At 42.3% G+C, this 120,746-nt stretch overlaps 4 protein-coding genes across 7 annotated transcripts; 2 read left to right on the forward strand and 2 right to left on the reverse strand.

Annotated features, from left to right (window-relative positions):
* Nucleotides 1–24,330: 24,330 nt before the first annotated feature.
* Nucleotides 24,331–31,861, reverse strand: LOC133128720 (gonadotropin-releasing hormone II receptor-like). The gene is made up of 3 exons (XM_061242449.1): nt 31,319–31,861; nt 27,846–28,047; nt 24,331–26,167 (listed from the first exon to the last, which is right to left on the reverse strand). Exons 1-3 carry the CDS (start codon nt 31,844–31,846, stop codon nt 25,761–25,763), a joined length of 1,137 nt encoding a protein of 378 aa, XP_061098433.1. The 5' UTR covers nt 31,847–31,861; the 3' UTR covers nt 24,331–25,760.
* Nucleotides 31,862–40,798: 8,937 nt separating this feature from the next.
* On the reverse strand, nt 40,799–53,397 carry LOC133105970 (tetratricopeptide repeat protein 24). Its single transcript, XM_061215996.1, has 14 exons — nt 53,149–53,397; nt 52,211–52,466; nt 50,976–51,269; nt 50,046–50,247; nt 49,536–49,742; nt 46,463–46,591; nt 46,050–46,171; nt 45,643–45,762; nt 45,456–45,520; nt 45,191–45,300; nt 44,936–45,107; nt 43,461–43,549; nt 42,626–42,671; nt 40,799–41,715 (listed from the first exon to the last, which is right to left on the reverse strand). Exons 2-14 carry the CDS (start codon nt 52,415–52,417, stop codon nt 41,604–41,606), a joined length of 1,875 nt encoding a protein of 624 aa, XP_061071980.1. The 5' UTR covers nt 52,418–52,466; nt 53,149–53,397; the 3' UTR covers nt 40,799–41,603.
* A 783-nt stretch (nt 53,398–54,180) lies between these two features.
* iqgap3 (IQ motif containing GTPase activating protein 3) lies at nt 54,181–77,408 on the forward strand. The gene is made up of 38 exons (XM_061232859.1): nt 54,181–54,429; nt 54,938–55,025; nt 55,261–55,417; nt 55,733–55,810; nt 55,963–56,039; nt 56,391–56,458; nt 56,586–56,699; nt 57,424–57,602; nt 58,296–58,377; nt 58,713–58,876; nt 59,139–59,226; nt 59,912–60,075; nt 60,367–60,527; nt 60,756–60,871; nt 60,957–61,120; nt 61,478–61,568; nt 62,201–62,368; nt 63,361–63,503; nt 64,472–64,642; nt 64,964–65,047; nt 65,820–65,891; nt 66,086–66,155; nt 66,409–66,617; nt 66,892–67,044; nt 67,376–67,539; nt 68,016–68,240; nt 69,319–69,459; nt 70,042–70,126; nt 70,459–70,691; nt 71,438–71,570; nt 71,858–71,960; nt 72,273–72,420; nt 72,979–73,066; nt 73,368–73,580; nt 73,724–73,890; nt 74,053–74,181; nt 74,849–74,957; nt 75,403–77,408. The coding sequence occupies exons 1-38, from the start codon at nt 54,396–54,398 to the stop codon at nt 75,514–75,516; spliced, it is 4,947 nt and encodes a 1,648-aa protein (XP_061088843.1). The 5' UTR covers nt 54,181–54,395; the 3' UTR covers nt 75,517–77,408.
* A 2,016-nt stretch (nt 77,409–79,424) lies between these two features.
* On the forward strand, nt 79,425–117,781 carry LOC133122729 (transcriptional repressor p66-beta-like). 4 transcript variants are annotated; one of them, XM_061232873.1, is made up of 12 exons: nt 79,425–79,566; nt 83,769–83,857; nt 105,711–106,103; nt 106,495–106,624; nt 106,775–106,906; nt 107,312–107,440; nt 109,510–109,677; nt 109,936–110,287; nt 110,501–110,703; nt 111,803–111,913; nt 112,316–112,583; nt 112,746–117,781. In XM_061232873.1, the coding sequence occupies exons 2-12, from the start codon at nt 83,841–83,843 to the stop codon at nt 112,880–112,882; spliced, it is 2,040 nt and encodes a 679-aa protein (XP_061088857.1). In that variant the 5' UTR covers nt 79,425–79,566; nt 83,769–83,840; the 3' UTR covers nt 112,883–117,781. The 4 variants fall into 4 exon arrangements, with proteins under 4 accessions (XP_061088857.1, XP_061088873.1, XP_061088865.1 ...); XM_061232889.1 differs by having other exon boundaries at nt 112,316–112,526; XM_061232881.1 differs by lacking the exon at nt 83,769–83,857.
* The last annotated feature ends 2,965 nt before the right edge of the window (nt 117,782–120,746 follow it).

A 120,746-nucleotide genomic window follows, 5' to 3' on the forward strand; every position in this document is an offset into this window, starting at 1 on the left:
CCGATCTGGGGAAGCCATGCGCTCAGCCGTCCTCACTCCCCGCCCCCCCGACTATACCTCCAAAGACAGCTACCTCAGCAAGACAAGAATGTCCAAGCCATTACAGTACCGTTTGCCTGCCAGGCTGCTCGTGCAGCTGTCCTACCTCAACCAAAACCCCCTTTCCTTCTTCCCAATTCTCTATGTGCCAATGTGAGTGTCCCGTGCCAGCCAGCGCTGCCTGCATTCAGAGGCCTCCCCGGGCGACTGTGTCCACAGCCCTGACCTGGTTACTGAATGCTCTCTCCACTCGCCCTGGCCAGTCCTGCCCTCTTCCGTCATGAGCACAAGCCCTGCAACCTCCGAGGCGCAGAATTTTCCGGTTTTGCTCCCAAAACTGCAGGGCGGCCGTCCAGACATTTTGTTATGATTTATTGCGCTTGTTATTGATTCGTATTGATTTTATTTTGTCTTCTTTTGACTCCATGGTCGGGCTTCAAGTAGAGAAGCTGACGCTGTGACTCATCCCGTTAGGAGTAGTTTGGAGCGAGGTGGAGAACTGCCTCCTGTAACAGAAGCACATGCCTGCACTGGAGTGCCGTTGGGCACCTGCAGATGGCATGTAATACTGTGACTACATGGCTCACTTTCTGATGAAGATGTGTCAGCAGGAACAACAGAGCCTGACCGGATGAGAGCCATTGAAGCACTCCGCTCTTCCTAAGCCCACATTTTTTTTGGCATTAAAAGTGATACTTTGTAGAAAGCATGGACCCAAAAGAATGAGCGACATATCTCTGGCCTGTTTCAGGTGAAATGTAAGAAGTTCTGGGCGTTTTCTGCTGAACCCCAAAAAAACCAATGTACCAATACATTTTTAGCATGTCCTTGAGAAGTCTACATTTGGAAGCACCCCCTTGCCAAAAGAATAAAACCACCCATTGAGGCTCTGCTGATGTCAAACGCCACTGGTGTTGGCCAGCTCCGATTGGCCAGCTCCCACGAGATCCAATGACATAAGAGCCTGTGGTTGCCGTGTGGAGATGGCAGCCATGCTTCAGGTTTTCTGCAATGGGTGATTTTGTCATTGATATTTGTGCTCATTTTTCCCTCAAAGCAAAAGGTACGACACTAGCTTCTATTGAAAACCTTTTTTTCTTCTGAAATTTTCCAAATAACCTACATGAAAACCAAGCTGAAAGATATCCAAAGATGTAAACTTTTTATGGTTTTCATTCTTTTTCTTTATAACATTCATTAAGAAAAGAAAAAAATGTCAGTATTTTTTTTTTTTTTCGTACGGTTCCTGTTCTAAGGGATAGCCACATTCATGACAGATCTGAACCAAGAGGCATCAGAATGATGCATACCATGAACCAAAGCCAAAAAACACACATTTCGTTCCAACAGCAATGCACAAATAATAGGCCCTCCTTATTGGAGGTAAGTCAATTTTGTGTCATTTCAGATGACTTCTTAGGACATGGAACTGTTTTTGTTTTTTCCTTTGAAAATTAACATTTAACTTTTAAAATATAACAAATGAAAATGGGATATATTTTCATATGTTGGTACAAAAAGTATAATTGCTTTTCTCTTTACCACGGTAGAGCTGAAATTGCCAAATAACTGTCTTTTGAAAAATAATAGTTATACAACCAAATACTTATTACATATTTTAACATTCTTAGTCTGAACCTTGTGTGACACTTCCTCATGACCAAAGCACAGGAATATATATATATATGTATCTAGACTGTATTTGTATGCGTCTGTATTCTGTGAATTGCTGACAGTTGTTGAACCTTGAGCACAGTAGGGAGCTATGTGAAGATTGAATTACAGAAAATATGATTTCATCTTCCAATTTTATTTTTATTTGATGGCCCTTCAGGAAGTCTGTGCCAAGTAGTAGGTGTATTAGTGAACTGGGTTTTGGTATTAATTGACTAGCATACACACTCTCACCAGCCCTACTGTACTGAAGGTTGAGCTGAAACTGTCATCAGTGTTAAAAGTTTTCCAGGATAACACAGTTTAACAGTCTACTAAATACCTGTGCTCCCATTGTTTGTATTATTTGAAGGTGTAAACATAATACCAAAAGTGTGATATGGGAATGAATTATTCCTTTGTAGTCATGTGGTGGTTACAAAGTTTTTCCTTTAAAACACCTTTGGCTGTTCTTTCTGCAGAACTTTTTTTTATTCTTTTTTCTTCCAAACAAATGTTCTTCCTGTTGAATATAGGAACTTGTTGCCAAAATTGAGACAGTTTAACATGTTCATTTAAGAAATGTTGTTATTATTATTGTTATTAATATTATAATTATTGCTTTTTGATTTCCCCTTCCCTGTTTATTTCCCAATTGTTTTTTTCATTTTCTTTGTAGCAGTTAAAGGAATATGTGAAAACGTTGATTAGGAATTTTAAGAGATAAAAAACGGACAGTGGGTTTACGGCAAAAGGTAGGGCATTGAATGTAACATTGAGTAAAATGACGATATTAAAATAGTAGTGCATTTTCATGGGGGAACATACTCCTATAGTAGGAAGGAATTTACAGCTTCAGTTTGTGGCAACCATGTTCTTTAAACAGCAATAGTCATCTAGTGTTAAACTACTCAGAACCCAAAGAAACCATGTGATGCAGACCTTTAAGCCATAATGGAATACGCCTAAGCCATATATTAATTTATTGGTGTGTAGTGCAGTACATACTTTTACGAAGTGATTAAAAACATTTAAGTTATGTTCACTGTCTCATATGACTTTGTACAAGGATAAAACCTACAAGAAAAACAATGCAAATGAAAACAAGTGAGGTCACAGGCAGTTGTGACTTGACTGAACTGGTCAAATATCTGAAAAAGTTGATTTCAGTTCTATATTCAGAGTGAATTCTTATTTGAGTCATTGCTCAGTGCTCTACCAATTGTCGTGTATACCCACTGCTTAGAAAAAAATGAAAAAGTAGAGAAGTAGAGGTTGAATGCTAGAACCAATGAGAAAAACAATGCTTTAAAATGTGTTTTCTTTTCTCTTTCTGAGACCTTTCATGTATGTCATACAAAACTGAAACCCCTAAAGCTTTAAACTGTTCTGAGATAAATACCACTCCTGACAAAATAAGAGAGGTGTGATGTGTATAAAACTAGAATCGGTCATAGCCAGAGATGATGCTTGTTTTTCTCCTGACTCAAAGATCTTCAAACTATGGGTGAAACCTAACCTCTTGAGATCAAACAGAAGTATTATTTTTTTATGTTGTGCCTACTTTAAACTTTTCCTCAGAAGTTCCCACAGGCTAACTCTCAGTCCTATTCATGCTCAGAAAGTATTTGTCATTGACTGACATTATCTTGACATGTACTGTCAGTTAAGTTCATTCAGGCTAAGCCATACTTCTGGTTTCCTATTCATTATGATAGATCACATAGAAATCCTTCCACTGGGAAGGATTCATAATTCCACAATCCATAATTCTTAAATTCTTAATTTCCCAAAGGTATGACTTTCAAGTCTTTAAATTGAACTGATTCAAGCAATAAATAAATATAATACACTGGGACAGGTTGGTTATGGTTTCAGTCCCCAGCTATGTTTCACTAATGACTTAAAAATACCTTTGCTCAGATTGGAATTCCTCAGTAAAACAATGCACCATGGGTCATTCCCATTGAGGACCTGTCCATAGGGAGCACTTCACACAGCTCCTATGTTTCAGTACCACTCTAGCCAACATAATGCATGCCACCATAAAAGATCTGACTTAAGAGGCTGATCTTTGCCTAGCATTCAAGTCAAAATATTCAGTCCTCGATGAAACCAATGCTTACAAAAGCCCACATAACCTGACCCACAGGATCACCTGGATGCTTCATGCAAAGCTTCCTGGACATATATGAAACTCATTTGGGTCCACTGCCACAGGCCCAATCAATGACGAGAAGCCACAGCCTTCCCAAGCTATTACCTTTCCCTTCTGGCCGTACATTTTACCTTATAACTTATTCATGTGTCCTGTCCTTCCCAGCACTGCTGAAATAAGAAAACTGGCAGTATGTTTAACCCTTGGCATGTGGCACACAGGAATGAAATGCTAATATTGTTCTCTCTGGGTTCTCCCTGTGTTCTCCCTGTTTGTATTAAGTGGTATAGTCTGTTTGAAAATAACCAACCACTGTATTTTTTAAAGAATTTAACCTTTCACAATGGTTTGACCAGTCAGGAATTGTGACAAGCATCTCTGGCTAGACTGTCTATTGTTATGTCTGCAAATGTATTTAGGCTAAGAACAGCTTGCCTTTATTTGTGTCTCTATTTCATTCTCATTCAGATTCCATGCCACCTGAAAACCAAATAAACAAAGAGCATTAATTAGAAAATGTTTTCTTCTGTGTTCGTTCATTGTCTTCTAAGTTCAGCAGTCAATTGTGCAATGTAAATCTCCACATATTATGTTTGGCATATCATCTACCAGTAAGTTATTTCATGCTTCTAGCTGTTTGATATGTTGCATATACTTTGCATATATGTTTATTGGTCATGTGGTTTATTCATTACTACTCTCAGAAAGTGAGGCATTAATGTATGCATGCTAATTTGACAGTTAACATTGAAATAATAATGTAAAAATGTCATAATCACGATTAAGCAGATGGCACATGGCACTAACAGACAGAAGCTCTGCTGAGCTGCTGACAGCAGCATGCACCCAGCATCCTGCTGTCTCTCCCCTCAGCAACAGCCCACAGCTAGGCAACAACCACAAGAATATTCCTAAAACCACACTGAGTGAAAGATACTCTCTGTAAATGCAAAATGTACTCTATCCAAGTTGGTTCTATCACGAGAAATTTAGCCATGCTAAATAATAATGGGCAGAATAACATAGCAATGCTGCTTAGAAAACATGCTATTCAATGGAAAGACATAATATAAGTTAATAATATGCGTATATTATGAACATTTGACCTTTTTCCAGCTTTTGAGGATTTTTGTGTCATTACTTTGTTTGGATCATTAAAACAAGCAGGTTTCTTGATGGATTGCACTATGAAATGGAAATTATGCTTTACACTGATTACATTTTTAGTGTCAGTCTATGTGCCTCAACTCTATGTGCAGTTTGCTTCTGTTGTTGTTGTATTAAAATAGTGTTACTAGAAAATAATTATTGAAAAAAGTGCCTCTGGTAGTTACCAAGTCTAAAATGCTGACTCAAATGCAAAAGAAAAGCTGTTTTCCTCAGTTTACTTTTGTCCTAAATGTACCTTTAATACACTTGTATTATCCAGAGGTAGTGCAGTTCTGGAGAGTGATGATGTCAGCAGTTTAAGGGGACAGCGTAAAGGGACATGAAAAGAAGGGTATGGACAGTGGGATACTGCTGCTTTTTTGCTTGAAACATACTTGCCAAAAATGTAACGTATAAGTGTGCAGTTTGATATACTGATTGATATTCAAAGTAGGGTTGATATGGCCCAACATGGGCGTGGCTCATCCAAGGCTGTGTCAGTCTATGATGATGCACATTGATAACACCATAGAATATCTTAACTAATTCCAGCTTGTCATTCCCACTCTTGAGACAAAGTGTAAGGGTTGATATATGAGTCATTTCCTGGGGGACTTCCCCCATCACACACGGTTTATGGCATGCTGTGGCGGATGGATCCATTTCTCCATGCAAGCGGATAATCCTAAACATAATGGATCTGGAAAGCCCCATGATGTCAGAGGCAAACATCAATCTTTTTTTTCCGGGGAGAAACCCAATAACCATGCCCAATTCCCAAGGCCCATGTCCATCTCCCCATCATCCCCAGTCTGTCATTAGTTGCCATGGAAATACTGTAGAAAGATCCACAAAATGTCATGTTATGAGGCATACAGGAAGTTACATTGTGGCATTGAGTAGATACCACTGGAACATGTACAGTATAGTCACATTTCACATATAGAAATATATTTCTCAGCTATGGGGTTCCTAATACAAAAGGAAATAGACTGATGTTTATGCTGCTATTACTTCGGATTGGAAGTCTGGAAGTCATTAATCTTTTTAGATTTAAAAAGATGACTGGTCAAATCAGTGGGTAAAGTTGGACCACAAAATGTATCTTGACATCAAGAATTTAATTTTTAATCCAACTGTGATGCAGTAATTGAATAATCGTTGAATAATAAGTTGAGGAATAATCAAATTTACTATTGGTTTATGCTGTGCTATTTTTGTCTATTGAGGAAAGCTTAAGGTTGAGGTGCCAAGGGCTTTGTTATAACTGCTTTCATTCAACTCAATATTGCTGGCCTTGGAAGAAAATAAAAATCTATCTGAGTTTAAAGGAGCACATCTTCCATCTTTTCCTGAGAGAGAAGCAGATCTAGCTCCTAATGCCAGATTTGGTCTGGGGCTTGATTTATTACATTGAAGGCTTGGATGAAAACATGAAGACGATGATTGTGTTTACTGGAGAACCCGGATCATCTGGAGTGAGGACACCTAGTCAGGTCAATTCTTCCTGTCACCTACTATTGATTGCAGATAAGGAAGAATTGAATTTAGCAATTCTACAAAGTTTACTTTATTAAATTCCTGACAGGATTGGATTGGGGGGGAGGGGCATAGGCATTGTTTTGATTATCCTTCTTCGCATGCCTTTTTGTTTGCTGAGTACTAATTAAAAGTATTCAGATTGTGTCTGAGTTACAACACACTGAAACAAGCTAAATCAATAACTTAGTTGCGAGGCGCCATGCCAAAGGATCCATTAGATGAGATATTGGAGATTTCTACAGTATAAGAACTGGTGAAGATTTGTTTTGTGTGTAATTATTGTCCACACATTATGCCATACGTATTAAAGATCAGGCATATGACAGTAGGCATACAGGTGTCAGCATATGAATCAGGTTCTTACAAGTGAGCACATGCACAAGTCTCTAATGCCTGGACCACATGTGCAAAGAGCAGTTACTGTACGCTCTGTATGAAGAATGTGTATTTCTACCTCTTACACCTGCATAGTTTGGCTCCCATTTGTAAGAAACGATTCACCCAGCATGGAGATTGAAGAATAATATCCCAGTTGGCAGGAGACGGTGTGATTTAAGTAACAAATGTAATGCAGTTTCTTATTACGTTCTTTATTTTCTACTTTATTAATTTATTAATTAATTAATTTTTTGCATTATTACATTATACATAATTATATGTTAACTATTGTAGTGAATTTTTGGATTACCTAGACAATTTAGAGACCTTTGTCATTAATTAGCCTGACAAGATAATGTTTAAGATCACTCATGGCAACATAATGTTTCCATATACTGCATAATTGTTCTATATAATTTGCTATAATGCATCCTTTAGCATAGCATCTCTCAAAGCTCTTAACTAATCTGTTCAAAATTGGTGCTAATTTCATATCTAATGGGTTAAATTTCTTTACTTTAACCAGACCTCAACAGAAGCAGATTCCAGAGGGTGAACATTAACAGGATGACAGTTAATGGCACCGATCCATTACACTGACATACATCTGTTCACCCCCCTTGGCAACTCCTCTGCCTAGTCACTTTATGGCTATGATTGGACAACCACTCTATGTATGCTTTATTTGTCTACCTACACTAGAGTTGGTGGGGGTTTGGGATTGATATGAAAGGTATACTGTCAGCTTTGATGATAAAATCCATATGAACATTTATGGAGCTTAGATTTTTAGTGTGGCGATGATTGACTGTTGTTCACAAGTCAGCATCATTCTTGTTGGCATGTAACGGCTGATAAATGTGTAGAATAATCTCATCCTGTGGGAATATGAGACATCTGACTGAAAATTCAGATTAAACCACATTAATCTGCCATCTGGACAGATCAGTCGATGGAGGATGGAAGATCGGGTGAATAATGATCGGGTCAGTATAATATCAGGCTAACAACTTTGATGCAACCAGGCCCTCAATACAGTTCTGCAGATTTTTCTATTTTTATTCATTTTCATGCATTTTGATTTATAAGGTGTCATTCATTTACATCATGTACTGAAGTAATCAGTAGAGCACTGTTACTTTTAGTGATATCTCGGCACACACCTTGTTATTCCACTCTGTAACACAGTACATACAGTGGTAGTAAGGAAATGTATAATAAATAGTCCAGCGTGTATGCGGTGTGAAATATCAAATGATGCTTTCAATTTCAGTCACTCTAATCCTACATGTTTGGAATATCTTATTTGCTTTATTAATGCGACTGGACTAAGAAGGTGACCCCAATTTATCATAGAGACCACTCCTCTTACAGAGTGAAAGATAAACATTCAAAGAATGAAATCAGTGGTGTGGGATATCAGCACGCTTACAGTACGCCAATGATGAAAGCAGATGATCAGACCATAGAACCGCAGCTATGAGTCATTGCCTCCTAACAAGCTTTCCCTTGTCAGAGATTTGTTTTACACTGTCTGGCAGAAAGACATCTGCGGGATTGGGTAAAAGATGACTAAAATCCAGCCAATGGGATCTCAGACTTCTGTGTATGCACTCTACGATGGCTGACAGTGTGGCTCTCACTAATGGGCAATTTCAACACCTTCTTGTCCTTCCTGCTCTCCTGCTAGCCGGCTAATCAACAGGAAGAATGAAGTGCTGTACTCAAGTCTGCAGCCATGGATGTGACATCACAACTACAGCACGTCATTGCTATACAGGGGTGGAACAGAAGAGATACATTCGGTGCCATCAGTGCCAATGCAGTGTGATGAACCATGAAGTCTTTCAAACCATGGTATTGTGCTTGTCATACAGCAGGTCATTAATGATCCCATGGCACCTTTCGAAACAGTAGGGCGGTTAACCCCAATGTCCTGCCCAAATTCCCAAGATGCCTCTCTGTGTCTGGCCACTTAATCAGCCCCTATATCTGATTGTGTACACAATTCCCTGCACAGCCACACTTCTGCTCTGATTCCCCAGGTCCTCACTGTGAAAGTGAAGTGTATTCTCAGCTGACCTATCTGGTTAAATATACTAATACTATCAAAAAAATACTATCAAAAACAAATTCAGAACTCTGCTTCTAACCCCCGGAAACTTTTCTCTATTTTCTCCTCTCTCCTCAACGCACCGCCTCCTCCTCAGTCCTCCTTTGCTGCTGATGACTTTGCTGATTTCTTCGATGAGAAGGTCACAGTCATCCGCAGATCCTTTACAACCACTGTCCCCCTCACTGTGCCCTTCCCCCCCTCTAGGCCCATCCCTTCATTTTCCACTTTCTCCCCCCTTACAGACTCTGATGTTTCTCAACTCCTGCTCTCCCACCGCCCTACAACCTGTGCCCTTGACCCTATCCCCTCTTCTCTTCTCTTCACAGCTGACATTCTCCCATTTGTCACCTCCCTTGTCAACTCCTCCCTGTCTTCCGGCTGTTTTCCGGCATCCTCCAAGAGGGCCCACATCACTCCGCTGCTAAAAAAGCCTACTCTGGATCCCTCCATCATCCAGAACTACCGCCCGGTATCTCTTCTTCCTTTCCTTTCTAAAACTATAGAACTAGCCGCTTCTACTCAACTTTCTTCTTTCTTTTCTAACAACAACCTGCTAGACCCCCATCAGTCTGGCTTCAGATCGGGCCACTCGACAGAGACTGCGCTCCTCTCCGTCAGTGAGTCACTCCATGCCACACGAGCAGCCTCCCTCTCCTCTGTCCTCATTCTTCTAGATCTCTCTGCTGCCTTCGACACTGTGGATCACTCCATCCTCCTGTCTGCCCTGTCAGCAACGGGCATCTGTGGCACAGACCTGGACTGGATTGAGTCCTACCTCTCTGGTCGCTCCTTCCAGGTTGCCTGGGCTGGTTCGGTATCGACACCTCGACCCCTCGCCACAGGAGTTCCCCAGGGCTCAGTCCTAGGCCTGCTTCTTTTTTCTCTTTACACTCGCTCCCTTGGCCCTGTGATCACTGCACATGGGCTATCCCACCACTGCTACGCGGACGATACCCAACTCTTCGTCTCGTTCCCGCCGTCTGATACGCAGGTTTCAGCCCGTATCTCTGCTTGCCTGAGGGACATCCAGAGCTGGATGGACAACCACCATCTAAAGCTCAACCCAGGCAAGACTGAATTTGACTCGCATCAAATTCAAAACATTGGTGCTAGCCTTCCAAGCAGTTAAGGGGTCTTCCCCAGCTTATCTACAAACAATCATCAGACCCTACACCCCTGCCAGACCTCTTCGTTCAGCCTCCACAGGCCGCTTGGCACCTCCCCCTCTCCGAACCTCCACCTCACGCTCACGACTACTGTCTGTTCTGGCTCCATGGTGGTGGAACGAACTCCCTGTTGAGGTCAGAACTTAAGAATCTCTCCCCACCTTCAAGCGCAAGCTGAAGACACCTCTTCAAGCAGCACCTCTCCCCATCCCTCCCTACCTCCCTGTGAACCTTAATTGTTGTCTCTGTGACTTGCTTTGTGTATCGCTACTTTTAGTTAGCTAGGTAAGCAGTGTTTGGATAGTGAACTTTGGTCACTTTTGCTCTGTTGTTTGTTTCTTTGTTCAAAAAAAATAAAAAATAAAAAATAAAAAATTGGCCCTCGTCCTTATCTTTGTTGTACAGGTAGCAGTTGAAATTGTACTTCCCTCTAGGGTCTTTCAGCGAACTTATTCCTGGTTATGGGTATGCACTTTGTTGTACGTCGCTCTGGATAATGCCAAATGCCATGTAATGCATGTAAATAAAAGTTACAAACTAAAAGCAGTGTGTACTGTCACATCAACCCAATGTATCTCAGCATTTGATAAATAAGTAACCAAATGTGAATAATAATTAATCTGAGTTCCCAGGATTTCTCTCTCTCTCTCTCTCTCTCTCTCTCTCTCTCTCTCTCTCTCTCTCTCTCTCTCACACACACACACACACACACACACGAAGATAAATATTCAACACCCACATAGCAATAATCTCAAACCCTTACTTTGCAAACAATAAGTCCTTACAGAGGAGATATTACTTTTGTTTACAGTCTATGTCAGTAGGCTATTTCAGGCAGTAAAATTAATAGCAGCGATAGTGTGTCGGTTATGCATAGGTTTTATATTCTCCAATGTGCACGGTATTTGACATCACTTGTCCAGCAGTCAAATCCTGATAAAAAAGCTTTCATATTCTCAAAGTCACACACATAATTATTATACGTAATGTACGCATGTGCATGTGTGTGTGCGTGCATCAGTGCGGTCGTGTGTGTATGTTTGTTTTCATTAGCGTATTCTCGTAATCATTCGATTGCATAGTACTTAACCCACATGCAAACTAGGGGTTTAAAAGGCCGTCATTACAGACTTATCCACATCAACATTTCTAATATTGTTAGTTCCTACAGGATACAGTTGTATTGTTGAACACTGAGGAACACTGTAAAGGGAACGTGTTTTTTAAAGAGCTGCCAACAGGGCTCCTGTGAGATAAACGAGGTTGTTACGGGCAGTGTGCTGAAGCAGCTGTCTGCATCCCATTACTGCTGAATCACAAAAAGACATCGCTGCAGGATTCTACTGCGCAAGGGAAGACACGCTAACAAAGAACATACAACAATCGCCACAGTTTCAAGACGGGAAATTAGATCTATTTATGGCAACTGAAAATCTGTATTTTTGCATCTCAATTGATATCTGGTTTCAAGTATTTAATGTCAGCATTAATCAAATATCCACATCAATGCTAGTTAGCTTAACTAGCGACTCCAATGCAAAATGCATTGTTCTGGTTGGTTTGGCTGCATCGATGGTGGTTAATAAATGTGTTAAAATGGCATAAAAGGTATCAATATGCACTTTTGAGCTGAGAGAGGTGAATGACATAGTGTAGCGATAGTCCATGCCCAATGGGCTTTCTTAATCTGGAAAACCATATATTAATGTTGGACTAAACCAACTAAGGAAAGTAGCTATAATACAATTCTTCACCATTTATTAAATCATTTGTATTGCTGTATCTTTTTAAACATTACAAAGTTCAAGATGAATAATGGTGATTGGTTGGCCTTTTTTATTATTATCAAGTACACAATAATAATGGCAACATTTAGCGACAGTATTACTGTATCAATAGCTTGATAAAACATGTTTTACTGCAGTGCATTGTGTGGCAAAGTACATAATGATAGCTCATGTCACTGGAGTGAAAGACATTGTGGAGTGGATTTATGTTATAGTGAGTTCAGTATCTCAATGTGTAAGTATCATTCCACTTGCAGGGTGGGAACAATAAATATGGAGATAATTAATATAATATATTATCTCCTAATGAAACCAGGCAGTCAACATACCAATCTACCAAAGACTTCTGCAACAGTGAGGATTGCATTGACCTGATATAGCATTAACCCCAACTGGCACCTTTCCCACACTGCAGAGTAAAGTAAATAATTCATAAATAACACAGTTCAACAGACAGAATCAAGTGAACTGATTTTTAGGACCATTCACAGAGTGCCAATCAATTCAGACAGTGCCATATAGCCATGAAATATAGCCAAATCAAAATATAACTTCCTGTATTTAACTGTGAAAGAGTGGAATCTAAGGATATACCTGGTGTAATCAAAGGGATGTAATACACATAAAACCAGCTGTAGACTGCTGTTCTTCTAGCTGTGGGTTTGCGCAGGAAGAAAAATATACCTTTCTTCATCAGCAGAAGTGGATACATTTTTTTGTTTGAGAGTTATTGTGTACTTGTTTTAAAATTAATTTCCTCCTGTCAGTGGCTGATGTACCCTGACATTGTGGAAATCCCAAAATGAGTTCAGTCGGGCAGCTGGCAGTCCTGCCAGGCTTTGGTTGTCCAGTGCTGTAATGAATCAAAGGAGCTGCACCAGTCAATAACCCCATTTTCAGAAAGAAACGTGCTGTTTCAGTGTTGGCAGTCTTAATCAAGATTTGAGCAGCTGCTTTATTCTGCTTCATGAAAAAAAGTATGACTAAAAGTGTGACTGTACAGTACATTCACTAAATATATAATTTACATAAGGCTAAATATACATTTGCATTCAACCACACCACATTCTCTATCTGTCGTAATGCAGACCTTTTTGACATGATGACATTTCATATTGCACTTCATATTAGACAAGGTTGACTCCCTAATCTTAAGGTAGCCATGCATAATAGTAATAGTTTAATTCAGGAATGCATAGTCATTTTAATTGAAGTGCTAAGATTAGGCCACAGCCAATTTTATGCATGAATCACACTCATTAAACTTCCATCTGCAAACTGTAATGAGATGCAGTGATTAGGATTTTTGTGTGTACAGGTAACACAGGCAGACACACACATGCATGGATACGCATATGCCAACACACACACACACACACACACACACACACACACCACACACATGCACAGATTTTACACAGACACCTTACACTACTTAACATCCAAAAGAAGAACAGTGGCTCATACTCTTGCGCATATAGACTGTGACCTTTTATGTTGAATTTGTTGTCAAGCAAAGAAAGTAAAAATAGACCAATAATTAATGAACTCATAGCCAGCAGAGTAATTTTGAACACCCCCTATTAATTCCATTTGTGTTCTTTAAATTGATGTACCCTGTTCATCACATAGAGCACAACATATGCAGGTAACCGATCCAGCCTTAAGAGCTATTTGTGACTATCGGCAAATAAGCCAACAGGCCTTTGCCACTTCATAACAATTTTAATATTGCTGTTGCCAGAGGGGGTGGTCTGGTCCTGCATGGCAATATGATATATATTATAAACACACAGGAGTGAGATTATATAAGCATCTGACAGCATCAACTGCCTGCTCAGAGTGTATGCTTTCAGATGTGCATTCTGTGAATGACCTTTCTGGTTACAGCACAAGGAAAACAGGCTTCAGTCCTTGACCATAACAGATCAATCTGAGTGCGATTAGATGCAGGTTGAACAAACAACGAGACAGGAAAGTAATGCTAATTAATGCTAACTAAGTGAAACTCATAATGAGCTTGCATTTGCTCTGTTCTTGATGCAGCTGTTTCTCATGTGGGTTTACGCTCAGTTTCATTGTGTTTTGTTTCATTACAGTATTTGCCATGAGAAAAATGAATTCACAAATATGTAAAGCCCATAGAATTAAAGGCAAATACCATTTGTAATGATTGGTATCAATTATTAATACTTGGCCAGGGGGCTGCAGGATTACTGAATCAGTCAGAAAACTGCACTGAATAAAACCTGGTCTCCACCCAAATGTGTAACATGGATTGAAGTAAAGAAAATGACCTGTTTCAGGTCTTATTTTGTGCAGTTATCCAGCTAGCTCAGTAATCTTGATTAGTGAAACAGGCCTGTGGTTAAATATCTACCGTAAACTGAATGTCTTTCAAACCATAGGCTGTGTTTGCATTGTTTGCATCTTATCCAATAGTAATGGAGTCGCTTTTTAAAACAGCCAACCAAGTTTGTTGTTGTAATATTTTGTTTGAGAGTGCTCCAGAGTTCAAAGCAGAACACTTTTTTTCTGTCTGCCTACAGATACCTTGAGTACAATCGGAGTGTGAGTTGGCACATAAAATGACAGACAATTTTGGATATAACAAGGTGCAAAACCATTAATAGCTTACATTTGTATCATTAAGATGAAAACAGGGGAGTGGCTAAAAGATTATCTGAAGTTTTGCGTAGATTATGACTGGCCATGTAGGGTTCGGTGAATTCATTCCTTCTGGAAGACTTGCTGTCAGTTCCAAAGATAAATGGTCAAGCCCAACTTTCCAACCCTAGTAACAAAGAAGGTTGCTAGAGCACCGTGCTCATATTTCATTGGCCAATATACAGAGCCAAATCTACCTTGGGAAGAAATTATGCACTTTATCACTAAAACTGAACCAGTCAAAGAAGGGCAAAAACATTCATAAAGATGAGATGGAAGATGAAATATATGTTTCAGGGTTGCCAGGTGACTCCACTCAGAATTAGTTATGGATTCTGCAATAAATCAACAGGTAATAAGACTAGGGTGTTAATCAGGTTTTCAAGGAGAGGAGAGCATAAGCAGGTCAGAGATAATTAACTGGCATTGAGTTTCTTTCTGGTGCTTGTCACTCCTTATTTATACTAGTTAGCAATGAAGGTAGGCGGAGGTATAACCTGCTCATCCTTACAAATCACTTTGGTTGTGTTTCCTTCCATATAACTGAAGACAACAATGGTTAGCTTGGTACTCAGGTATGATGTCTTCTTTCTATCAAACATCATATAAAAAAGTCATCATGATGACTTTAATGATATTGTTAATATGCTTTTCTCTCATTACAAATGCATAAAAATGGGTTAAATGCTTTTGTGAAAAACTTTTCTGTGAAAGTACTGGACAGTATAAATCCATGTAATATTATTGTTCAAATAAGGTGATTTACATTACATACAGTTCTAGCTATATCACTATGATTGTGTTCAAAAAATTATGAACAGCCACACATCCACATATCCCAGGTCATAAGGGCCCTCAAATAAATGTCACAAATGTTGTAGAAAATGTGCAGACATGCGATTTCTCCATTTCCTGATGTTGTACACCACATCATAAGACACTCACAGCTCTTTCCAACATACAGCTCACATGATAAAAAAAAATATTTTAGTCAATGCATCTCGTCACCCTGCATTCTCTGTTTCCATTACAAATACAGTGCAATACTTCAAAAAGTCACTTCTATCATTCAATCATCCGCCTACTATGTAGGTAGTGCAGAAGGGGCTGTGTGGGGCTATGTGGGACTATTTATCTTCAGCAGTCACTGCTTCACCTTGGCATTCCTCTGTACCCTCGGGGCTCAGGGAACATGATGACTCCTGACAGGATGCACAGGAACCTGAAGGCTCAGTGGGTCTCCAGGGATGGCTGAATGCACAGCAGCAGGTCTGTCGCTGGCGCTAAAAACCACTGCTTGCTTTTCGCTGGAACCTGCCACTGAGTCCAGGCTCGGATCACAGCAGAAATACAGGAGAGTGGCAACTGAATGAGCTGGATAAGAATATATATAAATATATAAAGAAAGGCTTTCCAATATCTATTTGTTAATGGTTTTTATGACAATGTGGATAAATTATGTGATCTTATTCACAAGCTAATGGAAGCAGTATTTGTGCACATTTGTATTTTGTACCTGTGCAATGTTAGCCACCTTGAATCGCCACATTAATGAATGAATGAACCATAACGCAGCTCACATTGAATAAATATAATAATAAATTCATAAATGAACTTAGCTAAACACATACGCAATAGCAGGGTGTGAGGTAATGGGGCTGTCCTTTCAGAAGACAGGTGCAGAGAGAGGGCAGGACAGTACTGGCCTTCAGTCAGCCCATGAATGTGACAGCCTTGGTCAGGGGTCTCAACATCCAGTCCTGGAGGGCCAAAGTCTGCAGGTATTTGTGGTTTCCTTTCAATCAGCAGCTGATTAAGGCCTTAAGAACAAGGTGTGTGGACTCTTTAGCCAATGAAAAACTTGTATCTTGTATCAATGAAAAAGAAATGTATCTCTCGTGCTGAAACACACCAAAGACCAGCAGACACTGCGGCCCTCCAGGACTGGAGTTTGACAGCCCTGGCCTAGGTGTTGTATCTTATGTTGATGCACTACCCTTCTAACATGCTTTGCATTCAGAGAAAGCCTCACAGAAAGCTTCACAAAAACCTATTGTCCAAGGATCATCTGTGGATTACCTTTCTACCTCTATTACCAGCTTGTCAACAATGCTATGCAAATTCCAATGAGGCATGAACCATTTAAATTATTGCCTATATTAATGCACTGCAATCATATTCATCCAACAAACAAATCTATATCAGGGATATTCAAATCTCTTGGGCCTGCTGGTTTTATTTTCTACCTGGCAGATAATTGATTGATTAATGTCACTGATTGGTCAACCTTGTGTCCCGAGTTGAATCAGTCTGATTAGTGGGGGAAAATTAAAACCAGCAGTACTAGTGACCTTGAGAGACAGATTTTAGTATCCCTGAACTGTATATTTAAGGCAATAAATACTACACGAGCACTAAACCTACATGAATGGACCATAAATCTTGGATTAGTTTTACATCACTAGCACAGCTATATTTTCAGCTGTAAAATAATTGGACAAGGAAATATTATACTCTACTCTATAGAATACTCCAACCCTCCATCATCAGCTACTGACTTTCCAAAATTCAATTTCAAGGACAGCCCCATCTGTGTGCTTCCTACAGTATACGTAGCACCCTATAATAGTTATCTTTATCTGCAATCAATATCTGCTATTCAGGCTACTGCCCTTTCTCCAGTAACCTTTAAAAACCATTTTGTACATCTTAAAATAGCCATTTATTGTCATTTTTGTCACAATAATTTTTCACTTGAGAGACAATGTATCAAATTAGTACTCTCTCAATATAAAACTTGAATTTGGTGCACACTGTGAGTATGTGCACAATGTTTTTCAGTCATCTCTTTGCCATTTGATTATGTTCTACAGACACTAAGGAGTAAACTGCAATCTTCAAATCTCATCCTGTCTCCTAATCTTGGTTAATCATCCTGACAACTTGGGTCACAGCATTGCTTTTTGTCTTGATTGTCATGGAAACAGGACTCTCATTAAGCAAACCAAAAATCAGATAATGCCCTTGAAAAGGAATTTGATCAACACATGCAGGCACATGAGGCCATAAACAAGGATACAACTTCAGCACACTCATGAAGATTGCAGGTCTTATTCAAGGGCAGTAGTTCTGCATCAGAGCATTTGAGTAAGACAATAGACACAGCTTTTTCAATTGAATTGACTAATAAACATTAAAAGGGCACACCTGAATTCAGTCTTGGTGGTTCCAAACTTCTTCCATTGCTCAATTATTGAGGCCAGTGTTCTCCTGGGAGCACTCAAAGATTTCGAAATGGTTTTATACCATATTTTTTGTATTTAAAAAAAAAACCCTTTTATTTAATCATTTTATCTATCGATCTAATCGCGCTGCAGTGCATTCCTTGGACTTCGTGGCTTTTAATGAAAGCAGGATCCACCACAATTAGTCCAAAAAACCTCAATGTACTGAATTGAGGGTCTGAATATGATTTATAGTTTTTGATTTTTAATACATTGGCAAAAAATGTTTTTTTTTTTTACTGTGTCATTATGGGTTATTGATCATACAGACATCATCTCTCACTCCTGCCTGCTGAAGACCAGATGAAAGGGACACCGAGGTGTCTGAGAGCTGGGAGCTCCTCTCTGAGGATTCAGCGTGAGGTTGAGAACGAGAAATGCCTTGCCTATGCTGTCACATATACACAGTTTTCTATCTGTGCGTCTCTCTCTCTCTCTCTCTCTCTCTCCCTCTCCCTCTCTCTCTCTCTCTCTCTCTCAGAAATATCATATGAATACAGTACACTTTGGCATTTTTTGGGGAGACACAAATAAGATTCATTTAGTTAACATAACATGACATGTCACATGACTAAATGCTAATATGATGAATATTATTATCCCATCATGCTCTAGGCTTTGTGGTAGAATCATGCTGACACTTAGCGTTTGGGGGCAGGGTTCAGAGTTTCTCATTACACCAGAGCACTAAAATAGCTAGAGTGAACAATTCTATACATATTGTCTGCTGACTGCATTTATCACACTTAAATCACACTGTTCCTGCATATTCTTAAACTGTTTACAATATCTTTTGCCTCCCCTAAAGATGCCTGAAATGCACCTTCCAACTATAATATGCCCATGATGATTTTTTTTTTTTTTTATCAATAAGCTGTCATTGAGCATGTCTTATTGGAATTATTACATTGCACCTGAGGACTGGAGTTAAAAATAACATGGCAAGTGTTGACCCGGCACCTAAAGATAGACCTTCTGTTCCTCCCTGTTGACTGACGCTCCAGTCAATGTTGATGGCTCTGCAGTGTCTCTCTCTTACTCAACTAACAATCTCCGTGTGAGCCTGGATGACTCACCAGGGCACCGGGTCCTGTCCTTACCCCTTCTTATCATCAGGAGAACTTCTCCCCTGGGTTTCTCACTTTCTGCCTCACACTTTTGATTGGCAGGCTTATTGCATTAGCAATGCACCTAGCAGCATGACACCATTCTGGGATAATAATATTAATCATATTAGCATTTAGTCATGTGACATGTCATGTTAACTAGATTAATGTTATTCGTGTATCCCCAAAAGGTCAGCATGTACTGTATTCATATGATATTTCTGAAGAGAGAGAGAGAGAGAGGGAGAGAGAGAGAGAGAGAGAGAGAGAGAGAGAGAGAGAGGGAGAGAGCGAGAGAGAGAGAGAGAGAGAGACGCACAGATAGAAAACTGTGTATGTGTGACAGCATAGGCAGGGCGTTTCTCGTTGTTCTCGACCTCACGCTGAATCCGCAGAGAGAATCTCCCAGCTCTCAGACACCTGGGTGTCCCTTTCATCCGCTCTTCAGCCGGCAGGAATGAGAGATGATGTCTGCATGCTCTGCTGCACCGCGGCTGTGCAGCATGGCTCAGGGTGAGCAGTCACACTGCGCTTTGATTGCAGCCCAGAGCTGTAGGTGGCAGACATGTATAACCCCGTAGAACAAACACCCTGACAGACGTCACACAGGGCGAGGACAGGATAATTGATTTGGGCCCGGTACTGGGATTCACTGAGCGTCATACCCTGGCCTACTGGAGAATGATGGGCTCATCACTGTGTGATTAATGCTGTTTGGGTACAGCTATGGGCAGGTATGGCTGCTGTGATATATCTGGTAAGGCTTCTGTTCGTAACTTGAAGATGTGGAGCCATATGTCACAGAGTGATTCTCTGATTCCCTGATCAGAGAGCCTCTGGTTCTTTCTGCCTAATCACTTGCACGTTGCATATACAGTAAGTATCATATAATTGATCTGGATGCTAACTTTGTTTTTGTACAACAGAGATACTCGAAGGCAGCAGTACACTGTGACCCATCTGGGGAAAACAAAAACCTGAGGTGAACAAAATGTTCCTGGGAGCAGAACCAAGATATTAGCCATAAAGGAATACAAGTGTTAAAGCGCAAAAAAACATACTTTGAAAATGTTTAATGGCACATTTTGTGTTTTTCAATTGTCACATGTAGCCTATAGGCCGAACAAATAATCAGCCTGTGATTGGCACATGGCCAATATCAATGTGAAATCAGCACTGAAACAGCAAAGCAGCTTATCGGCCCTAAAGTCCTTCAAGTCTCCTAGCAGGTTGCTAGTAGCAACATACTTTCCTATAACCCCTCTATCCGCCTTCCCTCCAATTTTCCATGCTTCCGTATTCTACCAGAATTTCCTCTCCCCTGGACTCCCGAGTGACTCATAACGCAAGGCCAGGTACCTGTATGTGATGTGATAAGCTAGCTACCCATCAACAGTTCATGCTACACAAACCTGGTTAGGAGAAAATGAAAATGCCCCAATACTGTTGGTTTGTATCAGTGCACACTTGCCTACTCTGTGTTGTCAGATGATATACAGTATTTCCAAGTTATTTCTCAGTGGGAATGATTATTGAGTCCACATCTTCAAAATCATGCATGTAAGTTTGAATCTTTATCAGGCCTTTGTGTCTGTTTAATGAAGGGCATGACCAAAAAAAACCATATTGTTATGATAATGATTTTTGCATATGGTTTTTTTTGCATAATAATAATTTAGCTAAGGGAAAACATTAACCACTATTTAAACTGGCGAGGTAATTACCTGCAGTAATAGTTACCAGAGTATTGTTTCAGCACTCAGGTCAGAGAACGATATAGATTCATAAAATAACAGATAACTGTCAGGGCTGTTGCAGTTGGAAGTTCTTCAAAACATGCTTTTTATCTTGAATATATCCTGACCTCAATTTAATCTAATTTAATCACTTTAATCTGCAGTCCAATCATCCAAATGGGCACCATATGTTCTGGTCACAGATACTGTAAGAAAGGAACATTCTTCAGTGGTGTCTGACACACGGGCAAAAGCTTTGGCATGAATGATCACAGGTGAGTGTTGCTGCAGGTCTGTACTCTGCCAGTGAAAATGACTGGAATGGGATTGTTTATGATTCTATCCCTCATCAGTGCCTTGGCCTAAACAACATGTGAGTGAAGTATTCTTGTCTTCAGGGACACTTTTTTCCATGCAATTCACAATAACTTCCTGGGTTTTAACGTTTGCTGTTATATTAAATGGAAAGGTCAGTATCCATAAATGCTTTTAGAATTATTATGCTATCATAATAATAGCTGTTCTGTTATTATATACTGAACACAAAGACGTACTGTATGTATGGGAATGTTCTCCAGAGGGTTTTCTGCAGTAAAATTTTAATTAAACCCAATGCATGCTGGTGCCATTTCCCGCTTTTAGATGTCAGCCACAAAGGAAAAGGATCAAAATTGAAATATGACCTTTTTTCAAAATGCTAATTATATTTATTATTATTTTTTAATGCATCTATCGTTTTGGAATGCCCAATCACACTTCACCTTCTGGGCCCTTGCCATCCTCAGTCACACACAGAATCACACACAGAGTCACACACAGAGTCACACACAGAGTCACACTCAGAGTCACACTCAGAGTCACACACAGAATCACACACAGAGTCACACCCAGAATCACACCCAGAGTCACACACAGAATCACACACAGAATCACACACAGAGTCACACACAGAGTCACACACAGAATCACACACAGAATCACACACAGAGTCACACACAGAGTCACACCCAGAGTCACATCCAGAATCACACACAGAGTCACACCCAGAGTCACACACAGAATCACACACAGAGTCACACCCAGAATCACACACAGAGTCACACACAGAGTCACACACAGAGTCACACACAGAATCACACACAGAATCACACACAGAATCACACACAGAGTCACACACAGAGTCACACACAGAGTCACACTCAGAGTCACACTCAGAGTCACACACAGAATCACACACAGAGTCACACACAGAATCACACACAGAGTCACACCCAGAATCACACCCAGAGTCACACCCAGAATCACACACAGAGTCACACACAGAGTCACACACAGAGTCACACACAGAATCACACACAGAGTCACATCCAGAATCACACACAGAGTCACACCCAGAATCACACACAGAGTCACATCCAGAATCACACACAGAGTCACACACAGAGTCACACCCAGAATCACACCCAGAATCACACACAGAGTCACACACAGAGTCACACACAGAGTCACACACAGAGTCACACACAGAATCACACACAGAGTCACATCCAGAATCACACCCAGAGTCACACCCAGAATCACACCCAGAATCACACACAGAGTCACACTCAGAATCACACACAGAGTCACACCCAGAATCACACACAGAATCACACACAGAGTCACACACAGAGTCACACACAGAATCACACACAGAGTCACATCCAGAATCACAGAGTCACACCCAGAGTCACAAATTAGATGCAGTGAGATGGAATGGAACAAGTATCTTTGTATGTTTAATATACAAGGTCTAAAACTGAAACATTACTATGTTATATAGAAATGGATTCTTTAAAAATAATGAATATAAAAAGTATACTAAAAAGGTTTTACACAGTTACACTGTGAGCTCTATGGCTACCTCCATGTCCAATGCATCTGAATAGGTTAAAAGCATAATAAGCTAAAGATAGAGATCGAGGCACTCTTGATTTGGATGTGTTAGAAAGCCTTTATTATATGGCCGAAGCTTTTAGTGACCGTGATGAAGGCCTTTGGGTCGCGATGTGTCAGCGTGTGTATTCTTGCCAATGCATTAGCCATATAATAAAGGCTTTTTAACGCAACCAAATCAAGAGTACCTTGGGCACCATCTTTAGCTCATTATCATCACCCTTGTTCCAAAAAGCACCACTTATCTTTTAGCCAAGATGCGCTGGTCTCTCAGTTTTTCTAGGTTAAAAGCATGCTTTGGCATTCCATGGATACTTAAAAATCCAAAGAATATAATCCAGGGCTTTCATTGGCACTGGCTTCCATTGTGCCACCATGTGAGGGGACTCTGACATTTCCCCTTGAACAGTGATAAGAAACCATTATGGAGACCTTCTGTAGATAAGACGCCTTTTATAGGCTCTATTGTTGTCCTGGGTTGAATGATCCCTGTCATCCAGGTAAAGTGGGCCTGCCTCATCAGTTCTGGAAATGTACTTTATCCAATTCTCTCTCTCTCTCTCTCTCTCTCTCTCTCTCTCTCTCTCTCTCTCTCTCTCTCTCTCTCTCTCTCTCTCTCTCTCTCTCTCTCTCTCTCTCTCTCTCTCTCTCTCTCTCTCTCTCTCTCTCTCTCTCTCTCTCTCTCTCTCTCTCTCTCTCTCTCTCTCTCTCTCTCCTTTCAGACCATTAATGTCCCAGAGACAGATTCACCATTGTGGTATATTTCCAGTGAAGAGTATGTAGCATAGTTCAGAAGTGATGCTTATTTGATTGACATTCTTGATTTGTATCTTTAATTGATTTCTTTCCAGTCCAAAACAATAACACCAACGGGCTTAACATACATTTGTTAATTTAGAATTACATACTGTACTTTTCCATGTAAAACAACAATAGCCTGTTCCCTGAAACATGAGCATATCTCACATATTACCATAATTTGATCACAATGGCTTCCACAGTACCTGCAATATTTATTATCAAAAGCAGTTACATCTTTTATTACTCACCATTGAATGAAGTGAACAGAATCCAATCCCATTCAGGAGATAGAAAACTTTGAATTAAAATGGTTAAACTCAAAAACCAAAGAATACCTACAGACTGTGTGAAATGGTGTTGACAGCTGTGTATAAACATCCCACACACAATTCAAAAACCCAGATCAGATGGAAAGTAGCCATGTCCAAACAACGTGCTGTGCTTTTCTGAACCTTTTCCAGATTCACCCACACGAAGTTGGCTCATGCCATGGTTACAGGTCTTGTCCTGGCTGCCACAGGTTCCCCGGGTCATTGTCATGGGGCTGGGGCTTGCTCTAGCTGATTTTTCTTCCAAAAAAGACAAATGATAGCACACCTATCAATCGTACCCTGAGGTCGAATCTGACATCCCGTGAGCTGCTGTGGGTTCAAAAGAATGCGCTTTGAGGTTGATAGCAACAAGGATTCAAGCCTTTATGGTCCGTCAGTGCTCAGTTCTTCTTTAATAAAAAATATTTTTTATTCAGTTTAGCTGTTTAAGGTGTGAGAATGTCTAAAAATAATTAATTTAGATTCTAATCCCAGAAGACACTGTAAGCACATAATGTTGTACAAAAACAATAGAATCTTTGGCAGAAAATATGAACTTGTGCATACATAAGAGCTAAACTGGAACAGATACATACATTAAAAATACACTCACTGAGCACTTTATTAAGAAGACCTGTACACCAGCTTGTTAATACAGATATTTAATCAGCCAATCATGTGGCACCAACTAAATGCTTAAAAGCATGCTGACATGGTCAAGAGTTTCATATGTCTTTCGGACCAAATGTCAGAATCGGGAAGAAATGTGATCGAAGTGGCTTTGACCGTGGAATGATTGTTGGTGCCACACAGGGTGGTTTGATTATCTCAGAAACTGCTGATTTCCTGGGATTTTCACATGCAACAGTCTCTAGAGTTTGCAGAGAATGATATAAAAGACAAAAAACATCCAGTGAGCAGCTGTTCTGAAGGCAATAATGCATTGTTAATGAGAGAGCTCAGAGGAGAAGGGCCAGACTGGTCGAAGCTGACAGGAAGGTGACAGTAACGCAAATAACCACACATTACAACAGTGCAGTGCATCTCAGAACGCACAACACGTCAAACCTCTAAGTGGATAGGCTACAGTAGCAGAAGACATAATAAGTCTAAAAAATGAGTTTAATAAATACCTAATAATGTGCTCACTGAGTGTATATAAATCTCTCCTTATAATGACCAGCAGGATCAAAGTGCTGTGATAAAAGCCAGGGGTTTTAACAAAGAGTAGGTGCAACAGAACAGCTCTGACGTGTGCTCAAGTAAAACTGACGAAGTAATAACGGAAGATGTTTGTGTTGCGTGTATAATGCCCCAAGAGAGTTCCGCTTGTTTGGCTTGATCAATGAGTACATAAAGAATGACATTGAGGGATGATTATAAACCAAAAAAAGGCTGACACGGAAATAAAGTCATGGAGAGAAACAACAGTGGTGGTTTCCACTATGACATGCTAATCAATACTCTGTGCATCACACTTTATACAACACAACACTAAATACTACACACCCACAGAAAAGGCTGTAAATGTATGCCAAGCTTCCGGCTTGATAACCAGCACACAATCAATGTGCCTGTCTGCAGTTTTCTCCAGCAGTGCCCAAATGTTCTTCCACTCAGGCACCAAACATTTCAAGTAAACGATATGAAATGGATTGGCTACATTGCAGCATGACTCATCGGGAGCAGTTAATAGAGGTCACACCCATCAATGCAACGAGACAGCGGACATACGCAGCCGCAATTAATTAGGCAGCCTGAATTGGCTCTATGGGGCCCCGCTATGTTCATCACTCAGTTAATCCCGGATGACCATTGGCATGCAGTGCCGGACTGCAGCGAGGCAGGCGTGGAGCTAGGTTCTAGCAGGACTTCGTTTCTGAGGCGCCCCAACCCCTGTGTGGTGATAATTTCCTGAGGGTTTCAGGATCGCTACTCCTCGTTGCCTCTCAGCTGGTCCACGCTGGGCGCGTCCGACTCTTGCTCTGCACTGGGGTTCCCTTGCCGTCCCGACAGGCGGTCCAGGGACTTGGGTGAGGAATCCCGGGGGCGACAGGACCAGCAGAGGGCCAGGTCGGCGCGGAATGACGGGGTGTAGAGACCATAGATGACGGGGTCACAGCAGGTGTTGAGGTTGCCAAAGACAAAGAGAATGTGGTTGACATACTCAGGCGTCACCTGCAGCATCTGAGGGTGGAACCAGTACCAGATACCCAGCAGGTAGTAAGGTGTCCAGCAGACCACAAAGGACACCACAATGATGATGGTCATCTTCAGGGTCTTCATACGTGCCTTGGGGATCATGTCTGTCCCACTGCGCCTCAGGCAGGACTCTCCTCCTGGAATGAGGTGGAGTTAAATGAAGCATGAAGCATTCAGAAGAAGCATCTAGAACAAACCACATGTCTTTTGTATCTTACAGAGTTCATAAAAAAGGAGATAGATGAAAGCAAACTTTGTAGAATGGTCATATTCAACCTTCAAAAGTACTTTTACCCAAGCTAAAGGGATGGATCTAACTCCTGGAGATCTAAGCATATTTTGACTGATTTTAACTCATAACTTTAGTCTCCCTTTACCTTCACCATCAAGCAATTGCAATTCTTTTTCAGAACAGGCTCACATACATGAACAAAACCATGAAACAGTCATGTCATTGTATTATGTGTGCATGAACTGCAATTAAAAATTTAGTGAATTTCTTGTATTTCATGACAAACTCCAAGGTCTTGGCATGAGAAAAGAACCAAAAACAATATCACACATGACAGAAAGCATAAAATATTTATCTAATTCTAAGCAGAAATTGGAAAGTGAGCACTTTATTAGGTATTTATTAGACTTATTTTTTTAGAAATATTAAGTCTTCTGCTGCTGTAGCCTGTCCACTTAGTGGTTTGACGAGTTGGGTGTTCAGAGATGCTCTTCTGCATACCACTGTTGTAATGTGTGGTTATTTGCATTACTGTCACCTTCCTGTTAGCTCTGACCAGTCTGGCTCTTCTGCTCTTACCTCTCACAATAACATGTTTCTACCAGCAGAACTGCTGCTCACTCGATGTTTTTAGTTTTTCTCACAATTCTGCAAACTCTAGAGACTGTTGTGCATGAAAATCCCAGGAGTGAAAGCAGTTTCTGAGAAACTTAATCCACCCTGTCTGGTATCATTTCACAGTCAAAATCACTTAGATCACATGTCATCCCCATTCTGACATGTGGTCTGAAAAACAGCTGACCCTCTTGACCACATCTGCACACTTTCATGAATTTAGTTGCTGCCTTTATGATTGGCTGATTAAATATTTCTATTAACAAGCACAGGTCTACCTAATAAAGTGCTCAGTGAGTGCACATGTATGGAAGGGCCCAAAATGATTTTGCAGTGGAATAAATTGCCACTTTCAATTAAAATCAACAGTAACTGTTGGAAAATATCCCCATAAGTGGCTGGCTTACAAACTACTTGCCAACTACTTACTAACATTCAGCTCATTGTGTTCATGTAGGACTGTTAAATGATGTGTAATTACTGAATATGAGATACGCTGTTAATTGAAGTTATAGTAGGCTACTATGATTATGTATTTAGACTGTTGAGAATTTCTGTTTGTCGCATTGTTCTTTTGATGCCTGATATCATCTATGGCTGATGGAATATCAAGGATGACAATGGAAATAAGTCCAGGACTTTTTGTGTTATCCTTGACAATGTCACATGCAAGTCTTTTTGGATACAGGCGTTTTCATTTTGTCATATAAACTTTACCAAAATGTTTTTGAAACACTGAATTGCTGTGGTCTTGAAACATACAAAAAGCCTACATGTATTTAAGATATAAACATCATGTGTCTGGGATTTCTTGCACAGCTTTTGCTTTGTACCTGATATATTTGGACCCTTGTTTTGTACAGCATGTTGGAACAAAGGTAGGGATTGGCTAACTTAGATAGTTGGCCCATCTCCTGTATAAAGTATGATTTAATGTTGGATGTTTGTTTGGAACGGATATAGAATACCTTTACTCTTGTGGATCTGATGGTTGATCTCAATTAGGATGCGCGTGTAACATAAGCTCATGACCAGTAACGGGACGACGTAGAGCGTGACGAATTGGAACATGTTGTAGACCGTTTCTTGCCAGCGTTGCTGAAAGCTCCCATGGGTCACACACTGGGTGAAGTCCACCCCCTCTGCCTTGATCACCCGGAAGATGAAAAGCTGGAGTTGGTAAAGAAAGCAAGCAGAAAAGGTTCATGTGAAATGTCGTACAGGCAGAGAAACAGCTCTGCGGGTAATAAAGAGCCCAATACAAAGAATATAGTTTTGTTGGACCCATGTAATGGTTCAGTTGATACCTTTATTACATTTTGGTATTGTTTTATTTGGTTTCATGTTTTTGTAAGTCTATTTGAAAAAGCGATGTGCGAAATGAAACTGAAATGATCCAATACCTTTATATTTTTTCAGCAAACTTAATGGATTCTCAATTCCCAACATCTTGTTACATCATCTAAAATAAATCTCCTTGATGCTTTTCAGGCTCTCATATCACCAAATAGGGTTGAATCAGAGGGCAATGATAATGGCGACATGTAAACAGAGTCTATCGTCCTTGGGTGACATTGATTTTTAGCAATTCAAATCTGTACGAACCTTCAGGGACAGGACCCCTTTCAGATTGGGAACACTATCTGAGAGGCTTAGATCACAGCTTATAGTAAAGGAGAAACAGTGAAAGTCTCGTTTATTGCTCGTCTGCCATCCTCTTCCGCACTGTGGATCCGGTGTGATCGTCAACAAGGGATCGCTCAGTGAATTGTGTTATGCTCCCAGCAGGCTTGAATATTTAATCACAGCAGAGCTGCCGCAGGCAACGTGCTGTGAACGAGAAGCCGAACGCCCAGGTGCACATAAAACCTCCTGCAGTATCGCTGCCAAAGTGACAGCAAATTAAATATATTTGTCTCCTCCAAATCATAAATCCATTAATTTGTGTGTCCCAAGTTCACCACCCACCACCTCAATATTTAGTTTTCCAACTATAAATAGCACGGTAAAACTGTAAAGGAAGATGTTTACCTTTGTACAGACTTCCTGTGTTTACAGTTCAATGTGTAGAAGATATATAACACCCAGGTGTATGTTTTTGTGTGTACATGTGCTTTATATGGGGATCTTGCCCTGAAATACTGCCATCTTTTTCCGAACCAATTTCTTCACAGCAGATGATTGTCTATTCAAAATTGGATAAAACAGTTGAATACAGTTTTTTTATTATGAGCACTATCGACACTGCCCCTTCTCCAGTTAGCAGCTATCATATACAGTGGGCTCAATAATTATGGGCACTTGATAAATATGCACAGAAAATACTGTAAATTAAAAAGTAAATTAACCTTATTTTCCAGCATCTGTAAAGTTGTGTGCTTTATTAATGATTCACTGGAATGAACCAAAGTCTTACATTTTTCAAAGGAAAAAACAGGTTTCACAATTATTGGCTATTATTGGTTTCATACTTTGTGCAAACACCCCTGGCAAAGATTATAGCAATGAGTCCTTTTTTATAATTTGTGATAAGGTTAGAGAACACATTTGGAGCGATGTTTTACCATTCCTCCAAGTAGAACTTTTCAGAATCATTCATATCCTTAGGTTTGCACTTACAGACCCCCATCTTCAGTTCAGACCACAGGTTTTTGATGGTATTTAAATCTGGAGCCTGTGATGGCCAATGCAGAACATGGATGTTGTTTTCACTTAGCCATTTCTGTGTGGAATTTCATGTACATTTGGAGTCAGTTTTCTACCTTCGACCAAGTTTCAGCTTTCTAGTAGAGACAACTAGATTTTTTGTGAACATGTCCAGGTACTTTGTCGAATGAATTGTGCCATTAAATAGTGCCCATTACCTTGTAACAGCCAGTTTTCATCTGTCTCTTCTACACTGACCATTTTTTGGCTTTTCCCATGCTGATGGATGACAAAGGGATTCTGCATCCATGTTACATCATTTTTTCATACTCTAGTGAAACAGGAAGTGATTGACATTGAAAATAGATTACTTAATAAAAAACATTGAGCCATGACAGTAAATATATTGAAATAAAAGTATATAGTTTTCCCCTGTATTTGAACAAAACGTATAGATTATTTTCTGTGTTGTTTATTATATGCAGCCTTTTTTCTTCCTTTTTTTATCAAGAGTGCCAATAATTGGCAGCCCACTGTACACACTATTAGACTGTGCCCTATAGCCTTCCTTTGCTAAGATTATTCTTAACCTTTTTGAATAATCTTTTTTTACCAATACACTGAGGAGTACATAACTCGCTGTTGTCCTCCAGTTACACGTCTCTCTGGGGTGAAAAGGTCACTGCCACTAGCAGCCAACCACAATCGACCCCGTCAGTGGCAATAGCTTTATGGTGGACTGCCAAGTTAAGAGCCTGAGTTAGCCATGTAAAAACAGGAGGTCACAAGGACTGCTTTAAAGGGGCTCAAGGACAGTGGCCTGGGAATGCCAGAGAAGGCGTGTATTTTCAGAATGACAAGTGAGGCAGAAAGGGCTCTGACCTTCTCCGGACTCAGCAGCTGCCTGCAACTGTGGCGGCCATGTTGAGAGTCTTGACCTCAGCTCTGTCATCCTCTGCCCTCCACTGGGACAGCAGAGGTGTAAAACAATATGTTTTCCTGGGCTCAACCTCTCATCGCATGTCATGAGCATTGTGCTCAGTGAGCTACGTATACCTCATGAATACAGACATACATTTAGTGGCTAATATCACACCACTGAAAAAAAAAAAAAAGATTTCTATGTCTTTGAAATTTATCTGGATAAATAACTAAATAATGAAATTAGCCATGTGCAATAGCCATATGTAAGAATTTAGTATTTTGAATATGTGAATATCTAGCAAGCTGAATTACCTTCCGTTGCAATTGATGCAGCATTGAAACAGCCATAACTCTGAGCGAGTACATTCCCTTTTGGACACTTTACATATTATTAGAGTTGAAGGACACAGAGCATTCTAACGTGTACTGTTGCTCACATGCTTATTACACAATTGTTTAGTCTTCCTCTTATCGGCGTAGAAACTAGAGAAGATATAGTCACAGGTTCACACTTTATCACAAAGCAGGATTATCACTTAGCTGGATAACTGCACAGAGTTAAACCCGGAACAGCTCTATTTACTTTAGTCCATGTTCCAGATTTGGGAGGGTTCTGGGTTTTATTCGGTGCAGTTATCCTGCAAACTCAGTAATCCCACTTTGCGATACAGCCCCCTTGTGTAACTACTCCCAATAGTACTCAAAATGTTCAATTAACTAACGGAATGTGTCTGATTCCAATAGGGATTACATGCACTCCTGAGAGTATAATGTATTAAATCAGAGTTGAAGAAACAGCACATCACAGGGAAGCAAAGATTCCCTCAACATGAGTGGCCAGGTCAGAACGAAGGCCTGCCCCCTCACACACCTGTGGGGACGCCAGCAGCAGGCTGAGGGACCAGGCCAGGAGCAGCATCCTCTTATTCCTGCGGTTGGCGTCGAAAGAGTCCAGCGGGCGCAGGATGGCGTGGTGCCGGTCCAGACTGATGACCACCAGGATGAAGGCGGAGGAGTGCATGGCGAAGAGCTTGAGGAAGCAGAGGAGCTTGCACATGGCGTCGCCGGCGTACCACTGCACCGTCACGTTCCACACCATGTCCAGCGGCATCACGATGAAGGTCATCATCAGGTCGGCCACCGCCAGGCTCATGATGAGGGGCCGCAGGTGGGACGCCAGCCGCCGGCCGCGCCCGCGAGCCACGCTGATCAGCACCGCCAGGTTGCTCACTGCCGCGAACAGGAAGAGCACCAAGGTGGCCACCACCCGAAACTGGGCCGCCCGGGTGAAGGTGGGGGCCACCCAGTCCGCCGACGGAGGGGAGGCGGAGGAGTTGGAGGAGGAGTTCACTAAAGTGTCCTGTGGCCCCAGCATCATCAGAGATGAGTTCCCTGACATCCTGTTGGTAGACACAGACGTTTCAAACACTCTTGCAATTCAAGACACGATGGGACAACTGCAACCAACATAGGATAAGTTTCATCCCAAGGTTTAAACCCACAGAACTGCGGAGTAGCTGTTCCAGTTCATATGCATACAATTATGTGGCCTAGTGGTTTAAATATGCAGTTTAATAATACATTTTCATTCTGGTTAAATGTGGTGGTTACACTGTGGCTTCCATTTGAAAATGGTTTGCATTGTGTTCTCATGCCACCACCATGACACCCTGACATACATGGAGCACTGCAGCTGAGCAAATGCCCTTTGTCTGACATACCTATCTGTGAACTAGCGGCCATATTCCATGCAACAATCGAAAACAGCGTTGATGCCTTTTGGCTGAAAGTACCTGGAGATTAGCTAGGGGGTGTTTATGTAGTAGCAGCCTGAGGCCACCTGCCATGGTGGAATGAAACCAATTAGGTCTCACAGCAGCAGGCTTCTAGTTATAGTTCACGGCAGTTTGTGTTCATTCCTTGGTTGAGCAGCTGGTTTTTGTTTTCACCTTAAAATCAGCAAACAATTCAGACAACAGAAACCAGATGAAGCAGGCTTACAATGTAATTACCTACTTTAATGAATCAATTAACAAAATCCTATAAGCCCCATGACTATCCAAGCCCAAGAGAGAATACCACTTGTCTCTTCAGATAGCTTATACTTAGTTTAACTGTGTGTAACCGGGGCTCACTTTACATTCTCAGGCCACATTTCTATATGCATAAATTTAATGTACGGCATAAGTGTAGACCAGTTACATAAATAACAGTTCAACCTAGTAACTCTGTCTGAAGATGCAGCTCCTATGTAACTAGCTAAATATAATCTGTGAGGAATTCTATAATTCCGTCTCTTGTAATCTCCAGCATGAATGGCCAGGTAAACACTTCTGCACTCTTGCATGTCCCTAACTTATACATGTAAGTCTTTCTTTATTGCCATTTTATGCTTCAGGAAACTTTGTGAAGTTGCTGTTAGGGAGCCCATTACTCATCAAACAACTTGGACAAACATTTTCCCAAGATCTTGACTCTAAACAAAATGTATGCTTACTTTACATTTCTTTTCACGTTTTTGGATATGAAAGATTCAGAAGAGAAAATACCATTTAGGTAATATCTCCTTAGCTTATGAAACAAATACCTTGGAGGAATCCATGTGGAAAACTGGATACTGCACTGAAATTGCAAGGAGGTGGCTGTAGATTAGAATTTTAAGTAGGTAATACTTAAATTGACAGCCATTCTGGATAATTTGTTAAGCAAATAAGCAGGGTAATTAGCAACACAAACCATTAGCAAATAATTTCATATTTACTAATGCAAAAGCAGAAAAGCATGATTAAACAAACAATATTTCATTGCAGCATCAGAGCACTCTTTCTCAAAGGTCATGTTTTCTAGGAAGAGTTGATCTTTTTTCAAAATAAAATGTGTTTGTTGGGCATATACTTATATTCCTCTCATTGCAAAAAATAACTATTCTGTAAATGTCTACATGCCCAAGTTGACAATAGAAATAATTAATTTTCAGCGCATGGTTATTGCCAATGGATAACCTTCACACGAAGGACAGTAATCCAGCCTTTGTAGCCCTGGGGTGCTGTAATTACTACCTGAAAAGGCCACGGTGTGGGTTATTTATGTTTTGAGCATCGCAGAGTGGCAGTGACGAACCACATGCGCTGTCTGTACAACCTATGGAGACACTAGAGACAGCATCTTTACAGGAACCATTCACAACAAAACAAAGCTGAAACAGTCTTGTGGCATCTAATCTAGATAGTGCTTCCATGTCCATTTCTTCGGTTTCCATTTAGCTGTTGAATGGAGCCCCTACTCGGTTAAAAAGTAATGATTGAGAGTTGTATTTAAAGGCACAATAGGTAATTTCGGACTTCTAACGGTCAAGAGAGGAATTGCAGCAACAAACACGCTCAAACAACAACACTGTGAATCCCACCCCTTCTCTGTGAACGCGCTGATGTTGAAACACCATTGGCTGTGGCAATTAGAACCAATTTTCAACCAATGAGCTTGAATTATTGTACAGCTATATGATGTACAGCTATACAGAGTGCCGGCCCGTCAACTGCATATTTTGAAACATATTTAAGGACTACAAACACAGGCAGAGGGTGAGTCAACATATCAGTGAGCCTTTTGCAATGATAGGAAGGGATTTACAATGGTCTTGTAACAATGTTTTAACATACAAATCTTACCTATTGTACCTTTAAGTGGACTGTACAGAGGGATTACACAAGAAAACATGAGAGATTACTGTGCCAGTCTTTTCTGAACTTTGATGTCAGCAACAGGGTATGTACAAGGACTTCTGGGGAATTAGTGCAGGCATTAATCCAGAAAAATCATGTGGTGGAGTAAGTTAATCATTTAAGATTTCATATTTAATTCACAACCTTTATTACAACATAATAATCGCAATGGAATCAAAACTAACTAGGGTTGTGCAGTGTCATGATCACGAAGGTGCCATATTCTGGATTCCAATAAATACTTTTATCAGTGTGACAGTTTTCAAAGACATATTCTGTCTGCTGTAGTCTTTTTGGATGACTGAAAAAGAAAAAGCATAACTTCCAAAGGAAATGGCTTTTTCAAAACGTCATGACTAGCTGCAACTGCAGTTCTGCATTGTGAGACTTTTTAAACAGAAGTAGAGAAGGCGATTGTAACTCGGGGGGTCTTTCTAAAGAGCACGCCCCATGAGAAGTCTCTAAAGGACACAGAGAGTAGCATCCAGCCAATGTGTGATCACAATGAGCAAAGAGGGAAATGTCAGACGCTGAATCCCCTGTGAGGCCAGCACAGGGTTAACAAGGTTTTTTTCTTTCTCCTTTTTTGAAGACCCAAGGGATTAATGAGACCTTACAATTATAAATATTTCAAAGGGGCCACTGTCATGAGAAAATGAACCACAGAGTTATAATTGTGCACCACAACAGAAGGACAAGCAGCAGTGTCATTGCATATTGAACATTTACCAAATGAGATATTATATAAATACATACTACGGCAGTAAAGACCAATTGGTACTACCACTGACAGCCTATTGAATCTTGAGTCTCTGGCTAATCTTTTTCTTGATCCAGAACATATTCTGTAGATTTGGGGTTGGGGTGTTCATCTGGTGGCAACATTGATATAGCAGTGAAAACAGAACACTAATTAATTAGGTTCATCACAGTTGATTGTCTTTTGTCACATGTTTGCAAAGAGAACACAACCAATCTAGTCCTGTTATGCTGAATATAATGATATAATGATATGCAATTTCATAGCTTACACATACCATTTTACCAAGTTCTCCCATAAATACAAGTGCTTTGTATTTGGGTAAAAAACATCTAATTCACAAGTCAATAATCTGTTCAATCAATCTCCACAACTCCTTATACTCAAATATATAAACTGGTTACTAATTTCCATACTCCTAGAAGTGAGTGCCAAATAAGAGCATTATGACACAGGGAATACCCTGCTGACTGAGACCTTCGGTTACAGTGACGACTGGTGCCGTCTAAATTTAGCCTCACTTTTCTGATAGGCATTGATTTAGGCTGATATGCAACCCCATTTGATGGCCACAAATATTAAGCCCTTACATCCTCCTGATAATCAAAACACAGATCAGATAAATAATACAATTATTTACCATTGTGCTAGCAGATCTATGGACCATGGAATTTATGAATGTAATTATAAATTGACATTTTTCTTTTAAAATTGGCCGGCTAATAAGTGAAGCAAATGTTAGAGCCCAATATAATTGTGTGAAGTGCTATTTTGGAAGATATGGAAATGTCCAACTGCAACTTTGTGTGAATTATACAATTATTAGGCAATGGGTGGAGTATAGGCAATGATAACTGTGGAGTGCTGCCACACTGGGTCTCTTTAACCCTCCTATTATGTTTGGGGTCAATTTGACCCCATTCAGTTCTTGACAGTGCCTGGTCTTTTAAAAACCAGTTTATCTTTTTCATCTTGATACTGTTAATGTTCTGTTTTGGTGGAATTAAATAGTACGAACTTTGCATGTGTTGTATGGGCTTATTCTGACCTGCTGTAACTGTATAAAATGTAAAGAAATATATATACATCCATTTTTATCTCAGATTTCTTTCTGGATAATTAGGCACTTTCCTAAGTGTTAAAGTATGGATGGATAACTCAAAAGGAAAAGAACAATGTCCAGCACATATGTACAGCAGGCCAATAAATGTCTTACTCTGTTTTTGAAGGCCTACTATCACACAATGTGAAGTTAAATGATATATTCCCAAAAGACAGCAAGAACCACACAAGCATGCAGAGAAGTGCCATTGAATGATTACACTGGGTGTTTTACCATGTAGCTTTCCAAATCTAAGAAACCCTGTCATAGGCGTTTAATGTTTAACAAAAATGTTTAACAAAAAGGTTATTTTTCATCTCTCTCAAACCCCCACCTCCTCAATCCACATTCTACAAGGCTGTCCTTTTCACTCTTCTGCTGAACTATGCTCACAAACTTCCGATCCATTATTTTTCTCCCATTAATATTTGCTCTTTGTTTTGTTAATGACTCATACTGTGCTATTCTAAGCCACATTCTACCATTTACAGCCTACATTATTCTGATTCACATCTCTGCTCTTAGGGACAGGGCAGACTTCATTATTTCCAAGCCATTTCCCCAGATGTCATGCATTTTATTTCCTGTCTATTAATTCTCTCTTAACCAAGGTTGCTTTTACATTGTCCTCCTGAACAATTAAGAAATAATCCTGACCTTTTATAGCCATTAAACCATTACCACCCCATATCTTTATTGCCATGAGTCAATAAAACCCTTGAATAAGATGTCTACCAATAAATAAGCATTTCTCAGGATTTCTAAGAACTCAGCCACTTCAGCCACTTAGATGTAGAATTTGTTCCTCACTCTATAAAAACCTATTTTTATGGCAAAGACTCTCCTCTCTGATTATGTTATTTAAGTATTATGACTTTGTCTATCTGCTCTACCTGTGTGTGTGTCAATCTTAATGCCCTTATTTTTCTTATGGGACGTATATCTCCCCCCCATTTCTCTTTGTTAGAGTGTTGTGTTTTTCTCTGTCATCTTATTCCTCTCGCTGCTTTCCTCTGGGCTCTGCTCATCACTTCACAGTGGAAAAGTGGGAATATTAATCCTAAACCTATGCAATTATTTTCTTTTTTACTTCTGTTTACTAAAAAAAAAGTCTACGTATCCCCCTGAATGCATTCATTTAGTAATTTAGTAATAGTAATTCTTCCCCTACAGTTTTCACCTTAAAATCAGGACCCAAAAAACAAGGTGAGTTAACTGTGTTAACAACTGTTTTCATTGATCAATTAAGTGCCGAGTAACAATGAAAGCCAATTAGGACAGTAAGTCCATTATGACAAGACAGTGATCCTTCAAATTCATTGTGAGGCACTGCAAAGGCTGCAAAGCAAACCTATAGTAAATAGCTACTCCACTGTCTCTTCATTACCCTTCTGCTAAAATCATGGGGCCACCCAACAATCCTCCCAACCTAATGAATCAACTTTTTCTCTCCGACTCTTAGGTCATTTGAATGAAATCAATCTTATCATCCACAATCTTCCTTCTCTGTTTGTCTTCTGTTCTCTTTGGATCTCTCTAGGTCTCGTTCAGTTAGCTGAACTTCACTGCTTGAATTTCCAAACCATTCAGTTCATTTTGTTTTAAATCTGTAGGCTACTATACTGTGGGGAACACAATCATACAGCAGGCACCACTAGTAGGGCTCTGCCATCTCTTTCTCAGCGAAATCATTATCTTTCACCTCTGCAGTGTGATGGGGGAATGAATGAACTATAGGTGAGTAGCATTAGCTGCATCAGTAGTTGGTTATAACGCCGAGAACTCCCCGAATCAGAGCGAAGCCAGACTGATGTTACAGCTGGGGTGCACAGCAAGGGCCGATCCGCTTCAGGATTTTGTGCGTTTTAATTAGTTAAATAATGTCTCTCTCAGACATGTGTATATGCACCAGTTACAGCGACTGCAGCTGTATCCTAAAGATTTTACTCTGCTCAAGTACAGGAGTGAACCAGCATAATTCATAAAGCTGTCAGAAAAATCAATTCCGGTAATTGGTTGGAACAAAAACCAGCTCGCACACCGGCACTCCAGGACAGCAGTTGTGCACCCCTGTGTTGCAGACTGCAAATTAAACTACCCCGTTAAAGGAAACTTAAGCTCACTCAGGTAAATTGTCAGTAGCCTAGTTCTTTATCTCCAACAAAACACAGCACTCTAAAAACACGTTTATATTGCATAGCTTTCTAGCCTTGTTTTAGCATTGGCTCATTAATGCTTTGAATATACTTCGCCTTTACATAAATTCACACATGAGCTACGCTTCGGTATAACAGGCATAGCTTATTTTCCCCTGTGACTTATCTTTCCTGAATAAATAAATCATATTTTCTGACAACGCATATCTTTTGATTATCAATGTTAAATAGCTTTTAATAGGAGGTTGAACCTGCAATGTGATGCAGGCTGTGTGCAGGGTAAACAAACAATAAGTAAGTACATAAATAATTAAAAGGTTCGTTTATTCAAATAGGCGTTTCATGGCCACGTTTTAATTCACACCCAAGCAAACGTATAAAAATGTAGGCTACATGAACTTGCAGATCTCACAGTTGCCTTCCGTAGAGAAATATTAATATTTACGAAGGCATTCAACACCATGGCTAATTAAAAATTACCTAGAGAAAAATGCAAAGAAATCCAGTAACATCAGCACTAAAAGTGCGCGCGATCACTGTTATTCTTTACACTTGGATTATTCAGGTGTGCATCACAGAATATATATTAATTTGGACACTCAAATTACAAGTAATTGCATTACTGCGCATTATATTAGAAAACGTAACCATAGCATACCCATTGGCCCATATATGCTAGGTTGTAATGTGTTTAATACTTTATCTCGTAACTATTTGTATACTTGTTCTGAAGCATAGGGCAATATTATCTGGAGACATAGAGTTTCATATGACACGCCGCAGTAGTTTATTCTAATCAGGCTGTAATTGTGCTACTTCATCTTATTGGGAGATTTCAAAAAACACTATTCATTGCTAAAACAGCTAACGCCAGCATTCCCTCTATTCCAGGGGTCTGGTGAGAATAAACCAACGCACGAGATCACTTCGTTTCTGTAAAGGCTTTACGTCCACAGAAGACTAGAAAATTATCCTTGGCTTAGTCTTACCAAGTTGTTTTGAGTTTTTCATTTTAGCTGCTGTTGTTTTCACGAAGACCTTTAAAGTTAGGCTATTCATGAAAGACATTGATAAGCATTTAGGCTGTGGTATATCCTGGCATAGGTTACCGTTCTTTCAGTTCAAATGACTCTTACCTCATTTATTCTTCAGCGGACTACAGGACATAAATGTATTCCCAGTGTTCTTCTTTGCTGCAGGATTGTATTACTTCATTAATGTATTATATATACCGTGCATGCGGCATTCAGATCTGTCATTCATCCACTTCGGTCGTTATGTCAATATGTCCAAGAGTAGGCTATGACCAGGTTTGGCTGATAAAGGAGTGCGTGTAAAGGAAATTGAGTAAAAGTGTTCTCACAACTCGGAACATCGCATCTATACCATGATCTCGCCCAACGAGAATATCTTCAGACTTATCATTCCAGTCGCCTTTTCCATTAATCGCCTGGTAGGTAACTCCGCTATGTTTCGACCGTCCACTCATATGCTGCAGTCAGCAGCCGACTTGGCGGGTGGTGATATTCCCAAGAAGAGTGTGATTTTTTAGCCGCAGCTCAGTATTTTTCCATAGTCCCGTCCAAATGCACGGAGAAGAAAGTGCCGAGTAGAAGGGAGCTGTCCATTCGGAAGAGTACTGAAGTCGTGATCTCAATGCCATCCAAGTAATTATTAAACTTGTTGCAACTGCATAAGTTGTCCTAAACATCACACAGCATGTGTTATTGTGCAGCATAAATACACATACATGTGAAACATCTATTTCAAACAACGAACTGAAAATAAATTACAATAGGCCTATTAAAAAAAGGCTAGGAAAGGAGCAAATAATTGTTACTTTACTGGAAAGTCGGAAGGAATTCATGATGACCCGCAGACACGTAGAAGTCAACAGTATTAAGACTAACACATCAAGAATGTATCACTATCGGAACACTAACCTACCCGCTACCCGTTCTGCCCCTCCCCTTGCCACTGGCACTGTCTCGGACCAATAACATTTCCTCATTCCGCACCGCAGGGGAAAATCTAATCTCACATTTACATTTTTCACCGCATTCCTTCGCCGCAGAGTTGCTTTGAAAACAGCCCTTCCATGGCTACAGTACCGCGCTCCACTTTACCACAGTGCTATCGAGATTAGGCTTGGTTACAATGTCTTTCCCTAGGTCAGGGCTACCAAACCTGGTTCCTGGAGATCTACCGTCGTGCAGGTATTTATTTCTACCTTAACTCGGTACACCAGCTTCTACTAATTATCAGCTCAACCAGATCTCTAGCTGTTGAATGAGATGCGCTTTAGGGTCGGCGTGAAAACCTACAGGACGGTAGATCTCCAGGAACAGTGTTGGGCGGTTTGGTCATTTTCAGCATTGCCAAACGTAGAGGCAATTTCACACACACGTTTATGGTTGGGCCAGCTCTGCAGTCTAGCTGTGAACAGTACCTCAGAGTAAAGCAGACTACAGACTGTATTTCCCAGTAAACACATAGGGTCATGGGTTCTAGTATGAATGTCTCCAAGAAGAACATATTAAGCTACCAACCTATGTTTTGTCCTTAAATCTATCAAAGATATCAGTGACAGTATTAAAACATGACAGGAGACTGAAGTAAAAAATGTTTTATTCACAATCCAACCACAAATTTGAAGTTTAAGAGCTTTTGAACATGTTCCTTCCAAATGCAATTTGCATTATATAATGCACTGTCAATAAGATACAAATAAAGACATTAGGATTTTAAGATTAAGATCAAAGTGTTCCTGACATGAGGAATAAAAGTCGGCATGGCATGGTTTGCTCTTTAATTAATTAATTTCACAAGAAATTGTATGCTGGTACTGTCATTTCAGTACCCTTGTGCTCTAACAAAAATGCCAATCACATTGAATAACTGGGAAAACACTTGAAACAATGAATAAAAACTACACAGTCAATGTTTTTTTTTAATACCTTATTCTGAGCACAAACTTCAATCTACTAATTTAGTAATAATCTGAAAAGGATAACAGGAGCAAAAAATATCCTTTGGAATAATATATCCATTCATTAGCTTTATGGGGGCTGTAAAATATGAAAAAACAATCTTACTGTATCATACTGTATACATTTATATAATCATTGAATACATGCACGTTCTCAATTAAGTTTATTTAACAGACATGACGAAAATAGAGTAGTGACCATATTGAAAAAAAATACATATTTCATCATACAGTATATGCAAGGTAAGATCAATACTGTCTGCTACTGAAATCAATGTGCTCATCTATACAGATGCAGTGTCAGTGTGCAATGCAATACACTGACAAGTAGTATAAATGGATGTAGCAGCACTCTTGGGAGAAAAAACAAAACAATTTTGGACCAACAGTTTTTTTTTTAGTAGGCAATAGTTCAGCATTGTGAAGGTCACATAAGTGCACACACCCGTGACTTCCACTTCCTGTACAGGGGTGTGGCTTCCTCACTGCTAGTCCTCTCAGTGAGAGACAGCCCTGAGCTCTGAGCCAATGGAGGGTCACTGAAACACATAAGTAAATTACTTTAAAATAAAACTTGATTTAACTTATACACATAACATACACATGACATAGCTATTTACATTGTTTTATTTATTCTATCAATAACTGCAGCTCTCATGCAGCCCCAGTCTCCCATGGCGTCCCCCAAGGATCGGTGCTTGGACCCATCCTCTTCATCGTCTATGCTTCTCTAAGGACAGATCAGTCGTTCCCACTGCCTCCAGTTCCACTGACGACACCCAGCTCTACATGTCCTCCAAACCTGTCACTGCCCTTACCCACTTTCTCACAGAAATCAAATGCAGGATGCAAACCAACTTTCTCAACTGTAGCAAAATCAGAAATCAGCATCATGGACCAAAATCTCTCACCCAATTTTTCCCTTTCCATTGACGGATTCACTGTCTGCACATCCCCCGTAACCTTGCTGTCATCTTTGATCTTCTCATTAAATAATCATGTTAATCTCAGTCAGAACAGCTCTTTTTCATCTAAAAAATATGTTTTTTCTGTCTATTCCCCCCTGTACTCGCAGCTGAAACACTTATCCATGCATTCTCCTCTGCACTACAGTACAACAGTATTGTTTATGGCACGTCCTTAAAAAACCCACACAAAATGTCCAGAACTCTGCTGCCCGTTTTTTCACCCAGCCACGTATCAGCGCTCATATAACACCTGTTCTTCAGAACCCGAATCCAAGATTCCGCCTCACTCCCCGCATTCAAAAGAGCACTCAAAACTCACGTCTTCAAAATTTATTTTCATTTGTTTTTAAACTTCTGTTTTTATCTTTTTTTTAAATAAAATATTTATCCTGAAAATCACTATACATAATAGACATATTGCTATTATTTACTTTTAATCTCTATTTGAAATTCATGATTGAATTTTGATAACTGGACTTACCTTATCTCTCTGGTCCTCTGTTTGATGGTTTCATACAAGTGCTCAGCTGTAGAATAAAATATTACAATTCAGTATTTTAAATATTATAAATATCTTGAAAGCGATTATTGTGCTTCGTTGGGTCTATTCCTTCTCACATATGTGAAATACACACACATATGCAAGAAGGATACTGTTAAATATTGCAATATTCATGCAATATTTAACAGTATGCTAAATAGGTTCCTGCTCTTGCTTCCCAACTGAATTAAAATCTTCTAGAGTGCCTTCTGTCTTGTTTGAAATGGTTAGAGAGCCTGATTGTGTCACTGGCTTGCTCACACCTAGTGGTGGCTATGCATGCTAAATGCAGCTAAATCCTCGGCATAGTTTTGACGAGGTGAAAACTCCAGCTTGAGTTGTAAGTTGTGAAACACATTTTCTTCAAGAGCCAATATATGTTTTTACACTTAAAGTATGACACATGCAGCCAAGTCATATTCCAGGATAAAAGCTGGATGTACTCCAAAATGTAACAAAAAAAAAACAGGAATAAATGCTTGCACAAAGAAAGTGAGATTTCTGCATGAGTCACTGCAGTTCTTCTCCCACAGACTTGAACGTTCAGGAAAGGTCAGAGATGAGCTCCATTATACAAGCTTTTATCTTTAAATCTCAAATTTTAAAAAACCAAATTCTCCTGTCAATATTCTATTCACATCACATACACCTCAAAAGGTCTTCCGGGTTTTTATAAGTCCCAACTCTCAAGGGACGTGGCACTTTACTGGTGGAAGAGCAGGCTGGCTGCAGGCCGGCCTGCGTGTGTATTGGGAAAGGGTCGGTCTGGACTCACAGTGCTGGGTGAGGCCCAGGGACTCAGGCTGGTTCTGGTTCTGGTTCTGGTAGTGGGGGTCAGGCTGCAGGTAGGTGTTGTTCAGGTTCCTGAGAGCAGAGGGATATGACACACATTCACACTTCACTGATGATAGAACCATAATGGGGTTTTCAAATGACTGCTTATACAGACAAATTTCAAGATGACTTCCATGATATGTAGTAGAATTTTAGATGTATGTAGATTGCAGATTTTACACTGGCTCATAACGTGGTCAAAGTAAACACCCTCTGGTGTGCCCTGTGAGCAACACAAACCCGCTGTTATCCAATGGCAGTGGATACGCGCACACGCGCACGCACACACGCACACACACACACCACTGCTCTTAGCCATCAGGCAAATGTTTTAATGCCAGAGGCTCATCTTATTAATGCTGCATGACATTTCATCCTGTCATAGAAGTGACTGAAAGATCTCCTGATTGTGAGCCTTCTTTGATGGGCTCAGTACAATGCAGCTCATCACCCATTTAAAGCTCAAAAATCTCCAATCAAAGGCGCGGCTTTCCTTTGTGCATCGACAGCCACGTACACAAAGTCAAGAGGCACAAGGTTAATGGTGTCATCAGATACACCCCCTGCGGCGCACTCTTCCTGCTCCAAGTCCCTGTAGTGCTGCATGGGTATGCACACATGCACATCACCAAGAAGAGCACTTCTGTCTCATTCCCTGCATACTGATCAGGCACCCTCTACACATATCCTACAGTTATATCCTCATGAAATACATTTCCTACCGTTATATTTCCCTTATTTGTGCAACTGCAATGCTAAAAGGCTGTAAAAGCTATACCCGAAGAAGCCCTTCGGGTCTAGGTACCCATAAAGGGGAATAATATTATTTTCAGGCAGATGATCACCTGACAACTCTCTCATTTCACTTCCTTGCATATTTAACTTTCTGATTTAACCTTACAATATATCCATCATGGAAGACTTATTATTATTAAGACTATATTCATATAGCAGTGTGGATTTTATATTGGCAACCCACGCAGTCTTATTACGATACATAAATCATGCTCCTCCCTCAGTGATCTGGTAGTTTTGGAAAATAATCCTCCTGAGAGAGAACAAGTTTATGCCAACATTTCTGAAAAATAATTATTTTACAGCTTAGCAGCGTCACCACTGACTCAAAACTGAGACAAACAACAGGAGTGGGGAGGGTAAGGGGCCTCTCTGTGTGCTTATATCAGCCCAAATAATATATGCTTGTGTGTGTATTACCATCTACTGTATCTGTACAAAGTAGGCACACCTGTTTATATGTGTCTGCACTTAGCTGTAAGTAAAAGTAATGTGTCGATGTGTAATGTGTCACTGTAATGTTTAGTATGAGTGCTTGTTTTCTTTGTGTGTGTGTGTGTGTGTGTGTGTGTGTCTGTTTGAGAGAGAGGGAGATGGAGGTGTAGATAGAAAGACCCTTGCCTGTTGGCCTCTGGCAGTGCAGTGAGATAGTTGGGCTGATCAGAGTGAGGGTCGCTGAACTGCGAGTCCGACTCTGTCATCAGTGCAGCTGCGTTGTCACTGTCGCCCCCATCATTTCTGTGGGATGCTGGACTCATCTGCTCCGCGCCCTGCTCAGCGGTGTGAGCCCCCCCTGCAGGACAGAGCCGGTCAGTGCAGCATTACCTCCACGGCACCTCAGCTGAGCAGTCACAACAGCAGAAGACCAGCACTTACCCTGGGACCCACCCTGCTCCTGGTGGCCATTACACGCCTCGGTCCTGGGCTGGCGGTGGACGTCCAGTCTCCGGAGTGTGCGGGGCCTGCCACCGTTAATGGCAGCGGTCCTGCGGAGACACACAGCACAGAGGATAGGGAAGGATGAACACATAGATCTACATAAACATATCTATACAAGCGCTACTACACTGTAAGCTCTCATCAGCAATGTGAAGATGAAGTGCAGACAGGTCTGTGACAGATGAGTCATGCTCTCTCTCACCCCGGCGGTACGAGTCTGTCGGGAGGGACTCGTCTGAAGAAGGGCCTGCTTTCGTACGGACGCCTCTAAAGGGGAAGAGGGCGACAGCATCACAAACAGCCCGGACGTGTGAATGAGATTACTCTGAGCAGAAAGGCTGTGAAATGTCAAGAGGCGAAGCGGGCGGCGTGCGGGGGAGCGTGCTCACGGGCGGCAGGCCAGAGGCCGGGGCTTTTCCCTGGGAGAGCTGGCCGTGCAGGGCCAGCCTGTACTGGAGCGCTTCGCTCAGCTTGTTCACCAACCGCTCCTGGGCCACGCTGGGGACGTCCTGGGGGGGTTTCAGTTCATTTCATTGTTAGATAATGCACATTAATAACATTGCTGTAAATGTGCCAGAGCTAGCCAGGAAGGTCCCTGGGCTACCGAACTCGGAGCCCAGAGAGTTAACCCACGCAAACAGGAGGAGAACATGTACACTCCACCTTCTCACGTCGTCAGTGTGGGGGTTGTTTAGTCAGGGAATAATTTACTTCCTACTTTTAAGTTCCCATTTGTAATGATGAACTCATTGTCTCATGTGCTACTCAGCTTAATGCAGCACGAGCAGGGACTCACTCTGCACTTGGACAGCTGCCCCAGAGCCTGTTTGTAGTACAGAGTGGCTTTCTCAGGGTCTCCCACTCGCAGCTTAGCTGCTCCGAGCCCTTCGCAAGCCTGCCACTGCCCCTCGTGGTCATCTGCGGTAATGCGGCCGTGTCAGGAGAAGGATGGAGAAACAAGGAAGAGGAACAAAGAAGAAAGGAAGACGTGGTTGGAGAGAGGACAGAAAATAGTTCATTTGTACATTCGCAAACATTGGCCAATGGAGGAGACTTTTGCGGAAACTACATTTTTAAATATTTCAATGAGTTTTATATGAATACATTTGGAGGGAGAAGCAGTCCCCAGCAGTTTATTTCACAGAGGTAGTTCCTAGTGTACAGTGTAGTATGTAAGAGTGACTTCAGGGCAAGGCTAAGGGCACACACCGGTGTCTTTGAAGGCCTGCAGGGCGTGAAGATAGTTCTCCCCTGCCTCCTCGTGCTCACCCAGCTGACTGAGGGCAAACGCCAGGTTACTGAAGCACTGACCCTGAGCACCGCGACTGCCCAGGGAGCCTGAGAGAGAGAGAGAGAGAGAGAGAGAGAGAGTGAGAGAGAGAGAGAGAGTGAGAGAGAGAGAGTGAGAGAGAGTGAGAGAGAGAGAGTGAGAGAGAGAGAGTGAGAGAGAGAGAGAGAGTGAGAGAGAGTGAGAGAGAGTGAGAGAGTGAGAGAGAGAGAGAGAGAGAGAGAGAGAGAGAGAGTGAGAGTGAGAGAGAGTGAGAGAGAGAGAGTGAGAGAGAGTGAGAGAGAGTGAGAGAGTGAGAGAGAGAGAGAGAGAGAGAGAGAGAGAGAGAGACCTAGCTCAGTGTCATTCAGAGCTGATGAAATAAACACACATAATGGTCCTGGTGACTCACACTGTACAGGAGAGCAGCAGGCATGAATAAACTTTCCTGTGAGAAATCACCAACCACACTCTACTTGTCAGATTGTCATTCATCATTATTTTCAGGCAATATAACGGCTAACAGGTCACCAAAATCAATTCCTAAAATGTTAATTTGTGCGTACTCAATTGATAGTGGAATGATCCCCCCCTGGACTATCAAGGAAGACAAATGTATTTTATATATGGGAAAGAGACTCATCAGTCATTTTCCACATAATTATTTTTATTATAACAGTTTAAGAACTCTTTGAATAAGGCTGGTGATGGCTGAGAGGCAGCTGTTTTTGCCAAATTTAAAATACTGTGACCAAGGGCTGTAAAGCATCTTTTTTTAGCCTGTGCAACCCAGACCCAATTATCTTAGTTACATCTGAGTGAAAGTATTTTCCCTAATAGCCATCTTTGCCACAAGCAAAGTGGGTATGAGCATTTTCACAGATATGTGTTCTATATTTAAGAGATTGAGCCTTAGTTGGGCCTCTATTAAATGTAAATGTGCACAATGGTACGTCAATTTCTAAATGTATTTAAAAGTTCATTGCAAGTCAATTAATTCTACTTAAAGCGAATAAAAAGCTATTACAAAAGCAATTCAACACAAGATTTAAATTATTTAAAAAATAACATCTTAGAATGAATGTAAGAAAATAACCTAATATTAACCCTGCCTACTCCTACATCACAATCACTTAGCAACCACTGTTCTAGAGTAACGCCACTACAACAGCAGAAAACATCGGTCTCAAAAATACAAGATCCTCAACCAAGCACAGAAGCCCCTTTTACGGTAAATGGTGAAGGGTTGGCATTTATATAGCGCCTTTAACCAAAGCGCTGTACAATTGATGCTTCTCATTCACCCACTCACACACCAAGTGCGATTGGCTGCCATGCAAGGCACTTTTTTTTTATGCAGGTGTAAAGTTAACCAAACAAACCAACAATTACTAATGTAAACACACAGCTCTCAGAGGACAGTGTGCTGTCCAGCACCACTCCAAGATCCCCTCGGATGAAGAGGGTGACACTACGGCGGATGGAATTCACAAGGGTGAAATTGGCTGAGAAGCACAGCATCTCAATTTTAGCCCAGTTAAACTTCAGAAGATGGTCTGCGATCTAGCACTTAGGCAAGCCGGGATGGACACTGAAACAACACTCTACAGTGCTCCCATTTTCAGAGCATTTCCTGAAAATGGATGTGTACCAACTGGAAAAATAATTTCGGCGCACATCTACTAATTGGAACGCATTAGCCTGCTCCTATATTTTTCAACACATGTACTCCTTAGGAAGAAATGTTAGACCTGTGAGACCAGTCTATCAGAGACAGCAATGAACAGTCCTCTTAGTGACAGCTACTTATAAGTGGTGGTGCAAATTAGATACACTGGCTCAGCAGAATTGCCCAAAATAACACTTCAAAACAAAAATAGCATGAGTAAAAAAAAAAAAAAAAATTCCCAAACTAATAAACAGCAAGGCTGAGTCAATAATAAAGAGTGGCATGAAGGCTAGGGCTGAAATAACGTGCAGCAAGAAGGCGAGGCAAACAACAGGGCAATAAAGCATGTGTGGGGTCGGCAGCTGATTTGGATTTTTTCTTTTTTTAATTAAGCAACATAACATAACCTCAATTAAGATTAATAAATACTAGACATTTGCAGACATTTATGCCACTTGCATTTCTTGTCCTATTATTTTTGTTGACATAACGACCATGCTGTGTCAGGATTAGTTATATGCTACGGCTGGTTACATTATTCAGCATAATATCAAAGCCTCAGCAAAGCAAGTATGCCTATTTATAATTATAAACATCTTATGAAACCCATAATGAATGCAATGCATTATGAATTCAAGCAGCCGCAACCTCCAATTTGACAGTTCTGCCACGCTTGCACAAGCATCTTTTTCTTTTACACGATAGCCCAGTCTAGTCGAGGATGAAGATTAACACAGTTTGTAAAAATGCCAAGCCATGTGGTGACAGGACCTCCCACCCTTCAGCACCCAGTACTGCCCTGACTACTGTTCCTCTCAGGGAGCTGTACTGTGTGTCTCTCAGGGAGCTGTACTGTGTGTCTCTCAGGGAGCTGTACTGTGTGTCTCTCAGGGAGCTGTACTTTGTTCCTCAGGGAGCTGTACTGTGTGTCTCTCAGGGAGCTGTACCGTGTGTCTCTCAGGGAGCTGTACCGTGTGTCTCTCAGGGAGCTGTACTGTGTGTCTCTCAGGGAGCTGTACTGTGTTCCTCTCAGGGAGCTGTACTGTGTGTCGCTCAGGGAGCTGTACTGTGTGTCTCTCAGGGAGCTGTACCGTGTGTCTCTCAGGGAGCTGTACTGTGTGTCTCTCAGGGAGCTGTACTGTGTGTCTCTCAGGGAGCTGTACCGTGTGTCTCTCAGGGAGCTGTACTGTGTTCCTCTCAGGGAGCTGTACTGTGTGTCTCTCAGGGAGCTGTACTGTGTGTCTCTCAGGGAGCTGTACTGTGTGTCTCTCAGGGAGCTGTACTGTGTTCCTCTGAGGGAACTGTACTGTGTGTCTCGCAGGGCATGGTCATCTCAGCAGCCTCACCATGTAGGGCTGCAGCCTCTCTGTGGTAGTCCAGGGCCTGTTGGTACTGGGCCAACGCGTTGTGGACGGCGCCCAGGTTCTGCAGAACCACGGCCAGCCTGGGAGGCTCGGTCTGGGCCTGAGGCAGGGCCCGCTCAAAGCACTCTGCAGCCTCCTGGAACAGCCGCAGCTGGGAGAAGCTCAGGCCCAAGCCATTGTAGAGTTTACCTAAAATAGGAAAGAAAAGGGTGTGAAGGCACAGCTTCACAGCCATAGACATTCTGATACATTCTATGTGGTATCCGTCTGCTGGCATCTCTGTTCTATGACCTTGACTTGCTTCATGCTGTATTGCCTTGTATCATGCCTTACACCATGTGTGCTCAATTAGGGGAAATGTGGAACTGGAAACTAACTCTTGTTATACCTTTAAGAGTTAATTGAGCAAATACAATTTGTATCATCCATTGAGTAACTACGCTAAGGCAATGTGCGGATGTTTCAAAGATTAAGAGCATCACAGAGCTTTACCCAGTGTGTCTTCATCCTTGACACTAATGGTCAGCTCCAGACATTCTGTGAGCACAGCAATAATGTCTTCCTCTGTGAAGTCATCACTCTGGAGCATGTGATCTCCAGCCTCCTTCAGAGCCACAGCTGCAGACTCCAGCTTGCCTGCCACCCTGTAGCTCTCCCCAGCCCGCTGCAAGCTGCGCACCGCCTGGCCCCAGTCCTGAACACCGGGACAGGGGGATCTTACAGGGACCAGCTCATTTACTGACTGACTTTACTGACACCTGTTTTTATTCAATGGAATTAACATCCCTGAATCAAAAGTTAAAACATTTTAAATGTCAAGAACCAGGCTTGAAACATGCTGAAACACCACATAAGTTATTTTCCAGGCATGGTATCCAAAAACTCATTTTTTGCATTTGTCCTTACTAGGATATTTCCTTTTGCATTTTTACCAGTTGCAAAGTCATGGATACTTTACGTTATTAGTAAATTCTCATTTTCAGGTGGTTTATACACAAGGCACAGCACAGAATGCAAAACCTAAATGAACCAGATAAATCTCCATTTGTGTAAGTGTTCCTTGTAGCTAAATATAATTGAACATTTTCTGATTTGGATTTGGAGCTTTAGATATATGCTAACAGCTCTTTGCGGTCATTATATAATGCATGCATTAACTATTTTAAAATGCTGTGTGAACGTTATCAAAGTGCCTTTGAAAATCAAAACCCAGTGCTCCCTCATTAAACACTTCTTCCAATTAAAAGATCTTAGTCCAATTTGTATGAAAGAAAATTCTCATGTTCATTTTACTCATATCAAATCAAGTGGCTTCATTTGTAAATGTCCACACTCAATGAGAAAGTGATTTTTTGAAATTAACTGATTTCCAAACCCACAATGCCAAGCAACCAGGAATGCACTGTAACCATGGAGACTGACCTGGGTGAGGAGATGGCAATGGGCCAGCTTCATGCAGGCATCGCCTTCGCTGCCCCCCTCTCCTTGGGAGCGGTACAGCTGGGCGGCCTGCAGGTAGTGCCCCGCCGCTCGCCCTGGCTCTTCCAGAGCCTCGTGAGCTGCTCCCAGGTTGAACTGAAGGTCTGCCACACGCTCGCCCCTCTCCCCAGGCTCAGCTCGCTTCAGGAAGTCCAGTCCCTTCTGAGGCTTCCCTGCCTCCACGTAGGCCGCGCCCACATTAAAGGCACAGGCCCGCTGCACTCCCGGCTCCTTCAACTGAGGATAGAGGAACCAGGTGAGGACAGTGGAAGCAGGTGAGGACAGTGAAACCAGGTGAGGACAGTGAAACCAGGTGAGGACAGTGAAACCAGGTGAGGACAGTGGAACCAGGTGAGGACAGTGGAACCAGGTGAGAACAGTGAAACCAGGTGCGGTCAGTGCAAGCAGGTGAGGACGGTGGAAAGGATATAGGGGCTATTTAAATTGTCCTATCAAAGCCAATTCTGTTGGCCAACTCTACACCACACAAACTGGCAACTCATAAGCCTGTACAGTTCCAAACATCTTTCTTCACATAAGCAGAAGATGACTTTGGCAGCACAGAACACAAGAACTTTCCAAATGGTTCGCGGTTAAATTCTGTTTCACAGATTTTCTGTTGTTTCTGATGAAATAAACAAACAAAGCAAAAATGGGCAAATAAAGTGTATTAGTGATAAATACTAAAAACCTCACTTGATCACAGCTTGGCTCACACCTGCCTTTTGCTCATCAAGCCAAACAAAGCAAATATTATCAAACGCTTTACAAATATGCATATAAGCATGCAGTAAGTCAGCAAATATTGAGTAAATGGTGGTGTCCTTTCATCAGCCATGCACACTAGACTGAAGAAAGCATTCAGCCTTGTTTAGGTTACTGTTAGTGGGTTGCTGCTGCTTACACTGCTTTGTTGCTTAGGCTTACGTGTTAAATACAATAAGCATGGAGCTGGTATGGTATCAGAGAATTAGTCATTTATTTTTCACTAAAATTACACGTATTAGTGGTGCCAACTCAATTATGTATACCGTAGTTGGGTTGTGTAAAATCAATTTAGCAGGATAGGTTTCATTAGCTTTAGGATCTCATGAAAAAGTGCTATACAAAACAAAACATACAGTAACCCATAAAAGACCTAAACACTTGCCAGCTATATGAATCCCCAGTGAAATTACCTCAAGTGAGGCTTTGAAGGCTTTTTTGAAGAAGCCAAGGGCTTCTATACAGTCTCTCTTGAGCAGAGCACTGTTTCCAGAGGCAGTCAATCCTTCGATATCTGCCCGAATCTCCAATAACTCTGGAGACTCGTCCACCTTCTCTGAATGACTATTCTTCTTCTTCTTCTTACGACCCTGTTGGCTGGAGGACTCATCAGAGGCCATGGCAGTCAGGACAAACCGCAGCTACAAGAAGGGGTGACTGGGGAGAGGACTGAAAGAGAGAGCTGCAGTTAAATTACATTAAACCATTAACAATAAAACCACGAGTGGTATTGATTTTAACCACAGAAACACGCAGAAAACAATCTTAAATTACCCATAGCGAGCTTTAACGTTTTAAAAACGTTATTTGAACATATAATGCTAGCATATTTACATGAGATGCTCGACTAGAGGGTTCCTTCAATTATTCGTTTCTGCTTTTAAGAAAGACCAGAGTAACTTGTAACGCTGTAATTTTCGGAATAAAGACTAGATAACCCCTATTCACTAGAGGAGTATAATCCGGCTCTTATCAATGTTTAATCAACACAGCACTAAATAGCTAGTGTCCAGTGGCAGATTATTCAAGCCATGGAATCCTAACGTGTATACAATGTGTAACATTATTTGAAAATACGGTGTTAGCTAATCTAACTGTTAGCCAATTATTCGTAGCAAGCTAAAAAAAAGCTCAAAGTAGCGTATAGCTAGCAATGTATTATGCATTGGCAGTGCATCACGTTAGTTAATATCAGAGCCGATGATTGTATAAACACTGTTGCGAGTTAGCAAATAGTTATGATGTTATAAATAAACGTAATATTAAACAAGCAGGCAACCAATTCGCTTATTAAATAGCGTTATATTACAGTGAAGTGGTTGATTAAATTAGCTAACGTTAAGTTACTTACAAAACGATGTGTTAATGTTACTGCCATTCGTTGTAATAGTCCAACCAAGTTAGCAAGCGATCTGACCTAACTTGCACCACCTTCAAACTTCCAAGAGAAGTAACTGTTAGATGGTTGACTTGCGAGCAAGCTCGCAGACACTCTTATATTATTATGTTAGCGAACTAATTAGCTAGCTAAAACCCAAATGCTACATAGCCTCGCTAACTTCGCTAAAACAAGGCTCTCTGAAGGCTGAGTACAGTTCAGTTTAAAGGCGTTGCTACAGCAACATGGAAAGCAGTGGTTCTGTGCCCAACACAGACAACCAATTCAGCCAATCCAACATCAGAACACCCAGGGATGCCCAGATGAAAGGTAGCCTATAATTTTAGTGGAAGACGATATATCAACGAAGATCGTGGTATCATGTGAATGGATCCAAAATATGTAAAACAAAATAAGTAAAACAACAGGCACAGAGTTTCCATTTAACTGAGTTAATTACTTTGTATCAAAGTTTAATTTGTTGGCTAGTAATGTATATGCCTGTGGCTAGGGCATATTGTCTAGAGCGAATACAGAACGTCAATAATGTGGCCAGACCTCATGGGAAATCTAATTTTCTATCATTTATTTTATAACTAGGGCCGACCAAATTGAAAAACCCAGATACGACTTTCCGAACACAGTATTGCCATATGAATTATGTGATTGAAACCAATGGCATTGCTCCCCCTAACGAACATCCAATCGCCCAATCCAATTTCGGCAAACGAAATCCAAAAAATCCAAAATAATTGAACATCAAAATCTGAATCGTTTGATTTGACTGTAAACCATGCTGTAACGAGAGATAGCTCATGTATCCACTGCGTTCATGCGCATGTACACCATGGCAGAAATAAAAATTGAACTATGTATCCCACAATGCAAAGAAAAACTTTTTGCAAAAGAACCAATGGGAGCGCCCACCACTTAGCCAACTAGATGTCGGCGGGACATTCAAACCTGAGTCACTGACGGAAAGTAAACAGACACGCCTGTGAATGCAGAGAGGATAGCAGTAACTGGGTGACATCGGCTTTTTTATTTCAAATAAATGCGTCTTAGTTATGGAAACGAAACCATTGAGTTTATAGAAAACGGTTTACCACAAACAAAACGAAATTTTTTGGAACAGGAAAAAGTTAAACGTATAACTTAGAGCTAGTCTAATACCTTTCTAACATTACTTAGCTAGCTAACGTCTAATCCGTGCGAAGAAAATGGGAGACTTTGGAGGCCAAACGCGATCAGGCTGTAAGTGTCAACAGCAATGTCATATATTGCAAACTTGTTTATTCACGGATACAGAGTTGCTTTAACGTTAGGATAATGATTATCTGATTTTTATATGGAATAATTGCTGTGCGACCATAGCTTTTAATTAATAAGTAATATGATCATTGAAACTAGCTTGATTTCTAGCTAGCTACCTAACTGGATCGCAACTCTAAATCGTTTAGGCTTCGCGTCAACACGTCTGACGTGTAGATGGCTAACTAGCTAGCATGCATAACTTACGTTAAGTTTCCTTGATATATTTTAAAGCAGATTAGTTAGATTAGTAGAATGTGGTAATTTCGATGTAGTTTGTGTTTGATCATGCTAGGTTGCTAGTTACTTATTTGTGAGGAGCTGTAGAGTGTTCATGTGTTCCTTAAGTTGAGCCTCAGAGTTGTTTGTATACCCTGCCGAGTAGAAGGGTGTGTGTGTGTGTGTGTGTGTGTGTACGTGTTCTTCATACATGTGAAACATTGTTGCACAGACGAGCGCCTGACTGCCGAGGAAATGGACGAACAGCGAATTCAGAATGTAGCCTATCAGTACCTTTGCCGTCTGGAGGAGGCCAAAAGGTAAGCGGGGAAATGTGGGGAATTACAGGGAATACTTGACATTCAAAATAAGGATGTTCGTTTCTTTCTCATGCCTATAACCCCATGATTCCGATCTTGCAACTCCTCCACTCACCTTTCAGTGAATGTTACTGGTTTCACAAACTAGGAAAACCTGCTTGACCACTGGCCCTTAGATTTCAACATATGTCATCCACTAAACTGCCCTGGTGGGTTTCTGTGCTCTGACTGACAGATGGATGGAGGCATGTCTCCAGGAGGACCTGCCTGCACCCACTGAACTTGAGGAGGGACTGAGGAATGGGGTTCTGCTGGCCAAGCTGGGTCACTGCTTTGCACCCAAAGTTGTCCCCCTCAAGAAGATCTATGACTTGGACCAGGGGCGCTACAAGGTCAGCTGCTCCTCCCCTGCTTTATTCTAATGTAATTAATTCCATGTAGCCAATCGATTAATGAAAATGTATTTATTACAATGTGTTCTTCTAAGGCTTCTGGAACTAATGAACTGACCACTGACCAATTAGTGGAACTACAAATCCATATAATGACAGCATATTTATTCTTGAAGAGACTTGACTTGCAATACTGCATTAACGTTGCGCTAACATGTTCATATCATGTTTTAGTTTTGTTCTTCCTCTGCTCATCAAAATAATGAATTTGATGGCTATATGGCCACAGTGCTTAAGTGTCCCCTTTTTCCTCAGGCAAATGGACTGCACTTCCGCCACACCGATAACATAAATCACTGGAGAAATGCAATGGTGGAGGTCGGATTGCCAACGGTAACTTGATATGCAAAAGTGGCCAATACAAGTAGCACTATGTGATGTCTATTTTAACTCAGGGTGTGAAAATAAAGCTGCATGTCGATTTTCACCATTTTATAAGAATAGGGTCCATTTTTAGATTCATAATAGCCTCCTGTTCCTATCAGATGTTCCAGCCTGAGACCACAGACATCTATGACAAGAAGAACATGCCACGCACAGTGTACTGTATCCATGCCCTTAGGTAAGTCTAACATTTTCCTGAGCAGAACACTTTTTTGGTTTCTGCCATTTGGGACCAACTCTTTCATTTTTATTTTTATTTTATTTCTGTTGTTTCACTAGAGCCTTTAATTGTGGCTGCTTGCTGTGCCCATTTAAATTTCTTGTTGGATTAGGCATGCCGACACAGCGATTTCCATTACAAATGTAATTGCTGAATCTATTGGCTGTCCGAACCTTGTAAGTGAAATATTTTAGCATGTAGCTGATTAATTTCTGTCATATTGTGGAGATTCAGCCAGTGAACAGTGAAATGGAGTAGTAAAAATAAGTTGCTCAAATTAAATTTAAACGTGTCATTTCTCCCTCACAGCCTTTATCTGTTCAGACTGGGACTGGCCCCTCAGATCCATGACCTGTGTGGCAAAGTCAAGTTCACAGGTAACGCAGTTTCACGCAGTTAGCCTGCTTGATGTTTTACACCATCAGTAAAAATAACTCGCCCTCAGGACTTGTGCTGCAGATGAACTGAGTATGGTCTCTGCCTCTCTTTCTGTCTGTCTCTCAGAGGAAGAGATCAACAACATGAAGCGAGAGCTGGATAAGTATGGCATTCAGATGCCAGCTTTCAGCAAGATCGGGGGCATCTTGGCCAATGAGCTGTCTGTGGATGAGGCTGCAGGTAGGGAGACACGGATGGATGCCAGTGTAAACCCCTGGTCTATGGGAGATAAGCTTTTATTTATGGGTTTGGAATAAAATATTATGTTCTAATGCTTGGGTAATTCAAGGAGGGTAGGGGTGTATGGAACCGCAAAGAAAATGATTTAGCTGAAACCCCCTATCTAGTATTTCCGTTCACTTTTACTTTGCCAACATCATCACATGCTGTGCTTAGTGTTGCTTTCAATTGCATACCAATTACTGCCATTTCATATCAGTGAATTTATATCCTTGGGTCAGTAGTACATGATTCCGTTTGTGTTTGTATTGGTTTGTGTCTGGGCAGTGCACACAGCAGTGTATACCGTGATTCAGGTACTGATATTAGCTTGTGTCTGGGCAGTGAACTGGTCCCTGATTCAGGTACTGATATTGGCTTGTGTCTGGGCAGTGCACACCCTGATTCAGGTACTGATATTGGCCTGTGTTTGGGCAGTGCACACCCTGATTCAGGTACTGATATTGGCTTGTGTCTGGGCAGTGAACTGGTCCCTGATTCAGGTACTGATATTGGTTTGTCTGGGCAGTGCACACAGCAGTGAACTGCTCTATGATTCAGGTACTGATATTGGCTTGTGTCTGGGCAGTGAACTGCTCTATGATTCAGGTACTGATATTGGCTTGTGTCTGGGCAGTGAACTGCTCTATGATTCAGGTACTGATATTGGCTTGTGTCTGGGTAGTGCACGCAGCAGTGATAGCCATTAATGAGGCGGTGGAGAGAGGCTGTGTAGAGGACACTGCCCTGGCCCTGAGGAACCCCAACGCCATGCTGGCTGACCTGTGGAACCACCTCATGCCCGTCTACCAGGAGATGCTGCGCCAGGCTCGTGCCCTGAAGGCTGCTCGTGCGAACACCAAGGTGGGCACCACCGGCACACTCTAGAGCACGGGCCTCACAATGCAGTCCTGCAGGGCCGCAGTCTCTGCTGCTCTTTGGTGCATTTCAGCACAAATGGCTAACCGAAGTCACAAGTCCTCACACCTTGTTCTCAAGGCCCTGTTTGGCTGCTGATTCAAACGAAACCTCAAATATCTGCAGGCAGTACAGCCCTCCAGGACTGGAGTTTGACACACCTGCTCTAGAGTAGTGCTAAATTACATTGTTTGACCTATTAATTACAATTGGTAACTAACATTACATTACCTTTTATTTAGCAGACGCTTTTATCCAAAGTGACGTACAAAACGGTGCATATCAAGGTCATACAACAAACAACTGAACACATTAGATGAGGTACAATTCATATATGATTGGTTGTAAGGCCACAGACATGTGTCGAGTACACAAGGTAGATAGGCCTAGTCTGTAACTACCATACCAGGACAACTACAACTTCACTTCTGAGTTGCACACAAAGCTTATTTTCAGGATCATCAGGTAGAAGAAATCCCATAGAAAATTATGCATTCAGAGCAAGATATTCAATCAGCCAGTGTTATGCTACAGCATACACACTTCTGAATTTTGAACAGGCATCAAATTAAATTCTGAAATTAAATTTCTGAAGGAAATAAAGTAATGTAAATAAAATGAGAAGCATCTGTGTTCCAGGTGAATGGCTCTGAGGAAAAGGACATCTATGAGGAATATCTCACCCAGACTGAGATCCAGGACAGTATCAACAAGGTGAACGGTAGGTTTGGACAATGCTCAACTACAGTGGGGATTTTCATCTTGAGCAATAATACTGATATTTTATTGCGAATGAAATTTTACAAGGCTCTAAATCCCTTGCATATACTGCACAAGATAGATTTGTTATGTATGCTAATATGAACGATATCCAATTTTTTAAAATTGACTGCAGTGCTGTAGATCTCCACCAGATGGAGTTTCAAGCTTGTTTTACTGTTTGTGGTGAAATGTGGTAGCAAAAAAGTGACCCAGTTCTTATTATTGTCCTCCGTTTCAGTTTATTGTGCTGAGTTTCAGAAGCTGAGCATTGTTGTGCGTGGTGTTTCTGTACAGTGAATGCGGTGGTGGAGCAGGTGGACGAGGCTCTGGAGTGCGGGGACTCTCTGGCTCTCCTCTCTGCCCTGCAGACCCCCTACCTGGGCTTGCGGGCCGTGCACAGAGACCATGCCCCCTGGTACCTGGAGCAGCTGGCTGCTGACCGCGAGCAGAAGGCCCTGGTGAGAGAGACATGTCAGGGCGATGTCACCTGACCACATCTACAGCGTCTACCGTTCTCAGTGTGCTGGAACAGCTAGAAGAAGTGAAATGGAATCTCTCAATCCCTCCCTCTGCTGCCCTTTAGGAATGAGAATCCATTCCCATGTTCCCCATTTTACCATGAAACGGCTAAATGTATTTGCAGCAGTTGAATACATTTAATGGTGGTAATGTGAGATACTGCTGCTCATGGTTATCCTCTGTCATGTGACCACGCTCCAGGACCTGGGATGTGTGGATCCTCTGGATCGTGACGAGCTGCAGGAGGGGGTCTACATGGCAAACGATGAGGCACAAAGCTCGCAGACAAGTCAGTATGCCACAGCACTTCACCTGTGCTCACAATCATGGAGACTGCCTGTAATGCCAAATCCCTTTATATATTTCTGGATATAATGCTGCAATTGAACTAGTAGGATATGACTTAACTTAACTGTCAACATGGACTTGAATCTGCAGAGAAATATGCACACTTGTACAAGACCCAAAATAGAGTATATTGCTCTATGTTGTCTGGTATAATCTGTTCATCTCCATATCCAGACGAGTTACGGTAACGGTTGTGTGCGGGTTGGTGTGTGTGTGGCCTGGTGCAGTAACGCTGCGTGTGGCCTGGTGCAGTAACACTGCCTGTGGCCTGGTGCAGTAACTTTGTGTGTGGCCTGGTGCAGTAATGCTGCGTGTGGCCTGGTGCAGTAATGCTGCGTGTGGCCTGGTGCAGTAACTTTGTGTGTGGCCTGGTGCAGTAACTTTGTGTGTGGCCTGGTGCAGTAACTTTGTGTGTGGCCTGGTGCAGTAACTTTGTGTGTGGCCTGGTGCAGTAACTTTGTGTGTGGCCTGGTGCAGTAACTTTGTGTGTGGCCTGGTGCAGTAACTTTGTGTGTGGCCTGGTGCAGTAACTTTGTGTGTGGCCTGGTGCAGTAACTTTGTGTGTGGCCTGGTGCAGTAACGCTGCGTGTGGCCTGGTGCAGTAACTTTGTGTGTGGCGTGTGCAGTTCAGCAGGCGGTGCGGGGGATAAACGAGGCCTTGCGTCGAGCCGAGGCCAGGCAGACCGTGCGTGCTTTGATGAACCCGGACGCCCAGCTTCCGGACGTCTACCCCTTCGCCTCAGAGCTGTACCAGCGTGAGCTGGGGCTCCTGCAGGGACAGACCCCTCAGGTACGTGGAGAGTGTGGGGCGTGTGGAGAGTGTGGGGAGTGTGTGGGGTGTGCTGTCGCTGTCACATACTTGCAAACTAGGATTCATTATTTACATTTTGTGATGGTGGAAAAATATGTTTTAGGAGTGAATGTTAAGTGTTCCATTTGCCCTTCTGTCCGCAGCTGTTTGTAGTAAATGGACATGGTGCTGTACTAAAAAGCTATTACAGTATATACATATTAGTAATGCCCTGATGCACATGAGTTTTCTGGTTGTGGGTTCTACTGTGTTTGTCCTCCATTCCTGTAGGGGGAGCTGCAACAGGAGGAGCTGTTTGTGGCAGTGGAGATGCTGTCCTCAGTGGCTCTGATCAACCAGGCCTTGGAGGCCAAGGATACCGGTGCCTTCTGTGCGACACTGGTCAGCCCAGCAGCGGGGCTGTCTGATATCGATGACGGTTTGGTTCAGAGGTCAGCTGGCATCATGGCTTCAGTGGACATTTAGTTTTTCCAATGCTAATAACGTAATAGCTTTCTATGTGCAGCGAGGCATGTTGCATACGAACGTCAGTCACAGCATGCCTATTAAAGTCCTATAAACATGCCATTTTTTTGCAAACCCTCTAAAGGGTATGCAGTATAAATATTGAGACTTTATATGCAGAAATTGACTTGATGCGGGTTGACTGCACCTCTCAGGTACTTTGAGGAGCTGTGTGGGCTGAAGAGGCAGGCAGGGAGGGCTTTGCTGACGTGGAACGAGCTCCAGGGAGGGCTGAACACCGTCAACACGGCAGTGCAGGAAGAGCATGACCGTGAGTGCTGCGCTGTAGCCGGCCCAGAAATGTGGCTAATGGCGTCTGCCAAGATGGGGTTTCACACTCTCCTTTTCAACTTCAGAGATCCTCAGCATCGAGCTGATCAACCAGGCCCTGTGCCGCGGCGACCCGCAGCAGACCCTGGCCGCGCTGCTGCTGCCCTCCAGTGGCCTGGAGGCGGTACAGCCCCTCAATGCCAGGCGCTACCACGATGTGCTGACCCAGGCCAAAAAACGCAAAGCAGAGGTACGGCAGCGCAGTGCAGCCTGGGAACTGGGAAGGAAGTCTCCGTCCATCTGTTTCTCAGTAAAACTCTGCTATAAAGGACACTGCCAGCTTCATTTCCGGTTTACCCTATGTGGGGCGGCCTGTAGTGTAGTGGTTAAGGTAAATGACTGGGACACAAAAGGTCGGTGGTTCTAATCCCGGTGTAGCCACAATGAGATCCGCACAGCCGTTGGGCCCTTGAGCAAGGCCCTTAACCCTGCATAGCTCCAGGGGAGGATTGTCTCAACTGTACGTCGCTCCGGATAAGAGCGTCTGCCAAATGCCAATAATGTAATGTAATTAATGTAATGGATACTCAATGTAATGTGGTTGCAGGAGAGCCGTGATCCTTCAGCTGAGCTCTGGTTGGCTGATATTCAAGAGGGCGTGAGGAAGGCCAATCAGGACACTCAGAGAGCTCTGAAGAGTAAGTGTGACACATCACACTCCTACTTAACTTAGTTCAGTGTTTCGCAACTGGTTCTGGGGACCTGCTGTGTATGCAGTTTAAAAAATATATATTATTATTTTTATTATTATTTTATTTTTATTTTTTTCAATTAGACACTTTTACAGTCTATGGAAGGACTATTTACCCTCTTTAAGCTACATTATGGCAGAAATAGCTGTGTGCCCTAAAAGATTTATGTTTTATATTCACATCCTATGAATTTCAATTGATCTTTAATTTACTGTTCTGTATGATGTCCTATATGGCCCATACTTTCCAGTTGGGAAAAACTATTTTTCATTGATTCAGTGGAAATCAGATGAAATCAGTTGGGTCCCATTTTCTGAGTGCAAGCCTTCTCACAGTAAAATGATCTGTGTATAATGAGTGGAGTTTACTGACCGCAAAGGGCAACAAGCTATCTGCTTGTTTTAACACAACCTGCTTTGTGAAAATAAGTATAACAACACAATTATGGTAACTTTTGGTAGAACACACTTTGAAAAGCATTAATTGATCAAGAGATTTGACAGGGGAAAAAACAGCATACATTCTCCACTACAGAAATGTTATGCCTGAATAATGGCTGTATTGTGTGCTCTGTGCAGTGTCCCTGGGGCTGGCGGCAGTCAATCAGGCGGTGAAGGAGGGCAGGGTGTCTCAGACGCTGCGGGTCCTGGGGCTGCCAGAGGTGGCCCTGAGAAGCATAGTGGCGGAGTGCGCCCCGGTGTATCAGGCCGAGCTGATCGCTCTGCTGAGGGCCAAGGCCATGGGGGGTGAGTCCCTGCAGACATGACACTCTGGGGCCCTGTACTTCTCTTACAGTAACACACTCCCTACAGACACGACACTCTCTGTGACCCTGTACTTCGCTTACAGTAACACACTCCCTACAGACACGACACTCTCTGTGACCCTGTACTTCTCTTACAGTAACACACTCCCTACAGAGACGACACTGTCTCTGTGTCCCTGTACTTTTCTTACAGTAACACACTCCCTACAGACACAACACTGTCTCTGTGACCCTGTACTTCTCTTACAGTAACACACTCCCTACAGACACGCAACACTGTCTCTGTGACCCTGTACTTCTCTTACAGTAACACACTCCCTACAGACACGCAACACTGTCTCTGTGACCCTGTACTTCTCTTACAGTAACACACTCCCTACAGACACGCAACACTGTCTCTGTGACCCTGTACTTCTCTTACAGTAACACACTCCCTACAGACACGCAACACTGTCTCTGTGACCCTGTACTTCTCTTACAGTAACACACTCCCTACAGACACGACACTGTCTCTGTGACCCTGTACTTCTCTTACAGTAACACACTCCCTACAGACATGACACTGTCTCTGTGACCCTGTACTTCTCTTACAGTAACACACTCCCTACAGACACGGAACACTGTCTCTGTGACCCTGTACTTCTCTTAAAGTAACGCAGTGCTCTTTTCTGCGTATACGACTACTGGCCTAGTCTGTCACTTTGTGTTCACTCTTTCTCAGCATTCATTCCATGCACCAATGCACAGTGGTTGCATCATAATTCTGTGTTTCGCTGTGTTGGTCACGGTCAGATTAGAAATCCCAGCAGACTTGATAAGCTGTGACCATTCTTCAGTAGTTTATTTTGGTTGGTTGCCAGGTGTGCTGGTACATGATGCTTATCGCAGTATGTGATCTCCTATTGTGTAACTGCAGTGGTAAGCAGCAGTGTGACCGTGGCTCTGATCTGAGACTGCTGTGCGTGTGTGCAGGTGATAACGGCAGCCCCTGGGTCAGGCACAAGATGCAGGACGGGAGCTCATACTACTTCCACCTGCAGAGGCTGGAGGGCGCGTGGGAGCGGCCCAAGGGCTTTGTGCAGAACAGCCTGTTCCTGGGGCACGGGGAGATCCAGGTAACCCCGCTCTCAGAGACAAACAGGCAGTCCATTCCCTCCTCTTCATCAACTAATGGAGATTCTGTTTGAGTTTCTGCAGTTATGACACTTTATGAATATTCATGAAAAGGCATGCCCAAGGACTAACCTGGTACAGCCACAATCTTGAGATTGGCCACGCCACTTCATATGAATATTAATGAAAGTTGAATTGGAAAGTTTTGACTTCAACTGTGGGGAGCGAGTGTTTACACGTTGTTAACTTTTAAGGCATTTGGAAGACGCTCTTATCTCAAGCAACTTTCAGACTAAGTATTTCCTACGGAGAGAGTTGAGTTTGTGGTGAGCATATAGAATTTGTGGCAAAACTGAGTTTAATGTAAGCAGTACATGCTACTGGTCCATGCTGGTTCAATGTCTATTTTGTGGAAGAATGTAGGGGCCTGTTTTTGTTTTAGAGTCTAGTGTTTTGTTATTTTTAGAGGAGTGGAAACACCAGCAGGCCACTGTGCTATTAACAGGCTGCTTTACTGTCATTGCCCTGTGCAAAAATAGCCTCAATACGCCACGGCACAGAGTGCAGACATAAAGACAGGAGCAGCTGTTAGAATGCTTCTCCTGGCTGTAGCACTGCAGAAATTCAGTCTTTCTGAATTGACACATTTTTGGTGCTAAAGGAAATTATTATAGACAGGATAGACTTTGCAAAACTGCAATTAAAGTTGTTACTTCACAACTTTAAAACAACTTGTCTTCGAATAGAATAACTCTTCGGCGCTCTGTAGAATCTATAGCGCTGGGTACTGCAGTTCACTTTTAGTCGTCACTCTATTTCTAAGCAACCAAGTTCACCCTTGTCCCCGTTCTCGTGCCAGGGTCTCATTCTGTGCTCCGTTTCCGGTCTTTGTCCCAGTCCCAGTTAACCCAGTGTCTCCGGCCTTTCCCTGTTTGCGGCGGCGTGCGTGACTCTCTGTCTCCCCCTGCAGGAGGTTCTGTGGAGCGTGACGGCAGCACACAGTCGGGAGGTGCAGTGGAAGGCCAGCGAGGCCCTGGTGGTTCAGCTGCAGGCCAGGGTGCGGGGCTTCCTGGTGAGGCAGAGGCTGGGACATCGCCTCCACTTCCTGCACACGCAGCTGCCCGCCATCGTCACCATACAGGTGAGCTCAGGGGCTGCAGTCTGGAGCTGTGACGTGACGGAGAAACTGAGAGAGGATATATGTTGTACATATACTATGTATGTAAACCTTTTCCGTGTATTTAATACATCACTTGAAAATCACTTTCATATATTTTATTTTGCATGTGTGTGTACATTTAAAACCTCTTCCCTTTCAAACCCTTTCCAGTGCTATTTAGTCCAATAAAATATCCACACAGATGATTGCAGCTCATTAGTGTGATAAGCTGGTGTCATTAGTGCCGAGGTTGAGGAATCCAGTGAAGAGCTGTACTCACAGCACGCCTGCCTTCTGTTTCAGTCCCACTGGAGGAGGTACAGACAGCAGCAGGCCTACAGACGGAGGCTGCGGTACCTCCACCGCAACTGGAGAGCAGTAATCAAGGTACTGCAGAGCCACGGTCTGCTGCTCGTTCTCCAGGGCTAAAACAGAAACGTTATGATTGTGTAAAGGCCCGGACACACCAAACAGATGGTCGGCCGTCGGACATCGGTGGCGCCCTGTCGGCCGAGTCTTTCCGGTGTGTCCCGCACGCCGACACTCCGTCGGCGTGTTTTGGAGGGCTCCGACGTCGGTGAGAGCTCTCTCATCGATGGCTCCGGGGGCTCCGACGCCGACCGTCGGTTTGGTGTGTCCGGGCCTTAACAGAGATGTTTGGATGTGTACTGAAACACTGCCTCCCTGCTCCATATGACCTCATGGTGTCTCCTTTCTTTCTTTCATTCAATTATTAAGTTATTCAATTTCAGTTTGCTTTATTCGCAGGACAACCACTATCATATTATCAAAGCAACAGATAATACAATAGATTATATATAAAACTCACAGGACATGCAATGAGCACTCACAGCAAACGTATGAAAACTAACTCACTCTCACTGTCTCTCTTTCTCTCACATTTTTTTTATTCACATTTCAAAATTGCTTTATTGGCATGACAAAATTTGCATTTGTATTGCCACATCATGGCAAGTAACATGTTAAACAAAGGAAAATGACACGGTAATATGATTACATATAAAAACACGATAATAATTAACACGATAATAATTCTATATATATATATATATATATATATATATATATATATATATATATATATATATATATATATATATATATATTCACTCTCACTCTCTGTCTCTCCCCCCTGCAGATCCAGGCCAGTGTGAGGATGTGGCTGGCCAGACGCAGGTACCTGGCTCGACTCAGACACTTCAGGCGAAACGTGAGTTTGGAGCTCTTACCCTCTTCTACTATGTAGCCTGCTGTCCATGGGCATATGAAGGCACAATAAAAAAACGACAGTTTTCAGTAATTACTTGTGTGTATGGTCTCATTCTCATAATTCATAGGATTTTTTAAAAGTATTTAGTATGAATGTACAAAACATATCAACCAATGTACTATTTTTGTCCACAGGTGCGTGCTATTGTGAAGATCCAGGCGTTTTTCAGAGCGAATAAGGCGCGTGACGACTACAGAATGCTGGGTATGTGATTACACACTCCGTTAGTGATGCTGTGTACACGCTAGTCAAGCTACTGTGATCTGGCCTGATGCACAGAGCCCTGCCCTCCACAATGACCAGCACAAACCGAGACTCTCCTTTACACTGTATCCCCAGTCACTTTAATACAATCGCTGTCAGGAGATACCGTTGTACAGAAAGACAAAGCAGCTCTTGTATTGTCCTGGCTGTGTAGGGCGGTTTTAAACGCGCTCCTCTCTCTCTCCCCGCACAGTGCACTCCCACGCTCCACCCCTCTCGGTGGTGCGGAAGTTCGCCCACCTGCTGGAGCAGGGCGACGCCGACATCCGCCAGGAGGGGGAGCTGCTGCGCGTGCGCGAGGAGGTGGTGCGCACCATCCGCTCCAACCGCCAGCTGGAGGCCGACCTGGACCTGATGGACCTGAAGATCGGCCTTCTGGTCCGCAACCGAGTCACCCTGCAGGTCAGAGCACGGCCAGGAGGGGGCGCCTTACTGCACATGAGCACAAACAGACTTACTGAGCCAAGCCTCATTCTAAAGCCCACTAGAACAGTCGTTCTACAAAGAAAAAAATAACTTCTAGTGGGCAAAACTGTATGTTTGAAGCCAGTCTCTTAGCCTTGGACATAAGCATTTGTACAGTATATATATTGTTAATATTTTCCAGATTTCTCTTGCACACGCTGTAGTTATTGTTAATCCATTGATGAGTGGAGTTGTGTTTCCTGGAGTACAGGAGGTGGTGTCCCACTGCAAGAAGCTGACCAAGAAGAACAAGGAGCAGCTGTCGGACATGATGGCTCTGGACAAACACAAAGGGCTCAAGTCCCTGAGCAAAGACAAGCGGGAGAAGCTGGAGGCCTATCAGCACCTCTTCTACCTGCTGCAGGTGAGTGCCGTGTGCCAGCCAATTAGCTGCACTCCCAGAGGCTCAGCTGCACTGCGATTGGTCAGAACCTGAGCATTCCATCTTGAGGTGTTGCAGTTAGTATGGAAATGCTTAAATCTCTTGCGCTGGACAGAGAATTCAGTATCGGTTATCTGTTTGTTTTGGTACACTGACGGTCTGTGCCTATGCTGTGTTGGTTTTGTATAGCATCTGGGCAGCGCGATCTTGATTGTGATTGTGATGTTGATTTATTTGGCTCTGTCAGACTGGTATTGCACTGTCTCGGTCACTGTTTAAACACTAACGTTGGTCTCTGCCCCACCCTGCTCAGACCCAGCCCCCGTACCTGGCCAAGCTCATCTTCCTCATGCCCCAGAACAAGAGCACGCGCTTCATGGAGACGGTCATCTTCACCCTGTTCAACTACGGCTCTGACTGCAGGGAGGCCTACCTGCTGCTGCAGCTGTTCACCGCGGCCCTGCGGCACGAGATCAAGTCAGTGCTACAGGCTAATGCTGCACACGCTCAGTATTATGGGCAGAGCTTGGGTCAGATCGAGCTCACCTCGGTGGAGCTAGCCCTTTACTGTTAAATGTAGGGGGCATTTTCATTTAGTTTTTACTGGCGAAATGCCTTCAAAGGGAGTCCGTTTACACTGAAGCGGGGGTGGAGGTGCAGGACTACAGTCCTGGAGGGTTGGCTGTGCGCTGCTCTCAGTGCTTCGGTACTAGTGACGTCATTGGTTGGCTGAGAGTCTGCACCCCTGCACTGTGTTACCAGTTGAAAGGAATTGAGAGATCTGCAGACACTGCAGCCCTCCTGTAAAGTGTATCATGGGAGCTGACTATGGGACAGCGCAGTGCTGGATTCAGCAGAGATGGTAAAACTGTGAGCACTTTGGCAGCATGTCTGCCTGTTCTCCTAGGACTGTCACACTGACCCCCCCCCTCCACCCTCCTCTCTCCCCCCAGAGTGAAGGTGGACCAGCCGCAGGAGGTGGTGAAGGGCAACCCGACCGTCATCAAGATGCTAGTGGGCTTCTACCGCCACGCCCGGGGCCAGAACGCCCTCAGGGACATCCTGGGGCCCGCCATCCGGGAGGTGCTGCAGGAGAGGGCCCTCAGCATCCGCACAGACCCGGTGGAGATCTACAAGAGCTGGATCAACCAGACCGAGTCCCAGACCGGCCACAAGAGGTCAGTACAGAGCACACGGGTGCATGCATGTCATATTAAATTTTATTGTTTCGGTTTATTTTAGCAGCTGCTCTTATCCAGAGCAACTCACAATGTAGGATCATTTAAACTAGTTGGTTTAGTTAATGTTTCATCTTGAGTTAAATTCAGCTATAATTTCATTTGAACTCGAAGCTGAAAGAATTCCAGAAATCCAAATGGAGGAGGGTGGAGGAGGGTGGTGCCCACACTGATACACAGATGTGTGTTTCCTAAACTGAGGAAAGTGAACCGCTACAGTGCTGTGTCCCAGACCACACATTCTGTCACAAATCTTACAATCGTCTCAGAGTATTCTCCTGGTTTCTTTCAGCCATCGCTCCTCAGACACCAGAGGAGACTGCAGACACAAATTTAGACCGAGTGTAGGGCAGAAGGAGATGAAATTAAAAGGACGTAATGTACAGTAATGTACAGGACTGCTGGTGCATTGAGGCAGACTGGCCACCAGGAGGCGCTCAGGACGAGGGTATAGTGTCCAGTCTGACCAAAACAGGAACACATCGGGCATTAAACCAAAAGCGCTGTTATTGATGGGTAATAATTAGATGGGGTATTGATGTGTGCTGTGGGGACTGTGACCCTCACTCTGTACAGAGCTACCTAGGCCCATCCCTCTGTAAAATATATTCTCAGAATGCATTTGTTATTGATTAATGATAATCTATTGGTTAATGTCAATCTTTGAATGCTTATTTGTGAACAAATGTTGAATATGTATAATATAAAATGTATAAAACAGGTACTTGGAAATAGGCCTATGTGTTTAGCAGACCTCACTTAGGAATGTGTTCAACCAGTGTTGATAATTTGCTTTGTGTAACTATCAAATATTCTCTTATTAAATATGAAACATCACAATATGTATTAAATGTGATGATTGTTGCTAAGAAACCTAGTGTTTCATATGGCTTTGTACTTTGTGCCTACCAGACTTTGGGCTGTTTTAATCTCAGTGGAGTGCATGCGCCTGTTTCTTGCTGAGCTGGGCGTACTGTCTGTGGTGTGATTAATCTCACGGATGTGTTCCCGTGCACAGCACCCTGCCGTATGAGGTCAGCGCTGAGCAGGCCCTCAGCCACCCAGAGGTTCAGCATCGCCTGGGCCTCGCCATCACCAACCTCAAAACCCTGACCGACCGCGTGCTGCACGCCATCACCGCCAACGTGCACAAACTGCCGTGAGTCTGTCTGTCTGTCTGTCCGACCGCCAACCCTAAAACCCTGACCGACCGCGTGCTGCACGCCATCACTGCCAACGTGCACAAACTGCCGTGAGTCTGTCTGTCTGTCCGTCTGTCCACTCGCCCGCCCCTCTCCTGGCACTGTCACCAGCCTCTCATTCTCAGTGTCAGCATTGTGTGTCCAACTGTACTGCCTCTCCATCTCATGGTCTATACCAGTATGCAATATTTAACATGGTATACACCAGTATGCAATATTTAACATGGTATACACCAGTATACAATATTTAACATGGTATATACCTGTATGAAATGTTTAACATGGTATATACCTGTATGCAATGGTTAGCATTTCACCTGTTTGGTTTTAAATACAATCCAAAAGCTCTAAAATAATTTAAAATGTAACATTGTCTGTTCTTTTGTTTAAAAGGAGATTCAAGTTTTCATACTGTGCTTTTGTGGCACTTCTCAGTTGACTGATTATGATTGATGAAATGCATCGAGTTGAATGCTGCGTATGCACACAAGCCCATGTGAAGGGTGATCTGTGGCTTCTCTTGCCTGTGCTGTGCTCAGATACGGGATGCGCTACACGGCCAAGGTCCTGAGAGAGGCCCTGCAGGAGAAGTTCCCCCACGCCAGCGAGGACGAGCTCTACAAGGTGCGATCATCATCATATCGCATTATTAAAATACACTCCAGACACAGGATAATATCTTTCACAAATGATGGCATACTACAAGTACTGTGTAACAGGTGGAGTGACCATATGCTGTCAATCACAGACTTCTGTGCACTAGTCCAATGACTCCATAGCAACACACTACGACTGGGTGAAATCAGTGAATCACCGTTGTTAGCATTTGATGCTTCATCCGATCTGGGCTTCCCGGAGCTCCGAAGCACCACACTGCTGCTGCAGTCTCCGTAGGGGATTACAGAGCGCTAGGTCTCCGGTGCAGCCGGTAGTCTGACCCCGCTGTCGTCCTGCAGATCGTGGGGAACCTGCTGTACTACCGCTACATGAACCCGGCGGTGGTGGCGCCGGACGGGTTCGACGTGGTGGACTTCTCGGCGGGGTCCGTCCTGCTGCCCGACCAGCGGCGCACCCTGGGCTCCGTTGCACGCATCCTGCAGCACAGCGCCGCCAACAAGCACTTCCAGGGCGACAGCGCCCACCTGCGCGCCCTCAACGACTACATCACCGTCACCCACGCCAAGTTCAGGTGGGCCGTTTAGGGCAGTGTTTACCACCCCCGAGTACACACGCTAAAATACTAGGGATGTGTACCGAGAGCCGGTATTTTTTGGTACCGCTTCCTAATTGGTCGGACAGTATTTTTTTAAGAGTCTACCTAACCGTCGCGTAATTATGACACTGCCGCCGTCGCCAGGTTATGATGCAGCGCCCCGTTGTTTTCTCCTCTAGTAGTCAATATGTCGGCCGTAAGAGCTAAGCGCTCCAAGGTATGGGCTCACTTCATCAAACTCAATGAATCCTCGGCTCAATGCAATATATGCAAGAAAGTAGCTGCGTCAAAGGGGGGTAACACCAGCAACATCATGAAACACTTACAGTCTACCCATAGCATAAAGCTATTTTATACACTAAATTACACGCCGTGGTATCGATTAGAGTATCGATAAATACCGGCACCGATAAGGAGTATCGGTATTGGTATCGGTATCAATAAAATCCTAATGATACACATCCCTATAAAATACTGAATATTTTTTCTTTTTTCTTTTTTTTAATCCTTAAAATATTCTTCCCTCCAGGTCATGGAACACAATTAAAAGACAACCCAACTAAAAAATCAAAGCAACCCAAATCATAACACAAATTTGTGAGCAGTAGCAAGTGAGAATGAAGCTGAAGTGCCTTTAGCCTTCCTCTGCTCTCCCAACGCGCCTCCCCACCTAAACCCCTGTTTGAATGTGACGTAACTGGTGAATTCCCTGCTCCTTGCAGTAAGTTCCTGCTCGCTGCGTGCGATGTTCCAGAGCCGGGGGATCGTTTCAGCATCGATGAGTACTCCGAGATGGTCATCCTGAACAAACCTGTCATCTACATCTCCATCAGCGAGCTCCTCAACACCCACAAGGTCTGGCTCTTCAATCACACCACCACGTGTGTCAACCGCAGTCGCTTTTACTCAATATGACCATTCCATTTACTCTGGGTTTACAGCATATTATCCCTATACTTATTTACTTCTCTCTAATTATCTGAATACGAATCCATACTCAATTTGGTCTTCCTTAGGCAAGCAGCATTTAGATTTTCTTTGTTTTTTTTTCTCACTGAAGTCACACAACCCAGTGGACTAACAGTGGTATGTGTTTGCGTATGTGTGCGTTCATGGGTGTATTGTGCGTGTGTGTGTTGTAGCTGCTGCTGGAGCATCAGGACTCCCTGTGCCCGGACCCCTCTGACCCCCTGCGGGAGCTGTTGAGGGATCTTGGGAAGGTGCCTTCTATCCAGGCTCTTGTTGGTAAATTCAGCACTATTGTGCCCTACCCCAAACCCTGCAGTTTCACCAGCTTTCCACAATGAATGATATCCTCTTCAGAAACATGCTGTTTAGTCTAACTGAGTTACAGCAGCAAGGGATTTGATCACTAAATAGAAATACTGGTGTCTCTGTAAACAAGGATTAGCATGTTTTGTTTTAGATGTTAGATTTTTCTTTGAATTTTAAAATCCCTACAAATATCAATTAGGACACATTCAGTTATTCCACCAGGAATGGTCTTACTTGTTATCATTTGTCTTTAGTATTTTTCCATAATGTGTGTTGGGATAGGGGAGGGAGTAGTGACCACCGGGGACCCTAACGCGGAACAGATCCTGGCACAGTACAGCAAGCTTGAGGTGTCTCTCACCCTGACCAGCAAGTTTGACATCTTCCGGAACTCTGATGACCGGCCTGATGCCAGAGGGATCCTGCTTAGGTGAGTCTGGAGGACACTGGTCATTGTAGTTCTTTTAGAATGAGGATGAATGGACGATCAGTTGGTGGATTGATGTATGCTGGTTATTGTAGTCCTTCAGACTGCTGGTATAAAAGGGCAGGGGAGTTTATAATTGTCACGGGAGTTTACAATTTCTGTTCAATTACTTTTTTCAATTTCATCAGAATTCAATTATTATGGTTCAATTATTGTTTTAACTGAACTTGTTTCCCACATTAATGAACAACTTTAACAAGGTACACTTGACAATCTTTTTGTCCATTATGCCTCTTCCAAGTCAATTTTGGTCCTTAAAATTTAACTCGAAATGGCACCTTTTCCAAAACGAACCAGGAGAGTAGATTATGGAAATTGAACCCTTGAGTTCTGTGCACTCTTCCCTCTTTGGAGGGTAGACCACTGTAAATAGCTTGTTCAGATTATTCACTTGGCTGCTCATACAGCAGCATACACAGGTACTGTGTGAGGGCTGGCACTGCTTGAAGAAGTTCTGGATCTGATTGTTTGAGGGACTGACCGGTCTGTGTTCTGATCCAGTACCAAGCAGCTGATCATCGATGTGATTCGGACACAACCCGGGGAAACACTGAGTGAAGTTCTGAGGTCCTCCATCTCCCGTGATCAGGTGAGTGTCTTGTGTAGAGGTCTTTCACCTCTTCTGTGGTGTGTCCCCTGCTTTCTTACAACATCTCACTCTACAAGGTGCGAGGCCTCATCATATTGCATAACTAAAATACACTCCAGACACAGGATAATATCTTTCACAAATGATGGCATACTACAAGTACTGTGTAACAGGTGGAGTGACCATATGCTGTCAATCACAGACTTCTGTGCACTAGTCCAATGACTCCATAGCAACACACTACGACTGGGTGAAATCAGTGAATCTAGTGTTTTCATTCCTCCTCTTCCTCTCCTGACAGGAAGTGCAGCACTGCTGGATGATGCAGCGCAGGGCTCAGCGAGACGCCCGCACCCCAGAGAAAATGAAGAGGAACCAGTCCATCGTCGCTGACGGCAACCTGTCCCTGGAGGAGAAGAAGAGGAAGATTCAGCGCAGCCTGAGGAGGCTGGAGGCCCTGGGGGTGCTGACCCCCCCGGACACGGAGACCCAGATCCTGCAGCTCATCGCCAAGGTAACGGGCTCCAGCCACGCCACTCCACAGGCCATATGGTTAGCTGGCTGAGCTGAAGGCCAAAGTCCCTCTGAGGGAAACTTTAAGGGTAATGTTGCATTGTGTGGAGGACTAAACCATGCACTGTGTAATGTCGGCTGCAGGACATCCGTCACCAGCGGCTGTACCGGCAGCGGAGGCAGGCGGAGCTGGTGAAGCTGAGGCAGACCCAGGACAGCCTGCACTGCAAGAGCTCCTTCCACAGCGAGCAGGTGGACTACTACAGCCAGTACATCACCACCTGCCTGCAGAACCTCACCGCCAAAAACAGGTGCGGCTCCGTACCTCAGCGCCGTGTGGGTGCTGCAGGGAGAGCTCTTCTGAACGCAGTGCCGCTCGAGTACGCTCAACCTCGCAGTCGTGCCATACCCTATCACACACCAGATGCTCTCCTCTCCTCTTCCCTCGCTCACACTCTCCCCCTCTCTCCCAGTAAGGGGAATGGAAAGAAGGCGGCAGAAAGCAAGGGGAAGAAGTGCAAGCAGCCCGCCCTGACGTACACCGCCGCCCGGCTGCACGAAAAGGGAGTCCTGCTGGAGATCGAGGACCTGCCTGTAACCCAGTCAGTACACACACGCGCACACACTCGCGCACACACACACACACACACACACACACACACGCACACTCACACACACACACGCGCACACACACTCGCACACACACACGCGCACACACTCGCGCACACACACGCGCACACACACACACACACACGCACACACTCACACTCGCGCACACACACTCACGCACGCACACACACACACACACACACACACAGACACACACACACACACACTATATGCAAATGCTCGCACCCCCCAGTCAGTACACGCGCATGCACTACACACACGCACACACACACACGCACACTATATGCAAACGCTTGCACCACCCCAGTCAGTACACGTGCATGCACTACACACATGTACACACTACACGCGTCACACACGCGCACACGTTGCACACACGCTTGCATTACACACGCACACATCACCCATCACACAAATGAATAAGATAAGCCCCTCCAAGAATTCCGCCTACACATGAAGCTTAAAATTATGCACACTGCCTTCATAATTGTTTTGTTTTCAAGCACCACTGTTGCAGCTTATCTCACTTAAACTGCCAGAATTTATATAAAGATACAAAGTTTTAAAGTTCAGAGCTTTGTGAATCATCCTGGCAGTCTTGTGTCCTGCACACTAATCCGCCCTCACCGTCTCTGTCAGGTTCAAGAACGTGATCTTTGACATCGTGCCCAGTGAGGAGGGGGGCACTTTCCTGGTGAAGGCTCGCTTCATGGGAGTGGACATGGAGAAGTTCCCTCTCAAATACCAGGTGCGTTATGGGTGGAGGTCGCCAATCGAGTCCATGAATGAAATGATACATCGCAGCTCAGAGTAGCCAAATTTCACATGACTACATCCCACTGGTTTATTTATTTGTGTTAATGCCATTTAAAATTACTACCTCAAGAATCCTTGTCTTGAGACTGGATACTGGACAGCAGCTCTTTGCTATTTTTCAGTGTCCATATTCTAATTTACTAGTGATCTCTGAGATCTCTCTAAAGTGTTGTTGTTTTTTTGCAGTAATGGATAAAATATAGCCTCACTTTGCAACTGAAAGTGGGGCATTTCCATACAGTAGATTTATGCGTACGGTGTAATGTGAAGATTAGTGCACTTATTCCTTTCACTCAGCTGCTCACTGTGGTACGTTGCATTAAAGCCGTAGTTTACTGAATGTGTGCAGTATGAGTAATGCACGTGTTTGTGTGTAGGATCTCCTCCAGCTTCAGTATGAGGGAGTCGCTGTGATGAAGATGTTTGACAAGGCCAAAGTCAATGTCAACCTGCTCATTTTCCTCCTCAACAAAAAGTTCTTCAAAAAGTGATGAGGTACAACGTCACGGCATCCAGGGAAGAATACAACGTCACGGAATCCAAACAATCGTCGCCCTCATAGCCTGATGCGTTTTATCCTACAGTCACTTACTGAAACCACATGTCAGCTCTCCAGCCCATCATCTTTGGACAAATGTCAGTTCTTTTAAAGGCAGTTTGTTTCAGGACCGGGACTAAATGTAAAACTTTGTTAATGGAATTGGTGCATAAAGCATTTGAAGATTGACAGGGTTATTGTCTTTAACTGATATTTAATCAGTATCCCTGATCATTTATTCAGTCTGACACTGGCCCAATTTGACTATTTAAACATTAAGTCCTACCTAGGCTTATTTTACCAGTTAATTGAATACACTACCAGGATTTCACCATGGTTTATTCACAAGACAATATGAATAAAACGGTCTACCATGTAGAACACTACAACAGCCCAATTTCAGTAAATTCTCCATCATGGCTTTAGAAGCAAAGGATGCATGGAAATGCTAAAAAAAAAAAAAAAAAACTTAAAAAAAAATAAATAAAAACAAACACTCTGTTTCTGGAAGGGGGGAATCGCATATTTAACTGTCCCGTGACTGAAAGGATAACTGGAGCAATCTGATGAGGTTTTATATATTTTGCATGTTTTTTTATTATTATTATTCTTTGCAATGACTGCTAAAACCGGCGAAGGATATGGTAGCTTTAGACATCTATTTGTATCTTATTTGGGTTCATATTTTCAGTGCCATTTAATAGGATTACAAGCCATACTAAGAACTCCAGCTCATGTTCTTCTCCTGCAGAAGATAATTTTCTGTTTGTTTTTTTACTTTTATTATGGAAGCAGGGATTTTTGTTTTTTTGTTTCTTTTAAATACTTGACTGTCCAAGGTACTCCTGACCAGTTTTTGCTTTATTTTTATCTACCAGTAACCGTGAAACTTTTTTTTTTTAATATATCAAAAGGGAATAGCTATATAGGTTATATACATACAGAATCAATAATGCAGAATGTATCTGTGCACTCCTTTTGTTTCACTCATATTTAGAGCTACATGTCATAATGATATTTTAAGGTTGATGGCTTCGTCGCTGTTCCTCTTTCAAACCCCTGACCAGCTCCCCATGCATTATTTATGGAATGCACTTAAATAGAACACTCCAGCTCACACGTATTATGCATACAATCCCAGGGTATTAGTGCACTGCTTTTAATTGGCTGAAGCCTGCTGTTTAGCTTCTGGAGGTTACACTCCTCATGTATATCTGTGAGATTGAGAATTGTTTGATCTCTTTCGGAGTTAACCCTTTTTTCTTTTTCACCGTGTGCCAGAGGAAATGGCAGTTGCGACAGGCGACTTCCTGTGATTGTTTTTTTTTTTTTTTGGCTTCTGTACTGTTGATCACTAACAAGAGCAGCACAAATGAAAGGCATGTGCCATTTTTAACGGAGAATGCAGACGACACTAACTCGAAGGATACACCCTTGTCTTTGGTGTTTGGTTGTTGTGGAGGCAAGTTGTCTCACGATGGTACCTAATCTAAGTTGTCAGTTTGGACCCAGTCCCTTGTAAATATTTTCTATTGTAAGGTATTCTTTTACCTGCCCCTTTTATTACACTATCCTGCTTTCTTCTACTATCCAGATTTGTATAGCTTCATCTTTTCATGTCACTTTCCTTAAACATGATATAAATGGTTTGAACGCCTTAGACAAATAGCCTCAGAATTACCTGCTGTTTTCTAAAAACACATCCTCTGATACATGCATGGGAAACATCCCATTGTAACATTACCAGTACATCTATGAGGGGGATGTTTTGCATCAGTATGAACATTTTTAACCCAATTTATGTTCAGTGCACTTCTGTTTGTCATAATAAAATATGTTTGAGTATTCTGGTATCCCTCGTTTCCTTATTTTCAAAATATAAGATGGTTATCTTGAGTATATCTGACTTGAGCTAATGACTCAATCTACTGAAAACCGAACTATACGTAGCCTACATTTTAAACATAAATCTTGTACAGGGCTATAAAAGTGAAATGCGGGCCATGATTATGCATATTCCATAACTGTTTAACGCTAGAAACACGAGAAAAACGTATTCTGAATTCAATATTCAAGCGCCCGCTCCAGTGGACCTTGACACGAACTATCGGACATTTTAGATACAAGTCGCCTCTGAGTTTTAGCGCAGTCATTTTCCAGAAAAAAAGGGGGGAAACCGGTTGCTCGCAAATCCCGCCATGGAATTCGATTCTAAGTACGGTATTCCATCAGGACTACCTCTGCGTAATTGCGTAAAGAGCATACTACTGTATCCCTAACTGGCCGCTTGCCCGGTGCTAGAGCGAAAAATAACCACTAGAGGGCATGGTTTATACAAGACCATATTTTACCATTAATGGACTGAATAATGTTGCATTTGTAGCCAACATGGTTCTATATAGATATATGCGTAAAGCATTACAAACCATTGCATGTAAAAGAGGTTACGGGATTTTATACAATTTTGAAAAGGTATTTAATTCGCAACTCGACATGATAGTGCGGTGCAAGTGGCTTGCAGAACAGCCAAAATATAATAAACACCCTCGTAAACAATACGTGGAACTTGCAATATGTGATCTGTGCCGTTCCTGTCAGTTTAAGAGCACACATTGAGACTGGAGTCATTTGTCATCCCTTATCGCTCCATACACAGACACGGGACCGCTGTTTTGTCGAAACATGTCAAATAGATTCTATGTGCTACTATCCTAGACGACTGCAGTTATGTTAAGATTGTATGAATACCGAATGTTGATGTATCACTCCTGAGAGCAACAAAACAAAAGACTTGGTAAGCACTTATGCTTGGAAAACTATCATCACAACGTGGCAGTGAGGAGTCGAGATTTCCAACATAGCCGGTTAAATATCTACCAGTTACAAAGTTTGTCCAAATACAGGCTATATGATAGCCCTTTCATATCCTAACTTCTATTGCACACCGTTGCAAAGTATTGAAATAGGTCAGTGAAATATCCATGCAATATAGTAATGGGCTACAGTATGTATATAGTAGGCTATAGGCTTTATTGCCGCCGGGCTCACTTATGCTTACCATAAACGGACAGGAACCCATGACAGCTACAGTGTCACGGTCGGAAAATTAACAGTTTAGATGTTCGAGATCGTTCGTACGTCACATTAAAAAAAACAATCTAAAAGTATTACATTGTTTTGTCTACATCATACGAGATTAATGACCGGAGAAATTACCATATTAAAAACGGCAATAAACAAAGAACGCGTCGTTCTGGTTAGGTTGTCATTATGCAATATCCTAAAGTAACTACGTTTAATCCCGGTGCGGTCTTAAATCGTATTTTAAGACATTTTAATAGAATCACATATTTCGTAGCCCCTTTTAAGATTTTAAATTGGTTTATTAAATTTATATTTATAAGCTCAGTAATTTCGTTGTATCAACCATGAGTGTCCTCACTGTTAATAAGTGGTTTATGTTGCCTACGCATTCGGAACATTTCAAAAAGTAAAACGACCATCTGCAGGCGGTTGAAGGGGGTACAATTTTAGGAATCGGTATACAGTCCGTTTTGGGATGTTAACAATGGGGGAGAGGTGAGAAAGCAGTTTTCTCAGCAGAAAGGCATTGTTCTTATGGAGTCCAATCAATGGACCGTATGGAAAGAGGTGGAGATATAATATGGCTGGCCACAATTTATCTGTCATGGCAAGCTTGCGCTGCCGACACGACGGGCATAACAACCCATTTAGTTCCCATCATTTCGCTGCTTCTTGTCCCCTCCCCTCCAGACACAGACAACAACACACACCTTAATAGGGGCGCGTCTCCGACATAGCCGCCGACCAATAACCCGTCTGTCTGGGCAGAGACCAAGGGGGATGAGCACTTGTCGAGGCCCAATCAGCGTTTTGTGTTGCCTACCGGTGCCGGGGACTGGTCGCGAGGAGCTGCTGCAGCGCTTCAGGATCGGAAAGCGAACCCGGAGCCAGTGGAACCTGCAGGGTAAAGGCGAATCAGGTAAGTCCGAGGATTTAGCTTCGGCCTAGTCGGAGAACAGTCCGATTGTCAAAATATTTGCATGTCTGTGAATTCGGTGTGATGTGATCGCGTCTTGTATTGATTTGTGAATATGCAGAGCGATTATATGCGGTTAGAGAAATGGTGCACATATACACAATTGTTATCCAGTTACAGAGCTAGCTAGCTACATCCCAAAGTGAACAAATTGGAAAAATATTCTCTGTCTTGTAAATAGGTACATCTTTTTAGAATACAGACACTGTGATGCCGCTTTGGTTGCAATGGAAATGACCACACTTTTGGAGACATTCAAGGGTTGAAATCCGTTTCATTGTTTCATCTCGCGTCTCTAGGGGTTAACCCAGATTGGTTGAGGAAGCGCTGCGTCTTCCCGGCTGCGTGAGCACTATAACGGTGTAGTGAACACAATGCAAATCCAAATCGCACACATGCATTCTACCAGGCGGCACATTTCTGTAAACTAAGACTAACGTGACAGAGGTCGCTGGAGTGTGTGTTCTTGAGGTGTGCTAAGAGTATAAGGGGCACAAGAGTCGCGTGCCGTGGAGATGGTTGTACAATTATATATTTTTTTAAAGTGCATCAGCCATTTACGTAAGTGAAAACGTGTTCTCTCACGCTCTCAAGTTGTTTCATATGCATGCAAATGGCTACCCTGGACTCGGTGTACTTAAAGACTGCAATTAAGTGGAACATGAATGCACGAGCGCTTTGGAACCAACAGGCAGCTGCGAATTAAAATGACTATAGCAAGGAAGCGAACAGTAGATCAATAATATGCCATCCATTATCTCGATGCAGCAAACAATAGATGGAAGTATATTGGGACGGGGCACAGCTACCTACTGAACCTCCGCGCGAGGACCGTCTCGCAATGGTGGCATTTTGCAGCATGTGTTAAGAGAGGTCAGTTATTCCGAAATGCAGATGATGACAGTTCCACAGATATGTAAGCTGCACATAACATTTTACCAAACTTTGTATTGACCTGTAATTTAATAGACGTTAAATGAGTTGACACCCACTGAACAGAACTATGGTCTGAAAGGGATAGTTTTAGTTGTGACAGTGTAACTTGAGCATCTTGCAGGACTATTATTTCAAGCTGGTATTAACTATGTCTGTTAATTTAGACTATCATTGACAAGTTGAAATGTGGCATAACTGGATGAGTGCTTCGGAGACTAAAAATTATAGACTGTTTCACATAGTCAAATGATTCCTGCCTCTTTCTGGAATATCACATTTCAGACAGGGGTGCAGGTTTCTGCTGGGAACTATTCCTCGGCAGGGAAATCCACTTGAAGCACTTCAAGTCATTAGTTGTGAATACAGATGGCCATTCCTTAATTTCCTTTTTTATCTTTTTCATCAATTGATTATTTTGTTGTTGTTAATAGTAAAATGGAATGAGCTGTATCAAATCAGGATTTTCGTTTATTTAGGTGTTGTTGGCTTTGAATATACACACATAGATTCATATATGCCAACATGGCCTGTAGCACATCATACTGTAGGTGCATATGAAGATTTAAAGAGAAAAACAATTGCACCTTACCCACATGCATAAAAACAGAAATCAAATCGCTGCAAGATGTTGTCAAAATGCAAATCCTTTAACAAAAAACATACTGTCATTCTAGTGTTGTGGTTTTCACATTTGTGGCTCCAAGATGGACTGGCAGTTTTCCAGCTGTCTCCCCATGGTCTACTGTGCTCCCCTGGGTCTCACACAGTGGTGATGGTGTTGGGTTTTTGGGAGATTGTGGAAGCACTGTTGGTTGGCTCCTCTTAGGAAACCACATTTGACCACCAGATACGATGTCAAGAAAACAAACAGCCAGTGGAATGCATGTGCTTGTAAAAAACACATTTATGTTACTCATATGGTAGCAGGTCAAACGTGACTGGAATAACAAGAACATAATATAGCGCAGCAATGAGGCCAAAAAAAAAAAAAAAAAAACTTACTCATATTCGTTCCAAAGTTTTCAAAACTCTCAAAAGTGTACTGGGGCAGCGAAATGTAGAGGAGGTTATGTTTTTCCAACATTGTATACTGCCTGGTTAGCTTTGTATAAGATGAGTTACTCTCTGACATCCACATAAACTGGTGTGGTATTCTGCAAGGTTACTGGGAATTTTGTGCATGATGTCTGTTTACAGGATTCACCATCGGCTGTTCTGCTATGTATGAGAACAGACCATCATAGTCTCTAAAATCTGCTTAAATCTTAAGTGTGTATTTTGTCTATTCTCAGTTCCTCTCTTCCTGTACTCTCTGAATCTGTCATTTCTGTTAAGCACCTGAGGATCCTGGGCAATGAATGAAATTAGTTCTAGTGTCCACCCTTCTGTGCGGTTGACACACTTGTACCTGTGCGCCATCTTATCTGATGACTATTAATCATTTAACCAGAATCAAATGGGAATGTTAAGTGATGTTTAGTAGGTAATGTGAGAAATTTAGAAGTATTGGTGGCGTTTTACTATGGGCGGATTCCACTAGTGAAAGCAAAGCTTCATGCTTCTCAGCGATGTATGGCTGGGCTTAGCAGTACACATGCATTCATGAAAATTACGTCTGAATTTCATATACCAGGGATCTCAAACTGAAATCCTTTGATGTAGAAGTTAGATATTAATTTTATGATAATTATGCCAAGGTGTCAAATTAATTTCAGGCATTTTTCTCTGCACTTATTGATACAGACTTTATTGTAGATACTCCAAAGGACAATTGATAGTTTTGGCAGCATCAGTCATGTAGACCTATATTTCCCCACACACTGAGTGTACAAACTCCACATGCATTGGAGCATTGTAGTAGCATTGTAGTAACATTTCTGTTCAGCAGCCAATGAGGGGAGAAAGAAGCCAATGGCCCGTGTAGTGGGGGTAAAGGGTGGTGCTTTGTATCAAAGTTAATAAAAGAATATTTTTTTGTAAAACAAAAATATGTTTCACAAAATAAGCATGTTTTACAAATGATAGTTCAAAATATAATGAAAATGTCAGCTGGTTTTGATTATGAATCAATTTCTGATATTCCATAAATATTTTTTTCATTATTCATTTCATGTAGACTTTTGCGAGTTCAATCACCGGGTATCACAGATTGTCTTGCAACCTGTCCTGATGGTCTCCTGTCTATTCTCCACTCTTAATGACCACAGCAGTCCACCCCAGGGATTAGAAGATAAATGCATTACCACATAGTAATCTGAATTCAGATCGAGAGCTTTGCTTCAAATGTGAGAGATTCATGCTTCACGAGTGAACTCTTTGTGAACTGTTTAATTTTCAGGAAACGATGCAATTAAAAGGCATTTTTAACGCTGTTAATGGAATCCATTGATGTTAAACATCTAAGTAGAAAGTAATGGTAATTTATTTTATAACTGAAACAAATGAAATGGAAACAATTTTTACTCCTATTACTCATTCAGGTGTGCTTAAATTATATTGTACTTCATGGCTTATTTTTACTGTTAATTCTGTCACCTTCACTGGTAGGTTTAACAGTCTGCGATTAAGGATAATCAAATTCAGATGCAGTAAAATCCAAACAATTCATAATTGTCTCACTGTATATGAAATGTACACTCTCAGAGCACTTTATTAGGAACAACTCTCCACCTGCTTATTCATGTGATTATCTAATCAGCTAATCGTCTGGCTGCAGTGCAATGCAAAACAAGCATGCAGATGTGGCCACCGGGGATCGAACCTGACCTTGTGGGTCTCAGTCATGTACCTTAGCCATTACGCTAAAGGCCGCCATAATGATTGTTGGTGCCAGACAGGCTGGTTTGAGTATTTCTGTAACTGCTGATCTCCTGGGACAGAACAGTCTGTTGGAGTTTACTCAGAATGGTGCCAAAAACAAAAACCGTCCAGTGAGCAGCAGTTCTGCGGGCAGAAACGAGTTGTTAATGAGAGAGGTCAGAGGAATAGGGCCAGACTGGTCAAAGCTAACAGGAAGGTGACAGTAACACAAATAACCATGCATTACAACAGTGGTATGCAGAAGAGCATCTCTGAACAAACAATGCATCAAACGTCTTAAGAGGATATGCCACAGCAGCAGAAGATGTAATAAGTCAAAAAAATAGGTCTAGTAAATAACAATATACATAGTTGCATTGTGCATTACCATGTTTCTGTGTCCCTTACAGATGGAGAGAAGTCATTATCAGACTGTGCCAATGAATTGACTCGCATTGCAGTTTTATCACTTTTGGACCGTGATGTGTAGTTTGAAATGGTATGTCAATTACAAGGTGTGCCTGCAGTCCGTGTAAACGAAAAGCTATAATAATGAAGACTGAGTTTAGAATGGTGTACAATATAGCGTGCCATATTTAAAAGAGAAATGACTTTATGTTTGGATGTCTTACAGTAAGAGTATTTTAACAGCTGATTTTCTAAAACCTGATTTCAGTCTTTAGCATGTTTAATCCACGTGTTTAAGATTGATCCAGCAGTGCTTTTTGAAAGAACTGAGCAAAGTGTATTTAATCTAGTAGGAGGTGTATTTTGGTATGCTCACCATGTTTGCACCTGAATTTGGAATCTGTGTTTCAAAGCATTACAAAAGGCTTGTTAAAACACCACAATATAACAATGGGCTGCAGTCTTCTCTGCAGCAGCTCTGTGAAGTTTAATTATGGAAGCAGCTCAGCCGTTCGTTTGAGAAGAATCAGCCAGCTCAACGCGGGACAACCTTGCTGATGTCCACAGAGCCTCATGCAGAGCACAGGTCCGCAGGCCTCTAATTGGCTGAAAGGGATGTGGATGTACCCATAAATGCCTGTGGAGGTGTCCAGTAGCTCAGGTTGACCCAGAAGCAGTGGTGCGGTCAGCAGAAAGTGGGGGAAGCAGGTGGCACATGAAGACGAATGGCCTGAAAGTGTCTGATCAGAAGGAAGGCAAGGACGCTGTTCCTGGAGAGAGGGGGGGTGTCTAAGTGGAGCAGTATCGTAGTTTATCCATGCTCTTTGCTGTTTTCAGACCACCTAAGAAACTTTTAGCTTCTTATGGGGAAAAGTGTCCAGCCGTTTACACGCCTCCTGATCTTGATGTTAAATCCTTTCCATCTCCAGTGTACTCCTGTTTTGACAGAGATTTACATACACGAACATGTTTTACATACAATAAACCCTTTATACAGATGGACACTCACCTCGGCAATTCATGTTGAGTGCCTTTAGGATTGGAACTACAGCTGCATATGATTTCAACCCAAGACCTTCTGGTCAAAATACCTTTTTAAAAATACAGTACTTATCAGTTAATGCATGCCACACTGACAAATCTGTGTAACTACATCCAACAGCATTCATGACTGAGGGGAGCCTGCTTCTGCTAGTTACCAGAATCCATGCCATTACTTAATTAAGGTTGATTGTAAGCTATTATCACACTGAGCACACATTACATTTCAGTTGGCTTATTTACAGCGCTATTTATTTTTTACTTTACATTACATTATTGGCATTTGGCAGACGCTCTTATCCAGAGCGACGTACAGTTGATTAGACTAAGCAGGAGACAATCCTCCCCTGGAGCAATGCACGGTTAAGGGCCTTGCTCAAGGGCCCAATGGCTGTGTGGATCTTATTGTGGCTACACCGGGATTAGAACCACCAAACTTTCTTATCCCAGTTATTTACCTTAACCACTGCGCTACAGGCCGCTGTATATGTCAGATATTCTTCAGTTCTCCAACTTTGCGGACTCAGCTGCATTTGTAGGCTCGCCCTATCTCTGTGTGTCCCCTGTCTGCTCAGGATGTCACAGACTACTGCTCGTGTCCTGTAATATGTGTGCAGCCAACCAGTACGTTCCACTGCTGTAGACTTCCCTCTGAGTTTTGCAGCCATTGCACCAGAGAACATCCTTACATCCTTCACAGCAGTGCAAGCATACCAGAGGCATTGCTTTTCCATAGTGATTTGGGCAATAGACTGCGATACTCTGTTTTTCTCAGGGTAAAGAAGTGGTCAATTATATATCGCCAGTGGGAATCCTGGTCACAGTTATCAATGGTTTTCTATTCAAAACCATGAGATGCATTGCTGCACCAAAAAGCGGTGGTATCTGGGTACAAGTAAACAAAAGTTTTTCAGAATGCAGCTACATATTAAATTAGGCAAACAGCCCAATCAATTTCAGTGTGGTTGCCATTGTACCAAGAAATGGTCACTTCCAGTAGATTAACTATATTGCTTCCAGTGTCAATTGCAACCTGAAAGCAGTTGGCCTCTATGCAAGAATGTAGATATAGCGGACAGAATTAAAGGATTTTTGTAGTGTAAGCATTTCATTATTCCACATTTAATATTTGGCAATCTTTTTGTGCATCTGGCCATATATTGTTGCCTATTATTTAGCATATCCCCCATTTCTTCAAGCCCATTTGTTTTCTCTATAGTCAGAATGTATCTCGGGATGGTGTTCCTTCTGTTCCAGTGGTTGGGTTGAAATTGCTTCATTCGTTTATTCAATTGAGCATGGATTGTACAGGATGATAACCATTGGAATGAAATGACCATATATTCTTAAAAAAAAAGAAAGAAAAAATGTTTTTGGTGTTTTTAATGCAAGTCGAATTTGCACTGGTAAGTGGAATTTTACTTAATACTTGTTTATTTATGTGACATTTTCATATCTGTCATGACTTTTGTGATGACATTAATAATGAGAAATGTTTTTGAGGTTGTGGCTATACATCTTTCTAATATATTTAACCATGGTGTTGCCTATTTTCAGGTTCTAGGAGATTTATTTTGGTTATATGATTTGTGAGTAGATTTTAAATTAACAGAATCAAAGGGCATTCTAAAGTATTAATTATAGCTCTTGAAATGTCCTTGTCTATTTTTTAAGCACCTTTCTTGGTTTTATGTGGTGTGAATATGCAGTATTGAAAAGGAATACTTCACGATCAGTATTGAACGGTGACATGCAGTTGAGGTAAAATAATTTACCTTGGTTTATTTTTCTGCATTTAAGCCTAATGTGTTTGTATGCAATAATTAGCAGGCTTATAGTTGATCTGCCCAACCTGAAAATAGATGATTTTCATTTTGTTAAGTTTCAAAACTGTTTTAGGATTTCTCAGGTTGGGAAAATGTGATCCAGTCAGGTGTCTATTAAGCCAGCTAAATATGCAGTGGTAGTTCTGAAGGTGCTTCTATAATTTTTTTGTTTTTACTGTTCAGTATGTCACTGTTTCTGATATTCTGTTTTGTATTTGGCCTTGTTGAAATGAGCAGTAGCCATGTAATGTGTGCTTTAGTAGATCCTCTTTAGTATTTATTGCCATCTAGTGGTGTGACTAAGGTACTTTCATGAATTTGGGGGAGCTACTTAAGCGTGTGATTCTTCTACTGCTGTTTAGTCACAGTGCAAAAGCTAGTTTTTGCTGGCGTTTGATCTTTGTGTACTGGAGTTTTTACTTGAGACATTTCATTGGAGGTTTGGGGTTACCTAAGGAACTGGCTGTCTGATCAGCGGCTCAGCCTGTCACCATGGCTTTGAATATTGCATTAGCCTCATGATCATATGTCCCACTTTAGCCATTGAAGATGCAGCTTTGAGTCATCAGAGAGTGGGCAGGTGTTGGCATTGAATCACATCACATACGGAATACATGACCACAGTGACAGCTACTGTCTTATCACCATGCTTTTGTCATTTGGTAAGTATCAGAAATGAAGTTGGCCAAGTCAGAATTCTGAAGTAAAAGCTCAAAGTTGTTCCTCAAGGGGATGGTAAATGATATGTAGTATTCCCACTTGGCCAGAGTCATGGTGAAATTCAAGGTTTGCATCAAGCAAGGTTTGGGATCAGTAATGCCACGTCACCTCTTACCTGTATTTCCCATGGTGCAAGGTGTGTGATTAGTCACTTGACCAATTTTAGGATTAGTGTATGCTCTGCGCAGTCTTGGATGAGAATGTTCTGGAACTGCATATAGCATGTTGGACTGTGATTTGGGCTCTTCCCCTGGAACCTCAAGGCAGATTAGGTTCCTTCACAGCTCAGTGTTTGAATGACCGCTACCATCTCTCTGCCCCTCTTACACTTATGGCTCAAACCCCTCATTTTCTTTTGGTGAAGCTCGCTCACTGTGGTGTTTTACTGTGCTTTTATAAGTGACTTGTCCCACAAAGGAAGCTGTGTCTTCTTATCTGTCCTCTCTGTCACATGCCTGCATGTTGGCGGATCCTTTGTGCTCTACAGCATAGTACAACCAGGTTGACCCACTGATGTCCTCTGGAGGGGCTGCATGCCCTGTGGATTTATGAGGTTATAGGGCAAGCATGTGCTTGTGTGTGTTTATGCAGAAATGTCATGTAAAATCCCATAAGAAATGTAACTGGCACATTCTGTATCATTTTCATTTGCAGTGTGCCATTCTCTGCAGATTATAGTTGAGATGCTGATTCCAACCCCCCCCCCCCCCCCCCTTCCAAATACAACAAAAATCTCTGCTACCTCAGCTTCACCAGATGGTTCAAGTTTCAGTTTTTTCCCCTCTCCTTCTTTTCTCTAAACAACGTATGCCCCACCCTGAGGTCTGTAGCTCCAGAGCGAGCTGTTTTGTAATGGTGCCAGGTTCAGATTTAGCTAAATTCCTATAAGCAGTTTTTTTTCTCTTTTTCTTTCCTTGGGAGTACAGGGGTTTCTTTTACCTCCCACCCTGCTGCTTTGCCCCCTCCTTTCCCCTTTCTTTTGCCTTTCTGTCTTTTTTTTTTTTTTTTTTTTTTTTCCTGTGTGCGTCCTGACCACTAACGGTTACATATTAAGAGATAATTCCATATCCTGAGGTTACAAACCGGCTCAGACTGGCTTGCTCATTTTGACTGCGCTGGGCACCCTGGGTAAGAAATAACGAAAGAATGGCGACTCCTATACTCTTAAAGAAACAGGAACCTAATCGCAGGAAGGGTGACATCAAGTCTGCCTTCCGTGACTGAGCTGCTGTAACAGTGGCGTGCATGAGTAATTTTAATCTTAGTGGAATCTAGCATGGGAATGCAGCACGTTTGATTAACGTTTCAGAATGCAAGCCTGCAGCTGCTGTAGCAGGGCGCATGTGTCCTAAGATGGCTTTCTATGAAATAGATTACATTACCCCCTCTCCCAAACCCCAAAAATTCGAATCCTACTGTAACTCCCTCCATATGCATGTGATTGGTTCCTCTGTGTAATCGGAAGCAGATCTTGAAGAATAATGAGGCTTGAGCGGGTTTGCAGAAGCTGAGGGTTGCTGAATGGCTACCAGCGTTGTCTTTTATTCGTAGACAAGCCTCGTATGTATTTGTATGGTTTTTCCTTCGTATCCTTTCAGTCATGTGTGCCCTTTTCAGATGTGTCAGACTAGCGTCAATTAACAGCTCTAATCATATTCCAACCATTTATGAATATTTTACAGAAATAGTTCTTCATTTGTTTTACACTCTAGTAAATGTTAATAATGTTTTATATATATGTGAACAGTGCAGTCCATACGTATTTGGAAAGTAACAGTTATTTTATTTTGAAAAAATGTTGTGTTCTTGAGCACATTAGATTTGACAGATTTTACTGTAAATGAAACAACATGTGGTTGAAGTGCAGACTGTCAGCTTTAATTTGTGTGTATTTATATTCATCTCGGGTGATCTGTGTCAGAATTACAGCACTTTTTCTATACCCCCCCCCATTTTAGGGGGCCAAAAGTAATTGGACAAATTCAAATCAGATTTTGGACTTGGTTGCAGCTTGCATTCAGTGACAGTGAAGTCTGCATCCCATAGACAGTGTCATCCCTGGTGATGCTTTGCCAGGCCTGTACTTCAGCCGTCATCATTTATGTGTTTGTTTTTGGGGCTTCAATCTTGTGTTCAGCAAATGAAACGCATGTTCAGTTGGGTTCAGGTCAGGTGATTGAAGTGTTGACCTCATTCCACTTCATAGGGCAGCCTGTAGTGTAGTGGTTAAGGTAAATGACTGGGACAGGCAAGGTCGGGGGTTCGAATCCCAGTGTAGCCACAATAAGATCCGCACAGCCGTACAGCCCTTAACCCTGCATTGCTCCAGGGGAGGATTGTCTCCTGCTTAGTCTAATCAACTGTGTGTCACTCTGGATAAGAGCGTCTGCCAAATGCCATTAATGTAATGTAATGTCATAGGCCTGGTAAACTCCTTGGTTGCTTCAGCAGTAGTTTTGGGGGGGGTTGTCCTGCTGCAAAGTGAAGTGCCATCCAATGAGCTTTGAGGCATTCGGTTGGTTCTGACCTGACAATATTTCTGTACATGTCAGAACTAATCCTGCTGCCATTGTCAGCAGTCACATCATCAATAAGGACAAGTGACCCAGTTCTAGTGGCAGCTATGCATGCCCAAGCCATACAGTAATACTACCTCCACTGTGTTTCACAGGTAACGTGGTATGCTTTTAGTCATGGGCAGGTCATTTCCACACTTTCCTCATCCCGTCACTTTGTTATGGGCTAATACTTGTGCGATCTGGCATAAGACATTGTTCCAGAACTAAAGTTTTTATATACTTTTTTTATTTTTTAAGCAAACTCTAAACTGGCCATTCTGAACTTGTGGTGAACCCTGGGAGGTTATGCTTGCGTAGTCTTTATGGCAGTTTTTTCCCCTATATCAATGCGTACATCAATTGTTCTTGATCCGTTTTGACAGTTGAAAAGGTTTTTTGTTTTTTTCACAATTGAAAGTACTCTTCGTTATCCAGAAGAGTGGTCTACTAGGTTGTTTGCTCTTGCAGTGCTTGCCAGTGAGTTCATTACATTACATTACATTAGTGGCCTTTGGCAGACGCTCTTATCCAGAGTGACGTACAGTTGATTAGACTAAGCAGGAGACAATCCTCCCCTGGAGCAATGCAGGGTTAAGGGCCTTGCTCAAGGGCCCAACGGCTGCGCGGATCTTATTGTGGCTACACCGGGGATCGAACCGCTGACCTTGCGGGTCCCAGTCATACACCTTAACCACTACGGTACAGGCTGCACTGATAAGAAGTTCATGCTTCTTATCAGTGTACCAAACCATTTGTTTTGACACATCCAATGTTTTGGCTATGTCACTGACCAATTTATTTGGATTTGTCAGCCTTATGATGGCCTGCTTTTCTGGCATTGACACTCCCTCAGTCATCAAGTTGAGAGACAACAGAAACAGACTCCAAATGGCACACCTCGAATCAACATTAGACCGTTTTGTTAGCTTAATTCTTGCGCATGAATGAATGATGCAGTGACACACAGCTGGCCAAGAAATGGGCGAGAACCAAATGTCCAATTACTTTTGGTCCCTTAAAATGTGGCGACTATGCATAAAAATGGCTGCATTTCCTACATGGATCACCCAATATGGATCTGCCACAAATTTGAGCTGACAATTTGCAATTAGCACCTCATATTCGCTGTTTAATTTCAGATCTAATGTGGAGTACAGAGCCATATTTATTTATTAAAGTTTACTGTGCTTCTAGTTCCTTCATCCTGATTCACTCCCCCTCTAGTTTGGTGAGGTCTAGACCAGAACCAATAAAATACTACTCTCACTGGATCCAGTGCATGCATCCTGTTGCCATAATTTTGCCTGCTTTTGTTTAGTTTGACGTTGGAAGCTCTATCAAAGCCTTTTGCTTAAGCTTGTTATTGTTAATGAGTCTGACTGAGGGGACAAGCAGGATGCAAACTTGACCATGTCTGCCTCAACCACAAAATGTACGTGTTTGCTCACCTGATTTCAGGGGGACATTACTGCTCAGATAGGACTTTGATGTTGGTCCCTTGAAGATTTCTTCCTTATTAATTATTTCTGGTCTGTTTGGAAATAAAAAAGCTGCCCCTGCAAATTAGCCAATGTCTGTGGTGATTAATTCAAAAGAACAGAAAATAAAAAATCAAATCCAGAATAAATTGCTTTGGCCTGGACTGAAGCCTGTAGTTTCCTGTGATGGATCGATATGAAATGACTTTGTGTTACGTTCATGTTTATGAAGCTGAAACCTTCCTTGTAATAGACTAAAGCTGCAGGGCAGTGTTTGAGAGTGACATAACCGGACCCATCCATAACAGCCTGATGTGGACCGTCATACGAGGCTGATGGTAAAATCCTGTATTGTACTCTTTCATCTCTTGTTGTTCTACAATTTGACCCCCTGCATCTCCCTTGCCCCTCCTCAACACCACCCATCTTCCCTTAGGCAGTGGTAGAAATGAAATTGATTAGTTGCGCCGTTTAAAAATAGAGGGACCAGTTGCTATGGCAACCCCCCACAATGAGTTGTTGCCTTGTTTAATGAAGACCTGGGCTTAAGTATTGTAGTTTAGAGCAAGCAGGAGGGACTGTTACTGGACATGGGTTTTATACTTGTGCCTTTGTTATATGTGGGATGTTTGCACATTGTGTGTGTGTGTGTGTGTGTGTGTGGAGGGAGAGTTTGTAGGGTCATTTGTGAATGCGCTCAGGGTTGTTCGTGGCTGGAAATGTGAGTCTAATTTTGTTTATCAGTCACACAAATTTGAATACTTAGGCTAATGTCTTCAGAACTAGTAATGAAAACCTCCTCTGGATTTGTACCTACAGTAAACCTTGGTGCCCTCAGCTCACATGTGGCCCAAGCTGACCAATTGCAGCTCTGTTGCTATGGGTCCTGCCCTTTAATTAGTCTGATTTTGTATCAGGAACTAGCACTATGCAAATCATGTTCCCATTCACCCCCTGTAATATATGGCTGGGGTGCTGGTGTGTGGGTTGAACATGATGTAACTGTACCTACTGGCACATTATCCATCCTCTTAGCTGTTGCCCTCATGCCTAGACCTCCCATTTACTCTTATTGGGTTTCCATGCTCCCTGACAATATTATGATCTGCTTTAGGCCAGCACTAACCAGAAACACAGCCTGTGTTTTGCAGTACTTTTTTTTTCAAGTTGTAATTTAGTCTTCTTGCCCCCAAGACATTGATTTGCACTCTATGTGAGAAACATAATGAATGATTATTAAGCAATCATTCAATTTCTTTACTTTAGCAATTTGAATGGGCTCTCTCCTTATGACACCAGCTGTAAGAGTTTGATTAATTAATAGCTTACCTCTGACAGCAACTCATACACTCAAGATTTACATCCATATGGTTAGCTTTAGCTTTAATATTTAAGCAAATAGCTGCCTATACTATAGTACAGTATCTCCCTGGTTTTTATATATGACATACTTATGTACATGCATACATACATGCAGTACAGACATGCATACAAACTAATGTATACATCTTATCTATATTTCGCTCGTTGATAGAGATTCAAGAATCTGGTTATTTGGTTCTATAGCAGTTGCCCAAGTGTGTAGGCAAATTGTAAATACTTAAATGCTGTAGCTTTAAATGTGTATTTTAATGTTTTGAAGGATTTATGGATATAAATCATTATTTTTGATGCCATTAATGTAATTGGTCTGAAAAGATACCTTCCTTCCATGTTTCTATGTAATTGAGCGGTTGGATTAAAACAGGGTTGTTGAAATGATTGCAGTGAGGAAGTGTTTTTCAGTCGAAATGGCAGTTTGCAAGCACAATGTATTTGTTTCAGAGGGTTCCTAAGTTCTGTTTTATTATTTGCTTGATTTTAGATTTATTGGTTATGGGTATTCCTGATTATCATGTAAGATAAGACATATGTATTCATTATTCAGTACAACACAAAATGTTTATGAATACATATGTGAATACATATGTCTTATCTTACATGAGATGAACAGCCCCCCCCCCCCCCCCCCCCAAGAACCTTTATCTTGAAATAAAATGATTCAAATAAAAAATCAATAAAACTGCTAGTATATGTGTGGTCAATCTTTAACTGAAAAGCTAGGAGAAGGCAGATGTTAAGACTTTTACCATTTGAGTGCTTTGTGTGCATCTTAATATACAGTTTTATACTGTGCATCTTTTAAAATAGACATAATGACTTTTTTAAGATTTGCTGTATTATATATTAATCACTGGATTCTGTGTTAGTGTATGCAGTGTATCATAGGTACTGTAGGAACTGGGTTTTTCACCCTGTGATTGTAGGTTTAGCCTAATTTCCAGGTGTGGCACTGTACTGTAACTTGAATAGCTTCAGTAAAATGTCTAGTTGTATAACTGGATTCTACATGAAGGTAAACTGTGCGAGTTGCTCTGAGCAAGAGCGTCCACTAAATGCTGAAATGTAAACGAATTATGTAAATTGTATTACTTTTCTGCATCGTGATAACCATAGGGCCCTAGAACAGACCTAACCACACACAAACGCATAATGTAGCAAATTGCTGAATGCCTGCAGATCTAACTATATCTGAATATAATGGCTTCATCTTCCAGTATAGCTGCCCAGCCCTGGTGGGAGGGGCATGGGTTTTTTTCTTTGGATTATCTTCCTTGAACTATTTCAGATACCTTTCCAGATTTGAGGAGTGTGGTTTTATAACAGCTGGTCACACTGCTGGATTATGGCGCACCATAAATGCATTCTCACCGTCCTCAGTTGCACAGGCACAATGCTCATCACGTTTAGGTGGCTCAGTTCATCGTGGCTTAATGTATCCAGAGGAAAGGAAAGTTTTGGGCCAAAACTGCAGCTCCCAGGAACAAGGTTACTGACAGATTTGACAGCTTTGATCCTTTGGATGCAGGTTTCGTCCTGTTTTAATGCAGCCTGGTTATCAGTTCCCCTTTGCTCTCTGTGGCAGAATGTTGTTGTGTATGTCTGTAAAGGTAGTGCTTCTTTTTAATGTGTGATGTAACGGCTGATTTTGTACCTTGGAGCTGTGTGCCCAGACACAAAGTCAAATGTTTAAGCATAAATCCAATAAATGTAAGAATTCAGATGGTCTTTCAACTTCCTTTCTGTAGTATGGCTTATGGCAACTACCATTATGAGGAATTCATGACTGTGCCTAAGCTTGCTGTGCATCATGGGATGCCGGAGACCCCCTTGGATGCTTGCCTTGCTTGTTAGCTGCTGTTGTTTACTGTTCAACCACGACTGTGTTTTGTTGTTCCCAGTCACGGTACAAGATACCTACCGGTTTATTTTATCCCCGTAGAGCCGTGAAATGCACTGAAGCACACATGGACACTTTGTCTTGTTGTTGCATTGTCCTTTCTTGACTCATCACATTGTGATTCCTCTCTCCTCCCACGCACTACACTGTACATCTGCATCCGTCCAAGTTATGGACTGATCGAGTCATCTACCACAAAATACTGCCATATGCTCTCAGAATTCAGGTATTTTTAGAACACGTTGTATGTCTTTTAGCTTCAAGCAATTAACTGCATTTTCTACCATTTTTAATGTGGCAGAAACCTGGCAACATGTTCTTAGTATGTTTTTACATTAATTAGAAAATAGTGGACAATGGACATGCTCTATTATTATTATTTTTTATAAATGATCTATTTGATCATTTTCCCTGTGGCTGTTCTTAACCAAAATATCTACTTGTCTACTCATAACTGATATTGTCTCATCATAAAGTAGTAGATGCAATTCGTTTTTTGAATTTATTTCTCCAATTATCTATGTAAAAATGACAAGCAAAGACATGCTTGGCAGTTTGGCAGGAGTCATACAGTTTGAATATTCAAGCAGAAATATCACTGTCACACTGTGTAAGTCTCCCAAACCAAAACTTAAATTGAAAAAATTTTTTTATCATAGCTGGTTGTGTTGTCTTCTTTTTACACCAGACATATTTCAGCGTGGGTCTGTGGGTTTAGTCTGCAAGTTGAAGCGAGTTAGGTAATTGAGCAAAATGCAAAGTCATGCGGCGACTACTTTGGTGATGCAGTTGGCTACTGTGGACTACAATGTGGTGTAATTCCTTTTAAACCCTGAGAAAATTGCTTGTATGTGGAAGAGCCCTTGAGAGTCATGAAGCACACTCTGTATTGAACTTTGGTTGCATGTAATTTTTGCATCTTTTGAGGTGCAACCAAAGAGGGTCATTCTGTGAAAAATCAGCCAGAGGTGTGGGAGTTGACCGCTCCAATTTTGCTCAAACTTTGTGTAAATGTTCTTTATGCACTCAGTGGCCACTTTATTAGGTAGACCTGTTCACCAGCTTGTTAATGCAAATATTTAATCAGCCAATCATGTGGCAGCTACTAAATACATGAAAGCATCCAGACATGGTCGAGAGGTTCAGCTGTTTTTCAGACCAAATGTTAGAATGGGGAATAAATGTGATCTAAGGAACTTTAACCATGGAATGTTTGTTGGTACCAGACAGGGTGGTTTGAATATCTCAGAAACTGATGATCTCCTGGGATTTTCACACACAACAGTCTCTAACAGTTTGCAGAGAATGGTGCGAAAAACCAAAATCATTCAGTAAGCAGCAGTTCTGCAGTTTGTTGTTCAAGAGATATTGGCTCTCAAATAAGGGGCGGTACCAGAAAAGTAATTTGAGTGGAAATTGGGGTTTATGTCAGTTTTGGAGCACCATATCTTTGGCATTAAAGCAGGGGAAACCATGACAATGTGTAGCGATGACAGTGACACCATTTTCTGTCTACTTTCAGGTTATGGAATACTGCTCAGGAAAAAGTTATGCTCATTCATAAATGCTAAATCCTGCCACTTGGCAATTGCATGGCTTACTACAACAGCACCACTTCTAATACTAGTAAATATTTTGGTTAAAAACAGCCACAGGGAAAAATATTGATCAAATATTAATTTAAAAAATATACGAAGAAAATTACCATAAAGTGTTGCATATTCAACCAAGTAGTTGGTAATTGAATTGTGACTTCTATGTCTTGGCATGTTTTTATCATTTCAAAGAGAAGCTTAATTCACAATAGAACATAGGTTGATGGCTTCCTACATCAGCGTCACTTGGGGTACGGTATCCAAACTGGTAAAGAACAGCCACAAAAAAAATGAAGTCAAATGGATCATTTTGAATATACAATGCTAAAGTTGGGTCTGGGCAGAAAATAACCGAAATGTGTTAGAGGTTATGGTACACAACCATGTATAGTAAGTTTCCAATCAAAATAAAACTTTATGTTCTTCAAAAGGTATAATAGGCCTACTTATGTACAAAACATTGAGTTGATACTCCAATGCCTTTGCATGTTTTGATCAGTTCAAACAGTTTACAGGAACATTTATATAATTAATATAAAAAATGTGTTTAAATTATAGTCTTTGGTTTAAAACAATGATCAAAACATCTTTTAGCATAAAGATTTCTGTATTTGGTTATAGCATTTTTCAAACCCCAATTTTGACTCAAGAGTGACTTTTTGTCTCTGAGCCAATATCTCTACACCAACATGTCAAAATTAATATTTTGGATGTTCTTTATTGAATAAAATTTAAATGAATAAAATTGAATTGAACTGAATGTAATGTATAAAGAACATTTGCACAAGGTTTGAGCAAAATTGAGTGAGTGGTCAACTCTCACACCTCTGGTTGATTTTTCATGGGAGGACCCAACACATTTATTCAGTGGAGGTAGGTGCATATAAGTCATACCATAAAAGCCAATCTCTAATGGTGTTCTGGTCTGTAGCACAGAAGATGAGTGCCATTTTGACTCTCTTCAAAATGACACGTGCAGCTAATGTGGGTCAATGGAAACTTTTGGCTATTGGTTGTGATGATGCTGCTGCTCCTTTTGCCCTCAATCCCCTGTTGTGTAAAATGTGTGTTACCACGGTAGCCAAACAGTGAGTCAGACAGTGAGAAAGTGAGGGATATTATCTTTTAGCTATATGGTTTGCAGTTGGATTCGAAAACGAATGGTGGCAATATCAAGTCCATTTATGCAAATATGAGTAATAATTCAGGGTTCAGTGCCTGAGGGTTGTGACTACTGATCTATTATCATTATTCAATGTTTGCCTCTGTGACTAGTTAAAACATTGTTTCTGTGATCTTGTGTGTCTAGTTGATTGTGCTCCCTTCATGAATTGTTTATTTTATTGACCTTTGACCTGGTAGAGCAAGTTTAATTACAGTAAAACCTCAACAGACATGAACCTCGCCGTTACAGAATAACCAGTCAACAAACAGAGTATGAACCTGGAAGTAATCAGACTTTCCATTGATAATTGCTGTATTGGAAATATAGCTTTCCCTCTTTAACTGTGTGTTTGGTCAATCTTCAATCGGGGAGTTTGGAAGGGATAGTGACAAAAACAACATTTCCTTCTGTCAAATTATACAGGTTTTTAATGCTTTCATTTTAAGCACACAAAATAGGTAGCTTTTTTTTATAACGGTTGTCAAGTACAGACAGGTTATTGTATGCCATCTTTCGGTAAGCCACTTATAAAACATTTATGGTAAAATGTGATCCTGCTTAAGGCTTGTTTTATTATTGGTTATTAATTTAAAAAATGAAATGTTGATCTGTATAAAGCAATCGCAAATGCCTGTTACACCAGTTTAATTTTGACTTTGACTTTCAACCCCCCCATTCCCGAAGGGTTAATGTCTTGGAAGTTCTCATCTCAAAGTTTTTGAGTCTTGGACTCAAGCAAAATTATAGATGTCATAACAGCTCTATGCCATGTTAGTCAGGGAAGAAACTGGAGTAGACATTTTGTCTTATCCCTGCAGGGGGGTAATGTGAGATGGGCAGTGTATCCCCTTGTAATAGTGTTAATGTGGACCTCGCAGAGCACATATATGGGGTTAAAACGAGCTTCCACTGGAAATGTACCTCTTGCATGTCCATCTATGTTTGCCTCATTCTGTAAGTCCTCTTGTGCTGACCACCGTCATATATGTATACCAATCTGCCACAGCATTAAAACCTCCTGCTTAAACCATTCTTTTCATGATTATAAATCCTTAAACTATATGAGCTTGTCTATAAATACTTAATATTTCATTATATGATATGTGTGCTTATATAAGCAGATAATCATAAGGGAATGGCATTCAAGGGTAAAACTTTTACATGAAAATGGAAATCTTGTACGCTCATTGTTTTGTTATTTAAATATCTTTGTACGTACTGGTGTTCATGATGACGTCTATTTTAACAGATGTTCCAGGACCTGTAGAATTGTTCATATTTCAAATAAATAAAGACCACCTGCCATTTTTTAAAATGTATGGCATCTAATCTCACATCAGCTTCACCCTTCTTCCCTCCATTGGAATTCTTTCAATGAATTTATTTATTTTCAACTATAAATCTAAGATCTATTAAAAGCCATTTGTTTATAGCAGCATGAAGCTCGATCTACTGGCCTGTTCTCAAAATATTTCTGACATTTCTGCAAACGTTTGTCCTACTGAGTCAGCCTTTCTTTGAACACTTGCACACAAGGTAAAACTTTGAATGAACTTTAGGCATTACATGATATAAAAGTTTATTTTATATTACAGTTTGAGAAAAGGAAGCTTTGAAATGTGGTAGTTTTATTATTTGACTTGTCAGAAAATCAAATGTTCAACATGAATAAAATCATTAGGCACTTGTAATTATAGCATGGCATTTTATTTATATTGAAGTTTCTACATTAATTTTTTTGAATGCCCTTGGGCAGTAGTGAACCTAGTTTTGGGATTTAATGAAATATTATTTTTCACAGAGCCCAACTTTGCACACAACGGCACAAAATGTAGTTATGCACTGAGAAGATCATACTATGATCTGCAAACCATATTTCAAAAAGAATCTACTTCCAACAATATTCAGAATTTAATTAATACCTTTCATATATATTGGAAAGCATTTTAAAATCTGATGATTGAATGCCAATGATGTAGTACATATGAGTTACCCTGTCAAAAATAAGCATAACGCATATTTTTGTATATTGTGCAAAAAATGGTACATGGTAGTTACCCTGTCATAAAAGGAGTTCAATGTTGCGAAGCAAATGCAGACCATATTCATTGTTATCCAATAGTGATGTTTAAAATGTCAAATTAGTGTTGAATTGCAAATTTGGTTTCCTGTTGGCAAAGCATTGTTTTAAAGGGTTAGGTTCAGTAACTCATCCATAACTATACAGTCACTGCTATGCAATCCTGCAGATATGGGATTCCATGGCCTTCTCTGTCTCCCATGGGAAAAGCTTCTCATGGTGTAAAGTTCATGGAGTGAGATGGAGATGGAGATGCTGCTAGCCATACCATAACCGTTGGGTGGGGAGACTACTTGCCCCATGTGACCCTAGAACAAGCTCTGGATTTGTGAATCGAAACTTAGCCATAGCCTGAGACCAAAGCTTGGCTCAATGTACTGTATGTGTAACTGAAAACATCCACCAGCAGTTACAGACGATAAATAGGGATGCAGCAGTTCTGTGGAGGAGGGCAGTGTTAAAAACCTGCCAGAAATGCATTGAGGGTCATGTGTGACACACAAGCACGTATTCTTAATGTGTAGAAGTGAGCATCAGACAGGCTTATGGATCCATTGCTTGGTGTTTGCTTGTTTGTAAAACAGTTCTAGCCTGTTTTGGCTAGGGGAGTTGCGTAAATGAAGTCTATGTGTGTGTGGGTGCGGGGGTCAGGGGAACAGATGTGGGGGGGTGTACACGCTACACTAGACTGCATCAGCTAGTTGATTGGCAGGCAGTTATGGCGCATACATAAAGAACTGGGTGACAGTGGGGGGAGGGGTGGTGGGAATTACATGCGAATGACATGTAAGCAAAGTACTGCCTTCTCTTGCTCTCTGTCTCGCTCACTCTTTCACTGACACTAACTCACACACACACACACACACACACACACACACACACACACACACACACACACACACACACATTCCCTCTTTCTGTCTCTAACTGGCCTTTCTGGTTTAGCCTTACACACTCTTCTCTCCTCTTCCCTTTTATCACCACCAAAAAAGGGCCTTGGGGCTTGGATATTAAAAATACATTAATGAAAAAAAAAAAAAAAACGAAAAAAAAAAAAAAAACGTAGCTGTCACTACCTCCAAGGGGCCCCCTGAAAGTATGTGGTGTTTATTTTTACTACATGGAAAAAATAGCATACTGGTACTTTTTTTCAGGGAGTGGGCATTACAGAACAGGAGGGGGGGTTATGTTTATATGGTGCTTTGTTGGCGTGGCACAACTGTAGTAAAATGGAGGGGGGGCGAGGAAGGGAACAAAGAGTGCCTTATGTTGGCACGGCCTGTGAAATCTCAGCATGTCTGCTTTTGTGTGGGGCTGCATACAGCTTGAGGCCACGGTACAAAGCGTGTTCTCTCTCTCTCGCTCTCTCTCTCTCACTGTCTCTCCTGCACTCTCGCTCTCACTCTCTCACACACTCACTCTCACTCTCTCACACACTTGCTCTCTCTCCTGCTTTCTCTGGTGCATTTCAGTGCTGTGCTCTACTGGTGCTGGTGCATTGTGTGTGTGAGTGGGAGCGTGCTCGCATGTACATGCGTGTGTCGAATCTCCTAATCTCTGTGATGATATCAAATTAAAGCACACTTTCTCTTATTTTCACTTTGAGATTAAGGCGGTGAAATGGAAAATGTTCCCTGAGCTCACATGCTGATCTTCCTTCCACCATCTCTGCGTCTGTGCGCCTCTTTTCCTTCCTCTCGTCCCAGAGCTGTACGGAGGCGTCTGGCTGTTGTGTTGGCTGGCAAAGTGCCCAGAACTGTGTGTCTGTTGTGAAGTGCGCGTGTGCGGGTTTAGATGGGGGGTGGGGGTTGGTTGAGGAGAAAGAGTCTGGTTTGTGTAGCAGCTGAGGGAAACAGTCATTATATTATGTAAAGGGGGGGGGGGGCTGCGGGGGGGGGAGGGGGGAAAGACAGCCGAGCGTGCACGCACTCACACACACTCACACACACACACACACACACACACGCACACCACAGGGCCATTCTGATTGGCTCGTTGGTGCCATGGTTGGTTTGGCTCGGGCTCGTGTGCTCTCGTTCTCCATCTTATTCGAGGTGGGTGGTTCGTCCGGGAGGTTACAGTTTGGATATGTGGGCGTCTTTCTTTTTCACTTTCTTTCTTTTGAATAAAGAAAACGGCGACTTCCGCGACTCGCTGGCCTCTATAGGTTGTAAATGAGGGGATTAAAAAAGGCCGTGTCTGCGGCGGAGGATGTGCGGGGTGGGGGCTCGTTCATTTGGCCCGATGAGGCATTTTGCTCTAATTATAACCATCCAAGCACCCCCCTCCCCCACCCTGTCATCAAATCCTAACCAGGGCTGTTTACTGAGTCACCGGACGGCCGTGCGTTAGTGAAGGCGTCAGGCTTTAAACCACCTGGGTCATCGCAGGCGCACGCTGCATCACTGGCTGTTGCTGCACCGCTATTCTCAGTCGCTGCAAACTGAGGGAAAAGGAAAACAAGAAGCATACGAGTCTTCTTGTATCCCGTAGTTTCCCTTCAAAAGACGAGGTTAATCCGGCCTAAAAGCCGACGTCAGCGATGCAGCTCTGGAATATACTGCGTCTGGAGCCGTGCGCTGGTACCTGCAGAGCTGACTTTGATTGTTATGTAAAGTAAAACTGCCCACGTACAGTAAGCACTGTGCTGTTTGACGTCTTTGGTCACAAGAGTAATTACCATAGGCGTATCGTTGCAAAGGCATTCTAGAGGGAGATTCAAAACCTTGATGTTATGTAATTGATATTGGACTGGTTACTTTCTGTAGCATTCTGGATTTTATATTGCTGGCTTGAATGGATTTTACAGCTCCTTGACTGGCAACTTCAGGGTCCGACGTGGTCAGGATTCGGACTGATGTGCGTGTAAAATGATCGTTCAAAACAATGACGCATGGACTACCCCGCCCTGAAGAAAACATGTGTGCACATGATTAACTGGGGCTCTTCAGCAGGCAAGAGACACGTTCACATGTGCACACTCCAGTACATGGTGATCCAAACATGATCTATCGTGATACCAGCCCCGGAGCGTGTTCCCTTCCGTGTGCATCTCATGTTACTGCCATTCTGCCTGGAGAAGAATTGAGGTCATGCTAGGCCTGTCTGTCATTGTCCTAATTGAGCTAATGTCATCTTGTAGTCATGCTAAAACGCTTTGACTGAGCATGTGCAGATGTGCTCTGCTGTACTGCGAGGTTGTTTATCTACATATGATTAAGAATTTGATGGTCGTTTGGAAAATTTCACTTGCCAATACCTTGCTTGCACACCAAACTTCTCACTCCTATAACTTTAGCACTAAAATATTGTCACTATCAATATAGGATTAATATATTATGGATGGCTTGTAGCCCTGCAATGACTTTGATTTCTGTACAGTTGTTAGAAAATAATTATGCCAAAAGCTTGTATGTTGCCTTTTGCTTGTGAAGTGCATTGTGGGCATTTCTTTAATCACTCTCCAATTATAATTGTAAATGTAACAGTGTTTCAGTGCGAGCCTCACTGTAACAATTATACAAGTCTTTTTCAGTGCTGATTTGAGTTTTTTGTACATAAAATGTATAAAAGTATTTTCACGTGGGAAACTTTTTTTTTTTTTCCAACACAATCAATCACACAATCAATCAATTTAATTTTGTAATTAAATGAATGCAGCTTAATACTTAAAGGTCCCATATTGTGGAAAACAAGATTTCCCCTGCTTTGTGAATTATAAGGGAGTTGTAGGTGCTATAAATACACTGTGTAAGTATCAAAATGCAGTCACCAAAGAAATGTATGACGTCACAAGTATACACTCATTTGCTTAGGTCCGCCTTCAGCACAGCCCAAGGAATCCAAGCACAGTGTTCAGTTTGTTGCGGAGCTGGCCAGCCAATCGGAAGAGAGGTTAATTTATATTAATGAGTCTTAAAGACACAGTCACTGAAACAGCCTGTTCTTCGTAAGGCTCATGAGAGGTGCTGGAAAATGGACATGTAAACCTGGATAGAGATTGTTTTTGGTACTTAAAAGCACACAAACATTGTTTTTGGATGGATATCGGGACCTAAAATACAACGCTGGAAAGGTGTACAATATGCATATTAATGATTAATAATATCATTGCTGCTTACATTTATGAAATTGTTAGGGTTTCGATATGTGATGACACAACCAACAGAGCTGTGGTCAACTACAGTTGGTGTTGGATAGGGAAAGTACCAATTTTGGAACTGGAACTGACCATTTGAAATGCAGGCAGAACAACTGGTTGTCTAAAAATCTGCATCACTTGAAGAAATTGTAGTTTGGCTCTGTGCTGGTGTCAGCTGGCCAAAATACCAATGCCTTGTTACCAAATACCAAAGTTTGCATTTGATTAATTTTTTTAACATTGTGTTAATTTTCCTAATGATTTGTCCGTAAAAGAAAATGAGAGAGGGAGAGTCCAAGGATTGGCTATTAATCTTTTATCATTTTAACATATGAAACAACCTTGGCACATAAAATTACTCCACAATGTACCATATGTAAGTTTGCTTTGTGTTGTTCTCAGCACAAATACCTCAGAAAACTCATTTGTGGTCTAGTGTATACAAAACCTCCTTGTTTTTAAATATGCATGGATTTTCTGGGCATATCTGAAGGCTTTTCAGTATTTTTGTAGGTGCAGACCAATGGATACATGAGTAATATCCAAATGTCCCTGCACTCTCTCCCACTGCACCCTACATTTGGCTGACATGACTCATGTTGTTGGCTGAGTGCATGTCATTTGCCCTGTTCTTCCTCTGAATTTCAATCCACATCAAATGAAAGGGTTTGTCTCTGAAACAGTGGAGAGTGCGCTGGTGGGGTAGAATGGTGGCCTTGTGGGGTTAAAAACTTTTCTGCAGCTGTATCTGCACTTATCTGTACTGTATAAACTCTTCTTAGCAAGTACAGAATCCATCATTTTGTGTGAGGCAGCTGACTAAAGAATATATACATAATAATTCTTCTGACATCAGCCAAGATTTTCTCTAGAAAGTAATTGTTGGGTGAGGACTGGGTAGGGAGAGGTATTTGCTGAAAAATTGTAACTATGGTGTGTTCATTTTATGCAGATGTTTTATGCACTGTAATATCTTAATATTATTAACACAGCTCTTCTACTGTTTTCAAGTATTGTGCATGCATCAGTTGGGAGCACACAACAATTGAACTGAACTTTTCATTTCAGATTATTTTTTTTGCCTTGATATAATTTTGAAATGAGCCAAACTTGTGTGAAACTTAACATCAAACTGCCACCTGTATCAAAAATAGACAATTTTGGTAATACTCAGGGGAAATGTATGAGTTTATCATTGGCAGTAGAGAAGCTCTGAGATGGGGAAGAAGTGTGTTTATGGAGGCATATTTGCTCATTTCTGTGTGTATCTATGGGGAGACGGTGTGTTTGAATTATTGGGCTAAGACAGCATTTCTTCCTTGCTGTGTCCCTTCAGGCATGCAGGAAAATCCTTAGGAGCGGCACCTAGCTCGGAGCTAGCCAATGAAAAGCGTACATTTCACTTTCTGCCGGTGGTGTGTGTCTAAGCTCGGTACGCAAGCTTTCAGCCTTCCCCTCCCCCGCCACCACCACACCCTCCTGCAAGTCTTCTGCATTGTGGCATTTGTTTCTTTGTGTGCCTCTTGTCCCTGGATTGCAGTTGCTAACCCCTGTTTTTCCCTTTGACTTGAAGCCGTTTTATTTCCCTTCAGCGTGGTCCACTTTCAGCCCTTGTTCATTCCCACCAGTAGTCCTGCTCCGTGCCTTCTCCTTCTCATCTTACTCCGGTTCCTGAATCACTTTCTTTATTACCTTCGTACCGTCGTGTAAGTGAGACGTCACCTGGGATGGAGAACAGGTTGGCATGCAGGCGGTCTCCTGATTCAGAATGGGCATCATCATCGTGCAGACTACTCTTCCTGCCTCTGCAACTGAAACTTTTTTTGAAATGAAAATTTAACCCAGGAAACTATTTGTCAAAGGTAGCCAGCTAGATTACACAAAAGCCAAGTTTGTGCCCTGTTCGCTAAGCTGAGTCTGTGAGGTTGCCTGTTCAGGAGCACCGCTGCTCACTTGTGGCTACAACAAGCAGGGCCTGGTGCTGCACTCTGTTAGCTGGGCGCTACCCGGCCGGTTGGGTTCCTCGGCTGAGCCTGTGCTTCCTCCCTCGTGTGGCGCAGGATGGAGCGGATGAGTGAGGAGACCCTGCGGATGAACCTGCTGAAGCGCGGTCTGGAGGGCCCGGAGGAGCGGGAGGAGGCCCTGGCCAAGCGGCTCAAGATGGAGGGCCACGAGGCCATGGAGCGTCTGAAGATGCTGGCCCTGCTGAAGCGCAAGGACCTGGCCGCTCTGGAGGGGGGCGCTGCCGGGGCCCAGGCCGAGGTGAAGGGCTCCCCGGGCGGCGGACATGGCCTGTCCGGGCCCCTGTGCTACGAGGAGAAGATGAACGGGAGCCTGCGGGCCGGGTCCGGGGGCCACGGGCCTCACGGCACTCACGGCGCTCACGGAGGCATGGGGAAGAGCGGGAAGGAGAACGTGGGGGACGAGCCAGTCGACATGAGTGCCAGACGGGGGTGAGTCAGGGTGGGGAAGGGGAGGGGAGGGGACACAGCCTGGGCAGCGTGTGGGTAACAGGGGATGGAAATTTCCATTCCACGGGTCGGAATAGTTTTGGTTTTCACTCTTACCACATGTATAATTACTTGATTGAAGTTTGTACTTGGGTTGGAAGTCTGTTCCTCCTTGTAGTACTTATTTATTTGAGCGTCTCTAGAGCAGAGCTATTCTGAAATGTGTGTGTGTGTGTGTGTGTGTGTGTGTGTGTGTGTGTGTGTGTGTGTGTGTGTGTGTGTGTGTGTGTGTGTGTGTGTGTGTGTGTGTGTGTGTGTGTGTGTGTGTGTGTGTTGGAGTGAAACTGATGGTAAGATCTATTGGGTCCGCTGCTAATTCATTCTTTTTTTTCAGTGATGTGGACAGAGAGCGCCACACCCCGTCTCCGGACGTGATCGTCCTGTCTGACAACGAGGCATCCAGCCCTAAGGGCTCCTCCCGGGCTGAGGAGAGGCTGAGGGCTGCAAACGTGGAGATGTTCAAGGTACGAGGGGGCCGCTGGAGTGGATAAACCCAAGGGCTCACCTGTAGTGCAGCTCAGCATAGCTCTGAAGTGACACCTGTGTACAAGCTCTGTATGCTGGTGTGGCTGCCCACTCTGAAGTGTGTGTGTGTGTGTGTGTGTGTGTCTCAGGGTAAGAGTGGCGAGGAGCGGCAGCAAATGATCAAGGCTCTGAGAGAAGAGCTGCGTCTGGAGGAGGCCCGGCTGGTGCTTCTGAAGAAGCTGAGGCAGAGTCAGATGCAGAAGGAGAACCTTGTGCAGAAGGTCAGTTCTCACTCTGGTCAGGCCTACCAAACTTTTCTTTCCCATAGGGTTTGTGTGTGTGTGTGTGTGTGTGCGCCTGTGTACGTGTGTGTGTGTGCGTCTCTGCATGTGAGTGTGCGAGTATGAGCGTGCGTTGCGTGTGTGTGTCTTTTGCACGAGTGTGTGTTCATAAGGCTGTGTGTGTGTGTGTGTGTGTGTGTGTGTGTGTGTGTGTGTGTGTGTGTGTGTGTGTGTGTGTGTGGTGTGAAAGAGGTCATACTATTACTCAATGACTTCCCTAAGTGGAACCAGACCGTTGTTTATCATCACGCTCTCCACTAAAGTCCAGTCGGCTGATAAGCTGGCAACCACTGGCTCGCACATACCGCTCCTCAGTGTGACCCTGCTCCCTGCTCCCTGCTCCAGGTGCCAGTGGTCCAGAACAGCGCCTCCTCTGCGCAGCCTTCCGCCATCCACAGCTCCCAGGGCCTGGCTAAGCTGCCCGTGCGCCCTGGCCTCCAGAACCCGGAGCCACAGAACTTGCGCACCATACAGGTCAGCCCTGAGCCCGCCCGGGTTCTCTACCCGGTTCAGACTTCCTTTGGGTCGGACAGCCTTCTTTGTGGTTCCGCTTTTCTCTGCTTTGCCCGGTTTGTGCGTTTCCAGTTGGGTTGTTTTTATTGCAGGGTTTTGTGTGGCTGCTTGATTATCTGTTTGAGTGGCACCATGGGCATGGGCTTGTACAAGGCAGTTATAGTGGCTTTATTGGTTCATAAAGTTAAACCCAGGGGAACTGTTATGTCATATAGAACCTCTAAGAGGACATGGTTAAAATAAATCCCCCTTTAAATCACTGTGGAAAATGACAAATTCAAGCCCTCGGTATAATAATTAGGCCCTCAATTTACTTAGAACTGTATTTTATAAATGACTAACCAGGTCTTCAAATCAGTCATTTGTAACCCCAAATTGCTATTTTGAACCCTAAATGCATTCATTCATAGCCTTAATGTACTGTTTACAGTGCTTGGTCTTGTAATTCACACCCTGAATTGGAACCCTGATTGAATTAGTAGCTTGTGGTTTCAATAACTGCATTGGAGAGTGAAAATTATAATCTGTGGTATGAATTATATAATTACTGTAGGGTTCCGAGTTAACAGTTTAAATAATGAACTTGATGGATAGATTGAAATTGGCAATTGGATAAAAATAATTATAAAATGTAATTCTTTTCAGAATTTCCTTTTCGTGCAGGCTCTGTAGTTGTTCATACTAAACTGAAAATGTTGCTGCGGTTCATTTCCATTGTATTGACATAAAGCTTAAAATGTTCAAGTTCTAGGTAAATAAGAGTCTTTGTCAATCAAGGAGAGTGTGCGTGTGCGTGTGAGCGCGTGTCCATGTGTGCGCACAAATGCATGTGCAGTGGGGGCACAGAGACGGTAAATTCTCTTTGGGAGTTTTTAGGTCTTACCAAGTGGCCAACCTTCGAATGTAATTCACTGACATTGCAGAAACTATGTTAGCAATATGAGTCCCATATGTAACAAATTACTCACAATGGCTTGCCTGTTCTTGGCCTGTATTCATAAGAAATGGACCTGCCCCCAATGTGTATAATCCTGTATTCTAGTTGTGTTGCCTATACAAAGGCTGCCATCTACTGGCTACTGAGGGTGTAGTTTGAGTGTCATCATACAGCTGCGAGCAGTCATTAGGGGGCAAGCTCCCTGTTGTTTTTCATTCGGCTGTTATTAACGATGAACACACCTGCTGTGTGCTGACACTATGGGGGTTTTCGTCTGGCTTTTATCATTGTTTTCCATTATTATTCAATTTCATAATTTGCCGAAAAACAAAATCAGAGAAAGCCAGTTTGTTTGATTTTGATATAACATGCTGGCTCATAGAGGGGCCGTGGTCATTCAAATCTCAACCATTTTAGTACCCGCAGGTTATGTGGTAGGACTTCTATTTTATTTTTATTTACTTTCTTAAATAAGGCGATAAATTTCTTCAAACGCCGTTAACATTTTTGATAGTCATAACAAAGGGCACAGGAGTTACTCCTTTAAGGAATAATGTCTTTAATTCACACAAGTCTGCTTTTAGTCAATAAATTGCATCTGCTCATAAGAGAGTTTTTGTATGTATTCACATGCAAATGTGTTCTTTTATCAGTTATTCATGAGTAGGCTGTGCATTTAATGCTGCTATACAAGCCAATGAATTGGTTCAATTTGACATGTAAATGAGGCCATGCTTGACAACCATTGATCTTGTTATTGTGAAATTAGTGTACTTGTACTTTTGACACATTCAAACAAAGACGCACATTATCGTTCACGTTTCTTTAAAACTTCCTAACTTAATATGGTGACCACAAGCCAAATTCTAGCAAATGGTGTTATTTTCACATTTATAATCGTTTCCTTTTCCTGTCTTAACCTTTTGAATGTTTATTGGAATCTTCTTCTTTTTTTCTTTTTTTTTTACCTCAAAGCTCAGTGAGTGTTTGAGTATGTAATTGCTTTATATTACCAGTAGTGATCGTCAAATCTACTTTAAAATGTTCTGTTAAGACCTCAAAGGGTTAAATCAATCTTTCTCCTCCATCACAGGGGCACACAGTGATCAGGTCCGCAGCCAATGCCTCTCTTCCGCCAATGATGATGTCACAGAGGGTCATTGCCCCCAACCCAGCTCAGCTGCAGGGTCAGAGGGTTCCCTCCAAGCCTGGCATGATGCGATCCACTGGAAGCATCAACAATGCAGTCGGCTACCAGCAGGTAATGGCCCCATTTCCCGTATCTATGCCTTGGCAAACAGAACACAAAATACGAGAACACAAAATGCCAGAGACTGTAACTGGTCTCTTTTTGTGTTGCTTATATTGAACCTTAACAAGACTTGCAATGTTATGTTTTGTCTACTATGGTATGCTATGTTGTTCCATGTTGTGGCAAAGGGATTGATTTAGCCTTTTTTTTTATTTGGGTGTGAGTTGACCTCTTGCTTACCACTCGGTCCTTTCCCTTGCCATACAGACCTCCAGCCAGCAGGTGTCAGCCTCACAGCGGTCTGGATCCTCTGCCATCTACATGAACCTGGCTCACATGCAGGCAGCTGGGGCTGGTGGAGTCGGAGGGGTGACGGGCGTAGGCGCTGTCAGCCCCTCTCCCCTGCCCAGTCCAGGGGCCGGGTCCATGCCCGATTCGGTCAGTAGCCAGGCGGCCGCCAAGTTGGCTCTGCGCAAACAGCTGGAAAAGACCCTGCTGGAGATCCCTCCCCCCAAACCGCCCGCACCCCTGCTGCACTTCCTGCCCTCCGCCGCCAACAGCGAGTTCATCTACATGGTGGGCCTGGAGGAGGTGGTGCAGAGTGTCATCGACAGCCAGGGTAGGTGGGGTGGTGATCGGTGGCCAGGCCACCGCAATTTAAGCTTTGTTCCTGTTTGTCATTGACAGAGGAAGTTATACGTTTTAAGGATGTATGCTGCATTGAAATGAATGCTACATTCAGTAGCAATGTAAATGTATTTAATTAATTTGTAGTTACTTATGGGCTCTTGAATTGACTGAACTGTGATGCTCACCTTGCCAATCTCCACAGGTAAATTCCGTGGCCCTCTCTCCCGCATGGAGCCCTTCATGTGTGCCCAGTGCAGGACGGACTTCACTCCGCACTGGAAGCAGGAGAAGGGCGGGCGCATCCTCTGCGAGCAGTGCATGACATCCAATCAGAAGAAGGCCTTGAAGGCAGAGCACACCAACCGGCTGAAGAACGCCTTTGTGAAGGCCCTGCAGCAGGAGCAGGTCAGCTCTTCATCCGCGGTTTAGCTCTTTCACTGCAGTTGAAGCTGTGCTGTCCAGTCAACCAAACGCCTAGCATTGCTGAAGTTCCCCCACTTGCTCATAAATTCTGCAGGCTAACTTCAAATGTATTTATTTATTAGCACTTTTTTTATTAACCAGATCAGTTACTGGCAAATGTCTTCATGGGACGAATCCCCATTTTAAACTAGGTTTGCAATTAGTGGATGCAAAATGCTAGTGATACTGAATGATATTGCATGAAAGTCTCTGTCATTAAATATGAAGGTTTAAGTGTTTAATGGACATAATTATAGGGTATTATGACTTGAGATGTATGTATGTATGTGCATCATGTTTTTTTTAATGATGGTAAATGCAGTTTATTTATTTGCAGTTTATTATTGCAGTAAGTAAGATCTGTGAGTGCCAATCTCTTGTAATATGAAGTGTTAAACTCAGACAATAATTATACAAAAATTTTCATCTGGGCTATCTTTCTTGTGAAAAGTTTACTTTTGACTATTGACTTTACCTGCCCTGCAAGGAAATTGCGGCGGGCAGAGAAACTGAGTGAGTGAAAAGGTATTTCATTACAGAGGGTAGCGGGTCACGGCAGCATGCACAGCCTTTTTTTTTATCCTGTTCTATCGTTTCAAAGTTGGTTTAAAATGAGTGCTTTTTTTCAGCTCCCAGAATGCAATAAGGTGATCCACTGCCGTATGAAAAGGCAGTAAGCATCAATGCGCTAGGTTTCGGTTATTTGGCCATACAGTACAAGCACAATCAACTGAGGGGCTGAATGAAATAAGAATATGCCTTGAGCATTTTGAACATTTTGTCCGTCCATTCCTGCACATTGACCTTCCTATGGTGTGTCTGTGTCTGTGTCTGTGTCTGTGTCTGTGTCTGTGTCTCTCTGTGTGTGTCTCTGTGTCTGTGTGTGTGTGTGTGTGTCTCTGTGTGTGTCTCTGTGTGTGTCTCTGTGTGTGTGTCTCTGTGTGTCTCTGTGTGTGTCTGTGTGTGTGTGTGTGTGTGTCTGTCTGTGTGTGTCTGTCTGTGTGTGTGTGTCTGTCTGTGTGTGTGTGTGTCTGTGATACAGGAGATTGAACAGAGGCTCCAGCAGCAGGCTGCTCTGTCCCCCAGCTCTAACCAGACTGTCCCCAGCGTCAGTAAGACTGAAAGCATGATCCGACACCATGCGCTCAGACAGGTATGGCAGCTCCTTTCTCTTACCGGCAGTCTCCACATATTCTCACAGACAGTCTTACTGTAGTCCTTGGCCTTGTATCAGCGCCGTACTTTGGCCATCATGTCTCTCATACTGAGGCAGGATTAGTATTTGTGTGAGCATTTACAGATTCATGAGTAATAACGTCCTGCCTTACCACATCGACTAATTGTTGTGGCATATCGCATAGATACGATGAGCAGTACCTCTGTATGTCTGTAATGGTTGCACATAGTGCGTTGGAAAGGATTTCTGCTTTCTGGCCATGCCGAGCAGGTCTGTTAACCGGCTGACATGGTCATACAGTCAGTTTGAATGCGAGCGGTTTCGCTGTGGTTGTTGTGTGACCGGCGCCTGCTCGCTCTCTCCCGCTCGGTGCTGCAGGCTCCCCAGCCTCAGGTCACCCAGTCACAGGCCTCTCTGCAGCGAGGCCTGAGCAGCTCCGCCCGCGGCGTGCTGTCCAACTTCGCCCAGGCCTCGCAGCTCTCTGTGGCCAGCAGCCTGCTGGGCATGACGGGCAAGCAGCGCTGCGGTGGGGGCGGCGGGGGCAGCCGGGCCCAGCACGACAGCCGACGCCAGCTCTACAGCATCCCCGGTGAGAGCTTCAGCCGGAGTGCAGGGTCTAACTACATAGACTGTTACACAGTCCCAGGTGCAGAAGTGATTACTCTTTACTAATGCCAATGTGACTTTTCAGCCTGCTCAACTTCAGCACTACGCTGTTTGGGTACTGTGGGCTCTGGTTAACCTCTCCCCCTCTCCCCCTCTCTCCCCCTCTCCCCCTCTCCCCCTCCCTCTCCTTCTCTTGGTTTAGGGGTGAACATTGCTTATCTGAACCCTGGAAGTGTGGGGGGGCACAAAGCGTCCAGTCTGGCCGACCGACAGAGAGAGTACCTGCTGGACATGATCCCCCCTCGGTCCATATCGCAGTCCATCACTGGACAGAAATGAGCCTGCCCTCCCCCTCCCACTCACACTGCAACGCACCCCACCCCCCACCCCGTCGCATGCAGTGCCTGTCAGTGTGCCTACCAACTAACCTGTAAAAACGATACAATCAACGAGAAAAAAGCCACCAAACTGTCAGTGCAAGTTACTTTCTTACTACATGTATTGCAGATCTTCTTATTACTATTATGGCTATATTACTGCTACTGTTGTTACCATTATTATTGTTATTGTTGTTGTCAAGTCCCTTGGCTCTTATTTGAACCTTTCCCTAACCCTTTGCTTTCTGCCCAGGGAGGGCATCAAAGTGGAGTGGTCCATTTCTTTTCCTTTTTATTAGTTAATACATTTATAGTTTTATTGATTTGCTTACCCCCCTGGACTGTAACAAACCTTTGTGTTTGGGATTGTGCAAGCTCCCATATAAGGAGGATTGTGGTTGAACTGGCTCCTCGTCCTTGGACGTTGCAGCCCTGAGCTCAAGAAGAGGTGCTGGGAGAGCCCTGCCAATATGGGGCAGAGGACTGTGGATCAAGATGAAGAAACCGGGCAGGAGAAGAAGGCCTTTGTTTTAAAAAGGTTTCGGTAATGGCTCCTCAAGCTCATCTCAACACAATCTTTTAAAAGACTGACAAGAAAGACCAGGAGTGCAGTCTGTCAAAATCCTGTCAATCGTCGGTGGAACGTACAGAACAAGGATCTTTTACCCCCTGGAGATGTCCCCCTCAGAATCACAGTGGACTGGCTGTCATTTCTAGGCTCAGGTTGAAGAGCTGATGTTTTTCCACCACAATTTGAGAGGAGGGGAGAATGCAGTCGATAGGTCATACTATAGCATTTCACTGGTCGGTTCAAGCAAAGTGGACAGAATTGTGGAAAGGGCGTCTAGACACTTCAGTTTTGCACTTCTTTTTTAAGATGCAGTTGAAATGAGGGCTGTAGAAGCCCAGTAGTCTGATTTCTGTGGCCTGCCATCTACTCCATTTCCCTTGTGTGACATTGGAGCCGAACGGCTGGATCTGAGCTCGTTATTCTAACCAAACCCAGCGGACGGTTGGAATACCGAATCACTAGCACGAGATGAAACCAAGCCCAGGTAAAAATGGAAAGATTGCACACCGCATAGATTTCAAGCGCTTATATTGAAAATGGCCTGAGGTGGTTCTGTATTGTCTGTGTGGAGGGTACACCGTGATCGGTGGAAGGATGTGAGAGGGGTACATCAGATTTCCACATTTTGTGTCTGCTCATGTAGCTGCCATGTTTGTACTGGATAGGAGCTTCCCAGAAGAGTCTTTGCCTTGCCCATTTCTGGCATGTATGTTAACATTAGTCATCACGTTGGGGTGAGCTGCTGTTCTTCACATGGCTGTGTATTTCCAGGAAGAGATTTCAGCCACAAATTCTGACTGCTCTGACGTCTCCCTTACAATCGGTTGTGTATCTGAGAGGTACTCTTCAGGGAGACGATAATAATAATAATAATAATAATAATAAACAAATTAATGCAACTTTATAGTATCTATATGGATATTTATGTAGATGGCTAGATGGAGTTATACAATAAAATGATTATAGCTATAATAACAGGATATGGGTCAATCAGTGTGTTGAGGTAATGCACAGGAGTAGCCTGTCTTCAGGAGCACTTTTTTGTAAAGAATTGGATAACAGAAAGGGAGATTTTGGTGGGGTTAGAGAAGCGGTATGTGTCAGTGATACAGGTGAAGGGGTTTTCTTGAGTGTCTGTGAGACTGCTAGGAGAGCCCCCACGCCTGTTGGACCTGTCACGCTGAAATGCTGGTGACACTGGTGTTCACATTAACAGTATTGTGGTTTCCAGTTTCCTTTTTTAGTATGAAAATCTGCTGCCGGTTTTTATTTCTATTTCTGTCAATAGTTTGTAGATCAGAGGACTGCAGACAAGCCAAGGCTGGTGTTTTATTCACTGCAGGAATGCTGCTCAGAAGGACTGCGTTCTTATCAATTCCCTGATTATGGTGACCCCCAATACCAGTAGATATTCCCCCCAAGTGGCTTTTAAGATCTACTGTCATGACATAGCTAGTGTTGAATCTATGTGCAGTGTTATACTGAGATGGTGGGGAGGCAGGGACTTGGGTTTTTCTGTTTTCTTGGGTGTGGTACAGGGCTGAGTTTGGCTGGCACAGAAGGAGGAGCGTGGGTGTATGCCTCTAAGCTGGAAGTGGAATTGGGGAAAGTACGAGAAGTAACAAGCTGTGTCTTGTTGCTTCTCGGTTCCCACCATCTTGTGTCACTCCAGAGATTTTGCGCTGCCTTGGCATGAACCACAATGTAAACCAAAGCATGATGGGAAGACCTGCGCATGCGCCGCAGTGCCTTTCTGTCATGGTCTTCCCCTGCCTCATCTGCTTCCGACAGGAATCTAGTCCTGCATTGCGTTGAGCTCAGAGGGACTGTGATAGGTTCCTCTAGCCCGTACAAATGGACATAGTGCGACTGAGGGACATTCTGCATGTGTCAGCATATCAGCTGAGCCCCATTCTTAACCCAGACCTTGGTGTCAAAACAGTCCAGCGTCCCAGTATGATGACATGAAGCTCCCCACAAAAATATCCTTGTGGGCAAACTTGAAGTGCAGGTGCAATATATGGAGACGCAGGGAAGGTTACACTCAGAAGAGATTCATTTTGTCTTTATTTATTTGAATATAAATTAGCGCATCCCCAAGCTGGTTAGTACAGGACACACTGGCTTTTTGTCTTTGTATCTTAAGACGTTTTGTCACATGGATGATTTATCTTTCTCTTTCTTTGGTTTCTCCAATAGTTTTGGATGATCTTGTTTCTTCTGTTCTATGTGCGTCACTGCGAAGACTGACCTTGTATATTGAAATAAATCTCTTGCTATGCTATATGCATCCTTGTACTTATGTTTTAATATTGACCAGGAAAAAAAATGAACTGAAAAATTCATTTTTAAATGTCAGTTCTTTTTAGGATTTTTTTTTAATCTCTTTTGCTGGCTTATTGATTTACTTTTGTTTGGTTTTGTAATACAGAAAAACGAAATGTAAACAAAATTTGTTTGAACTATGAAATAAAACGACAATATTTGCTAGGCCAGAATTAATAATAATGACTTATTGTATATATGCTTTTTTTCTCCTTGGATAAAAAGAGAAAATAAATTCAAATGGTTGTATATTGTGTAGAAAAGCAAACAAAAGCCATGAATATTGTGAAGCTTGTCATTTCGTTTTGTGATCACTGTGTATTATTGTGCAACAAATGTGCAAAATGTATGGGGTTATAATTCTGTTTTCAATTAGCTATAAAAATTTAATTTTCACCTTGCTGTATTTTTTTCTAGTATTTAGTGGCAGTCCGATCGATATCCTTATGAGGAGGTGTTTCATCCGTTTCTGGCTTAAAAGCGCAGGTTATTGGCTGTTCCCTTGTTTTGATGTGTCAATAATGGTGACGATATACACAATTTCTCATTTTGGGTTGTTTTCTGATTAATCCATGCAAACTGCTCAGTTTAGTCAACTTAATTGGGTCAAATGACTGGAATGGAGAAATGCTCTCAATGAACAGAAATGAATGAAATTGTTTATACTTATAGGTAAGGATAATGCATAGTTTCCAAAGGCTTATATAATCAGACTGAACTTTTCTTCAAATAAACTGGCTTCTGCCCTTGTGTTAATTAGGACATACTTTGCTTTTAGGTTTCATCAAACAAATGGGCTGAGGTTTTGTACAATGATCGCAAAATACATTTAAAAAAAATTTTTAATGATCTGGGGGAGCCAGTAAGGTCTAGCAGTCATTGAAATTGTGTAGGATTTTGTGTAAGCAAATCTGGCCCATCAGACAAAAGTTAGGAAATCGTAATGAAAGTGGGGTAGAAGGCACTCCCGACTGGGGGAAAAAGCATGTGAATTGAATTCCACTGAATCAGCATTGACGCATAATTCAATGGAAATTCTTTGAAAGATCTGTGTACAATCGGGTTTTTATTAGCTTGTGTGTGCACCATATACATGAAATTTTCTTACCCTTAAGAATGGCCATGACAAATGCAATATGTTGTCACTGCCTGACATACATTCTCTGTCAAATGTTGCCAGTATTGGCTATATCCTCTCCATTGTCATTTCTCAGTTAGGAGTCTTCCGTTACAAGATTCATTTTTTTGGGGGGAGGGACCTCTCGACCCAGTTCTTGGCTGGAAAGTATTCTGATGTTTTTGTTTGTTTCTTTTCCTCTACCTTGTAATAAAGCCCAGTGAATTGGGAGATTTTTCTTTTGGCATTTATATGGCTATTTTCTTTCTTTTTTCTTGTCTTACTAATGTTCTTTTTCATAGCATTATTAACTGGAGTTATGTGGAGCTGAGTGGAATGAGGTCCTATCATTTCAGTGAATTTCACAAAGTTAAGTTACCAATTAAAGACACTGAAATGTGTCCAGTATATTACATGATTTTTATTTTGGTCAGTGAAGTTCAAAATGAACCGTTTCTCTGAAACAAGCCACTCCACAAAAACGGTTGGACATTATTGTAAAATACTGTATTAAATATCTGTGGGCACAGGGGTGACCTGTCCCTGTTGATCTGTATTTACTGAATGAGAACAATGGGAACCAATCAGATATTGAAGTGAACTGAATTTAAGTAAAATTATTAAAGCAGTTTTGATTTTGTTTTAGTTTCAACTTTAATCCAGACCTTTTGCACATCCTTGGTATTTAACTGTCTTAAGAAAAGAAAACCATATAAATGCTGTTTGAATACTGCCAGTTGATTAATAACAATTATGCATTGACTGAAAAAATAAGCTAATTTTGGAGGAAATAACTTTGTAATATTTATCTCTTGCAAGCTATGTTTAATAAAGGATGGAACAGTTTACATCTTGAGTGTGTGAGTATGTGTGCAAGTTTATTGAATGATCCCTGGCTTGGAGCATGCATTGTCCTATTTTGGCATTTTATATGTATATCTAAGCTATAGTGTAGTGTATATTATGTGTTTATAAGTAGTAGGTAGTATCTACAGAAATAAATCTATAAATAAAAATAAAAAAACATTTTCATATCCTGATTATAAATGGATGGTAGTCTCCAAAACATTTTATGGGGTGCAAGGTTGACTGCATGACACAATGACTAAGTCATTTGTCTCTTTGAGGCCCTATAGACTGGCTCTAGATGCATTTCCTTTATTGCGGCTTTGAGTGCTTGTCTCCATAATGTGTTCCCACTGCAGTTTTTTTTTGTTTTTCTTTTTTTTTGTATTTTTTTGTATGGTTGGTGGAATTACTTTTTTGATGCCACACCCAAACACTCATCAGTATTGTCATATCAGGCATATTATCAATTCCAACACAAAATATACATGCAGTGGTAATTACTATTTTCAACAGATAATTGGTCAGGCATATTTTATATTTGGACTGTAGGCATATACTTTTCCTTCGGTTGTCATCCCGTAGCTGTATTCTCTATGTGTGCAAGTGTACATTTTGCCTCCAGAACAGCCTGATTTCTTTGTGGCATGAATTTTTAAAAAAATTATTATGGTCTATGCTTATTTCACACATTCATACTACCAATGTCCCATTCCACCCCATCCAAAAGGTGCTCTATCGGACTGAGATATGGGGAATGTGCAGCCTGTGGTGTATACTGAAGTCTCTGCCATGTTCTTAGAAGCGCTTTGAGATGATGCTTTGTGACATGGCATGGCAGTGTTTAGAGATGCTGCTGTGGCATTCAAATGTTGGTATTAAGGGGCCTCCTCTGTTCAAGAAGACATACCATCTGCATGTTGCAGCAGGAATGGAGATTCGTCAGACCGGGCAACATTTTTTCGATCTTTTCAGTAATCCCATTTTGTTGATCATGTGCTCTCTGTAGCTTCATCTTCCTGTTCTTAGTTGACAAGAACAGAACCCTGCATGGTCTTCTGCTGCTGAAGCCCATCTGCTTCAAAGTTTGACTTGACTTCCCTATTCTTCGTAAACAGCGGGCATTTGTTGCCTTCCTGTTGGCTGAATGAAAATGCACATTCTCCTCTGGCCTCTCTGGATGTTTTGTTTGTTTTTTGTACCATGCTCTGTACCATTCTCTATGTGAAAATCCCAGGAGGGCACCATGGGAAAAAATCTCAGGAGGAATCCTGCTACAGAGGTGGAGCCCATCTTCCGCTGTCCAGCTTGGTGTAAAGTAAAGATCGGAAATGTAATAAGAAATCAATTACAGCTATTTAAATGGGTTGAATCGGTTGCAGATAATGGAATAACCAAGCTGGAAAAGTAGGCCCTCCAAATTGGGGAAAGTATCAGGAGCAGGGAGGCAGATAGGGCTGAAGTAGTCCGTAATCTCAGGGTGGGGGACAGGGCTGAAATGGTCCGTAATCTCAGGGTGGGGGACAGGGCTGAAATGGTCCGTAATCTCAGGGTGGGGGACAGGGCTGAGATTACGAAAGAAGAAGCGAAGAAGGAGAAGCTTAGGCTGTGTGGAAGTTGCCAGTACACAGAAATAGATTCTGTGCAAATTTCTGGGAAATAGTTTCTGTGCCAAAGTTCCTGCCTGAAGAACTCATGATTAGGCATTTTCATGAAGAGTAAGTCCAGATAAAGAGTAGTTCATGAGCACAAGGGTGCAAAGACAAGGGAGCAGTAGACAAATGTGATATGGTGAGGTAATATTTACTAATATTTTAATAGTTTTGTCTTTTATATTCATAAAATTTTTTATACCATTTCAAAAAGTCGTTTGCAATACAGTTTAGTTTGTTTATTTTTTTAGTCCTCTGTGTTAAGTGTTTCTAAAATAAACTAAAGGTCTACAGTTTTACACTAAAGGCTGTTTTATGCACATTATCATCACTCTTATCAGCATGACTACCTACATAGAACAACATGCAGGACAAAACCCATATTTTGTATTAAAAACTAAAAGGATGAGAAAATCCCGCACACGGCCAGCAACGCTGACGCAGCCAAGGCCACTCACCTGGGACAGCGCCTGGGAACGGACGTCTACGACACCCCCAAACTGTCCCGCTCTCCCCCGCCGCAGCCTGGGATGGCCTTCAGCATTGAGCCTGGGCTACATCTCTCAGGATGACAAAGGGTATCCAAAGGTAGCAATCCAAAACTGTAGACCTTGATTCTGTCGACTGACACCCCCAAAACCATCCCTGGCATCCTTTTTTTTTTTTTTTTTTTTTTGGTACAAGTGTGTTTATATTTTCTCTCTCAAGTTTGCAAATATATACCTTGGCTAGTTTTTATGATAATAACGTCCCTGACAAACACAAACATGCATGTGCGGCACACATCCGAAGAAGCGCTTGGTTCCAATAGTGACTGTATCTAGCAGTAACATAATGTGGTGGAGTACATTTCTTTGGCTTGGTTTGGTTGCACTAATCTCCTTGGAATGCAAGGTAAATGCTGATGATTCTGACTGATCCCAGCGGTCCCATATTTATTTCCTGCCTGATACAAGCTCTTCTGGTGGTACACGGTGGCCCAACGTCCTATAAAGTGACTTCATATTGGTGCTTCCACCTTTTTGGTAACTACCTGTAGCTTAATTCTGAAGTGTATGACATTTATATTGTGAGCAATAATTAAAGAGAGGGAGCATCACACTTGTTTTGTAGCTGGTTAAGCAGATGTATGATGAACATTTTTTGAAGAAAATCTTCTGTTTATTATTATTATTATTATTTTAGGTGGCATACCGTATACACAAGCAGTCAAGTCTCATCAGAAAATCTTCTCATCTCAACACCAAATACTTATGGAGGTAATGATTCTGTTATCTCACTTCCTGAATAAAACAAATAGATCTCTCATTTTGTG

This window comes from Conger conger, chromosome 1 (assembly GCF_963514075.1).
Source record: "Conger conger chromosome 1, fConCon1.1, whole genome shotgun sequence".
Lineage (NCBI taxonomy): Eukaryota > Metazoa > Chordata > Actinopteri > Anguilliformes > Congridae > Conger > Conger conger.

Bases quoted from the DNA above. Each gene is read 5' to 3' on its own strand.
- LOC133128720 (XM_061242449.1), bottom strand. From the start codon at position 31,846: ATGTCAGGGAACTCATCTCTGATGATGCTGGGGCCACAGGACACTTTA. The intron at 28,048-31,318 runs GTGTGTGAGGGG...TACCAACTCCAG, and splicing joins TGCTGCTGGCGTCCCCACAG to CTTTTCATCTTCCGGGTGAT. The intron at 26,168-27,845 runs GTATTCTATATC...ACCTCATTCCAG, and splicing joins TCAGATCCACAAGAGTAAAG to GAGGAGAGTCCTGCCTGAGG.
- LOC133105970 (XM_061215996.1), bottom strand. From the start codon at position 52,417: ATGGCCTCTGATGAGTCCTCCAGCCAACAGGGTCGTAAGAAGAAGAAG. The intron at 42,672-43,460 runs GTGAGTCCAGAC...TTTATTCTACAG, and splicing joins CCTGGGCCTCACCCAGCACT to CTGAGCACTTGTATGAAACC. The intron at 41,716-42,625 runs GTAAGTCCAGTT...TATGTGTTTCAG, and splicing joins CAGAGGACCAGAGAGATAAG to TGACCCTCCATTGGCTCAGA.
- iqgap3 (XM_061232859.1), top strand. From the start codon at position 54,396: ATGGGAGACTTTGGAGGCCAAACGCGATCAGGCT. The intron at 61,121-61,477 runs GTACGGCAGCGC...ATGTGGTTGCAG, and splicing joins CCAAAAAACGCAAAGCAGAG to GAGAGCCGTGATCCTTCAGC. The intron at 70,127-70,458 runs GTGCGATCATCA...GTCGTCCTGCAG, and splicing joins GCGAGGACGAGCTCTACAAG to ATCGTGGGGAACCTGCTGTA.
- LOC133122729 (XM_061232873.1), top strand. The intron at 106,104-106,494 runs GTGAGTCAGGGT...CTTTTTTTTCAG, and splicing joins GACATGAGTGCCAGACGGGG to TGATGTGGACAGAGAGCGCC. The intron at 110,704-111,802 runs GTCAGCTCTTCA...TCTGTGATACAG, and splicing joins AGGCCCTGCAGCAGGAGCAG to GAGATTGAACAGAGGCTCCA.